Below are 123,299 nucleotides of genomic sequence, written 5' to 3' on the forward strand. Positions count from 1 at the left end.
TTTGAAAATGCAAGCTCTTGAGGCAGTTTTCTGTAAGAGCACACCAGACAGCTTCCATGAAGAACTACTGATAGACACAAATGTTTACCTGTACATAGCATTTCTGAGAAGGGTCTGAATCTCATGAATGAACATTTCACATTTTAAATTCAGGATTGAAAGTGGGTCTTTGTCCACTTATGAGAAAAGAGTGTTTGAGCTCTTCCAGGAACTGGTTGTGCCACCTACCATGCAGACTGGCATAACTATGGGTGATAATATGCAATTATCTCACCTCCTATATATATCATTTTATTCTTATCCAGAGCTCTGTTTTCCCACAGAAAAACCAGTTCACAGTGAGCTAGATGAAGCCAGGACCTTCCAAGGCCAGATGTCATTTTCCTTTGAACGTGTTTAAACGAGGACTTATTGCTTCACTAGATCAGTGTTATTTGTGATTCATTCCAATCTGCTCTCTACTTGGAGAGCTGCAATATTCTCTGTGATGCTAACCTTAAACTTAATGACTTCCAATTTACTATTAGTTGTCAATTATGGCTTTCCTTCCATACACTGCTCTAAATTACTCTTCCAATTCCTGAAAATGTTATTGTTTTGCTAAAATGACAACATGCTCACTGTAAAAGTTAAAAGAAAATGAGAAAGTATAAAAGAGAAGGACAAAAATATCCTAGATTCTACCACTGAAAAATAAATATTAACATTTGGTGGCTGATTACATAAATTTCCATTTACTATCTGGTAGTTAAGGGATTTGTGGCAGAAGACTGTAATCTAACTTACCTCATAGTCTTTGATAAAAAGTTTCATAATTTAGAAAGTTTTGCGAAGTAACAAATTTCATTAGACAAACCAAAAAAAAGGAAAAAATTTATTTGAGGTGTCAGGCTTGGTGCCAAGAGATTGGAATAAGCAGATGAATGACCAACTCTCCTGCCTTTTCTTCTCTGCCTTCAAGGAACTCACTGTCTAGATAAATAGACAGACAAATAAACAAATCACTGCTAGGCAGGAAGAGATTACAGTCTACTAAAATGAGCAGCATTAATACAAAGTTGTGATACAGCACAGCATATTAGAGAAAACAGGAAGAGGAAGCAGCCATCCCCTTTGGTGTGTCCTAGCAAATCTCCTTCCTTTGCAAGGCTCTTCTCTAGCCCTACCTGCCTAAATCTTCTTTCTGTGCAATGCTTACTTCCTAAGGAGACTCAATATTAACTTGGAATTCAGTTATTCTAAGATTACCAAAGAGAATCTAGGAAGCTAAAGAAAATACAATACTTAGAACACATACAGTCATATTATAGCTAGGCTGTTTGATAGTAACACCAACTTTTGTAGATTTGCAAATATAGATATCTTAAACTACTCCAGAAGATGGAAAGCAGGCAAGCCACAGGTGAAGTTTACATATGTAGGTAAGTGAATTGCGGGCTGTCCAATAGTGTGTGTAATTTATTGTAATCACAAAGCAATGGACTAAGAAGCTTAAGCTTACTTTTGTGTCTAGTGTGTGTGGGTGTGTGAGTGTGTGCCATACTTTGTATCTTTTGGCTCAGATGTATTCAATAGTTTAGTGTTCTCAGAAATAAGACATTTCACATGCTTGTACTACAGCCCAGGAATCCCTTCAGGAGCGAGCTTGCTCACTTTCTTTTCTTTCTTTCTTTCTTTCTTTCTTTCTTTCTTTCTTTCTTTCTTTCTTTCTTTCTTTCTTTTTCTTTCCTCCTTTCCTTCTTTCTTCCCTGCTTATTTTTCTCTTTCATTCTTTTTTTTCCTTCCTTCCTTTATTTTTTGAGACAGCATCTTGCTATGTAGTATAGACCGATCTTGAACTTGCTTATGTAGCCCAGGCGAGCCTTGAACTCAAGGCAACCCTCTTGCCTCAGTCACCTGTATGCTAGGATTACAGGTGTGTGCCACCATGCCTGGCCTTGATTTTCTTTTGAAATAAATAATCTTTTTTTGTGTGGATTTTATGTCATTTTGTCCTTTACCCATATCTATTCTTTTCATTTTCCCCTAAGTCTGTTTTTTTTCCCTCTTTCTTCACTATCCATCATCTCTTTCTCTAAGATTCTTACAGGCAGATTACCATTAACTGGGAAATTTTTCTAGGTCTTCCCCTACATCTGGGAAAAGCAAGAGATTTGTGTAACTGTTTTTTCTAAAGTCTTAATACATAACTTATACAAACATTTTAGTTATACTGACTTCTCTTTTGATGCATGGTTATTCATCAGATTGATTTTTAAAAGAAAAATGTTTGAATTGCATGCATTTTTCATTCAGATTGAAAATATATGTTGGTATACAAAATATGTTTAATGCACATATTAATTATTTATAAATTTGAGTCATAGGCATCTGAAAGCAAGCATTCAAGCCTTTCAAGGCTAAGTGGTTTTTAAATTACATCTGTCAGCTTTCTTGTTATTCCACTGGGTTAGAGAGTCTTTTTCTAAGAAAAATTCATGATACAAATAAAACCATTCAAAAATTTCATATATTTATTCATATATATGTGTCTAGTGTTACTTGTTTTTGATGTAAAATATAACTTATATCCTTTAACTTTTATATTTTATTGATGTATTGTGTTTTTCAAATCTGGTTTATACCAATAATCAGGGATCATTTTTTTTTAAAGGTTTGAATAGTAACTTACATTTTTATAAATTAGTACTACTTTCATTTTCTCACTAGTAAAAGGGGCTAATAATAAGGTTGTTACAGAGTCATATAGTTGTCATGACATTAAATGAATTAATATATATGATGACAGCAACAAATAACACTACTTGAGTGGATTCTTTGTGCCATCACTATTTCAAGTGCTTTACATGTATGATTAGCTCATTTATTCTTCCTTCCAACTCTATATGCTAAATATTATGATTATCATCTCCTCTTTACAAATAAGGAATCCAAGGCACAGAACTGAGCCTTGTTTCTAGGTTACACAGAGAGCATATGGCAAATCTGGGATTAAAGTTCAGGCAGATAGATTTCTGAGCCTCCACTCTCTCTTTGTTTTTTAATTTAAAAGAAAAAAACACAGAAAAGAGAAACAAAAAGCAAAAAAGACGAACATACAACAACAACAAAGAATAACAATATAGGCTTTTAAAAAGAGCCTCTATTCTTATCCACTGTGCTAAACTGCCCGTTAGGGAAAACAGTACTTAAAAGAACAATTTTGGATTAGCAGGAATTTTTATAAACATTGAAAAGTAAAATCCAGAGCATATAAAATGAATGCTTTTAGTTGCTGGAGCTCAGGGTGGTTTGGCTAACCCATCTTCAATCCTTAACAGCTGCTCTTTTAAATATGCTCTTCCAGTGCTTACTTCCTCCTTTTCTTGAAAGCCTTTCAATCTCTGACTTCGGGTAAAAATGCACCAGTGGAAGAAACATAGGTTTTTGAATCAGAAATGGCTCAACTCTTTCACCGCCTTAGTGAACTTAACCCAGTCACATGTCTCAGTGAACCTCTGTTGTCTGGTGTGCAAAATGGTGGTAATATCTGCTCAAGTTCTACAATAGACATAAAATCATTAAACATCAAAGTACAAAGGAGAGCAATGAGGAAACTCAGACCATGAGTACAGAATATAATGCACACTGTCTAGGACTGAGACATCTATCAAAGCCTCCAAAGCTAAGAGTCTTGCTGGTTCCCTGAAAGGATGGAAATTAAGATATGTACTATTTTGGGGGGTATTGGGAATCGAACTCAGGACTTTCCACTTGCCAAGGAAGCACTTACGCCAGTAAACTATATTCCTGGCCCATGAGGATAGATATTAAGAATCCCACTGAAAATCATTACTTTATTACTTATACATTTATGCTTGAAGTTCTCACTATAGAAAATTGTGTATCATTCTTACCCTGTAACCCATATAATTCTTAATTTTATTTTTTGATTCCAGGAATTGAACTCAAGACCTTGTGCTTGCAGGGCAGGTACTAGCTAAATTCCCAGCCCTAATTCTTAATTTTAAATTAAGTTATAACTGAAAGGATTTTGCCCTGGATGGAACGCTGCAGCGGTGGGAGGCTTGGAGGCGGAACCAAGGGGCTGTGTCTTGAGGTCACCTTCCTGCCCCTAGCTAATTTATCTGTGGCACGAAATGAATTCTAATGGGCTACCTGTGCATCACTCATGCCCCTTAGGCTCCACCCAAAACCTAAGCTACATATATGCCCCCACACCACATGTCCGGCAGAGAGAAAAACCAGACCTCAGTGGTAGTGGGTTCTATCTCCATGTTCTTAAAATAAAGGCCACTTTTATTTCATATTTCTATCTTTATAGCTGTGCTGAAAATTCAAGTAATTCTAAAGTTTCTTACAGGCATTTATAATTTGTACTTTTAGTAAAAATTCCTGCATATAAATGGTACAAACAACATATGTAATAAACAGTACTATTTGTGGAATGCCAGTATATGGGGAACAGTGAAGTCTTCGGAAATCAAGAAATGCAAAGCAAAAAATATGTGTTCCTTATATGAAAATACTCATGTCCAATAAGGGACATATTCATTGTTGATGATACGTAAACTGGATTAAAAATCTGTTGGCTATTTTTTATATATAACAAGTACCTTAAATATGTTTATATATTTTAAGAGAATTTCAGTTTCTGGAATCTGGCTTCAAGAAACATGAACTACAGAAAAAGATTTTAGTATAAAACTGTTCATTGTGATGTTATTTACAATAAAAGTTTGAAATAACCTAAAATTTCCCTACAAACTAGGAATATAAGTAAACAAAATGTTTCTTACAAATAATTTTGTAAGATTATCAGCTATTTAAAATTATGCTTATAAGTAGTTTATAATGATATAGGAAAATATTTAAAATTATGCCTATAAGTAGTTCATAATGTTATAGGGAAATACATGTGAATTAAAGTAGATGTACTTTATATAAAGTACACACTTTATATAAAGTGTGATCACAGCTAAGCATAAAACCGTTGTATGAGTACAACAATTTGGAATAAATATACCAGAATGCTAATGATGGTTATTGGGGAGGTTGTGATGGGGGAGATTTTTTTTTCTGGTTTCTACTTTTTTCAATTTTTTCACTGTAACCAAATATTATTTTACAATATTAAGAAACAAAGCAAACGATATGAATGGTTTTTGTTGCTAGTCTGGGCATTTGTGGGATGCCTTAGTAAGGCAGCTTCCATTCAGGGTGTACTGTGTTATTCTGCACCATGAGGTTTCTGTGAGAATCACTCTTCTGTGTGGAGTGGTGGCCAATACATATTGCCATACATTAAGGAAGTATTACAAGAAATTTCAATTTACAACCTTACATAAGAGTTAGGAAGACATTTTTCAAAAGGTTTTAAAAAAAACATTAATTTATGTAATTTCTTTAACTAGCCAGCTTTCCTATGCATTTGAAATTTGTTTACATAGCATACAATTTTTCAGAGCTTCTTTTGTTTGTATCATTAGAAGTAAGATACATGTTATGCGTTGGAACCTTTATCAAGAGCACACCGGGAAAGAAAAACAAACTATAATTCAGTCAAGTTATTTTAAAAGGATAAAATTCATCTTTTATTTTGGTGGTAATAAAGATGGTCATGTTGGTTAACCATCTTGGTTAACACTTGTCCTGAAATACTTAATGAAAGTGCCCCTCCCTCTCAGAATTGTTCTGGGCGGACAGTTGTTGTATGTCACTCCAGCAATATCAGATATGGAGATGGGGGTGGGAGGGGTGAGGGCTAGGAACAGGGTTCCCACTGTTGAGTGGAGATGTGACCAGAGGATGGGAGGGTGGAGGTGGTTGGTTCTAGCAGACAGTGTGTAGAAAGCAGGAGGCGGCAGCTGCACTAGACTGTACAGGAAGTACCCCACTGCTGACAGACCCCCGTGCTGTATTACTTGGTCTAATCAATCGTATATCTATTCCTTCTTGGTGATTTCAGCAGCGTTGGCTCTACTGGAAGATGGAAAATTTATCTAGTTGATACCCAACACACGATTACCCCAGGATATCTGTTCTACAAGATCACACTTCATATAAAGTGCATCCTCCTTTTTGGGAACATGTGTTTCCCTGTACCATTATAAACTACTTATGAGTAAAGTGCAAAGTTTGGAGCCCAGCATTTCCATATTAGACTTACTCCAATGAAATAGTCCCAAAATAATGAAAATTCTGTCTGGTGAGAATGGCACAAAAGTACAGGGCAAATGACATCTTAAGGACTTAAAAGGTTTCTCATGCTGACACTGCTCTTCCTTATTGAGCCACCCGGGTAAGGGCATTTAATATTCAGTCTCTTCAGTAATAAAAAGAGGGCAATGAAAGTTATTCTGCCTATCTCATGGTCTTATAGTATGAATAAAATGGTTACGATCTGTGAAAATGCTCTATAAATAAGGAGTACTCAGCAAATATCACACTGTTAGTATTATGAAGTTATGGAAATAAAATTACTGTTAGTTTAAGAAATGGTATTACCTTGACATTCAGTGAGTAAGACCTCAGGAAGATGATACACATTGTTTAAATGTTGATAGTAGGCTACAGGGAGGAGAGCCCTGAAGCAGGCTCTCTGGTTGCTGGAGCCACAGAGAGTTTGGTGGGACAAAACACATTAGCGAGTACCACTCCAAGTGTCTGAAATTCAGTTGTCACACATAGCACAGAATATGTCATTTGGGGAGGGGCGGTGCTGACAGTGATGCAGAGCAGGTGAGGCTATGATGGGGTATGAAATGATAGAACTTTTGGTTTGATATTTTTTTCAGCGCTGGCCTTGCTAGGAAATTAAGGGCTAAAATAAATTTCTGGTATTTTTGGTAACTCACCCAATCCACTTCCCCTCATTTATGGAAAATAAACTGTGTATGGGTAAAGATTTTTGTCCCTTTACTTCACTGCTGAATGCCCAGCACTTAGCACACTTCCTGGCCATAATACCAAATGAATATTACATAAATGTGCATCATTTGCCAGTGTCAACTTTTTTCCTCATTCATGTCTGTGATTTAAAGTTGGCTAAGTTTTGTCACTGCAGTTCTGGAGCTATTTAAGGAGGAGAATTAGACAAAATTTAGAATACAGGGATTTGATCTAGGCCACATAATGGTGGCCTGCACGTGGGCAATTATTACTTTCACTACTGACCTTCTTTTTTTTTTGGTAACAGAGATCAAACTCACTGATGCTTTACTGGTGACATGTCAAGTTGTATTGACAAGGTCTAATATTTTATTGGTAGTCTTCAAGTACTAGTATTACCTTACCAAGAACAGAATTACTTTTAAAGTTACATTAAATGATTACACCCCAAAATGGTAGCAGGAGTCTTTCCGTTCCCTAGAGTTCATTGCTATCTTTGGGTGCTGTAAAATGATGATACAGATAATAGAATTTGGTGACTGATTTTGTTAATTTTTCTGGTTGCCTGAAGCTTTTTCGAATGGGAAATGATTTAGACTGTATTTTGTGTGCCTTTCCTTTTATGTTATTGTTTAATTACCTACCAGATAATTAGACTTGTCAGTTCAGTGGGAGAATATTCGTTGAGTTCCTCCTATAAGCAGATGTTAGAGTTGAGTGTGTGAAAATAAAACAAATATTACCTGTTAGTCTCTGATGACATAGATGATATCAGAAGTGTGTAATATGCATGCTTGTATATATTAATGTATATGAGGGTGTGCTGCCAAAATGCTTTTGAGAGCAATTAATGGAATACCTGATTTAAAGTGTAGACATATTTATTATCTTACAAATAAAAACATTGGAGATAGGTATGCCATGGTGCCTAGTCACTGATAGGATGAAATTGTAATAAAAAGAGGGCAATAAAAGTTATTCTGCCTATCTCATGGTCTTATAGTATGAATTCTGCTTCTCTGTACCTTATCTTTCACATTTCAAAAAAAAAGGGAGGAATAATTAAAAGGGTGAATGCAAACAAAATTGGGGTCTGCCAGCAAGGAAGAAGTGTGTGTATGAGATGTGTGTGTGCGTCCACTTGTGAGTGTGTGAGTGGGGTACTTAGTCAACTGTTGCATCCAGATAAAAATTTTGGAATATTTAGAGTTTGACTTTGCCTAACAAATACAGTGATTTAATGATACTAATGCCTGCAAAGGAGTAAAACAGGGAAACCTGCTAGATTTACTATATGGTAGCTTTTTTTTTGGTACCAGGGACTGAACTCATGATCTCACCCTTGGCAGGCAGGCGCTTATACCAATGAGCTAAACCCTGGCCCTTAGGTTTAGTATATGGCATGACTTTATAGAAATAAACTACTGTTTAGTTAAATATATAAATGCAAAATGTGTTAATTAAAAAATATAAGCAGCACAGGCAGACCACTGGTAAGATCTGTTGGGTATCTTCACATTTCTGCATATTGACAAACAAGGGCTTACATGTATCCATGTGTATACATATTTACCAACACAGTCCAGAGAGTCTCAGTATCTTTTGGTCTTGAGCTTGGCCCTCGAGACCAGAGAACTGGAAGGAAAGATTACTTTATGCTACTTTATTTGGGAGATAAAAGTGAGGTTGATGGGGTAAGTGAAAAAAATGGAAGTGAGGTAAGAAAAATGCAAAGCAATGTGATATGATGTACAACCACTGGCCGTTTCACAATGGGCCTGGCAAAGACACAGCAGATGTGTGGACTTGCATTCAGGACTCCTCAGGCAAAGCTTCACATAGTAGCTTCTCTTAGGAGTCCACCCAGGGACAGAGGGGAAGGCGTTTTTCTCCTCACATCCATCCTGCTTTCTCATTGGTCACTTCACCCCAGAGGAAGTTAACTCCCTTGGCAGCCACTCAGGAAGCCAATTACCCTGCTCCATAGTAGTGTGGCACTTCATGCAGTGTCAAGAGGTGAGACAACTGACATTGCTTTCTCTGACAAGGGTTCATTGATAAGAAAAAGTTATATACATGAGAAATTGTACATGTTTTTTACACCAAAAGCCTCAGGTTTCAGGCACATTTTGGAGAAAATATTTCCATCTTATGTTTTCTTCTTGTTTGTGCCTTGCCATCTTGACAGTTTTAAACTTAATGATTGCTGATGGGGAGCAACAGGAGCTCCATCTGCTTTTCTTAGTTCCTAGGCAGCAATTTCTCCTCAGTCTCCAACACCCTGCTAAGCCTCTGAGATTCACTCTGCTACCTTCTCCCCTGTGCCCTCAGTTAACGATGAGATTTCGGAAATCTGCAAATTTTCCTGTTCTAGGAAATCCTCTTACTTTATTTTAAAAGTCAACTCACCTCAGACAACAATTGCATTACAAATATAAGATATTCTTTATCCTGGTGTTTTTTCTTTTTTTCTTTTTTGTTCAGAGAAGCTTAGTAACACAGTTAAAAAGCAAATACTGCATGAAACTATTTAAAAATATTCAGAAAAAAATAGAAAAGACAAATTTAGTAATGTAAACTAGCCTCACAAATGTTAAGTAAACCAAAGAAAGCTTCCTGTATAATAAAAAAAAAATCAGATCTGAACACTGAGACCTAGTCAATATGCTAGGTAAACAAATTATAACATTAATTTTTAGTTATAATATTCTAATATTGGGATATGTTTTGTGATTTTTTAGTGGTAAAACAATTTTACAAATTGTGAACTGTACCTCCTAGAGTCAGGCATTATCTAAAATTGAGGTAGACCTAGGACTTTCCTATTACTAAAATTTTGGAATAAACATTTCTAAAACCAGGTTTAAAGATTATATTTGGTTGCTTTCGATAGTCTTATATCAAAAATAGTGCTGCAATGAATAAATTTGTGTTTATGAAAATTTCCTCTTGATTAGGGCACAAAGGATTATTGTGATATTAAATGAACTAATTTGGAAATATAGGAAGGGAACTTTCAGAAAATAGAATGATAAAACTAAGAATGAAATTAGTGTTAGTGACAAAATCTAGGGTCTGGCCATGTGGGTATGATTGAAGTGCAGCTAAGGACCAGGTCATCCAAGTGAAGATGTTAAAAAAAACTGAGACTATAGTGTTGAGAGGATACTGACAATATTTATAAAAGCAACCAAGAATTAAAACCAAAGAGACTGGGGCTGGGGATTTAGCTCAGCGGCATAAGCGCCTGCCTTTAAAGCAGGCAGTCGTGAGTTCGATCCCCAGTACTGATAAAAAGGAAAAAGACCAAAAAAAAAAAAAAAAAAACAAAAAACAAAAAACAAAAACAAAGAGACTACTGGGGATCATGAATTCATAATGGCTGATTTTGCATCCTTCCCAAAGGGATAAATGGAGGCTTGGGGTTATGATGCCTCTCTTTTGAGACTTCCCATTAACTCTTAGGATGGGCCATCCTCTCCACCCACTAAAACTAAACTAAGACTATTAAATGAATAAGATCACCACAGCGCAAGATCCTTCTTAGCATAAGATTGTGTTTGCCCTTTTGAGATATCCCAGGCTTATCTACTGAGTCACTGACCTCTGAATTTCCCGCTAGCTCCTCCTACCATTGTATACACCCAATAAACAGTAGCTGGTTTGCAGTATTTGGATCTTTGCCTGTTCTGAGACACTGACCTCCCAGCTCCCAATCATTCATTACTAAATTTGTCTCTGTTTCTTATTTAATCCTTTTGCCTTACCTCTCATACAGTCAGTTGGGGATTTCGGCCAGGTTCCTGATGAGTGCCCAGAGCTAATATTGAAAAATCAGAAAGACTGGCCCAGGTGTTAATAGATGACAGGAAGACTTACTCTGGTAACATGAGACTTAAAGCTGGGAAATTTTAGGGAGAGGAGTGAGAAAAGTGTGCAAATACATGAGGACTGGGTATATGGACCCAAATATACAAAAATCCTGGGAGGAAAAAAAGCCCCAGCCATCTCTCATTGGTACTTATGGCTTCAGATGAAGCTGTTATTTCAAGGGATAGGCAGTTTACTACAGTGAGGGGTGAATGAAATGTTCAAAAAAGAGGTTGAGAATATAGTGGATTTGATGGATAATGGTAAGTCCTAGAGGACTAAAAATAAAAAAAGATGATCATTGTAGCAGTAATACCAGACATATAATAATCAAGATCCCAGAAATTCAACACAAGAACAGAATGTTAAAAGCTGTTAGAAGAAAGAAGTCACCCATTAAGAAAAACCCATCAGAATCCAGACAGACTTCTCAATACAGATCATCAAATCAAGATAAGCTTGGTGTAAATTATTTCACCAAGAAAACAACTGAAAGAAAACAACTTCCAACTCAAATTGATGTACTCTGCAAAACTATCTTTCAAAATTAATGGAGAAACAAGATACTTCCATAACAAAGAACAACTGAAGGAATTCATAACCACCAAACCAACCCTACAAAGAATACTGAAGGACATTCTAGAGAGAGATAAAAAAAAAAAAAAAACTATGGTTCCTGGAACAGTGGCAGAGGGAGATCACCAGACTGGGCAGACAATTGGTTACTTTCTTATTGTTGGGGAAAAATATCTGTCACCACAAGTTAAAGGAGGAACAGTTTATTTTAGCTCACAGATTGTACAAGTTTCAGTTCATACTCAGCTGATTCCAAGGCAGAGTCTCATGGGAGAGCAGAAAAGGTCATGGGAGAGGAGAAAAAGCTCATGTCATGGCCACAGGAAGCAGCAAAGATTAAGGGAGGAGCAGGGATCTATAATACCCTTCCAAAGCACTTCCATGGTGACCTGTCTCTGCCCACCAGTCTTTACTTCCCTCAAATCACGTCCAGCTCTAAATTCATCAGCAAACTAATCCAGTATTACACAGCCATATGCATATACAACATATACAACCATAATCCAGTCACTTCCCCAAAGCCCATGTTCATATGAACACATTAAACTTTGGGGAGACATCTAGATATAAATTATAACACGTATATAGTTCCTGAACTTTTTGTTTTTACTCAATTTCTATTTCATATTCCTTGTTTTTGTCATTTCTTTCCTCTATATTTTTATCTTTTCTCTCACAGTGCTCTTCTAATTTTTTCTTTTCTGTGATGGTTTTAATTTTTCTACTACTTGTCTTCTGAATGTTTCCATCTTGCATTTCATCACTTCCTATTCTTTCTTCATATCTTCATTGAATTCTTACATTTCTGTTTATGGTTTTATTTTACTAGAGGCAATTGCCTCATTATTTTTTCCTAATTCAGAGAAAGACATTGTTTCAAAGCTTTCTTTTTGCCATAAAGGTATTGTATTGGTGAAATGTTTCTCACCCCTTGTTTTGCTCCTTTCCTCAAAAAGTTTTCTATGATTTTTTAATTATGTCCTCAATTTCATTGACTGATATTGGTTTATTTAGAATTTTTATATCTTTTTGATTCAGTTTTGGTAATTCATATGAATCTAGGTATCTGTCCAATTCTTCTGCACTTTCCATCTTATTTGAATACAAGTTCTCAAAGTAAGTATAGAAGAACTTTTGGATTCCTGCAGGATCTGCTGTGATTTCACCCTTTTCACTCTACTTGCATGAATTTGAATCTTTTCTTTTCTTTCCTTTTTATTTTTATTTATTTTTTTTCTGGTACTGGGGATCGAACTCATGACCGCCTGCTTGAAAGGAAGGTGCTTATGCAGCTGAGCTAAATCCCCAGCTCCTTTTCTTTCCTTTTTAAAATAAGGTTGGCTAAGGGCTTGTCAATTTTATTTACTCCTTCAAAGAACCAATTCTTTGATTCATAAGTCTTTGTATTGTTTTCTTAGTCTCCACTGCATTAACTTATGCCCTGGTCTTTATAATTTCCTTCCTTATATGAGTTTTGAGCTTGACTTGCTCTTCTTTTTCTAGAAGCCTGAGGTTCAACATTAAGTTATTTATTTGAGCTTGCTCTGTTTACCTGATATGTAAACTCACCACTTTAAATTTCCCTCATATGACTGCTTTCATTGTATCCTATAAATTCTGATATATTGTGTTGTCATTATTATTTAATTGTAGAAATTGTCTAATTTTCTTTAGTTTTATATGTGACCCATTGATTTTTTTAGAACACTTATTTAGCTTCCATATATTTTCAGAATTCTTATGGTTTCTTTTGCCATTGATTTCCAATTTCATTATACCTATGGTCTGATAATATGCATGGGATAATTTCATTTTAAATAATTTGCATTTACTTTAGCATGCTCTATGAAAGAATATGATTTATTTTGGAGAATGCTCCATATGCAGCCAAGAAGAATGTGTATTCTGCTGCTGTAAGTTGGAATATTCTGTAGATATCTACTAGGTCCATTTGTTCAAAAGTTTGGTTCAGTTCTAATATTTCATTGTTGAGTTTTGTGTAGTTGTTCTATTAGTGACAGTAGGGTATTGAGGTCCCCTATTACAATTGTATTAGTGCTTATTTTCATGTCCATTAATATTGTTTTACATAGTTGGAAGTGCCAGTATTATTGCATATATACATTTGATTGTTATTGCTTCCTCTTGGATTGTTCCCTTTACAAAGATGTAGTCACCTTCTTATCCTTGTCATGTTTTTTTTTTTTTGTTGTTGTTGTTGTTGTTGATTCCCCTCCCCCCCCCCATCTGTTTACTTTTGTCTTGCCTGGTAGATTCACTCTGCTGGGGTTCATTGAGATGTAGTCTTTATTATCTCTTTCTAGAATGTCCTTCAGAACATTCTGAGTGCTAGCTGGTGTTCATGAATTTCCTCAAGTGTTTTTCATCATGGAAATTTCTTATTCTCCATAAATTCTGAAAGATAGCTTTGTGAGGTATATCAATCTGGGTTGGAGGTTGTTTTCTTTTAGGCTTTGAAATATTTCACTCCAGGCTCTCCTTAACCTGAGGGTTTGTGTTGAAAAGTCTGCTATGATTCTTATAGACTTTCCTTTATAGATGATTTGTTTCTTTTCTCTAACAGCTTTTATTAGTTCATTCTTGTGTTGAATTTTTGGAATCTTGACTATTTTATGTCTTGCTATCAATATTGTTTCATCATGGCTAATTTGAGATCTGTATGCCTCATTTATCTATATGTCTAATTCTTTTTCTCTGCCAGGAAAATTTTCTGTCATGTCTATGAACAGGTTTTTTGTCATTTATGCTATATCTTACTTTTTTATCCTCTGATTAGCCTCATGTTATTCTTCACTTCATCAACTAGCAGCTGCTGAATTGATTTCTCATAGTCCTTTGCTATTTTTAAGAAATCTTTCTCATCATAACTACTAACCACAATCCTGTCCTTGCATTGGCTCATTCTGCTAGTATATTGTCAATAGAATGCTTAATCCCCCAGAAATCTGTTTGGATCTGCTTCTGGATTCTATTTCTTTCCTACGTTGGACATTCATGGTTTCCATCATTTTCCTAAGTGCCTCTATTTTTTTATCTATCTGTTCTAGAGTCACTAAGCATGTCTTTCATTGTGCTCACCATCTCTATAGTTATTAGAGAAATTAATCTGATTTGATTTTTTCTAGATCCTTTTTAATTTACTTTGTTACTTCTCTTGTTACTACTTCAGATAGTCCAGGTGGGTGGCTTTCAGATTTTTCCACTTCATTGTTCCCTGGGTTTGCCTTTGGTGAACTGAGCATCTGCAGTTGCATTTAAGTGTCTTGTCACTTTGTGTGTGTGTGTGTGTGTATGTGTGCGATGCGCGTGCGTGTGCGTGTGCGTGTGTGTGAGACAGGGTCTTGCTATGCAGTTCAGGCTGGCCTTGAGCTCACTTTGTAGCCCAGGCTGGTCTCAAAGTCACAATGATCCTCTCACCTCAGCCTCTTGAGTGCTGGGATTATAGGCGTGAGCCACCACGCCTGGCACTTTGTGTATTTTTAAAACTTAATTCCTGGGTTGATGCTTATAAATTGCCTACGATGTATAGCTTTATTATTAGTATTTAGAACCTTTACAACATCACTACTTCACAGAGGTGTCTTCCAGTTGTAGCTGGTTTTTGGGTTTTGAGTCTGTTGCAATATCCTCCTTCTTTAATTTATTGGGGATCAGTAGTTGCTTCCTATCTTGCCTATAGTATTTTTTGGCACTTGCCTATAGTATTTTTTAATAACCCTTAGGCAATCTCAGCCTTGGTAGACCAGTAAGAACAACTGATTAGAATGATTATGTCACTTAGACCAAAGTGGTGCAATCAGCAATAACAATAACATGAAACACAACCTAGAAAATAATAGACTGAGGTACATGTTAATTTGCTGTATGAACTAGATTTGTGGTTATGTAACAAAAATCTAAAACAAACCAGACAATTATATTCAGTAAGTAAGCCCTCAATATGACAATTTTACTCTCAGGGAAGAACATACAAATGGGACCAGGAAAAAAATAGAGAAAAAGAAGAAAAGAGAGAGATTAGAAGCAAAGCTATAGAACAAAGGAAGATCACACAAACTTTGGGAAACAATTGCAGAAGGTAGGAGAGAGAGAAGGAAGAAATAAAAAAGGAATAGAGCAGCGAACAACTACCACAAAAAGACTAGAAACCCTGTTCACTCATAAAACTAAGAACAAATAATGAACAAACAAACAAAAACAAAGAGAGAGAAAACGAAGGAAAAAAGAAGAAAAAGAAAAAAATGTCCACTTTAAGGTGTGTCTCTGCTACCATTGGTAGACAACATGGGCAAACAGAGTGCAAATCAGCATCAATCAATCCCAGCAAGCCAGTAGCAGCTCCATGAAGTAGTGGACAATCCCAGGGAGCCTGAAACTTTATTTCCAATGAAGTTCATGCTGGCCTTTGGCTGCAAGGCTGGAACCAGATCCACCCAACCTGAAGCAGTCGCCTTACTTCTTGAGGGCTTGAATTGGGCTGGAAGCCACTAGGTAGAACCAGCAGCAGCTCCGAATCACAAGCTCAGTTTATCTCTCTCTGTTAGCCTCTCTCCAAGATGGCTCTTGGTCAATTGCCCTCTTTTGCTGGACATCTGAGTGGGAGCAACTGCAGTCTGCTGTCTACCACTCTGTTCCACTGGTGCACTTATCTGTGCAGGCCTCTGATATCACCAGCAGCAACTGTGCATGTGCAGGTTCAAGCTGCTCTTGTGCAGTGAGTCAGGGCTCACTGCTGCCTGCCTCCTCTTCCATTTTTATTGAAGTTTCTCTATGCTTTCCCAGTGGACTTCAGTTCTCACTTCAAATCCTTCCTTCCTCCCTGGGGACTCATTTTCCTTCTTCTTTTTCTCACTTTGCAATATTTCAGTGTCTGTATACCAAATCTCGAAGAGGTCTTTTTCTGCAGCTCATCATTCTGTCATCTTCTCAAAAGTTGTAATTTCTTTATCTACTAGTTGTGTGCTACTTCCTTATTTCTTAACACTGGATCAAGTAGGTTTTCTTGTGCAGCTATTTTTAACAGTTTCCAATTGGGTAAGAACAAGGATGTGAAGAAGCTGTTTTTCATTAAGTATACACTCACTTCTCTGTTGTTCCTTGAACAGGATGCTACCTGCAAATATGGCTTATCTTGGGTTTCTTTATGCAAGCTCCTTTGTACAGTCTTTTTAATGAAACTGGGTGCATGTGGCTTTTGTTGTTTGATGGTTTGTTCAGTTCTCATGTCCCCTTGCAGAGGATAATATTTTGATAAGTCAAAGTGCATTCCTTATCTTCAGGAATTACATATTTACTAGTAATGTATAGCTGAGCCTTTTTACTGCTAAGACCAGTCTCCATATTATTTTGCTCTCTATTTTCTTCTATATAGTTTAATTTCAGCTGCTTTTGACAACTCAAATAGGTATATTGGAATTTGGTCAGGATACTTATTTGCAAAATAATAAAATGGGTTTGTGGATTTCTGGGGGTGGAGGATGTGTTTTTGCATTCCTAATTCTTAATGTTTTGTAAAGGTATAAAGAGAAAATATGAATATTCTCAGTCATGTTCATGAAGTCCTTAGATGTCTTCTCTAATTCATTAAAATAGTGATGTACACATTTTATGAATAAAAATAAATCCATACGCTTGTAACCTGTATTCTCTCATAGTGCTATTTAAAATTACAGATTTCTTAATAATATAAAAAGAGTCCTTCAAAATCATTGAATATACTTTGTTCACAGAAATGCCCTAATAGATCCTACAAAAACTTGGGATGACTTATATCTTTTTGGAAAATTTAATACCTTCAGAGGTAGATAAAAAGTTTATATTGTTAATTTACTCCCTATAAAATGCCAGGCTAAGAAATATTCATATATTTCCTTCACAGCTTCTAGTACTTTCCTCAAGGTCATACTCTAGAATTGTCTGAATCATCTGGACTGTGAGATGAAATTATTGGCAATGCTTTGGGGCAGATGCCCATTCCTTGAAGCCAAAGGAGCCTGGTTACCTGGCAAGAATTACTTCACACAGGGATATCGAAGAGTATTTCTGTTCCTGACAAATATCAACCTGAAATAGGAATGAGTTGATTAATTTTGATTATGTCAATAACAAACCAGTGATATATTGGACTAATTTTTGAAGTGTCTTCACTGTATTCAGGCACTACATAGTTGAATTTTCAGTCCAAATTTTTATTAGTGATTATATGGTTGGTACTCGCTTGGATTTCAATAGTTTCATGAAAGAAAGTCATATCGAATGAAATTTAGGGCAATTTTGTGATTCATATGCTATTTCTCAAATTCTAACTAAATTTTCTTTACTGATAACATAGATTCCTTTCAGGTCCATGAAATTAAATTCCCTTTGCAATTAAGTTGCATGTATAAGGAGGCATACTTTGTTTTTTTTTTTTTTTTTGTCTTTTTCCTTTTTACCGGTACCAGGGATTGAACTCACGGCTGCCTGCTTGCAAGGCAGGCGCTTATGCCGCTGAGCTAAATCCCCAGCCCCAGGAGGCATACTTTGTAACTTGAACACATCTTGAGATTTCCACACCAAAAGCAGCTGTAGCAATTTAAAATATGATTCATGTTAAAAAAAAATATGTCTTCTACAATTTGGACTTTATTTCTATCAAAATAGTATAGCAGCTCCTCGAAATCTGTAATTCCATTAAGCTCAGGCCAATACACCTGGCTTAAGCCTGAGATTTTCACTTCCTGCAACAAAAGCCCTTCCTTTCCCCTGCAGTTTCACATTCAGTATATTAGGAGATTTGATCAGAATGATAAGAAACAGAGTCTTGGAAGCCTGCATGTCGAATAAGTCTGGCCTTTGAGAGCCCTTTAATTCCCCCAACATTCTTGACCTCAAAAACTCTCTTTAACAAGTTCCCATAACGGAGCCTTTTGACAGCATTAAAATAAACCAAAACTACAAACACTGTTTTCTTCTTCCAAATTGTGATGGTTAAGAACACAGGGAGAAAGAAAGTTAACAAACATAAGTTCCATTCTAACACCAGCATAAAGAGCTTTCTTACAAAGCTCAAGGCAAAAACATCTGATGAACGATGTACACCAGATCTGTCTTTTACTTTGAAGTAATATGGAAGCATTTCTCTCTTCTTTCACTGGGAGAACCCTATCTATAGTAACCATTCATATTTATACCAGACTTCTTAAATTCACTACTAAAAAGATAGCCCTTGCAAAGTTTCTGTGTTTTAGCTAATCAAGATCAGTTAGATAACTTAGCAGAATATCGCTAATAGAATTTGTGACATTTTATTTTATACATTGGATACATGGAATATAAATCTTAAATAAAAATAGTCTTAACACTGCTGTGTAAATGTATGTGATGATGATTTTGAAGATATTTTTTCGAGTTGGAAGTTCACTATGTATCTTGGTCATTTTCTTGTGTGGAACAAAAATAACCAAAAATAACCATTGTCTTGTGTGGGACAAAATAACCTGCCATTTAAACGAGGAGAGGTTTATTTTGGATCCCAGTTTCAGAACTCTCAGTCCTTGCATGGTCAGTTCACTCCAAGCCAGTAACAGCAAAGCTGCTCACTTCATAGCAGCCAGGAAGCAGAGAGAGAACTGAAGAGCAGGGAATAGAAATATTCCCTTTTAGGTCACACCTTAGTGACCCTGCTCTTCTGTACATATCTACATCACCTCCATGATTTGGTCACCTTCTGAAATGCCCTACCTATGAGCATGTGAGGTCTTTGGGGGACATCCTTGATCCAAACCATAACACTATGTAAAAGAAATAAAAGAGAAGCCAGCTATCACAGATTAAGGGAACTAACGATAAAAGAGCATTTCTCTTGCTTATGACAGACAAGATCCTTAGGCTGTCTAGAGCACATTTTGTTGCATAAGCAATTTTTGTGAGTAGTCCATGGATACATTAATAAATGTACTCTTTGTCTCTCATATATTTCTATAAATTTATAAATATATAAACTAGTACATCTTATATTATTTATATCTTTTCTGCACTTACTTCACTTTAGATCACTTCATCAAGGTGAGAGGTAAACTAAATAGTCATGCTTTCCGCTGACTTCTTTTGGAATTTGCTGTATATACCTGTTAGATTTCTTTAGAGGAAAAAATATATACACAAAACTGAGTAAGGGGATTTATGAGATAGGCTTACAGGCTGGGACAGTCCACAATGGCTCTCTTCATGCCAGAGAGCCAGAGGATCCAGTAGCTGATCCAGTAGCTGCTTGCTGGAAGCTGGAAGTCACAAAACAAGCAGGGTCAAGAATGCAGTGCCAGGCTGAGACTGAAGGCCTGGAAGCTCCCTGAAGAGCTGCTGGTGTGAGAGAGTCTCATATGAATGGCTGAATTAACTGGAATCTGATGGGCACTGGCAACAAGAGCCACAAAAGATTCACCCGCTCAACCCCATAGAGCTTTTCAAATACAGGTTGACTTCCTTTTCCATTCCACCCAGATTGTAAGCCTATTGTACAACACCAACCACAGTGAGGGTAGGTCACACAGTTGGCTGGGCTGCATGCCAATCATTTCTGGAACTACCCCAACAGACACACTCAGAAGTATGCTTTACTAATCTAGGCTTTCTCACGGTCAACAGGAGACACTGGTTTTGCTTCATGGATTCAAATGCTATATTTCTAGTATTGATAGTCATAAATATGAAATATTAATTTTGCATTTTACCCTTTATTAAAGGGGCTAGCTTTGTCTTATTTCATGCTTTCCCCCGGAACTTAACTTTATTTTGTATAAAATTTCTGTTGTTGGCTTTCATGTAGTTGGTAGGCTTTTGCCTATCCTTTTGTTTCTCACCTTTCTAAATTGTTTTATTGTATCATACATACATACATGCACACACATTCCAGTTACTTCAGCATATTACAAGTCTATTCACAACATCTTTGATGTAGTGTTCTGAAGTACTATAGCAATACAATGGAAATGCATGGACTGGTATTCCAAAGATTGGGATTCCAGACCCATCTCTCTTGCTTTTAAGCTCTGTGACTCTGGACAAATCACTTCCTCTTTGGAGGCCTCAGTTTCCTTATATGTGAAAATAAATGGTAAGATATGGTAATTTTTTTTTTTTTTTGTTTTGGGTATTGGGAATTGAACTCACAACCTCACGCTTGCCAGGCAAGCTTATTGGTGTGAGTCTAATGTGAATGGCTGAAGTACCTGGAGCCTGATGGGCACTGAGCTATATCCCTGGCCTCCAGTATGATAATTTAAAGATCTTCTCCATCTCTGATATTTTATGACTCTGTAATTACTATCAGAAATTTCATATTATTCTTGTGATCATTAGCAATCATACCAAACATCTTTCCTTTGAATGTAGTTTTTATTTTTTTAACAAATAAAATTTATCAGGTTAATATATGGTGAATGTAGATGATGCTATCTTTAAAACTTGGAACTATAACTGGCTTCTTTGTTTTTATTTATGTATATTCAGCTTTATATGGTGGAAAATCCAATACAAACTAGCTTAAACAAGGAGAAAATTAATTGGTTTATATATAGTAAAAGTACAGTTTTTGGCTTCAGGCACAGCTTGATCCAGAAAGACAAATGATGTCATTAGAACCCACACTTGCTTATCTTATCTCTCTGAACTGCCTACTCCATTTTAGCTTCATTCTTAGGCACATTCTATTTTGGACATTAAGATCACTACCAATAGCTCAAAGCTCATCTTGGTTCTTCTCAACAATCCTCATGGAAAATGAAATTCACTTTTCCTAATAGCAAAAAGCTCAGAAACAATTCTTTATCGGCCATCTGTAGTCATTTGCTTATTACTGAATCAATCACAAATACCAGGAGAATCCTCTGATTAGTCAAGCGTGGGTCATAGCTTACCCTTGGAGTCAAGGAAATTCAGCTTCACTTGAATCATATGGCCTGCACATGGTGGAAAAATGCTTCTCCAAATAATGTCATTGTACCAATGGCAAAAATATATAATGGATATTGAGGACAGAGATTGAGCAGGGAAGAATGGGGGAGAGATATAACTATGCCTTATGTTAGACAAATTATTGAAATATTTCATTTTATCGGCAACATGGTATTCACGATCTCATAGTATAATATCCTAATTTCCTTCTTTCTAGTCATTTCTCTCTCAAATACATTCTGAGCATTGCCATAACATTAATCTTCCTAAGGCATTTTAATGATCACTTCATGCTCTAGTTCAAACTCTTTCAATAATTCTATTCTATAAAAATCCACATCCTTCATTCTGGCACTTAGGTTCTTTCCACAATTTGACTTTTGCATAACTGCCCAGGCTTATCTATCTACCAGCACTCGTCCCATGTGCCAACTAACCTGAATTGCTAACCATCACAACTACATTCCATGTTTTTCTAACATTGCCTTTTCTAACATTGTGCTGTTTTTTTGATCCATCTTCTCAACTAATTCTTATTTCAGAAGCTGCTTTTGTCTCCAATATCCTGTTGTTTCCTTCTTTTTAGTGCTAGAACTATTGATTGTAGGGGCATATGGTTCCCGAGTAGGATATCATACTTAACCAATAGGATTTAAGAATAGTTATATATATGTATGAATGTCCTTAAATAGAGAGGTATATTCCTTTGTGCTCTTTTTTCCTGGCTGGAAAAGGAATATGATTGCTGGACCTTCTACTTCATAAAGTTGAAGTTGCATGTTCAGGACAGTGATGCTCCATGATAGTTTTTGTTAATCTGAAAGCCACCATTCCAGATCTGGACTACTTATAGTTGCAGGGAATGAATAAATTTTATTTTATTTAAGCTATGATACTTTGAGTTCTTAACTCCTACAGAGATCAATTCTTCCCTGAAAATAAGACAACTTTTTGGTGCTTGTAAGAGAAATTCAAAGCAAACAGGGAGAATAAATTTTAGGGATATAAAGATTTGTTACAGAATATCTAGGAATGAATGGAGACTCAGAAATAGACTGGAAACTTGGAAATAATATAATATGCAGAAGGTAGAGATTCCTCTTATTGGATCTCATTTTTCCTTTTCCTTCTTGTGGGGATTATTTATATACCTGGGATAGAGAAGCGACAACTATTTGCTTAACAAATGGCAATTTGTTTCTATATGAAAGAGACAAATAAGTCAGATAAGAAGATAATTCATAAAACATTTTCTTATATATAGTTTGTTAAGGTGATCTTTTTTAAAGGCCACCATACCTTTTTAAGGCTTTGTAAGCCCTCTGTTAATCTTTTCTCAGCCTTCCAATTTTTTCTGTTTGTTTATTTTGATACCAGAGAAGGGGCCAAACATGCGAAGTTGTCTATAACTGATCTAATGAAAGATGCTGTAGAAACTTCTTTTTTTTTTCCCGAGTGTATATGTGTCTATGTGTGGGCAAGTGCACGCTGAGAATTAAGCCCAAGGCCTCATGCTTGCTAAGTATATGCTCTACTACTGTATATGCTCTGGCACTGTTTCTTTACAGATATTACAGAAGTAAATCTTCATGGGAATGCAAGCACTAGCCCACAAGTATCTGTTCTAATAGTTGAGAAAATGATTATTGTTGACATGATCTATTTTTTTATTTTTATATTGTTAGTTTTTACTATTTGGGTTTCCAATTTTATCTAGTTTTTGCTCCTAGGTTCTTTTGTGTTATTGCTATTTCCCTGATATATTTGATAAAATGTTTTATACATTGTTTCTCAGACTTTCATTTGCTTAGGGTGAGAGAATCCGTCAGTCTCTAGTCTGCTACTCTGCTGGGTGTGAAAGTCCCATATGCTTTTCAAAGAGTTTGAACTTCATTGTTTTGTAAAACATTAACCTGAATTGGAAAGACCAGGATCCTAACTTTGGTAGTCTAAACTCTCTGGTGGTCTAAGCAACATCCCTTCCTTTTTATCTCTTATAGGCTATAAGCCTTTTGGGTAGTGCCACTCACATGCAGGACAAGTAAATATAAAAATAGCTTCTTTTTAACCTGTGTCATTAGTTTTTGTAAAGGACTCTGTTATGGTTTATATCTGGATGTCCTTCCTCAAGGTCCCACGCACTCATAGGAAGGGTTTTTGGGAGATGATTGAGTTATAGGGGTGTGATATTCATCAGTGGATTTGTCCACTGATGAGTTTATAGCTAAGTGTGAAGTTGGAAGGTAAAGACTAGTTGGAAGAGGTAGGTCACTGGGGCATGGCCTGGAAGGGTCAGTTGCTCCCCTTGTTCCTTGATCTCTATCTCTGTCTCTGTCTCTCCCCTCTTTTCTCTCTCTCTCTGCTTCCCACTCCCATGGTACGAAGTGCTTCTCTTTCATGCCATCCTGGCATGGAGCCAGCTAACTGTGAGCTAAAACTTATACAAATTAGAAGCTTGTATCAAAATAGATCTTTGTTCCTTAGAGTTATGTGTGTCGGATATTGTCACCCACTGTTGAGGCAAGTAACTAAGACAGATTTTGGTCTTAGTTACTATGACAGAGAAGCAGGGTCATTACTGTGACTACCTGATCATTTGGTTCACAACCTTTTAGAACCAGTTAATGGGAGGAGTTTGGAAAGCTTTGAAGACGTTGCCTGGAGAATTAGCCCTAGAATTGTGTAAGCTTAACGGCAGATTCTGTGCAGAGCTTAGAAGACCAGAACACTGACAAAAAAGGCAGTTAGAAAAGGCAGACTCAGGAGGTTCCACTTGGGAAAAAGGACTCCATTGCTCGTTGGATGCCAGGGCATGTCTGTTGTGCTTTAGTAGAACATTTGTTCCTATCCTGAGATTTAAGGGAGACTAAGATTAAACCCAGCAGACTAATTAATCTGTTTGAGGACATTTCAAGGCAGTCTAATGTTGTGGCTGTGGCAAGAGTACTACTGAGGGCTTTTAGCCAACTCTGTGTTGAGATTGAGGAGCAAAAGGCAAAGTAGAATGATTTAAGAATTTTTTAGTTTGGCCAGAAAAGAAGCTCCTGTAAAGTTGAGGTCTGCAAAGATGGAGCAGAAGAGAGCTTGACTGCTAAAAGGATGGGCATCCTTTTAGCATCCTTTTAGTACTTGGAGCCCTGTGCAGCCTTGATACAAAAGGGTTTAGCTCTAGCTGGTGGCAGACCTTGGTGCCTTCTACATGGTACTGATTATTTATACATGTAGAATACAAGAGTTGTGGGGTTGGTTCTTACCTTTCTTGTTGCTGGGACAAAATACCTGACACAAGTTAAAGGACGAAAGGTCTATTTTAGTTCACAGCTTGTAGAGGTTTTGGCCTATACGTGACTGACTCAGGCAGGGAGGCATGGCAGAGGGGCATGGCCGAGTTGTCCATGGAAAGGAAGGCAGCAAGCAGCAACATCCCTTCCCTTTTATCTCTTGTAGATTATAAGCCTTTTGAGTGGTGCCACCCACACTCAGGATGGGCACTCCCATTATCCACACCCAGAACTATGATACATCAATAAGTGGACTAGTTTGGTTATCATACAACGTAATCCATATGCATGCACCCTAGATCTGGCCACCTCTGAAAAGCCCCATCTATGAGAGAATGTGGCTTGAAGTAGGGAGCATCTCGATATAAACCATGACAGTCAGGGAGGCTTCCACACAGATTTCAGAAGGCCTGGGAGGTCAGGCAGTGTACTCACAAGTAGATAGTGTGTGACGCAGAAAGCATGAAGCCAAAACCACCTCACACATACCAGCTTGTTGGAAAAGCCAGGAACATGAATGTCTGAGAAGGACAAGGAGTGAGCAAAGCTGGCCTAAGAGGCAATTCATGAGGGCTATAATGACCACCAGCAGTGCTGGGGGGCGGGTAGCAGGATCATATAGGCTCTCTGGAGTTCACATCTCACCACACGTTGCCTATGGTGCTAGACATGGAATTATGAGATTTAATGTTTGCCCTGCAGGATTTAGATTTTGCTTTGATCACATTCTTTTCTCTTCCATTTCTCCCTTTTAGAATGAGAATATTTACCCAGTGCCTTTGTACATTGGCAATGCTTAACATTCTTTTCATTTTTACAGGACCTCACAGCTAAGAGTTTGCCTTAAATTTCAGACTTCGGATTCAGACTTTTTAGCAGTGCTGAAACTGTTAAGACTTTGGCCCCACTTATAAATGGACTAAATGCATTTTTCACAAAGAGATATACCTGAGTCTTTCACAGGCTGGGTTGGAATGTAATGGTTTATAAGTAGGTGTCCCCCTAAAGGCTCAGAGTGGGCTTTTGGGAAGTTACTGGATCATGAGGGTGTGGTACTTATGAGTGGATCAGTCCATTGATGAGTTTATAGCTGAATGTGATATTGGGAGGTGAAGTTTGGTTGGAAGGTGTAAGTCACTGGGGGTGTGACCTAGAAGGGACCATCTCCTTCCCTCCTCCCTGCCATAAACTAGCCTCCCCTGTCATGCCCCTCTGCCATCTGCCCTGCCTTGCAGATGACTATGGACTGAAACCTCTACAAATTGGGAGCCAAAATAAACCTTTTCTCCTTAGAGTTGTGGGTGTTGGGTATTTTGCCCGGCAACAAGGGAAGTAACTAAGACCAATTTAAAATAATGCAGAGTCTGTCTGAAACTAGAGAGCAGCATGCAAATATACAGATTTTCTTAACTGTGAAAATAAAATAGTGGCAAACAAGCAATGAAAGTTAAAACTAAAGGCAACAGGGGCTGGAGGTTTAGCTCAGCGGCATAAACGCCTACCTTGCAAGCAGGCAGTCGTGAGTTCGATCCCGGTACCGATAAAAAGGAAAAAAACCAAACCAAACAAAACAAAAAAACTAAAGGCAACAACCTTAGAATGACTTGATCAATTTAAAATATCATTGTATTTATCTTCTTTGTCTTCTGGCCCCAAATATGAATGGGAAAATCTTCAAATTATAAAATTCATTATTATTTTATACATTGTATTTGATACTACTTATATGATCTTTTTTAATGATGGAGAAAGAAGGAAAACTTGAGTACTTCATAAAATTGATAATGTTTTTAAATTTGTGGCTGTCCCTTTGATATATGGATAAGCAATCTAACTTAAGATGTTTACATTTTATGTACTTTACAGGCTGAGACCCTGAGTGTCTAACATACTGTAATATATCTTTGTCTCTGTGTTACAAGGCTGAGGTATTATTATAGGTAACTACCTATTACTATAGCTACCTATAATAACTACCTATTACTATAGTTACCTATAATAATACCTTCTCATTCTCAAACTGTATTAGTAATATAGTGGGATGGGTAGAATACAGTGTGTGGGGGAAGCAACAGAGAAAAGTTCATAATGGGATTCATGCCTGGAAGGATAAGCAGGAATTAGCTAGCTCAAGAAAAGGCAAGGCACCAGAATATAACCTTGAAAAAGAAAACAGTATAAAGATAGACATGTGTGAGAGTATGGCAGGACTACTTTGTGGAGCCCACAAAGTTTGCAGTGTATTTATTTATTCCTTTGCTATTAACACACTTGTCTCCCTATGTTTTATGGCTTGTGTCTAGATGCCCCCACAAGGCCTCATGCAGTCATAGGAAGGGTTTTATCAGAGGAGGCTCAGTCTAGAGTGTGTGATTGATTTAAGGTACAATGCTAGGATTAAGGGTGGGTGATTACTAGGTCAGTCAGCTGATTGGTTTAGCATTGCTCTAATCCCAGTAGCCTGGATACAATATAAGGGAGAGAGAGATCGAGGATTGTCTTATCCTTGCTTGTTGCTTTGCTATCTTCTGCCTGCCGTGAACTGTTTCTCCTCTCCAATGCCTGTCTGCCATGCCACTCTGCCTTGGAGCTAGCCAATTATGGACTGAAACCTCTACAAATTGAGCTAAAACTTTCCCCCTTTAACTTTAGGTGTTGGGTATTTTGTCACAGCAATGAGAGAAAAGTAACTAAGACTCTATGGTGAGGTGAGGTGGTGAGGACTATTAGTAATGGTTTTTCTGTCTCCATGTCTTATAAGGCATCATAGCTGCTACTCTGCAAAAAATGATAAATAAACAAACAAATGACGATTATACTTTAGTGGGCCATGAGACAAGATAACTTTAGAATTATCTGTGTTGGAACGGACAAGACATAATAATAACTAGGAAATGGAATAAAAACATAAAACATTAGATGGAATAAAACCGAATTTTTAGTTTTCTGTTGGATTGTAGGGGGATGTTAACAGTAATTAATAATAATAGCTGGTCTTGTACATTTTTTACATATATTAAGCCACCTAAACTCTCAACAATTCAATGTGGTAGATATTCTTACTTGACCCACTTACAAATGAGGAAACTGAGATGAAAGTTTAAACTTGCCCAGGGTCACAACAGATGGTAGATGGCAGGCTCAAACCTACGAATTCTGATTCCTATCAGAATTCTGTAACTTACTTTTCTTTATCTTCTGTAAGATGAGCTCAATGCATAGAATAATGGTCCTTTTCAATGTGTATCACATAAATTGCAGCTCTCTCAGTAAACTTAGAGACAGAATGTGATTGCTTATCTTTTCTCGGGTTTTTAGATGCTTGGTTGTCTGTAATTTCACTTTTCGTATGGGTAGGTCTTAAAGTGGAGTGGAAGTTCGATGGAATCGCTCACGGAAAAGGTGGGAGAAGGCAGGCACACAGAGTACGTTCTGGAACGCAGGCCGCTGCAGAACGGCGGGATCTGGGTTCTGTCCGGCTGTCCTTCCCGTCGCGCTCAACACGCGCCTCATGAGGTGTGAACTGTGCGGGCGCCGAGTCTCAGCGGGGTAGAACCAGCTCTCAACTCAGCGAACTTCTGACTGCCGGCAAGCCCAAGGCGCTGGAAGGTATCTCGAGGCGACAGTTAGGACCTAGGAAACACTGCTCTCGGCAGCCGCCGGCGGTTCCCAGGGAAACCGCCCTCTGAGACACCTGCGGCGCGGGACAAGCCCCGCCTGGCGCCAGGGGGCGCGGAAGCGCGTCGGCCTCGGCGTCCCACTGGCGCCTTGGCCCCGCCCCCAGCCTTCTCCTCCCCGCCCACACTCCCGCCCCTCCTCCGCCCACAGCTCCGCCTTCTCTCAAAGACCTGCGGCTCCGGGCGGCCAGCCCCGCTTCCGGCGCAGGCGCAGTCCCTCTCTCCTTCGGCGGCGGCTCTCGGCGCAGGGGGCCCGCCGCCGAGTAAGAGGAGTCGGTCCGTGGTCTTCTGGCTCTCGTTGCCTCTGGACGCGCTCTGTGCTGTTGTGTGAGCGCCCCGAGTACGGGCGGCTGCCGCGGCGGGTTAGTCAGGTGAGTGCGGCCGCCGAGGGAGAGGCCCGGGGCGTGGAGCACCGCCCCCCTCGGCGCCGCGCGCCCGCCTCCCGCCTGCTGGCCGCGGCAGGTGCAGGTGCGGGCGGCGGGCCGGGCCGGGCTGGCGAACGTCTCCCTGCTGGGCGCGCGGGCTGCGGGGCACTCGCGACGGTCGGGGCACCCTGTGGGTCGGCGGTGGGCGTCGGGCGGCGGCTCCCCAGCGCTCTCCGGGCCCGGGCGCCTAAGTGGGTGCTGCGCGGTGTCGGGCTGCGGGCGAGCGCGGCCGAGCCCCGGGGCTTAGGGTCGCGGAGGGGTAAAGAGTTGCCGAACTCGTCGGGAGCCGGACGGCGCGCGGCAGCTGAACGAAGCGGTATCTGTGCCGAGGGAGTCTTAGTAAACGTCGTGCGAGGCACCGAGCCGAGCAATAGAGGTCACCCTCTTGAGGTTTCGGTGAAACCTGGAAGGAACGAGCAGGCGCCGGGAGTGGCGCCTCAGGCGGCAGCTCAGTCCTGCGTGGCTTGCGTGTGGCGGAGATGACAGTGCCCTCCTGGCGTTGACAGCTCGCCCCGCCGCCCGCCGAAGAGCCACCTTCAGGGCTGGACAAGGGATGAGGCCAGGTGGAATCTGCAGCACGTGAAGAGCTGCCAGGTGTTACGGGATTTAAACAAAAATGAACAAAACTGTAATGGCCAGAGGGTAAGATCTTGAAAAGTAGGAGCGCCGAGTTAATCAGGCAGTTTAGTTTCACGGGGCTGTTGCCCATTCCAACAGTACCTGTTATACATCTTAGTTTCCCCGCAATTGTTTCCTTTCAGTGTCTAGGAAAAGCCATGTAATCTTTTGCTGTGGAATGATTGAGGAGATACTGATAAGAGGATCAAAACAAAGCTATTATAAATCTATTGAAAGACCCAGTTTCTGTGTTTTGCCCTTATTTTGTTGTTTAAACAGGTTTTTAAAAAATGGTAAATTGATAAGTCAAGGGGAAAATAGGCAGAATACTTTGTAGATCTTCATAGTAAATATTTGATACTGTTAAATATTTCACCAGTTTTATGGTGCGTTCTGTTAACATCTGTTATTTATTTACCAGTACTGTGCATTTTGAGAGGACTTTTCGTATTTGGACATTCTATTCAGAATCTGGCTTATGTGAGGCAATCCTAAAGCCTTTGTGGAATTTATAAAAATAAAACTTAACAGTTACACAATTTTACAGCAACAGTGTATTTATTATTGTTAGAAGAAAAGTTTAATTTTTTTCTCTTGCCAGCATAATAATGTTATATATTAATGCATACTTCTGTGAAATGTTCCACGTAACTTCCTTGTGTCTGTTCCAAAGTAACTTCTGTGGTATGGAGTACATCCATTTTTCCACAAGGATGGCTATTTGATGTTTAGCAGCTTTGTTTCTAATTAGGTTTTTAATTAGATCCATTTACATTTTTTGAATTACAGTAGTATAGTTATGCATATTCTCCCTTTAATATGCTTTACCTTTGATTTTCTGTACATCGTGAATCTCTCCCTGTGCACACAATGACACTCTACAAGTAATTTTTTTAAATTGAGAGTTTGTAAAAATAGCTCGCTCCTTATTTTTTAGTATGACAGAACAAAAACTTGTAAGTTACATTAATTTTACACTGTGGTTAGTACGCATTTCCTTCTTAAGCAGTTCTCACTGAATAAATTAGTAAACTGAATTAATGAATCATTTTACATTTAGTGCCATCACTTACTAGGCATATATGACTTTTAAGTGCTTCTCTGAGCTTATTGTCTACATTTGTACATGAAATAGTACTTGGTAGAAACACCTGAAATTGCCTATATTTGGCTGTTTTTCATGTCTTCGCCTAATAATGGGTTTCATAATGATGGGGTGAGAATTTAATGAGGTATACCATGTGAAATGTGGGGGAGGGAAGAAGGAACAGGCATTAGCTTGACAGTATGTCCTGCCCTGTGCTTATTGTTTTAAGGGTACCTTGACTCTAGTCCTCTGGACATTCCTTGGATGTAGGTAGTTTATCAAATTTTACAAATGAGGAAATTGAGGTATAGAGAATTGAAATAACTTGACAGTAGTTTTTTAGTTTACTACTTTTGGTCACATACTGTGGCTGGTTAATGGCAGTGTCAGGATTAAAAACTATATATGTGACTGTGCCCACTGGAACTCTTAATACTTGATCTTTATATTACTGATCTACACATCCTGAAAAAGAGCTTAGTACTTATAAGGAAGAATACAGATGAAAAGTGGTGTTACTTATTTGTGTTTCTGGGTAAAAATATTCAAAGTATCTCATGACAGTGATACTATCACTGCTACTTCTGTAATTGAGCCTGCTGCTTCTCATGTGCCAATTCCTGTTCTGAGCACTATAGAAACTCACTATCACAAGCTGAGAAATAGGTCATATTTTATACTATGTTATAATCGAGAAAATTGAGACATAGAAAGGTTATATAGCTTGCCCAAGGTCATAATTAAGTGATAGGCCTATGTGAGAAATCAGGCAGTTGTCTTTGGTACCAGTTCTTTTAACCGCAGCATTTCCATTGCTCTATAAATTATACTGCTGAAGAATTCTTGGCTCTTCATCACTATCTATTCAAATGTAGGTGGTAATACTGAAGAATTGTTTTTAATTTAGCTTTTTTGAGATAATATTAGTATAATATTTAATTCTCTTGTCAACAGAAGATTTTAAAATTAAATATTCATTGAATATCTACTCTGCAAGTCTGGATGTTAAAGGAAAATACTCATAAAACATCTGGGAAGTAGGGATATATAATACATGTTTCTTTCTTCTTTTTTGTGGCACCAGGGATTGAATCCAGAGCCTTTGCACTAAGCTACATCCTCAGCCTTTATTTATTTTTGATTTTGAGTCAGGGCCTCACCGTGTCACCCAACCTGGGCTCAGACTTGTTCTCTTCCTGCTCTGCCTCCCAGTGTGCTGGAATTACAGGTATGTGCCACCATGCCTGGCTTCCAGTGCCTTATGTGTGTTCCTCAAAACCTTGCATAAATTTATCTTTGAAATTTTTTTAGTGCATGTTTGCGTATGTGATGGTTGCACTTATTGTGGGGAGTTGGTACCAATATATAACACAAATCTTAATTCTTTTTACTCCTCCTTCGCCTCTCCTCCCACTCCTTCCTCCACTTTGTGAGCATTTTAGTGAGTGCCAGAGGAAGCAAAGAGCTACAACTGTAGCAAAGAGCTGCAGTTGTTGAGTAGTGGAGAGGAAGGAAGAATGAAGAGTAGGTAGGGATGTTTATGCATTGAGATAATGGAACATTTTAAAGATATTCTGAGAGTATGGTTTTTCAAACCAAACTTTTATCCAGTATAATTCTGGTTATAATACAATTCAGCCAAGATCAGTAAAATTGATTACTGTAGTTTTACTAAATTTTTGTATAAAATACAAAAATTTAAAAACTCTTTACATGTTTCTCAAAAGTGACAGTTAAATTTTATTGTTGAATATACAAAATAAGACTTGCATTAACATGTAGGAAATTTTTATAATTATTTCAAAGGTTTGTAATTAAATACAATAAAATGTTAGTAAATTCAGAACATTTTCTGAAAATCCTGAACAGAAAAATTTTCAGTAACTAATATATCTGAAAATGACAGATTGCTTATTCAAGTGGAATTAGTAAGTGGAGATTAATATATGGGCTGTTTTAATAAAAGTAGGAAGATTGTGCAGGTTGACCACTTGACTGACTTTCTTGGATTACTAATTAAATTCATACTTGTAAGCATAGAATACTTCTTCAAATGTAAATATGAGTTTTTCTTATAACTAAAGTGTTAAGTTTGGAAGGCCAACTTTAATATTATAGTAGAAATTAATTAGAAAATGATTTCGTATATTTTTATTTTCTCATTTTTCATGTAATATTTTTGGAGAGTATTCTAATTATGGAAAATTTAAACATGCAACAGTAGTTGAACCTCAAAATCCCATTATCTTGCCCAAAGATCATCAATAAAAGTTGGTTTTATCCCATCTACTTACTCTCCCTCCTTAATGTTCTGAAGCAAATCATAAGTGTTGTAATTTCATCTTTAAATATTTCAGTGAATTTCAAAAAGATAATACAAACCTTAAAAACACACTAATGTCTTAATATCAAATATACTATTCATACTTCTAAAATTTAAAGTTTTAATTGACACAAATATAAATATCTGTGGGATACAGTAATAATATGTGTATACAGGGTATTTGGTATATCCAGCACCTCAGATGTTTATTACTGTATTTTTTTATTTGGATACATGCAAGTTATACTATTTGAAATACATATAATTGTTGTCAATGAATGTTATTTCCCTGTGCTGTAGAACATTAGAAATTCTTCCTGATATGTGTTATACTGGATAAGTGTCTTTTCTCCAATCTCATCCAAACCATCCCGGCCTATGAATATTTCCCATGCCTCCTTCCCAGCCATTTCTATTTCCATATTTGTTCATTCTTTCCATTGTTAGTTTATTGCCAGTGCATGAACTCAGCACGATGGCACTGTGATTCCATCCCTCTGGTAGGCTGAAGCTGGAGGATCACAAATTCAAGTGTAGCCTGGGAAATTTAGGAACTTAGTGAGGACCTGTCTCAAAATAAAAGGTTTGGGGATGTAGCCGAAGGCAAAGATTCTGCCCTCAATTCCCAGTACTGTGAGCCCTGAAAACAAAACAAAAAATGAACCTTGACATTAGATCAGACCTTCATAATCTTTGAATAGCGTGTTGCAGTAACTTTTTAACTGATTGCTGCAAGTTTCTGCTCTCAAGTCTTCACTGCTTTGGGATTCATTTTTCTAAGGACTATACTACATTTATACTTTGCAAGATGAAACACTCACCATCTCTTCAGGATAAATCCAAGCAACCTTTCCATGTTAATTGAGACTTTTAGTAGTCTGTCACCTAGCTACCTCTTCATCCTAATTTTCTGTCACTTTTTCTTTTTTTTTACTATAGTGCCTGACTCTTATTTCTCTGCCTTGCCAATCTGTTGGACTCCTATTCAGTGTTTAAATGCAGGTTATAATTTACTTCTTGAAACTTCCTGTGTCCCTCTTCACTTCTCATAACCTTGGGGTGACAGTTGGTTGATTCATAATAGGAGATATGCCATCTCTTTGATTAATTTGCACATGTATTTTTAAAAGTTGGTACCAGGATTTTCCCCAGGAGTTTGAAACTGGCAATTAAATTATCCTTCTATTCATATATATATATATATATGTATATATATATGTATATATGTATTATACTGTGTTGAAGACTTTTAAGGAGGTGAATTGATGAAATTGGTGTTTCTTTAATTCATTATACACTGCCGAAAGTCACAGGCTAATTTTTAATGTCAGGAGCTCAAAGTTACTTAGTTAAAAAAGTATCTGGACCTTCCTCCTGTTCCCTCCTCTCAGTCTGTAAATAAATTGAAAGAGGGAAATAACAAATTCTAAAACATTTACTTTTAATCTGCTCCAGAATACTGAATTTGTATTTTTATGACAATGAAAATAAAACTTTTTGGATACAGTATAAGATATAGATGTTCGCTTGGTTGAGGAAAACCATTCAGAACAATATGCTTATAATTTTAATAGTATAAATCAAACATAGTAACCATTGTTTTTGTTCTCCTTGATGGTGCTGATCCAATGTGATAAAATATTAACAAATATCTATCAGGATATGCTTTAGAGATGGTTACAGTAGTAAATAATTTTAATTATAACATGTTAATTGGTAGATGCCAGATACAGTACTAAATCCTTTATGTGTATTGTATAACTTAATTCATATAACATTATGAGAAAGATACAGTTATATCCAATTTTCAGATGAAAAGTTGAGGCAGCTTTCTAGATCACAAAATCAGTAACTATAATGCTAGAATTTGAGTCTCATTATAAAGTACAGGCTTTGTTGGTGATGTGTAGCAAGTATTGACTAAGTTTACCCATCAGGAAGTCAAACATTGATATTCTGACAGGAACACTCATTACTTTCCTAAGAATAGTGTTTTTAGTAAATATAAGATTCACATTAATTTTTAGATATAGTAAATCAGTATAGAAAAAGATAAAAATCACAAGTTGAATTTTTTTCCTGGAAGTAAATCCTATGTTTTTCACCTGGGTGGTTAAGTTAAATGAGGGGAGTGTGCGTTTAGTGGAAAAACGGATTTTATTTGCTCATTTGGACTACTGTACATATCAGGTTTCTAGATTTCATTTAAATTATGTATATCTTTTATTCATGAAACTTAATGGAAAATGTTTGACCAATAATTCATCCTAATGCCTTGAGTTGTTCTAGAGATCCTGTTTTCAGTTAAAAATTCACTTTAGTTAGGAAAAAAAATCACTTTTGTAAGAACTTACTAGGATTGTTCTACCAGTGGACACGGCAAATCTTTTAGAGCTTTCAGTGATAGAAAGCCCTCTGTATCACTTTATCTAGGTATTCATTAATACATGTGAAACTATTAGCACTTTTAGGTAGCATGTAGCTAAGTTTCAGTGAAGATTGAGTTTTTTTTTTTTACATGAGAACAGTGTCTTCTAGAAGAAAAAAATAACTTGAAAGACATATTAAGAATTAGAAGCACGTTTTCCCTTTATGATTGCAAATTGACTGTATTGCTTGGGTCTAAGTAATAAGTCCAGCCAAGTTGTATGATTTACCTGTTAGGAATTTAATGTGATCCCTTTTTTACATATAAGTGATCCTTGACAAATTTAGTTTATGAATTGGCATGCTCTCCAGCTGAAGCTAGTTCATTTGGTATTACTCATTGCTTACTGCAAGGAGTACTACTGCTTCAAATTAGTTGCATATGTTTACTCATAAAGACTCTTAATATGAATTATGTCTTTACACATACTTTAAAGAAAAAAAGTCTTTCAGACTTGTGATAATTCCTTTCATTGCCTGCTAAGTTACTTTATATGGAAATTTCATATGTTTGAAAAAGAGACTAAATTTGATGTTAAATAACCTTTCAGAAATGACTTGAGTTTGAACCCCCAGAATGAAAACAGTAGACGCATTGCTCAGAGGTAGTCTTTTTTTTTTTCTAGAGTAAAAGTATTTTTATTTTTAACTTAAAAATTATTTATTTAGTTTTTGTTTTATTTTAAAAAAGTAAAGAAAAGAGAAAAAAGATAAACAGCAATGAAACTGAATATTAGAACAGGGTAGCTGGATCATTACAATGGTTGATACAGTATTATCTTTGTAGTTGTTACTCAGAGGGACTGCCTCAAGAGTTAAAAATATTCTTTTAATTTCTATCCTTTAAAATAGGAAACCAATAAAGAGGTTTCCAGATGAGAGAACCTGGAAATAGATTGTCCAATAATTTGACAGAAATAAGTTTCGGAGCCACTTCTCTTTGAGTTTTCTTTTATTCATACTTATGTTCCAATTTATAAAATGTTTGTGTTTTCATAAATGCATAGCTTTTGTGCTTGCTTTGGCAGCACATACACTAAAAATGTGTATCTTTCACACCTTAAGGATACTTGGAAAACCTTTCCAAGAGATTTGTCTTTCTCATTATTTTCTACATCTTGTTGTTTATTTTGTTCTGAGAGTCCATTGATTGACTCTGATGTATTTGTCCGTCCCACATGGCCTGTTAGGGCTCTTTGCATCTTCTGTGATACTTGGCATATTACTACTGCTCTACTTTTAAATCTCTCCTACTATACTGAAGCTTTTTGAAGGGAAAGTAGAATTTTAATCTACTCCAAAATATATACAGTTTTAATCCCCTTTCCCCCAGGGCCTACACTGTGGTAGGTCCTCCGTAAATACTTGCTAAAGAGAACAGCAGAAATACTACGTTTATATGCAGGGAAAATAGGGTTGATGTTGCAGGGATGATTATTGTGATCCAGTTTAAAGAGAAACATTTAGAATGGTCTAATAGTGGATTGGGAAAACAATTCTAGTGATAGAAAATGTCACGGTAAAGAGCTTAGACTCTAGATTCCAGCAGACATAGCTTAATTTTAGTTGCCCTAAGCCCCAGTTTCTTGAACTATAAGTGTACTGAAACTATATTTAGTATTTAATAAATGCTTAAGAAAATTTAGCTGTTGCTAGTAGAGGAGAAGCTGTCTTATCTTTCTCTGTGATTGGACTGGTAGTTGGATGGTTCAGCCTCCTCTTTCTTCTATTTTCTCATGGATTATTTTGAAACAAGTTTAAGTAATCTTATTTCATTATAAATGCTTCAGTGTATATTGTTTAAAAATTAGGATTTTAAAAAAACACAACATAATTCTTTTTAAAAATTAAAGCTAATTCCTTAAAACATCATTTTTTTTAATTTTGAAGAGAATAAAACCAAATGAAATAAAACAGAATAGAGCCAATCAAAACAATAATGAACATAGTACATGACTTCACAACAAGAAAAAGGAACTCAATAATGGCTACCATGGCTCTTCCTATCTTCAAAATAACTGCCCATACCATCAGGCATAATAAAATCAAATAAAATCGTACAGAATAAAACCAATTGTACACAATAAAACCAATAAAAACAAAACAGTGGAAGCAACACAAGACTTCAAAACAAGATAATAGGAAATCAATAATGGCTACCATTATGCATTTTGTTACCTTTGAAATAGCTGTTGATGCCATCAAATATAATAAAATTAGACAAATCAAAACATAGTAAAACCAAACAGAACAATGAAAACAGTACAGGTTTCAAATCACGATAATAGATTAACAATGGCCACTGCCTTCCCTTTTAAGACACTTACTCCCCTTTTACTTTCACAATATGTATTCTGCACTCTGGATACCACTGATTCTTTTAGTTTATTTATTTATTTATTTTGGGTTTTTTTTGAGACAGGGTCTCGCTATGCAGTTCAGGCTGGCCTTGAGCTCACTTTGTACCCCAGGCTGGTCTCGAACTCGCAACGATCCTCCCACCTCAGCCTCCCGAGTGCTGGGATTACAGGCGTGAGCCACCATGCTTACAAAATAACAAAGCAAATCAGACAGATACAGTTATGCAAGCAACACAAAACTTTACAACAAGACAATAGGAAATCAATAGTGGCTAACATAATGTCTCTGTTTTCTTTGAAATAGTTGTCCATACTTTCACACATAATGCAATCAAAACAAAATAGTATAAAACCAATCAAAACAAAGAATGAAAGCATTATGGGACTTCAAAACAAGACAATAGGAAATCTACAGTGGTTACCATAATGTCTCTTATTCTCTTAAAAATAGCTGTCCATACCCTCATATACAATGAAATTAAATAATAGAAAGCAGACTAAAACCAATCAAAAGAATGAAACCATTACAAGACTTCAAGAGCAGATAATATGAAATGAACAATGGTTACTATACTGTCTTATTTTCTTTAAAATAACTGTTCATACTATCATACATACTAAAGTCAAAAGGGAATTATGGTTGATTTCCTGTTATCTTGTTTTGAAGTCCTGTAATGCTTTCACTCTTTTATTTGTTTTTATTCTCCTTTAGTTTTTTATACTAGGGAGACAACATGATATTCACCCATGTGACTAAATCATTTCACCCATGCATATAATCTCAAGTTATATCCATTTACCTACAAGAGCCTCAAGGTTATCTTTATAGCTGAGTAGCTTTCCATTGTATAAAAGTGCCATGTCTTTTCTGTCCACTCTTCAGCTGATGGCAAGCTACTCCCACTTCTTTGTGGTTCCGTGTCCCATAGAACATTGTTCTCTCTGCTTTGACTTTGAGTCTGGAAACCCCTTTTGGAGTTAAATGTTTTTCTTCTGTAAAACATTGATGGATCCTGTCTCCTAATCCACTCTGCCTATGTTTCTCTTTATTGGGAAATGGGGCCCTCGGTTATGGTCAACATGCACTGCCTTGTCTCGGCCATGCTGTTTTCCTGTGATTGGCTGCCTACTTTTCCCCTCCATTCAATTGTCTGCCCCACTTGGTGATCCTTCTCTGCTACTGTTTCTGGAACTGTGGTCTTTTTTAATTGGTGGTCAAGAATTCCTTCAGTTGTTCTTTGTCATGGAAGTATCTTGTTTCTCTATTAATTTTGAAAGGTAGTTTGGCAGGCTACATGGATCTGAGTTGGAAGTTGTTTTCTTTCAGGACTTGAAATACTTTACTCCAAGCTCTTCTTGACTTGATGATTTGTGTTGAAAAGTCTGTTGTGATTCTGATGGGTTTTCCTTTATAGTGATCTGTTTCTTTTCTCTAATTGCTTTTAATATTTTATTTTTGTGTTGTATTTCTGGGATCTTGATTATTACATGCCTGGATGTAGATTTACTTTGGTTATGGCTAGCTGAAGTTCTGTATCCCACACTTATCTGAATGTCAGGTGCTTTTCCCATGCTTGGGAAGTTTTCTGCTATAATTTGTGTAAATAGACTTTTAATGTCACTTGTGTTGACCCCTGCTTTTTCATTCATACCTAGTATTCTTAAGTTATGTTTCTTTGGGTTGTCTTGCAGCTGTTATATTGTTACTTCTTGGTTTCTTTTTATTTTTAAGAGATCCTTTTGTGATCACAAGCTGCAAACCTGTCTTCAAGGTCTGAAAGTCTGTCTTCATGGACTGAGGTTTTAGCTCAGTGGTATAAGCGACTGCCAGGCAAACATGAGGTCCTGAGTTCAATCCCTGGTATAAAAAAATAAATGATGACAAAGGACACAAACTGAAAGTCTATCTTCAGTTTTGTTCAAGTGGTTTTTCCAGCTTTCAATGGAGTTTTTAATTTCCTAGATATCTCTTTGAATCAGTTTCATGTATTCTAAATCTTTTTATATTGTTCATTCAAGATTTCCCACATTTTCCTATGCTCCTTTTTTAAAATTTATGTTTCTTTAGAAGTGCTTAGCAATTCTTTTATTATGGTTTTCATTTCTTCTTTTACTTGTGATGGTATTTCTGTTCTAATTTATTTTATAGCCTCTTAAAGTTGATTCTGTACTTCAGTTGTCATCACTTCAGAAGTTTCAGGTGTGCAACTCTTGATCTTGTCTGTGTTTATGTCTCCTGAACTTGCTCTAATTGGGTTGGAGACCAGATAATGTCTTTTGCTTCTTCATCTTGACATATTCCTGGGTTCTTCTGGACAAGGGGATAGTGAGGTCCCAGAAACTTCCCGCATTGGCTGCAGTGCTCTGAAGCAAGACTGTTTGGTTCTTTAGCCAGTGCTGGTTATGGGTATCTGATAGTGGCTATTGGGTGCACAGGTGTGGGACTGTCTGCAGCTTTCCCCAGCCTGATGGCTGGTGGAGTGTGCAGGGAGCCCCCACAATGGCTGTTGGGTTGCGTGTGGGGGCAGCGCTCAGTCTGAGCAATTTCCAGCAAGTAGGAGCTGCTGGAGGAAGCCAGCAGGGGTTCTGATTCTGGGCTTATGCATCCTGAAATGGCTGCTGACCAATTGCTCCCTATGGGAGAACTGAGTCCTCTGCACTCACCACCAACCAGTGCAGTCCTCTAACTGCTGCTCCCTCCACTGCAGCATCTCCTTGCAGAGGTCTCTGAGGTCACCAGCCGCCCATGTTACCTTGACCATGCACCCCAGGTTCTAACGGTTCCTCTCACACAGGGTGTCTGGCTCTGGGCCAACATGCTGCCATTTACTGCCTTCTTCAGATTTTTCTTTTTACTCTTTCTGTGGGTTTTTAGCTTTCACTTTAGTTTCTTCCTGGGTCCAGGGGACACATTTCCTTCTTGTCTTGCCCATGGTACTGTATTCCAGCATCTGGACTGTCTCTCAGAGAGGCTGTTTACTATGTTGCCTTACTGGTTTCCCATCTTCCAGCATCATTTTTTTAATAGTTGATTTGTTCAAATAATCTAATCAAGATCTGCACATTACATTTAGTTATGTCTTTTGCATCTCTTTTTAAGTACGATTTCTTCTCTTTTAACAGTTTATTTATCCATAGAACCTGATGGATTGACTGTGAGAGTTTACTAGAAATGAGGTTTTGTTTTTGTCCCTATGGCATTGTTATAGAAAACAGACCAAATATGGGAAGAAGCAGCACCTAAAATGTTTAGAAGGCAGTTTATTACAATGATAGGCTTGACTAGAATCTCTTCCAAAGAGTCAGAGTTACGCTTGGTGGAGTTCCAGGGCTTTTATGGGGAGAGCGGGAGGTACAGAAGTAGATTTGATGCGTTACAATTGGAGTGTTGGGTGACATCTTGTATAGCTAAGGGAGTTTCAACATTTCAGGTTACATTGCAAGGCCATCAGTTATACAAAGCAGTGGGTCATATAAAAGAAGAAATGTCCTGTTACATTTCAAGTTACATTGTAAGGCAATAGGTTTATACAAAGCCAGTAAAGATGGGTTACATAAAAGAAGAAATGTTCTATTATCAGGCCTGTTTGAACATTTCTGCCTGTTTTTGGACTTCATTCTTGAGTGGTATTATTTAAAATTTTAATTTGAGTATCATATAATGTATTTTTCTCCTGCATTTACTGTAAACTGATGAGGACATAGAGCTCTTTTTCTTCAGCAGAGCAATGCTTCATGAATGGTGATGGTACTTATCTATCTACCACATAACCCACATAATACCATATTCTCTTCTTTTTTATGATGAAATGTGATTAGGTATTATAATTCTGATACACTAGCTCTGAATATCCTGAAGGTGCTTTTTGTATTAGGGTTTTAATAGTTATTGATGCTTTTGCCTCGACCAATGCTTCCATTAGAATTGTAAAGTTTATACAAAATGGGATTTAAAAAAAAATAAACTTTCTCCTGAAATATCTTGCTCCATGACATACAGAAAAGTAAGGATAAATACTTTTTTTAAATGAATTTTGAAAATAGTGAATTGGCTGCATAGCACTGATCAGAAGGGGCCAGTGAGTTTTTTTTTTTATCTTTAGTATCATTATGAATTCATGGGTTTAAAAATATTTGAGTTTAGTTCTTTGCAGATATCATGCTTTTTGATGTTTATATTGTCCCATCTGTGGTTAGTGGGAGTCCTTTGGATATTATGCTAATAGTTTTTGATAGTTTTCTTGCTTCCTGGTATAACAAGATGTTCCGGGATCCTTTTGTACATTACTGGTCTGGAGTTATTCATTTCTCCCAGGAGCCTTGTTCTTGTTTTTTTTTTTTTTTTACTTTAAATTTTTTTATTTTAAAGAGATTAAAACCAAACCAAACAAAACAGAATAAAGCCAAACAAAACAATGAAAGTGACACAGGACTTCAGAACTAGATTGTAGCAAATCAACCATGGCTACCATAATACATCTCATTATCTTGAAGATAGTGGTCCAGATCATTGGATATAATAAAACTAAATAGAACAACAGAATAAAACTAAACAAAACATTGGAAATGATACAGGAGCTCTAAACAAGATACTGAGAAATTAACAATGGCTACCATAATGCATCTTGTTATCTTAAAAATAGTTTCCCAGACCATCAGACATAGGCTTATAAAATCAGCCAAACTATACAAGAACTAAGTTGAAATTTCAGGTGTATGACTTCTAATTTCAATGATGTCTTATGTCTTTTGAACTTGTTTTGGGTGGGCTGTAGGTCTGAGATTGTACTTTGCTCCTCTGTCTTGACATTTTTCTCTGTTTTTTCAAATCAGCCCATTGCTGCATCTGGGTTTCCTGCATTGACTGCCAGTCCCTTGTTATAGGAGATTGGGATAGTCTCCTGGGTTCCCCTGATCCAGGGTTCCTGGTGTGGTGGAGAGGCATAGGATGGTGGTCCACTGGTTCTCCCCCAGTGGTAGCAGAGCATCAGGATGTGGCTTCTTGTCCATGCTCACCAGGTCACTGGGCCTCTCTGGGGTGGAAACTACCATATCTTTCTTATCCAAATACCCCTGCTTTTTTTCTAGGTTCCTGTCACATTGGAATATTGTTTTTTCTCCTTTGACTTTCACTCTGTGAATTTCCTTTTGAGTTAAATGTGTTTCTTGTATATAAGCATATCGATGGATTTTGTTTCTTGATCCACTCTAGCTGTGTTTATTTATTGGTGAATTGAGGCAATTTACATTAGTGGTCTGTCATGTTATTTTCCTGCTATTTGGTTCCTCACTTTGCCCCTCTGTTTAATTGTTTGCCCTGCTTGGTGATTTCTTTCTGTTGTGTTCTTGGAATTGTGGTCATTTTTATCTCTTTCTATAATATCTTTCAGTACTCTTTATAAAGTTAGTTGACTGTTCATGATTTTCTTCAATTGTTCTTTGTCATGCAAGTGTCTTATTTCATCATAAATTTTGAAAAATAGTTTTGCAGGGTACATCAATCTGAGTTGGAAGTCATTTTCTTTTAGGACTTAAAATATTTTAAGCTCTTTTTGACTTGCTTGTGTTGAAAAGTCTGCCATGATTCTGATGGGATTCCTTGTACAGGTGATCTGTTTTTCTCTAACAGCTTTTAATATTCTGTTCTTGTATTGAATTTCTGGGATCTTGATTATTGTATGTCTGGGTATAGAGTTAGTTTGGTTATGGTTAACTGGAGTTCTGTATACCTTACCTATCTGGGTGTTAGGTCATTTTCCCATGGTTGGGAAGTTTTCTGCTATAATTTATGTAAATAGACTTTTTTTTTTTATTTAAGGAGAAAAGAAAAGAAAGAAAAAAAAACAGTGAAGGGGTACGAGTTATACAGATTTACAGAATAATAAAATGCGCAGTAGGAAATCACTAGTTAATGAATTACATATTGCCATCTTAGAAATAATTGTTTAAGTCACAAAATTAAAGCTTGTAGAGTGGACATTCCAACAATGATACTGCAAACAGTTCTGTTCAATGATCCAATAAAACTCTGTGCTATCATTTTCTATCTTATACATTTAAATATACATGCAGTTATATAGTTTAGAGCACTTTCTTTTCCTCTCTTTTGTACAGTGACTATTACACATTTTGGGTTTCATTGCTCCCACGGTTCTTGTTGCTTTTTTTGGAAGAGAGTAAAACCAAATGTGACATAACAGAACAGAATCGGTCAAGTCAAAAGGGTGGACATAATAGATAATATAAAAACATAATGCAAGGTGATCAACAATGGTTACCATAATGCCTCCCACTATTTCTAATAGAATTGCCTATATCATTAGTTGTAATACAATTGAACAAAACCGTAAAGAATAAAACTGACAAAAACCAAAACATTGGAGATATTGTAGGTCTTCAAAAGTAGATAAAAGTCAACGAGAATGGGCGTTATAATGAATCTCATTATCTTCTCAGCTGATGCCTAAACTTTCGAACCTGATACTATCCAGCAAAACAGAATATAGGAACCTCAGTCAAAAACAAGATGGTGAGAGTAATGCAGGGCTTCAAATCGAGATAATAGAAAGTCAAAGTGGGTTACTATATTATATCCTGCTATATTTTTCCCTTTAATTAAATGGATAAAAATAAAAAAGTAAATAATGGAGTGGAGATTGAGAAAAAGGAGGGCATAACAGCGAAACAGGGCAGATCAAAACATAACCATTTAAGCAGAATAGTGTTTCACCACCAGCTAATCCTGACCCAAAAATAGTTACCATATTGACTCCCTCCCTGAAGTCCTTGAGTATAACTTCATATACTGTAGCATTAAGGTAAATAGACTTTTAATGTCACTTGTGTTGACTCCTTTTTTGCTGACACCTGTCAATCTTATTTTTCTGTCATCTTGCAACTGTTGAATTATTATTTCCTGGTTCTTTGTTATTTTTAAGAGATCTTTCACAATTGCTATCCTGTCTTGATGATCTGAAAGTCTATCTTCAGTTTTGTTCATGTAGTTTTGCCAGCTTTCAGAGGAGTTTTTAATTTCCTAGATATCTCTTTGACTGTTTCATCCATTCTAATTTTTTCCTATATTATTCATTCAAGGTTTCCATCATTTTCCTATGATTTTTAAAAAATCTTTGTCTTTTTGAGATATACTCATCAATTATTTCATTATAGTTGTCATTTCTTCTTTTACCTGAGATATTACTTCTGATCTGGGTACAGCAGATATTACTTGTGATTTATGACTTCATGAAGTTGTTTCTTTATACTTCAGTTGTTATCATTTCAGAAATTTCAGGTGTGTGACTTCTGGTTTCTTACATGTCTATGTCTCCTGTACTTGTTCTGTGTGGGCTATAGGTCTAAGATTGCATTTTGCTCCTTTGTTTTGACATTTTCCTGGGTTCCACTGGAACAGCTGGTTGTGAGGTCCCAGGTGCTTCCCACTTTGGCTGCCCACTTGCAGTGTATGGAAATTCTCTGGACCTAGGTTCCCAGGGAGGCGGTAGGGCACATGGTAGGCTTCTCTGGACCTGTGTGGCTACACCACGGCTTCCCTGATGGTGGTGGACACATGGGGTGCATGACTGGCTGCTTTTCCCAGCCCTCACTGGGTACAGCAGGAAGGTTCCCCAGACGGTACCTTGTTCTTTTTTCATAGGAATTGGTATTACCCAAGCACACCAGTAACCATTACTCTTGAGTTTATCAGTGTTGCTATAACTTTCATTGAATAAAGTTAGGAATTGTGCAAAATAGAAATTTTTCTAGTATTTCTTACTCAAATTTAGTATTCTAGGATTTAAACTTTTATGATTTTATTTTTGCATCTTTTTTTGTCTGCTAAAAAATCTGTGTTCCAGAATACGTTAATGTAACTTACTTGGTTCATATTATGTCTGATGATTTCAGAATAACTGATCACATCAGTGTTGCTACTGATGTGATCACTGAAAGTAGTTCATGGTTTCATTTTTGCTTCCTTTTGCCCTTAGAATTCATTTCATTAGAGATTTGTATTTATATTACTGTGTTTTAAGGTCATTTGAAGTAATTCTTTTGTATGTAGTTAAGGTATTGTCTCAATATACAGTTACTTTTTATTTATTATAGGGATGGTTTTCTTCTCCATGACATAGGATATTTATTTTATTTTTTCATTTGTGTATTTTAAATATACATAATGATAACATTCTTCTTTTTAAAATTTTATTTAAAAGGACAAAGAGAAAAAACAAAAGAACAAAACAGTGTAAGGGTACAAGTAATACAGAACTACAAAAAAAAAAAAAACAGTAAGAAATCACCAGTTAATAGATTACACATTATCATCTTAGAGATAGTTGTTTAAGTCACAGGATCAAAGCATACAAAGTGGACTTCAAACAGTGAGACTGCAAACAGTTGTGTTCAGTGATCCAATCAAAAACATTAATATGGCCATCTATTTAACACACCTAAACACACTTGCAGTTGTATCCTTTAGAGCACTTTTTTTTCCCTCTCTTTATTTCAACAAAATTTACACATTTTAGGTTTTATTACTCCCATAGTTCTTATTACTTTTTTTTTTTGGAAGAGAATAAAATCAAATATGACAAAACAAACCTGTCGGTCAAAACCAAGGGTAGACATAGCACACGATGTAAAAACAGAGTTATCAACAATGGTTACCATAATGCCTGTTGCTTCCTTAAGAAGAATTGTCTATCTCATTAGGTATTATAAAGTTGAACAAAACAGTAGAGAACAAGACCAATAAAACCTAAACATTGTAAACATTACAGGACTTCAAAAGAGAATAATAGTCAAACCAGAATGGGAATCATAGTGAATCTTACTGCCTTCAAAGTAGTTGCCTATACCCTCAAACTTGATACTATCATACAGAACGGAACAGAGTCTACTCAGTCAAAACAAGATAGTAGGAGTATTACGGGACTTCAAATCAAGTTAATAGGAAATCAAAAAAGTTACTATAATATATCCTAATTTTTTTGATGTTTTCCCCTTAATTAAAAAAGTAATAAAAAAATTAAATAATTTTTTAAATGGATAAAGGAGAGATTGAGATAAAAGAGGACATAACAACATAATAATACAGGTCAAAGCATGACAGTTTCAGCAACCTAGTGCTTCACTGCCAAATAACCTGACTTAATAGTAATTACCATAGTGTCCTTGAAATATTTGAATATAACTTTGTATACTATAGCATCAAACATATCAAGACAGTGTAAAACCATTCAAGTGGATGAAAGCATTGTAGGGTATTTAGAACTAGCTAACAGAATACGAACAATGGTTTCTATATTCTCTTTGCCTATAACAATTTTTGTTTATACTATCCCATATAATAAAATCCAGCAAGATACAACATGATAAAACCAATGGAGACAGAAGAGCCATAGGTTGGTGGGGCTTCAAAACAAGATGGTATTAAATCAGCTCTAGCTATTATGATGTCTTGTTTTCTTCAAAATAGCTATTCATTTCATCACAGGTAATAATATAAGCAGCCCAGAATAAAGCCATTCCAATTAATAAGTGAAAACTTTATAAGGCTTCAAGGCCACATAATGGAGAATCATGATTACCACATACTTTTATATATTTGAATCATTTCCTACACTATGGAAACTATTCGGTATTCACACATGTGAGTTTGATTTATTTCACTTATGAGTATGGTTTCAAGCTGCGCCCATTTATTGATAAATATCTCAATGTAATCCTTTTTTATAGCTGAGTAGTACTCCATCGTATAGAAATAACCACAACTTTTTTATCCATTCCTCAGTTGATGGACACTTGGGTTGTTTCCAAGATCTGGCGATTACAAATTGTGCTGCTATAAACATAGGTGCACATATATCACTGTGGTATGATGCTTTCAGTTCTTCTGGGAATATGCCTAGAAGTGGAATAGCTGGAATAAATGGGATTTCCAATCCCAACTTTTTGAGAAATCTCCAGACAGATCTCCACAAAGGCTATACCAGTTTACACTCCCACCAACAGTGCAGGAGAGTTCCTTTTTCCCCACAGCCTCTCCAGTATTTGTTGTTGTTGGTTTTCTTGATCCTGGCCATTCTTTGAGGAGTGAGATGGAATCTCATTGTGGTTTTAATTTGCATTTCCCTAATGACCAATGATGATGAACATTTTTTCATGTATTTATTTGCCATTTGTATTTCTTCATCAGAGAAGTGTGTATTCATCTCAGATGCCCATTTTTGGATTGGGTGTTTGAATTTTGGGGGTCTCAGTTTTTTAAATTCTTTATATGTTTTAGACAAAAGTCCCTTGTCTGAGGGGGAGTTGACTAAGATTTTTTCCCAGTTTGTGGGTTTTCTTTTCACTATGCTGGAGACTTTTTTTTGACATGCAGAAACTTTTTAATAAGAGGTGGTCCCACTTACTGATTCTGGGAAATATTTCCCGTGAGGTTTGAGTCCTGTTCATGAATTCTCTACCTACCCCTATGTCTTCAAGGTTTCTACCCAATTTGTCTTCCAATAGATTTAGTGTTTCTGTTTTAATATTTAGATCTTTGATCTATTTAGATTTTCATTTAGTACATGGTGATAGACATGGGTCTAGTTTTAGTTTTCGGCAAGTGGAGAGCCAGTTTTTCCAACACCATTTATTAAAGAGACTGTCGTTCGTCTAGTGAACCTGCTTGGCTCCTTTATCAAAGATAAGGTGGTTGAGTGTGTTTGTAGTTGTGGTTGTATCTTCTAATCTATTCCATTGATCTTCGGCTCTGTTTTGATTCCAGTACCATGTTGATTTTACTACTGTTGCTTGGTAGTATAACTTCAAGTCAGGGATTGTGATGCCTCCTGCTTTGCCTTTGTTGCTGAGAATTGCCTTTGCTATTCTAGGTCTCTTCTGGTTCCAGATGAATTTTAGGAGTGATTTCTCTAGATCTATGAGGTATATTGATAGTATTTTTATTGGGATTGCATTGAATCTGTGTAACAGTTTTGGGAGAATGGCCATTTTCACAATGTTTGTTCTTCCTATCCATGAGCAAGGGATGTCATCTTCAGTTTCTTTTTTCAGTGTATTATAATTTTCCCTGTATAGGTCTTTCACTTCTTTCGTGAGAGTAATTCCTAAATATTTCATTTTTTTTGCTTGCTAGTGTAAAGGTGTGGCTTCTCTTATTTCTCTCTCTTTGATTTTGTTGTTAGTGTATAGGAATGCTATTGATTTCTGAGTATTGATTTTGTATCCAGCTACATTACTGAATTTATTGATTATATCTAACAGTCTTTCAATGGAGTTTAGGGGGTCTTTAATGTAGAGTACCATGTCATCTGCAAACAATGATAATGTAATTTCTTTTTTCCTATCTTTACCCCTTTTATTTCTCTCTATTGTCTAATTGCTCTGGCTAGTACTTCTAGTACTATATTAAATAGGAGTGGTGATAAGGACATCCTTGTCTTGTGCCTGATTTTAAAGTAAAGGCTTTCAATTTTTGGCCATTTAGTATGATACTGGCTGTTGGTTTGTCGTAGATGGCCTTTATTATATTGAGGTAAATTCCAATTTTCTGTAAAGTCCTTATCATGAATGAATGTTGGACCTTATCAAAGGCTTTTTCTGCATTTATAGAAATGATCCTGTGGTTCTTACGTTTGGCTTTATTGATATGGTGGATTATATTTGTTGATTTACATATGTTGAACCATCCCTGTATGCCTGGGATGAATCCCACTCGGTCATGGTGTCTAATCTTTTTGATGATTTGCTGCATCCTATTTGCCAATATTTTATTGAGGATTTTTGCATCTGTGTTCATTAGGGAGATTGGTCTATACTTCTCTTTTTTAGTTGGGTCTTTCTCAGGTTTTGGTACTAGAGTAATATTTGCTTCCAGGAATGATTTAAGAAGGATTATTTCCCTTTCAATTTTATTGAATAGTTTGAGGAGTGTCGGCATTGGGTCTTCTTTGTATTTCTTGTAGAGTTCTGCAGTGAATCCATCTGGGCCTGGGCTCTTCTTTGTAGGTAAGGACTTAATTACATTTTCAATTTTATTGATAGAGATTGGGTTATTCAGCAGTTTTACATCCTCTTGATCTAGCTTTGGTACTTCATATGTTTCTAAGAATCTATCTATTTCTTCTGTGTTATCAAACCTTTGAGAGTAGAGGTTATCGAAATAGGTGTTGATGGTCTTCTGTATTTCTATAGAGTCTGTAGTGACCTTATAAGAAGAACCAGTGAAATTTGATTGAGACCTGTCTATTGGATGATAATTTTGATCAGGTTATATTCAGCATTTGTTGATCATCTAATTAAGAGAATGTAGAGTTTGCACATGCTGAGATCTTAAGGGTTAATGGATGTCCTGCCTACAAAAGTCTCAAATGGCTTAAAAAGGTTAATTTGATAATGTGGGCTAATGATATCCAGGAGGTCTATAATTTTTAAGTAAATTTAAAATCATTTCACAACGGAAAGTGTTGACTTGCCAAAGTCATATAGGTAGTATGGTGCAGAACAGAATAATTAGTTGAATTTAAGACTGTTATTCTAAATGTGCCTGTGTATGTATATGTATGTCTTTACTTCCTTTTCTGCTTTTTCTTTTTTTTTAAATTTTATTTAAGGAGAAAAAGAAAAAAAATACAGAAAAAGGGTACAAGTTATACAGAATTTCAGAAAAAATAAACATAGGAAATCACTAGTTAATAGATTACATATAGTTGTTCAAGTTACAAAATTAAAGCATATAAAGTGGACTTTCAAACAGTGAGACTGCAAGCAGTTCTGTTCAGTGATCCAACAAAACTCAGTAATATGGTTATCTATCTGATACACTTAAATATACATGCAGTTATATCCTTTAGAGCACTTTCTTCTTCTCTATTTTGTACAATGACAATCACACATTTTAGGTTTTATTACTCCCACAGTTCTTACAACTTTTTTTTGAAGAGAGTAAAACCAGATGTGACGACATAAAAGAACAGAGTCAGTCAAATCAAAAGGATGGATATAGTACATAATGTGAAAACAAAATACAAGGTGATCAACAGTGGTTACCATAATGCCTCTTACTGTGTTAAAAAGAATTGCCTATATCATCAGTTATAATAAAATTGAACAAAACAGTAAAGAATAAAACCAAAACATTGGAGACATCACAGGACTTAAAAAGAAGGCAATAGCCAACCAGAATGGTTGTCATAATGAATCTTACTGTCTTCACAGTTGTTGCCTATACTTTTGAACTTGGTACTATCAAGCAAAACAATAGAGGAAAATCAGTGAAAACAAGGTGGTGAGAGCAATACAGGGTTTCAAATCAAGTTAATAGGAAATCAAAGTGGGTTACTATAATATATCATGCTGTCTTCCATTCATTTTTCCCTTAATTAAAAAGATAAAAATAAAAAATAATAAAAAAGGAGATTAAGATAAAAGAGGGTATGACAACAAAACAGCGCAGGTCAAAACAACCATTTAAGCAAAATAGTGTTTCACCATAAGATATCCCAACATAAAAGTAGTTACCATAGTGTCTCTTTCCTTGAAATCTTTGAGTATAACTTCGTATACTGTAGCACCAAACATATCAAGACAATGTAAGACTATTCAAGAGAATGACATTTTACAGGGTATTTAGAACCAACTATCAGAAAATGAACAATGGTTTCTGTATAATCTAATTATCTATAAAAGTTTTGATTATATTTTCACATATAATAAAATCCAATAAGATACAACCTGTTAAGACTGATGGAGAAAGAAGAACAAAAGCTTGATGGGACTTCAAAACAAGATGATACTAAATCAGCACTAGCTATTATGATGTCTTGTTTTCTCCAAAATAGCTGTTCCTACCATCCAGTCTCCTCTGCCTCATTTCTGTTGAGCTTTTTCTGTTGTTTGTTGTTAGTTTATCTTCTTCATTTGTTTTTCTGCTCCATTCATTGTGGCCTCTCTGCCACTGTTTCTGGAATCTTGATATTTTTCTTTTTTAGAATATCCTGCAGTAGTCTCTGTAGAGTTGAATTGGTGGTTGTAAATTTCCCTAGTTCCTCTTTATCCTGGAAGCACCTTGTTTTTCCATTAATTTCTAGGGACAGTTGTGCAGGATATTTCAATCTTGGCTGGAGGTTATTATCTTCCAAAGCTTGAATTATTTCCCCCCATCCTCTTTGTGATTTGATGGTTTGTGCCGAGAAGTCTGCTGTAATTCTGATGGGTGTTCCCTTTTTTTTTTTTTTTTTTAATTCTTTTTTCTTTTTATTGGTACCGGGGATCGAACTCACGACCGCCTGCTTGCAAGGCAGGTACTTACGCCACTGAGCTAAATCCCCAGCCCTGGGTGTTCCCTTGTAAGTGATCTGTTTCTTGTCTCTGATGGCTTTTAGTATTCTGTTCTCATATTGAATTTCTGGAATTTTGATTATTATATGCCTGAGTGTAGCTCTGTTTGGGTTGTAGGTGGCTGGGGTCCTGTATGCCTCATGCATCTGAGTATCTTTACCTTGTGCTAAATTAGGGAAATTCTCTTGGATTATTTCTGTGAATAGCTTTTGTAATCCATTTGTTTGTGTCCCTACTTCTTATTTTATGTTCTTAATTCTTAAGTTATAGATCCTATCATCTTCTAGCCTTTGTGTTATTGCTGTTTGTTTTCTTGTTATTTTTAAGAAGTTTTTCATTTCATGCTCCCATATTACGAATCTGCCCTCCAGTTTAGATAATCTATCCTTAGTTTCTTTCAAGCTGTTATGCCAGCTTTTGATAGAGTTTTTAGTTTCCTGGTAATCTCTTTGAACCTTCTTCACGTATTCTATGTTTTCTCTATTTTCTCCATTAAACAATTCTCCCCTATTTTTCTGTTCTTTCATTGCACCATCTGCTTTTTCTTGGTGGTGCTTAGCATTTCTCTAACTATTCTACTTATGTCTTGCTTTATTTCATTGAATACTTCACTTTTGAACTCATGAGGCTCCGGAGATATAGCCTTATGTCTGTTGGTGCTGTGTCTGATACTGCATGTTTTCTGTCCTCATTCTCCTTTGCATTTACCTTTTCTGGATCAGTGTTCTCAGGATTGGGGGCCAAGGACCCTTTCTTGTTGCTCCCTCTTCCCATTCTTTTTGTTCCTTCCATACAAGCATATATAGGAGGCCCAGTTTTTTTTCTTTGTCGGTTACAGTTTGTTTGAATCTGCCGGCTAGCTGTTCCTGCCCACTGCAGTGTACAAGGGAGACACAGACCTGGGCAACCTCTGCTGGGCCCACCCCTCCAGGTCAGTCAACCTATTGAAGGCTTCACTGCTAGAGTGCACCATCAGGCTCTGGGGCCTGGTTTGGGCTAGCCTACTGGGTCTTAGTCAGCGGCGTCACCCAGGCCAAGCGCTCCGTACCAATTCCGCTTGAGAGGGGAATATGCGACTAAAGTCACTGCATATTCCCGCTAGTTTGCCTGGTCCCAGAATGTCCTCTTTTGGAGCCTCCTAGCCTATGGAAGGGTCCCAGTTCCTCTCACTCACCACAGGTTGATGCAGTGCTCCCCACTAGTTCTGCTCTCAGCTCTGTTTGCCGATTCCCTACTTTCAGAGCTTTCGCGCGTCTCTCTCCCTGTTGTGCCTATTTGAATGCTGCAGTGGCAGCAGAAAATTCAAATCGTGGCTTCCAGAGGCACGGGTTCCAGCTTCCGCGCTGAGATTTTATCTGTTTCAGTTATAGCACTGGGATTGCATTTCCAGTTGGTTTCTTTCAGCTTAATTCGTTCCTTGGTTGGCAGGGTATATCTCCCCTTGCTTAGGACTCCTCACACTGCACCATTCCTGGATTCTAAGCTAGGTATCTCAGAGAGCCTCTGTAGCTGCAATATCTATTCGCTATGTTCTCCTGGAAGCGCTTTACTGCTTTTTTTAACCAAGATCACAAATAATAGCAAAAGTAAAAACATAAAGCAAAGTTTTAGTCAATCCTCATATTTACATCTTAATTGTACTTAACATTAGCCATCTTTTTCAAATTTCTTTCAAATAAGCTTGTTTGCTTTGTGTAGTATTTATTCTCTGAGGTCTCATAATAAACACTAAGTGAAAACAAGGTTTTTTTCCTATTTTATTATAACCTTATATTTTATTATAAACACTTAAATATATTTTATAATTTATCCATCTTTATTCAGTTCTAAATGTAACCATTTAATTTGCTTTTTGTTTTAATGTAGGTTATTTTATGATGAGGCTTTTGCTATGGCTAATGACCCCTTGGAAGGCTTCCATGAAGTAAACCTTGCTTCGCCTACTTCTCCAGACCTTCTTAGTGTGTATGAATCAGGGACTCAGGAGCAGATTACCTCACCAAGTGTCATCTACCGGCCACATCCTTCAGCTTTATGTTCTGCTCCTGTCCAGGCTAATGCATTGGATGCTTCTGATCTTCCTACACAACCCGTGTACTCATCCCCCAGACATTTAAATTGTGTGGAAATATCTAATATCAGGTAAAAGATTAAAAACACTTATTTTGAATGTTCTTTAAAAAATGAACGGTTTGCTTGGTTACTGTAAGCTTTAGAAAATTTGAATAATATAAGCTTGCCCATACGAAGCAATATGTATCGGTGTTATAGAGCAGTGATTGACAAACTTTATGTAAGGGCCAGGTAGTAAGTGTTTTAAGGTTTGCAAGCCATACTGTCTCTGTTCCAGCTGTTCAGTTCTGCCGCTTTCAAGTGGGAAAGCAGCTGTAGGCAGAATTTAAATGAGTGAGTGTGACTGTGTCCCAAAAAACTTTATGTATGAAAACAAAATTTAGAATTCATAATATTTTCACATACTACTACATACTATTTTTTAAAATTTCAATCATTTGAAAACATAACTATTCTTGGCCTCAGGGGATTTAGGAAAACAGGAGGCTGGCTTGAGTTAGCCTGCAGATTTTAGTTTGCTGACCCTTCTTGTGGAGTGACACTATTTAGTGGAACTGTCCGTGATATGTTTTATTTCTATGGTAGTATGTGTGATAGCCCATAGCCACATGTGGCTATGAAACTCTTGAGATGTTACTTGTGTAACTGAAGGCTTGCTGTTAATTAAATATAGAAGCTACCAAATTAGATAGTGCAGTTCAGAGCTATGGTTTATGCCATTTCTACTGAATGTGTGCTGATTTCTGAAAAAACATTTCTTTTACAGCATTCATGTTCCAGACCCAGCATCTTGTGGTACCTCAGGAGTTTCATCTGGGCTAACTAAATTAACTACAAGGAAGGATAGCTGTAATGCAGAGAGGGAGTTTTTACAGGGCGCTACAGTCACAGAGGGGTGTACTGGCAGTGAAGATATTTTTGGTTTGAGTACGGATAGTCTGTCCCGTTTACGAAGCCCATCTGTTCTGGAAGTTAGAGAAAAAGGCTATGAAAGATTAAAAGAAGAACTCGCAAAAGCTCAGAGGGTAAGAAAACATTTTTTATTCTTTAGAAATTACTTTGCGATGAGGTAAATCAGCTCATAAACATCATCATTACAATTCAGCACTTGTCCTTCACGTATGCCCAGCTTTAGCTCCTGTTTTGACAGCATATGGAAATAATTGAAATTGGTTCAGAAGAAGTCTCTTCTAAGATGATTAAGGGGAAAAGTGAGATTCTGAAACTCTTCTGTAACTCCTATATTGGCTTCTTTTTGTTTTGCATTATGTGTAATGCAAATTTAATAGGTTATACTCCATAGGTGAATTTTTCACTTATAGGTGATTGACTCAATAGTCATTTCTGTGAAGTCATTGAGTATAGTTTACTTTGTTTTGAGGAATTGTTTTAGTAGCATCACCTTTGTTATTTTGCTGGGGTTTTTATATTTTCTGTCTTATCTTAGAGAATTTTCTTTTCTTAGTAAATTGTCCTGTTTTCCACTGGGTCTTTACAATTTGTTGACCACGTCTTACTGTTTCTGGGACTATCTTTAAATTTCAGAAGGGAATATATAGCATCAAAAAGAGAGAAAAGTTTCAAATGAGCAGTCTTAAGCTTCCACTTTTGGAATGTGGAAAAGATAGTTAAAACCAGAGCCAGTAGAAGGGAGGAAAATTAATCCTAAGGCCAGAAATAAACAAAATTGACAAGAAAAAAATGAATGAAACAAAATATTTGTTCTTCAAAAACAATGAAATAAAACTGACAACCCTCTTGAAAAGTGGAGCCAAAAGCCCAAAACCAAACACAAAAGCACCACCCTAAAAGCAGAGGATACAGATTAACAGTAGAAATGAAACGGGCTATCACTGCAGACCCTACAGACATCAAAAGTACAATCAGGGAACAATATGTACATAAATTTGGCAGCCTTGGTAAAAATGCAAAGGTACATTTAGAAAATTGAGATGATAATGCAAACATTCTGTAGGTGTTGTTTCCAGCATACTTTATGACATTTCACAAGCATGTATTTCATCCTCTCCCAAACATTGTAGTCTCTCAAGGGTACAACATTTTAAAATCCTTGGTGCCTCACATAATGTAATACAGTGTCTCTTTGTAAGTGCTTCAGTGAATCACAGATGGTTAAGAAAAACAAATATTCTCATTACTTAACACTTTTTGTTAAAATATATTTTATTAGGCTTTTAAGTCTTTTTCATTAGGGAATGAACATGTGAGTTATGGTTATACTTTGCTTTTATAATTTGTCTTAGACTTTATTGTCTTTTAGTGAAATCATAGATTATATAGAAGCAGACTATTGAGTTTATATACCCATCTTTGAAAATACTTTCTATTTACTTATTGTTCAGAAAAGATCGATAATCAACTGGAAATTTCTTCTGAAATAAGTACTGTTGAGATAATAGGAATGATGTGTAAGTACCTATAAAGGGTAAATTTTATTTTGAGTACAAGATAGTTTGATATTTTTAAGTCCTGAAGTGAACTAACTTGAATCTGAAAAGCCTTTCTGATTTATGGCAACTTGTGAGTCAAAACTATGTCAGCTGCCATTTTGAAATTCTTATTACTTTCTACAAAACAGTCCAGATAGTTGCCATTTTTCATCTTTTGCTTTTAACATATTTTTGTTTTCTATTTAAAGTGAGTTTCTTGAGGGTAATACATAATTAGCCTTGCTTTTTTATCCTTTCTGATCCCTTCTTTTAATTGGCGTGTTTCATTCAATGTGATATTTAATGTGATATATGGTTTGTTTAAATGTATCACCAGCAGGTTTTCGTTTCTGTTGTTTCATCTGATCCTTTTTTCCCTTCTCCTTTTTGCCTTCTTTTATATTCTATGTTTTTATTTCTTCTTACCTTCTTTGCCTATTGGCTGTATATTTTTATTGCCTTAATTAAGTAATTACTTTAGGGTTTATAGTGTACATCTTTTACTTGTTACTATCTATCTACTAGTGATTGCAGTACTACCCTAATACAGTATAAGAACCTTAAAAAAGTAGATGGGATATTTTCCATATATTTCTATATATGTTACTTGTTATTATTTTTATATTAAACAGGTACCTTTTAAAAGGATTTAAGTAATGAGAATATTTATTTTTCTTTATATAAGTGTCCATATAGTTACTGTTTCTGGTACTCTTACTTTCACATGTATTTAGATTTTCAGCTGATACCATTTTTCTTCTGCTTGAAGTACATGCTTTAACACTTGTCTGTGCTCGCTGGTGGTGAATTCTTTTAGCTTTTTGTATCTACTTTTGGGTTTTGAAAGGTATTTTTATAAGGTAAAGAATTTAGGTCGGTATGTTTTTTTTTTTCCTTTCAGTAATGTTGTGCCAGTGCCTTCCATAGCATGTGTTGTTTCTCACAAGAGAGCTGCTCTTATCCTTACCATTTTTTTTGTGTATGATATTTTTTTTTCTCTCTGGCTTGAGAGTTTTCTGTAAACAGTTTGATTATGGTTTGTCTTGATGCAACTTTTGTCATTTGTTTTTGTGATTGGGATTTGTTGAGCTTTTTGAAGGTTTGTAGGTTGTTAGTTTTCATAAAATTTGACCTTAATTTCATAAAAAAGTTTCATATTCTTCCTTTAATCTCCACTCATTCTTGACTCCTATCACATATACATTAGACCATGAAAAATTGTCTCATAGCTTACTGGAGTTCTGTTCATTTATTTAAAACTCTTTTCCCTTTACATATTTCTGTTGGGTAGTTTCTTTAGTTATGTCATCATTGTCATTATTCTTTCACTCTTCAATTTCTGGTCTGTTACTTTTATACATTATGTTATTAAACCTACACAGTATATTGTTCATCTCCAAACTTTGATTTGAATCTTTTTTATATTTGCTTTCTTTAATATGACTGGTCTTAGGTCTAGTTTCTAGAATATAGGGAAAATAGGTTTAAACTTTTCTAACCTCTGATCTCTAAATAGTTACGTAGTTCTCACCTTTAATTGATTTCTGGAGGATCACTGTTTTTTTTGTTATACTATGTTTGATGTCTTAAAAATTGTTTCATTTTTTTTCAGTTTTTTTAGTTGTGTCAGTGGTTGTCAGTCGGACCCTTTTGACTGTATCTTGATTGGAGGTAGAAGTTGTGTTTGTTTTTATTTGATTATCTTATCACATCTAAGTAACCTCACACAAAAACTCTGTACTTCCTCACACATGCTTCAGTTAACTTGGGTTTCATGACTATAATGATGCACATGTTTTTGGTCATAGCTTTATATTGAGCCTGGCAGCAACAGATCTTTACTGTATGTAGGTGGGGCCTGCCACATCATCATAGACTTTTAGGTGCAGGCATGCAGAGAGAAGGATGTAATTCTTTGGCTTTCCACAGGTTGTTGCTAAAGAGCAGCTTTTGATGGAATTCTCAAGTGAAGCAGGGCTTCAGAATGTCTTTATTAAAATGTAGATTTTTATACTCCATTCCAGATCTATTGAAACAGAATTATTGTGTTGAAATTATTGATATTTGTAAATACACATTTTCAACAAGCTTCCTTATTGATTTCTGTGTTCACTAAAAAGGTCAAATCTGCTGTTACACATAGGAAATTACCATTAATTTATGCTTCCCTGAAACAGAATGAAATGACTTGGAAAGTAAAATCTAGTAGGGTAGCTTGAAGCGAAAGTCACTGACAAACACATCCATGTACTAGTTACTATGGGCCTACTAACTGTAACCAAGGATATTTATAAACATTTTCTATATTCTTTCATTGACATACATTTTCTGAATGACCAAAGTGCTCGTACACAGCATTCTTTTATTGACATTCATTTTCTGAATGACCAAAGTGCTCGTACACAGCATTGCTGGATTTCACATCATAATTCTTTTAAAGACCCAAATAGTTCTTAAACTTCACACCCTTCTGAAAAATGTAGCACACAAAAGCAAAACTTGTTATCTTGTTATTAACATTGATAGACTTGTCAACCTGGATTGTGTAACATAGCAAGTCATTAATCTGAACAATTGTTCTTCAGTATCTTCTGCTGTTTCACCTAGTTATGGTTTTAGCCCAAAGAAGAATATGTGCCACCTTTTTTGAACTGCAGTTTTCCCTAAAAGTTCATGACAGATATCTTTTTTTTTAAATTTATAGAGAAAAAAAGAAAGGACGTGAAAAAACAAAGCAGTAAAAGGGTACAAGTAATAGAGAATTTCAAGAAAAAAAATATACAGTAAGAAATCACCAATTAATAGGTTACATATTTTCTTCCCAGAAACAGTTGTCCAAATTACAAAATTAAAGCATATAAAGTGGACATTCATACAGTGACATTGTAGACAATTCCATTCAATGATCCAATATGGTTTTCCATCCTGCGCGCTCGAACATCCACCTTCCTTTCCTCTCTTTTTTTATAATAACATTTAGACTTTTTGGGTTTTATTACTTTTACGGTTCTTACTACTTTTTTTGAAGAGAATAAAACCAAACGTGACTAATCAAAACAGAGTCAGTTAGAACAGAAGGGTGGGCATAGTACATGATGCAAAAATAGAATACCAGGTGATCAAAAGTGGTTACCATTGTGCCTCTTGCTATTTTTAAATTGAGTTGCCTATATCATCAGGTATAATCAAAACAGTACAGAACAAGACCAATAAAACCTACAATGGAGACCTTACAGGACTTCAAAAAAAGAGTCAAACCATAATGGGCATCATAGTATATCTTATTGCCTTGAAAGTGGTTGCCTATACCCTCAAACTTGATACTATCAAACAAAATAGAATATAGAATAATCAGACAGAACAAGATGGGGAGTGCAATACTGGGGTTCAAATCAGGTTAATAGGAAAACTAAGAAAGTTACTATAATATGTCCCGTTATTTTTTAATTTAGTTTTCCCTTAATTAAAAAAATGAGAGAAAATAGATTAATTTAAAAAAAAGGGGGGGAGATTGAGATAAGAGAGGACACTGTAACAGAACAACGCAGATGACAGATATCTCTTTAACAGGCAGCAGGATCAACTATTCACCTATAGTAAAAGTTTCTTAGCTTTAGCAAATCATTTGCCTCTAAGAAGGCTTTTAATTCAGTTACATTTGATGAAATGTTGGTCTTGGATAATTGCTTCTGTTCTTTTTGTTCATGGTTTTTTTTTTTTTTTTTTTTTTTTTTTCTCTGTTGAAAAACTCCAGAGGCTTGTCTTTTAATGCAATATGCTTAGTCTCCATGTGGCGAAGCAGTTATATGGCTTCGTTAGGTTAGCTGGTCATCACATATTATACAATGCAGGCATGGAGAATGTGAATCACTGTTGCAGTGAGCCCACAGTCGATAGGATTCTTGATTTTTCTTTAAAAATGCAGCTTTCTTTCTGTTATCAGTCTTAATAAGTCTTGTGCTGTCTGTTTTGTTGTTGTTGTTGTTATTGTTTTGTTTTTGTTTTTCCAAGAAGCTCTCTAGTGATGTTCATTTTTTGATTCATTTTTGTTTAAGGTTAACTTTAGGGTTACCAAAACTGTGACTGAGACAAGTGTATGGGGTGAGGAAAGGGGTATGGACAGAAGTATTAAATACAGTGTGTGGGCTATGGATGGACTTATTTTAGTCCTGCCACCAGATATGTGCTGCTGAAGTATATCTGCTGCTAGATTTACATTAGCACTTGCTGATCACTGATACTGTTTCGGTGTAAGTCTGCAAGCAGTTCATTCATTGTGACCTCTGTAGTCAAATCTCTCTGCAAATATTAATCTGTATTTGCAGGTACTCCCTAGCACTAGCATCACCGCCTCTGCTCCACTTCAAATATCAAGTATTAGATTCTTGTAAGGAGCATGCAGCCTGGCTATCTGAGTACCCAATTCATGGTAGGGTGTGAACTTCTGTGAGAATCTAATCTTGCTGTTGATCTGACAGGAGACAGAACTTGGGCAAGAATCAGTAATGGGAAATAGCTATAAATATACATGAAACTTTGTTTACTTGCCCACCACTCACCTGGTACTGTCACCTAGTTACTAGCAGGTCACTGACAGGACAGTGACCAGTATTATGGGTTAGATAACACGGTTGTGGACAAGTTTTAGTGTTTAGCAGTGAACAATTTTTAGTATTTAGTGTGAGATTTTATGCCACTTTGATAACTGGTTTCTTTATGCCTCTTTGGTGGATAGTAGTACCTTCATGAATGACAGATATATTGCTTTTTTGGATTAGAAACTTCTAATTATTTTTGTGTCCTGAGGGAGATTCTGTGAGTTTTGTTATTGTTTGTTGTTATTTGCTTCGTTATTCAGTTAGGCCAGGCGAGAGACATTTTTAAGGTCTTACAAGCTTGTAATACTTTGTGGCCTACACATGAAGGAAACTTGGGCTGGATATAAAATATTCAACTCATGTTTTTTCCCCTTAAGTATCTTTTTTTTTTTTTGTCTTTTTCCTTATTATCGGTACTGGGGATCGAACTCACGACTGCCTACTTACAAGGCAGGCGCTTATGCCGCTGAGCTAAATCCCCAGCCACTCCCCTTAAGTATCTAAAAAATGTTACTTCATTGTTTTCTAGCATAACTGTTGTTTGAATTTTAAGAAAAGTTCGACTTTTTTTTTTTTTTTTTTTTTTTTGGTGGCAATACTGGTAATTGAATCAGTGGCCATCCTTATCCACTTAGAAGTTTTTTTGTTTTTAAAGTTTGAGAGAGGATCCCCTTCACTTTCCCAAGCTGGCCTTTTAACTTGCTGTCTGCCTGCTTCAGTCTTCCAGGCAGCTGGGATTATAGGTATCTTTTGTTGGTGGCCATTCAAAATCCTTTCTTCTAACTTTTTGAAATGTGTCATCTTATTGTGAAGTAAACAGCACAGCAGAACTTCTCGCATTTATTCAGCTATAACCACATATTTGCCTCTGTTTACTGTATTTACATTAATTATATTTCCTTGGACTATTCTTTGGATTGTAAGGTGTTCCTGTGAAGGAGAAGGTAAGCCAGGGTCAGTTTCCCCTTGGTTGTTTTGATGTATTTGTGTAGCTATTTCTGTCTTTCAGTGGTAGGCCTTTTTCAAGCAAGTTTTCTTCCCTAACTCAGTGTTTCTGAGATCTTCACGGGCTTCTTGTTCCATTACTAGATATGTATTTTCTCCTTACATTTCCTGTGTTTCCTTTGGAACTTTGCTATCCCTTTCCTCCTCTTATATCTGATTCTTCTTTCTCTTGTCTTTATTGTTTTTGTCCTGCAGTGTTTTGTTTTGTTTTTTTTTCCCTTAGGGTGAGATTTATTCTTTGGAAAGGGGTCCTGACCGACCACTTACGAGATGCCTAGGAGTTCAGGGATTCACAGCCTGCTGGGTGGAATATTTTGGGTTTTGTCTTTACATGGAAGTGGTGCATGTGAAAAACTTCTGCTTTTTTTCATTTATTCTCAGATTTGGTCTCCGAGGTTTTTCTCCAATGATAAACTACACTCATTTCAAGGAATTTGCTAGTGATACTTGTGGTCTGAGTACCTATTCACTTCCCTTTGATCCCTTCTGTTCAGCCATTGATCGTGCATTGTGGACAATTTAGGCACATTACTTTATATTTGGAATTATCCTTTAGCTAGTTTTGTTGAAGATGTGATTACATTCTTCTGATTGTCCTAGTTAGTATGTTTGGTTTTCAGGAGTTGACTTTGGGATATTAAAAACTATACTACCACCACAGTTGTAAGACTGACTGACTTTATTAGTGCAATTGTGACTGAGGTGCTTGAATTTTTTGAATAGGTTAGTTTGAAAGTTCAGACTACTTCATATGAAATGGTGTATTTTAATGAAGGATTTTTTGAACATCTATTTGTGAGCTATAGAAAAGTCTTATATAAACTTAGGATGTAATTTTTTGTTATTGCCATTCTTATGATTTTTAAATGCTAATATGTATTGTTTACCTCACTACAACGTGAATTGTATATAATTTCCTCATAGAAATTTTACAATAATTATAGTACATGAAATTATATATAAATAAATGATTTTAATATAAATGTGAAAAAGTCACTGAACCTTTACTGATATTAATAAGCATAATTTTAAAAATTTCTTGCTTGATGGAAATAAATGTTGTTCAGAGAAAAGCTAAGGTAAAAAGAAATAATTTTATTATTTATATATAATATATAATTATAGTTAGTCTTTGGATACTTTGTGAAAGGAATGTGAAAATTTAGTTTTGGGATTATTTGTAATTTTAGGCTTGTCTAATTGTCTTTCATGTAGCAAGTAGTAGGTAATCATTTTCACTGTGAGCATATGGAAAAAAGACAGTATGAATATTTTGTGAATTTGTTAGTAAAGATTTCATTATAATATATTGACTAACTTCAAACTATGGAGATGCAAAATAAAATTACTGATTTTTCATAGGAACTGAAGTTAAAAGATGAAGAATGTGAAAGACTTTCAAAAGTTCGAGATCAACTTGGGCAGGAATTGGAAGAACTCACTGCTAGTCTGTTTGAGGTTGGTCTGTTTATGTCTTGGCCATCAGAACATCTCATCTTTTATATACTGGTAGACTTATTTTTTGAAGGAATCTTGAGAAATAGGATATGCTTAGCTTTATGTATATTCTTAAGCCCTCTAAGCAAAAATTAGAGTAAAATCATTAAGCAATATAGAATCTATAATTTAAAATGAGAGAAAGGAAAATATGATAGGGTATTTTGAGGAATGTTAGAAGTCATACCTTAGTGTCTCCTGTTACTAGAATCAAAATTTCTACCTAACTAGATCAGTGATTCTGAATAGGAGTGTCACTGGTACAGAGAAACAGGAGCGGCAGATGTGTGTAAGAAAAAAAAGAGGCAGGGACATTGATTATCAGAAAGAATTTGTTTATTTGGGTGAGCAAATCCCAGGAGTGTACAGTTTGGATGCTGGCAAGTCCAGGAGCTTCAGGGTGAATTGAGAAGCTGGAGACACGAGATGAGCTAGTTCCAGTCTTGAGTCTGAAGGCCTGAAAACCAGGAAGAGGTCCTATTTCAGTTAGAGTCTGAAGGCAGAAAGGAGTTTGTTAATGTAATCCTTTTTGTTCTATTTAGTCCATTAGCTGATTGGATGTGACCTACTTACTTGCTAGAGGACAGTGTATTATTCAGCTGACCAATTTAAGTGCTACTCTTAGTTAAAAACACCCTCATGTAAATACTCAGAATAACGTTTGACCAAGTATTTGGCCATCCATGATTTAGTCAAATTGACAAAGTTAACCATTATTCTAGGCTTTAATTCAAAAAATAAAAGTCATTTTGACAACTTAGAATATTTCTTGGGGTGGGAAAGAATTGGATTAAGACCTTGAGTTTTTAGAAAGTTCTTATAAAAATATGTTGATGTGTTACTGTAATGGCTAATGCTATTATTTCTTAACATTTTTTTACCTGAAAATTTGTTTATAAGGTTTTTATTGTAATAAAAATATTAAGGGAAATTTTTATTTCTGCAACATGTATTTCAGTTTTAGAAGTATGCAGAAGAAGAAAAATGAGCAGAAAGAAACTTCTCCCTCTGTAGCAGTATACAAGGGGCCAGAAATACAGCTTGTGAAATTAGTAAAGTACATCTAAAAAAAAAATAACATGCCTAATCCTATGCCTAATCCAAAGGAAGTTAATGCCCTCAACACTATGAATGCTGTCTGGGAAAGAACGTACATTGATTAAAGATGATTTCATTAATGAAGAAAGTTGTATTGAAACTAAGTGTTTATGAATTACAAAGAATGCTAAAAGCTTTTCTGTAATCTTAATTGTACCTTCACAATCTTAATTTACTATTGTCTTAGGAAAATATTTTTGCTTGCGTTTTATGTGTGTATACTTTTAAGAGTTAAAATTACTCAGAATAGACTTAATTTTTACACTTCTGGTATTCCTAACATAATTTCAAATTAGGAGTCTGTTATTGTGCATGATGAATAATCTTCAATATAATTATACTTTATATTGTAGCAAAATTGAGTGTTTTAGAAGTATCAAATATGGACAAGAACTCCAGACCTAAGAGCTTCAGAGTTAGTATTTTCTTATAACACCTCTAGTTTTGAGATAACGTAAAGCTAAGCCATTTGAAAGAATGCTTTATGAAGTAGTCTGTACTTATGTGGAAAAAAGACCTTAAGGTAATTTTTATGTTTCATCAGCTACTTTTAGTATGTTTCTGTGATGTGCCTTATATATTCAACAATGTGGTTAAGTGTAAAGATAGATTGTTTTAATTTCATATGCAAAGAAATAATGAGGCATAGGAAGACGAATAAGATGTGCTGATTCTCAGATGTATAACTGACTCTTGCTTTTAGGTTCTATGAAAATCATAACTGGAACTTTTTGTCTCAAACCGCAGTATAGGAATCATCATGGGACCTCTCCCTCATTCAAGCCACATTCAAATTTTTAGTAGTCTTGTGGTGCTATTTCCAAACTATTAAGCAAACTGTTTTCAAAGGCACTGTGATTCCTTTTTCTTTTCCTTTTTTTTTTTTTTTTTTTTTTTTTTTTGGTATTGGGAATGAAACTCACAAACTTGTGCTTGACAGGCAGGCACTATGCTGCTAAGCTATATCCCTGATGGTATTACGACTTCTTACCTAGACCAATAGATGCCAGACTTCTTGATCCTGTACTCTTTCAGGAATAGAAAAATTTGAGCATATACCTAATGCTCACTGACAGTAGCTTGTGTACCAGGCACTGTTCTAAAAGCATACATTTTATTTACAAATTGTATACATATGCCAATGTATATATATTTAAAATATGAAATTAAAACTTTCATATTAAAATTTCATCAAGATGGCACGGTGTAATAAGATACTTAAAATTTTTGTGATATAAAATATTTTATTCTTACTGAAACATTTCTTACATATGTATTTTAATATATATTTAGTGAGGATTATGAATGTTACTTGTTTTTGAAATTTTTATTTTAACAATTTATGACTCTGATGATGGTCCAATCTAAATTTTAATATTTTTTTTTGTTTTGTTTTTTGGACTGGGGATTGAGCTCACAACTTTGTGAGCTCAATGCTGTGCTGCTGAGCTGTATCCCCACTCTAAATGTTAATTTGAAAGTATTCAGCATTGCTGGTTGTTAGAGAAAACAGTTTTAAACAGCACTTAAAATTCCATTTTACCCCAAAAATAATGGCTCTCATCAAGAAATCAAATAATAACAAATACTGATGAGACTGCAAGAAAAAAGGAACACTTTTATACTGTTGGTGGGAAACTCAACTAGTAGAATCACTATGAAAATCAGTATAGAGAGTCTTCAAAAAGCAAAACTAGAAGTTTCATTTGACTAAGCTGTTCCCCTTCTAGGTATCTTCCTAAAAAAGTTAGTCATCATATTACAGTGATACATGCATACCCATGTTTATAGCAGCACACTTCAAAATAACTAAATCTTGGAAGCTGCCCGTTTGTCCATCAACAGACGAATAGATAAAAAAATATGATATTTAACAGTAGAATACTGTACTACTCTGCCACAAAGAAAGATAAGCTTGAATCATTTATAAAAAAAAAATGGTTACACCGTGAGACCATAGTGTTAAGTGAAGTAAGTCAAATGTATGAGCTTAAATGTCATTTAAATATTATAAATATTTATAATTTGAGGTTCTTACATGAGAAACCTAAATTATAAATAAGGAGCAAAATAAAAGGTAGATTAGATAACAGGAAGCAGGGAGAGAGATCTTTCTCAAGTGGGAATGGGGTAGTAGAAAGAACAGGCATAAAGAAACGAATTAAGATGTAGTTGTACCAACTCCATATAAGGAATAGAAACACATTCTGTACTGCAAACATAAAAAATAAGGCTATGTATAAAAATATTGGATATACTATTGCTGGTACACCCAGACATGATCCATATGTAAGAAGTATATCTTTTCCTGTAGTTAGTTGTATACCAAATTTCAGATCAGTGAGACTTCTAGAAGATTTTTTGCAGAAATCCTCTAGTGAATTTTTATCTTCTCTAATACTGTATTAGCAAATAATTTTTGCAAATTAGTAGATGTTGAAGATGTTGCCATTGTAACATTATTTTTAAAATCCAGAGGACTCTACCCCCTTTATTTGAATTATACTAGCCTGATAAGGAAAAAATTATATTTTCAAATTTTATAAGTATAAACCAAAAATGTATAGATTAGAAACCTGCAGATTATAGCCTGTAGATGAAGGGAGCCAATTTCCTTTTGTCCAGCCTGTGAGATAAAGAGGGTTTTTGTATTTTTAAATGATTATGGGGAAAATAGTATTTTGTAACATATAAAAATTGTATGAAATTTTAAACACTGATATATAAAGTAGAAGACAAATGTAGTTAGAGTAACTATTACCACAGAAATTTGTTAATGGAAACACTACAGAAAGAAGTAAAATCTGACATCAGTTTTATAAAGTAAGTATGTGTGAGGAGAGCACATGGTAGTGTGTCTACATGCAGTTCAAATTGTTATCAACTTAGAACAGTAAAATAGAAAGAAAATGTTTAGTGTAAATCCTGTGGTAGCTAGTAAAGAGGAAGAAGAAGAAAGTATTCTAGAAACACAAAAATCCCTTCTACACTGCTAATGTGAATGTAAACTAGTACAATCACTATGGAAATCAGTACAGAGATTCCTCAATGAATTAAAAATAGAAATTCCACTAGACTCAGCTCTTACCCTTCTGGATATCTTCCTGAAGACATCATAACACAGAGATGTACTGTATTCATACCTGTGTTATGGCAGCACTATTCATAATGCTAAATCTTAGAAGCAACCTATACACCCACCAGTGAATGAGCAGATAAATAGGGTATGTTCACAAAGGAATTCTAACCCATAAAGAATGTTTGAGTCATTTGTAGGAAAATATATGCATCTTGAGACCATTAAGCTAAGCAAAATAAATCAGACCCAGAAGGTTAAACGTTGCATGGTTTTTCTTACATGGGACACCTGAAGTACAAATAATTTAAAGACAAAAATAAAGATTAGAGGGAATATGGAGGTAGGTCTTGAAGGGGATCTAGGGATGAAGAGATGGGAAGGGAAGTGGGAGTAAAAAGGATTAAGATGGGTTATGTATGTGTACCAACTCCCCATGATGAATGTATTCATTGTATATTCTCAGTGTATTAATAGCTGGGCATGGTGGTACATACCCATAATCCCAGCACTCAGGAGGCTGAGGCAGGAGAGTTGTTGGGAGTAGTGAGTTCAAGGTCAGCTGAACTATGTAGGGTAATGGTCTCAAAAAATTGTGTGTGTGTATAATATATATGGGATTAAGATAACACACACATATATATACATTCCAGTTCACCACAACAAATATATTTATTATGTGCTATAAAATATACTTAAACATTTTTTAAAAACACATTTCTCCAGGCTTAGAATGGCAGTGGACATGTTGGAGGAAAAGATTGGCAACCTCCAGAAATCCAGGTTAAAGAAAGAAGAACTTGAGAGAGTTTGGGGCATTCAAATAGAGAAAATGGTCTACATGATGCTGGACAGGGTGGTGGAAAAGATCCAGACTCACTTGGATGACTTCAAGATTCCTCAGAGTCTAGTTAAATCCCTGGAGTAGAGCGAGGTGAATGATGATGCAGCAGCTGAAAGAGCCAGCAGGACCACCCTGGCAAGCGAAGCACGAGGCAAGGCTGATGTCGAGATAGTGGTGATGGAGCTGTACAAGATGATGCAGAGCATGCTGTTCAAAGATGCAACCCAGAAGGACAACTGGAAGAGGTTTGTAAAGCAGCTGAGGAAGAATGTGAACACCAAGCCAGTCCCTAGTCATCTGGATACTCCAAAGAGAGGTGGCAGAGGTCTTGGCAAGCAGTCAGGAAGCTGATGGTCGTGGGCCTCTGACATGATCTGAATCATGCTGCAGGCTTTAGGAGGCAACTGTTTGAGAGAAAGAAGTGCACCTCCTGTGGCTAGCTGGCCCACAGCTGATCACCATTCGTAAGAGTCTATCTACTGTTGAGGCTGGGGGCAGCCATTGCCAAACAGCTATGAGTACCTGTAGTGTCAGCAGATGAGGGCATGTTAGCAGCTGCTGTTACAGGAGCTTGGCATCCCAGAGGAAAGCCTGTATGCCCTGGTTCCCACCAGGATTGGCATGACAGCCTTGAAATGATGCCAGCATCAAGCTCCAGTCTTGTAATCTTTCAACTCTTTCCATTTATGGGGATCCTCAGGTGATAGACTATGACACTACTAAGGTGGACAAGCTAGGGTGGATGGGCTGCAGTACAAAGATTGGAACAACCAGATTGGGACTCAACCCTTGGCCGTTGAGGAAAGAGCTAGTTTTGAAGATTCCATGTCCCCAGGCTCAAAATACGTATGACCATGTGCCCTATAGTTCCTTAATTTGTAACATCTGTGCTCTGAGGAGTACATCAGGCAATCAGGCCAGCAGTCCTGGAAAGCTTGGGAAACAGCACAGATTTCTCCTGCTCCTCCATTATTGGACCCTCATACCAGCCCTAACCATGATGTTGGCTCAGATGTCATGTTACCACTTAATCTGACGCACCAGCGGGCTTCAGAACCTACCAGGCACTTGAGATCTCTGTACCTCAAATCACAAGAAAACATGTGGCTTTTGAAGGAGCCTCCCAACCAATGAGCCCACCCTTTGTCCCTTACCAGATCTCCTCTGGTGCCCTGTGGAAGCCCTGGGGCCTTGTGGCTGGCCCAGGAAATGATGCAGGAGGATATAGAGGAGGAATCTATATCTGCATAGGGAGGTGCTCATGTTGAGCTAGTGATTGTTTTAACTCCATATCTAAATGAAAGTATACTCTTTATTGACATTTTCATGGAGAACACAGATCTCAGATACACTGAGCAATGAAATTCCTTGACCAGTTTTTAACACAATAGAGTTAAAGTGACTTTAAAACTATCTTTTTATTATTTTGCTGCAACAGTGTCATCAGACAGAGGCTCCTGCCTCTGTCCTTTACCTGGGGGCCATTATTTCTACTAAGGGGGCTGGGGATTTAGCTCAGCGGCATAAGCGCCTGCCTTGCAAGCAGGCAGTCATGAGTTTGATCCCCGGTACCGATAAAAAAATAAAAACACAAAAAAACAAAAACAAAAACCCATTATTTCCACTAAGACCAGTGTTCCCATGTCTACACTCCCCTCAAAAAAACCCTACAAAAACAGAAACTATATCACCACAAAAAATAAGAAAATAAATTGAAGAGAGGGATAGGAGAACTATATAACTGAAAAAATTTACCAAGATGGCAAGAATAAATCTGTACTTTACATGAGCTAGACTACTCAGTCAAAAGAGTTCTTGAATTGATAAGTAACAAAAACCTAACTATACTATTTATAAAATATGAGGATACTCACAGGATTTAATATAAGGATACTCACAGGTTGAAAGTAGAGGTGAAAAAATACTTCCAAGCAACTGGTAACCAAGAGAGCAAGCTTGGACAAAATAGACTTTTAAGTCACAACTGTCCTAGACACAAAGACTAAAGGGTCAATTTGAAAGGGATGTGTAACAATTAAATATACAACCAGCATAAAAACACTTAGATCTGTAAAGCAAACATTGACAGATTTGAAGAGAGCAATAGCAAAACCGTAATAGTTGGAGACTCAGTAGTCTATGTAGTGCATATATCATTCAGATAGAAAATCAGTAAGGAAACACTGAACTGAATAACAGATCAAATGGACAAAATGTCTGTCTATCTAATTTTATCTTTGTGTAAAATAAAAGAACATTCTGTAAGGTGAGTATGACCCTAATACAAAAGGCACAAAGAAATCAAAAGAAAAGAAAAAAAGTACATGTCAGTATTCTTAATGCATGTAGATACAGAAATCACGGTAATACACTATTAATAGATAAATATGCGATCACCTTAAAGCAATCAGTATAATACATTACATTAATAGATAAGAGTCACATGATCATGTCAATAAATGAAAATATTTTACAAAATTCATCTGTTCATAGTCAAAGTGCTCAACAAAATAGATACTGAAGGATTGTCACTCCACACAGTGAGGAGCATATATGAAGAACTCAGCAAATATTGTAATCAATGAGAAAAAACCAAAAGTTTATTTTTTCTAAAACCTAGTACAGGGCAAGGATGCTCACTCTTCACTTCTACTTAATACTGGAGGTCCTAGCAAGAGCAATTAGACAAGATAGAACACGAAATAAAAACATCTGTTCACAGATAACATCATCTATAAAATCATAACAAAATCATAAAGATTCAGCAACAAAGTTAGAACAAATATGTCAGTTTAGTAAACTTGTAGTGTACAAAAGTCAGTGGTGCTTCTACACTAAAGAAAATGAAAACAGTCTCATTTTATAGAAATATCACAAAGTAGCAAATACTTAGGAACTTAACCAAAGAGGTGAATGATTTGTGCACCGAAAATTATAATTCACTGATGAAGAGACTTAAAATACAGATATGTGAAAAGACATCCTATGTTCATGGGTTGGAAAAATTAGTTTTTTTAAAATGTCCATACAGCTGAAAGTGTTCAACAGAATGAGTGCAGTCCCTTTGAAAATTCTAGTGAAATTGTTTATAGAAATAAAAAAATTCTGGAATTCATATGGAACCCTACTGTACCTAGATCTAAAATGTCCCCTAATGACTCATGTATTGAGAAGTGGAGCTTTTAAAAGCAGTTATGTCATGGAAGTGATATCCTCATCAGTGGATTGATCCTGTTGACAGATTCATAGTTGAATGTGCTTCAGGAGGTGGGGCCTGTTCAGTGGAGATGTGCTATTGGAGTTGTGCTCTTGAAAGTAGTATTAGTTGGGCTTCTCTAGAGAAACACAAGCATATTTTTTATTCATTTATGGAGATTTATTAGTTGGGCTTACCTGATCAGAGGCAGGAGAGTCTATTTGTGAAATTAGAGGTGAAAGAATCAAAATGGCCACCTGTGCACCAGAGAGCCAGATGACCTTTAGGTGCTCTGTGCCAGAAGATGGAAACCACAGAAAAGTGACATCAAGATGCAGCACCAGTCAAAAGTTGTAGACCTATGATCACTAGAGTTGTAGGTCCAATCTGTGCTGAAGGACTGAAGAAACTGGAGATCAGTGTTCAGAGGTGATGGCAAAAGGAGAGCTCTTTCAAAATGGGGACAATTCCTTCTTCCTTTTTTTTTTTTTAAGCCTGTTGGTTGGTGCCACAAATATCCAGGGTGGTTCTTCCCTTCTGTTTGCTGATCTATGTGGCAGTCATCAGCAGACACCCTGAGAATTTTGCTCCACCAACCTTCAAGGTACTTCTTAACCCATTCAGTTTGCATGCCATGATTACTGGTCACAATCCACCCTTTGTCAACTTGACATCCTGACACAGCTTTTTAAATCATACCTAATCTCAAAATACAATAGCAAATTTTATAATTATGACTGTGATGCAACTGTCTTGCATATAAACAGAAATACACTAATTCTCCTTTTTTGTGTGTGTGATGTCTGCTTTTCTCCTGACATTCTGTAACTTAAAATACTATAATGTAGGCGTAACTGTGCTAAAGTACTAATGATAAGTCAATCAACATGATATAAAGAAAAAATATATATTATTAACATATATGTATACATGCACAGAAGTACCAACAAAAATGGAAAGAAATACTCATGACAATCACAATTGCCATTTTTTTAACTAGTCTTATGCAGTTATAGCTGGTATTTATAAATAACATCTTCTACTTATTGTATTCCCTTGACCTCCAGCAAGCACCTCAGCATGTTTTGGTCTTTACTTGGTAGGGTGATCAATACTTTAATTCTTGAAAATTTTGAGCCATCCTGCCTACATTGGGTCATTGTGTTTCCTGTTGACCATTACATGGCATGGTAATATTGAGAGATGGTTCAGAAAGGAAAAGGCTTCTGTCAGGATACGCTAAAATGACCCCAGAGAAGTAGAAGCTAATATTTAAACTCTGGTCACTTTGGGCTTCTCATGCCCCTTAGCAAGCTAAAAATGAGGTAAGATGATGTTGGGGCAAGATTGATCCAGACTACCAAGGGGAAATTGAACTACTGCTCCATAATGGAGGAAGGAAGACTATCTGTGGAATACTGGAACTCCCTGAAGACAATAAGAAGGTCATAGGACTAGAAAGGAAAATTTTTGCTAGTGGGTTACTTGGGGTAATTAGTGAGTCATAGTATTCCCATTTTCACACCTTGATTCTTTTTTTTTTTTTTTTAATTTAAGGAGAAAAAGAAAAAAAGCAGAAAAAGGGTACAAGTAATACAAAATTTAAAAAATAAACAGTAAGAATCACTAGTTAATAGACTACATATTGTCATCTTAGAAATACTTGTTTAAATTACAAAATTAAAGCATATAAAGTGGACTTTCAAACAGTGAGACTGCAAACAGTTTTGTTCAATGATCCAACAAAACTCAGTAATATGGTTCTCTATCTTATACACTTAAACATCTATGCAATTATAACCTTTAGAGTACTGTCTTTTCTTTTCTTTTGTACAATGACAATTACACATTTTGGGTTTTATTACTCCTACAGTTCTTATTATTTTTTTTGAAGAGAGTAAAACCAAATGCGACGTATCAGAACAGTCAGTCAAATCAAAAGGATGGACATAATAGATAATGTAAAAACAAAATACAAGATGATCAACAATGGTTACCATACTGCCTCTTGCTATCTTAAAAAGAATTGCCTATATCATCAGTTATAATAAAATTGAACAAAACAGTAAAGAATAAAACCAAAACATTGGAGACATTACAGGACTTTAAAAGAAGATAATAGTCAACCAGAATGGGTGTCATAATGAATCTTATTGTCTTCACAGTTGTTGCCTATACTTTCGAACTTGGTACTATCAAGCTAAGCAGAATAGGGGAAAATCAGTCAAAACAAGATGGTGAGAGCAATACAGGGTTTCAAATCAAGTTAATAGGTAATCAGAGTAGGTTACTATAATGTATCCTGCTATTTTTTATTTATTTTTTCCTTAATTAAAAAGATAAAAATAAAAAAGTAAATAATTAAAAAAAGGAGATTGAGATAAAAGTGGGCATAACAACAAAACAGCGCAGGTCAAAATATAACCATTTAAGCAAAATAGTGTTTCACCACAATATATCCTGACATAAAAGTAGTAACCATAGTGTCTCTTTCCTTGAAATCTTTGAGTATTATACTGTAGCACCAAACATATCCAGACAATGTAAAACCATTCAAGAGAATGACATTTTACAGGGTATTTAGAACCGATTAACAGAAAATGAACAATGGTTTCTGTATAATCTCCTTGTCTATAAAAGTTTTTGCTTATATTATCACGTATAATAAAATCCAATAAGATACAACCTGTTAAGACTGATGGAGACAGAAGAATAAAAGCTTGATGGGACTTCAAAACAAGATGATACTAAATCAGCACTAGCTATTATGATGTCTTGTTTTCTCCAAAATAGCTGTTCCTACCATCCAATCTTCTCTGCCTCATTTCTGTTGAGCTCTTTTTCTGTTGTTTGTTGTCAGTTTGTCTTTTTCATTTCTTTTTCTGCTCCATTCATTGTGGCCTCTCTGCCACTATTTCTGGAATCTTGATATTTTCCTTTTTTAGAATATCCTGCAGTATTCTCTGTAGAGTTGAACTGGTGGTTGCAAATTCCCCTAATTCCTCTTTATCCTGGAAATACTTTGTTTTTCCATCAATTTGCAGGGACAGTTGTGCAGGATATATCAATCTTGCCCAGAGGTTATTATCTTTCAAAGCTTGAATTATTTCCCCACATGCTCTTTGTGATTTGATGGTTTGTGCCGAGAAGTCTGCCGTAATTCTGATGGGTGTTCCCTTGTAAGTGATCTGTTTCTTGTCTCTGATGGCTTTTAGTATTCTGTTCTTATATTGAATTTCTGGAATTTTGATTATTATATGCCTGGGTGTAGCTCTGTTTGGGCTGTAGGCAGCTGGGGTCCTGTATGCCTCATACATCTGAGTATCTTTACCTTTTGCTAAATTAGGAAAATTCTCTTGATTATTTCTGTGAATAGCTTGTGTAGTCCATTTGTTTGTGTCCCTACTTCTTCTTTTATGTTCTTAATTCTTAAGTTATAGATCCTCTTATCATCGTCTAGCCTTTGTATTATTGCTGTTTGTTTTCTTGTTATTTTTAAGAAGTTTTTCATTTCATGCTCCCACATTATGAATCTGCCCTCCAGTTCAGATAATCTATCCTTAGTTTCTTTCCAGCTGTTATGCCAGCTTTCAATAGAGTTTTTAGTGTCCTGGTAATCTCTTTGAACCTGCTTCACGTATTCTATGTTTTCTCTATTTTCTCCATCAAACAATTCTCCCCTATTTTTCTGTTCTTCCATTCCACCATCTGTTTTTTCTTGGCGGTGCTTAGCATTTCTCTAACTATTCTACTTATATCTTTATTTAGGTCATTAATAACTTCATTTTTGAACTAGTCTATGAGGCTCTCACTTTATGTCTATTGGTGCCGTGTCTGATATTGCATGTTTCTCAGGATTGGAGGCCGAGGACCCTTTCTTGTTGCTTCCTCTTCCCATATTTTTTGTTCCTTCCATACAAGTGTATATAGGAGGCCCAGTTTCTTTCTTTGGTTACAGTTTGTTTGAATTGCACCAGCTCGGTGTTCCTGCCCACTACAGTGTACTAGGGAGACCCAGACCTGGGCAGCCTATGCTTGGCCTGCGCCTCTAGGTCAACCTACTGAAGGCTTTACTGCTAGGGTGCACCTCTAGGCGCTGGGACCTGGTTTGGGCTAGCCTACTGGGTCTGTTTTTTTTCTTATCGGTACCGGGGATCGAACTCACAATTGCTTGCTTGCAAGGCAGGTGCTTATGTTGCTGAGCTAAATCCCCAGCCCCAGCCTACTGGGTCTTAAGTCAGTGGCAACACCCAGGCTAGGCATTCCCCACCAGTCCCGCTTGAGAGGGGAATATGTGACTAAGGACACTGCAGCGCCCTGTTCGGGCTAGTCTGTCTGGTCCCACTATGTCCTTTGGTGCTCCTACTCTATGGAAGGGTCCCCGATCTGCTCACTCACTGCGGGTCAATGCAGGGTTCCCAGCCAGTCCCGCTCTCAACTCCATTCGCCGCTTCCCACTCTCAGAGCTTTTGTGCCTCTCTCCTTGCCGTGCCAATTGGGATGCAGCAGCGGCTGCAGGAAATTCAAATCACGGCTTCAAACGGCTCAGGCTCCAGCTTCTGCTCTGAGACCTTATCTGTTCCGGTTATAGCACCGGGATTGCGTTTCCAGTGGTTTCTCTTAGATTAGTTCGTTCCTGGGTCGGTAGGGTATATCTCCCCTTGCTTAGGATTTCTCGCCCCACACCATTCCTGAATGTTAAGTGGGATATCTCAGAGAGCTTCCATAGCTGCTGCTATCTATCCACCATGTTCTCCCTGGTTGGGCACATCTTGATTCTTGACACTTAAATCGTGGCTATGCATATATTGGGTGCAAATTCAGAGGATACATAACCTTCGGAACCTTGCCCCAGTTCTGTGACATATTGCCATGTAGATGGAGTTGTCATTGCTTCTTGAGAGCTAATTCCACTGTTTTGTCAGTCCAACTGATTCCACATTAGTGAACATGGTGAGACCATTGAATTCTGTGAAAATGAGCCCATTGCATTTCTGTGGCAATAAAGTATGTTCCTTGATCAGAAGCAGTGTTGTGTAGAATACAGTGATAGTGCGTGAAGCACTCTATATGGGTGGTAGTTTGGGCAGAAGCATTATATACAAGGCAGACAAATCCATACCTAAAATAAGTGTCTGTTCCTGTAAGGACAAATATTTCTCCTCTCTATGGTTCCCGACAGGCATGAAGTGAACAGATTTCTTCCTCCATGCCTTTTCATCATGCTGTTTCTAACTTGGAGCCAGCCTGATGTAGGCTGAAACTCCAAAATTAAACTTTTACTCCTTTAAGTTGTATCAGGTATTTTGTCCCAGTATTGTGAAAATAAAACTACAAACCATGAAGAACCATGCAGTTAAAGCAGTCTTGAGCAAGAAAAATAAATCTGGGTATATCACTTCCTGAGCTCAAAGTATGTGACAGAGTGACAGTAATCAAAACAATGTGACATTGATAAGTTACCAAGACCAATGGAACAGAATAAAGAGCCGAGAATTGAGTTTATGATTAGCTCATCTTCACAAAGAAGTTAAATACCCTTAGTGAAAGAATAGTCTGTTAATAAACAATTCTGGGAAATCTGGATAGCCACATGCAAATGAATTAAATTGGACCCTTTTCTTAAACCATAAACAAAAGCCTCAGATTGCTAAACATTCAGGATGTAGCTATAATTCATGTCTCAATGCCAGGTGATTTAAATGTTTTTGCTGGTTTGAACCACTAGTGGTACATGCATGATTGTCCCGTTGGGTGGTGTAGGATGGTCTCATTGGGTGGTACAAGCAGCCCTCTGGGGCAAGTATCACTGAAGCTGGCAGGAGCCCTGAGACTACAAAACAACTATACTTCTTGAGAATGGTCTGGGCAATGATTTTTTTGAATATGACACCAAAAGCATATAGACATAGCAAAAACATAACTAGAATGCATCAGACTCAAACTACTGCATAGCATCAAAAAATTGAAAAAGTACTCTACTGAAAGAACTAACGTTTACAGACCTATATCTGTTATTGGGTTTAATATCAAATATATAAAAAATGTCTTCTAAGAAGACACACAAGTAACCAATCAGTATGTGAAAAGGTGCTCAGAGACACTAATCATGAGAGAAATAACAAGTCAAAACTTCAATGAGATACTGCTTCATACCTGTTAAGCTGCACAGAAATACAAAAACTAGCAGATATTGGCAAATATGTGAAGATAAAGAACCCTTGTACACTGTTGGTGGGAATATAAATTGGTACCACCATTATGGAGTATAGTATGGAAGTTTCTCATAAAATTAAAAATCGAAGTATCAACAATCCCATCACTTCTGAGTATATGTCTAAAGAAGAGAAAATTAGTATCTTAGTATCTATACTCTTACGTTCTTTGCAGCAATATTCTTATTATCCAGTCTATGAAAACAATATCCATCAATGGATAGAGAAAATGTGTTGTGTATAAAATTGAAATATTGTTCAGCTTTAAAAAGGAAATCCTGCCATTTGAGATAACATGGATGAAACTAGGGGATAAGTGAAAGGAGCCAGATACAGAAAAATACTGCATTATGTAACTTAGGTGAAATCTAAATTAGTTGAACTTGCAGTACAGAGTAGATTGGTATTCACCAGGGGTTCATAGGTGGGAGGAATGAGAAATTTTGGTCAAATGAAATAAAATCTCAGTTATGCAGAATGAATAACTTTTGAAGTCTAAGGTACAATCTGGTGATTGTTGTATGCTTGAAATTTTCTGAGAAGGTAGATCTGAAGTGTTCCCATTACTACCCAAACTACAAAACAACAGAAACACAACTTTGAAAGATGATCGATATATGGCAGAATAGTATGAAATGCAGCTTTCAGTGTTTCTAAAGTTTGAGAAAGGCACATTCATTTGTTTATGTATGGCCTATAGCTCCTTTTATATTGCAAAATGAATAATTGGAATAAAAATTGTATTTGACCTTCAAGTCCAGAAGTATTTACTATTTCATCTTTTACAGAAAAAGTTTGCTGACTCTTCATATAGATTATACTTACATCATTAATCTAGATTAATGTAATTATACTTACATAATGTAATGTAATTATACTTACATCATTAATCTAGATTAATGATGTAGATTAATTTTCAAACAAAGAAAATCTGGGCCAGGGGTATAGCTCAGCAGCATAGCACCTGCCTGGCAAGCACAAGATCCTAAGCTGTATTCCCAGTGCCCAAAACAAAACAAAACAAAAACAAACTACCTTTGATAGTTTTCTTGATTTGCAGAATTCTGTACATTGTTTTTAGATATTGCTCCTGCCTCATTCTGGCTCTCTCTTCCCATTTGGGACCCCACTTACCTTTGTGAAGCTATAGTTGTCAAACTATGTACTTATTAAAATAATCTTTGACCTCCCTCCTCTCTGCCTTCCATTCACATTAACTATAAATTGAAGTTCTAAATATAAATTCTAACATGCCAGGGAATTATATAATTCTGTGATGTTCCAATCCATTCTTCATCTCTTGTAGAAATTATTCCATACAATAGTGTGATTTTTAAAAATAGGAAATACATTGTTCTTTTACTAAATCCAGAATTCTTACCCTTGGTGTTTATTTGATTATTAGAATGTGAGAAAAGATTTTTTAAGACCTGGGACCTTTTTCTTTTCTCAGTGTATTATCAGATTGGTACTCACAAAAATGTCATGAATACGTATTTGATGAATAGCTATTGATGAATAAAAATTAAATACCTAGCAGTTCATATTTGTGGCATTAAAAATTAAGACCCTATTAAAGGATAAACAAGAGTTACCTTTTCATAGCAATTTTTTTTTTTTTTTGTCTTTTTTGTTTTTATCGGTACCAGGGATTGAACTCACGACTGCCTGCTTGCGAGGCAGGCGCTTATGCCGCTGAGCTAAATCCCCAGCCCCTTCATAGCAAATTTTAATATCATTTTGTGAATGTTTTTCTTGGAAGCTCTAAGGCTTCTCTTTAATTCCTGTAAACTACATTATTGATATGTTCATGTTTTTTATTTGTACTTCCTGTGTGTCTTTGCCATGACTGATAATATGAATATGCAAAGGAGTTATCTTTGACGTGTTTTCTTTCATCACTTTTTTTTTTTCGGTACCAAGGATTGAACTCACGACTGCCTGCTTGCAAGGCAGGCGCTTATGCTACTGAGCTAAATCCCCAGCCCCTCATCACTTTTACCGTCTTTGCACAAAAGTCTATCAGAATGGTTAAACTCAAATGATTGTCATAGGTACTAACTAGAGGATATATATTCTTGATTCCTGGTAGTTTGTCTCTCTGATGTCAACTGCCATTTCTTAGTTGAGTTCTTAGTTTCAGGGTAAATTTTGGCAGTCTAGTTTTTGTTTCAGTCATAGACTTGGTGAAAGATTTTTGAAAACAAATGATATAAAATATTTTGTTTCCAAAATATGGATATTATCTTTTTCAGGAAGCTCATAAGATGGTGAGAGAAGCAAATGTCAAGCAGGCAACTGCAGAAAAACAGCTGAAAGAAGCACAAGGAAAAGTAAGTTTTTTACAGCTTAACAATAAAACAAATAAGTTAAAGATCATTGTGTTAAAGATACTTCAGTATCTATTGTTCTAGTTGTGACAGTAGTGCTTTTTTTTTGGCTTGGAAGCTACAGAAAAATATAAAGAAAATAGCTACTATCACAACTAATATAAAACAACAGTGAACATTGGTATTCATTTATATTAGAGCCAAATAATTTAAAGCCTTCTAAATCACACTTTCTAAAGAATTATAGAATCATTTTAAAGTTAATACTTATTTTCTTATTTCACTGAAAAAAATGCATAAGTGTTAGCATTTTTTACTGTTTTAGTGTGCTATAACATTATAAGTTGTATTTTGATGATTAATTAAAAATTTTATTTCACATCATGACTAGTAGCTGAATCTGAAACACGTGGAAACATCACAATAGTTGGATGTATTTTCTTTGTATCAGTGTACAGGAGATTTAAATGAAACCCACCTTTGACTGTGTTTTGCTCAAATCACAAACATAGTTGGATCTGTCATAAAACTATTTAGTGTGTTTGACTATAATGATTTCTTTTCAAGATTGATGTACTTCAAGCTGAAGTAGCTGCATTGAAGACCCTTGTATTGTCCAGTTCACCGACGTCACCTACTCAAGAGCCTCTGCCAGGTGGAAAGACACCTTTTAAAAGGGGGCATACAAGAAATAAAAGTACAAGCAGTGCTATGGGTGGCAGTCATCAGGACCTCAGTGTGATACAGCCTATTGTAAAAGACTGCAAAGAGGTAACTCGTCAAGGACTGTCCCCTCTGACTCTGTTGGTACTTGTTAATTCTCATCACTGACGTGTCAGTTATTTTTGCCAGCAAAATTTTTAATGCAAAATGTGCAGTATTAAGATGGGGGAGGCTTTATCTAGAGCTGGCTGCTTTCAGGGATTCTTCACTTCCGTTTCTACCTGCCTGCCCTTGGAGTACCTGCTGGAAACCTGGTAAGTTTTTTAATCTCTATTTTTTATTTAGGAAACAAACTGTCATATCTTATATAAAGGACAGTGATGGCTTTAATGACTTGGTTAGTCCAAATGTATAATTGTTACAGTGAGGTAATATAATATGAATATAAGAAATATATAAAGATGATTATTATTTTTTTAATTTTTAAATTTATTTTATTTTATTTTTTATTTTATTTTATCGGTACCAGGGATTGAACTCACGACCGCCTGCTTGCAAGGCAGGTGCTTATGCCACTGAGCTAATCCCCAGACCCTGATTTTTATTATTAAAATAAGGTGATTTTTATTAAAGATTAGTATATTTTTATTTAAATTCTGAGAGATGTAGAATTTTATATTGATAAGGAAGTCCTAACATTAATTCAGATAAGCAACAGAAATGGAAGTGATAGCCTTATCATTTTAAAAGGCAAAGATAACCGAGATATTTTGTGTTTTGAATGTCTAGAGTACAAATGTAACTATAAAATAGCTTAAATTTTGTCATTGCACATGATGAGGTAGCATTTCCAATGTAGCTGATTAGTAATTCATGGAGCACCACTCCCCCATTTTTTCTCCAAAGCAATATTTACATCGTTAAAGACCATCATTAATCTTGAAGAAGGTATATGTATTTATCCAATAATATATTTGTACTTATTCAATAATATGTTATTAAATATTAATAATATATTTTTGAATGAAATCTAGGAATTTATTATCTTTTATGGAGTTATTAATACATTTTAGAAATTTGTAACTTGATTCTTTTTTCCCCTTTCTCTACTTTCCCTTTAACCCTTCTTCCCCTCCTTATTTACAAAAGTTTCCATTTGTTTCTTCTTTTCTTATCATATTTTTTCTTTTCCCTTCCTTCTTTCCCTTCTCCCCTTCTACCTACTCTTCCCATTTGAACATTTCCTTCCTATTTCACAATATCTATTATACATTTGGTTCTTGTTTATGCTTTTGGCTTCTCACAACAGAGGAATGATATGGTATTTACACATGTGTGTCCAAGTTACATCACTGAAGAGAATGGCTTCAGGGTGTATCTATTTAGCTAGAAATGTCTCAAACTGATTCTTCTTTGTGGCAGAATACTACTCATTGTATAAAAAATCCACATCTTCTGTGTCCATTCATCAGTTGATGAGTATTTGGGCTGTTTTTAAGATTTAGCTATCACAAAATTGTGCTGCTATAAACAGGTGTGTGCATATAGTGCTGTGGTATGATGCTTTTAATTCTTTTGGGAAGACATCAAGAAAGGGAATAAAATAGCTGGTTCTAAAGGAACCTCTAGTTTTTGAGGAATCTCCATACTTATTTGCATAGTGATTGTACCAGTCTACACTCCCACTAATCCTAGAGAAGGGTTCCTTTTTCCCCATAGTCCCTCCAGCATTTGTTTGGTTAATTTGATACTAGCCCTTCTTTCTGGAGTGAGATGAAATCTGTGTTTTAATTTGCATCTCTTGAATGACCAGTTATGTTGAACATAATTGTTTGGCATTTGTACTTCCTCATCTGAGAAGTGTCTGTTCATTTCAGATGCTCATTTTTTGACTGAGTCTTTAAATTTGGAGTATCTGACTTTTTGGGTTCTTTATATATTTGAGGTATCAGTCTAGATATTAGCATCAGGAACAACTGGCAAAAATTTTTTCCCATTCTGTGGGTTGTTCTTTTCACTCTGTGGATGATTTATTTTGCTGTGAGACCTAAGCTTTACAACTGTGATGTGATTCCAGTTGTGATTCTTTGTATTTTCTGTGCTATCCAGATTTTGTTCATAAAGTCTTTACCTACAATAGTGTCTTCAAGAATTCTACCTACTGTTTCTTCCAGCAGACTATTTCTGTTTTCTGTTTTAATAAATTAGATATTTTATCTATCAACTTTAGTATATGATCAGAGATAATGGGTCTAGGTTTAATCTTAGGGGGGGGAAAGCCAGTTTTTTCTAGCACCGTTTATTAAAGAAGCTGTCTTCCAGTGAAGGTGTTTGGCACCTTTATCAAAGATAAGGTGGCTAAGTATGTTCGGAATTGTTTTTACTTGTCTAATCTGTCCTTGGGTTGTTTTTTTTTTTTTCAACCACAGTAGCTTTATAATATAATTTCAAGTCAGGGACTGTGATGCCTCCTATTTTGTCTTTGTTGCCCAGGATTGCCTTTGCTATTCTAGATCTCTTCTGGTTCCAAATGAATTTTAGGATTGTTTTCTCTAATTTTGTAAGATATGCTGTTGGAATTTTGATCAAAATTACATTAAATCTGTATAACAATTATGGAATTATGGCCATTTTCACTATTTTTTTTTCTTCCTACCCAAGAGCAAGGGATATGTTTCCATTTTTTGATGTCCTCTTTAATGTTCTTTTTCAGAATACTGTAGTTCTCAGTGTACAGGTCTTTTGTGTCCTTCGTTAGATTGGTTCCTAGGTATTTCTTTTTTTTTTGTCTTTTTCATTTTTATCGGTACCAGGATGACTGCCTGCTTGCAAGGCAGGTGCTTATGCCACTGAGCTAAATCCCCAGCCCCGGTATTTCATTTTTAAAATGCTATTGTGAAAGGTGTTGTTTCCCTAATTTCTCTCTCCAGTAAGTTTGTTATTACAGGAAGACTTGATTTTTGAGTGTTGACTTCGTATCTAGCTATGCTACTGAAGTTGGTTATTAAATCTACAAGTTTTTTGGTGAAGTTTCTGAAGTCTAGTAGAGTATCATGTCATTTGCAAATAATGATAATTTAACTTCTTTTCCAATCCTGATTTATTTTTCTTGTCTTATTTCTGTGGCTATTTCCAGAACTATATTGAATGAGAGTAATCATAATGGACATCCTTGTCTTGTTTATAATTTTAGAGTGAAAAACTTTTAGTTTTTGTCCATTTAGTATGATGTCTACTGGTTTATCATAGATGACTTTCCTCAGATTGAGATAAAGATCATTTATTCCAGTATTCTCTAGAGTTTTTATCACGATTGGGTGTTGGATTTGTCAAATCCTTTTTCTGCATCTTTTGAAATGATCATATGGTTTTTTCCTTGGCTCTGTTAATATAGTGTATTATATGTATTGATTTGCGTATGTTGAACCATCTCACGTAGTCATGGTATATAATCTTACTGATTTGCTGTATTCTTTTTTGCTAGTATCTTATTGAGGATATTTATTAAGTATTTTAATTGTATTGCATTTTAGTTAATAATAAAGGTGCTAATTAGAGAGAAGTTCCATACTTAGTAAAATCTGTAACATAGCTAAAATTCACATTAATTTCTGTTAAATATTTAAGAAAATTTTAAAAACGTTTTGATTTTTTTGAGTAACATTTTTAATTGCTTATTAAACTTGTAGTTTTGCTACAGTGTCTCAGTAGGTATGTAAGTTTATATTTTTTCCCTGTTGTTTAAACTTAAAAATTTATGTTTTCTTATGGAACCTTGTAAATTCATATCTGTGTTTTGAAATTCTTTAAGATATTTATAGGAAGCCTGTAACTTCTAAAAATTTTTGCTGTCTAGGTATATCAAGATTCTGAGGTTTTATAATGTCAAAAATTTTTATTATTAGATTATATAAATTATAATTAGATTATAAAATATTTTATTATTTATTTTTATTAGACTAGTAAATATAAAAATTTGACATTCGTAATTCTTAGAACAATTGTAACAGCCTGAAAGAAAACAAAGTATTTCTCTTTTTTTAGAAAACATGATGGGACTCTCAATCATGATATTAGCTACATATCTTCTGTAAGCATTTAAAATACATGCATGCATGCAGACACAATTACGCAGTGCAAAGCTTTGGGACCAAGCCATATAAAATTGAATTTGTACTTTTTTTGCTGTGTAACTTTGGGCAAGTTACTGTCTCTTAAGTCCTCACTTCCTCTAATATCTGTGTCACACAGCTCTGAGAATTAAATGTTTCTAAAGTGGTTATTATAGGTTTTGCAAGAGTCAGCTTTTAAGAAGTGGTTCAAATTACTGCTTTTAAACTAGAGTCTTTCTTTAGAATTCCGGTTTTTTGCTTTGGGATTTATGCCCATTTTCTCAGTAAACTTTAAAGAGAAAAGGAGTTTGAAAATGCTGCTATTTATCTGCTAATATTCTTTATCCTTTTGCCTTTAGCTTTGATTCAAGGATTTTATGAATTGGGATGAGAAAATTCACATTGAGATTGCCGTTATACACCTTAAAGTCTGTAGGAAAGCGGCTACACTCAGCCTCTTGTTACTTTCATGTAAATTACATGCACCTTTGACTGACCTAGCCCAGTAGGAGCCACAGGCTGCAGTCAGTGTGTTGTTCATAGGGTACCCATTAAGTGCTGCATGAAGAAAGAGCTTTCTGTGTTTGGTTGGGTAATGTGGGTGCAGCTTTGTAATCCACCAGATGGTATGGTGCTAATGAGGGAATCTAAGGGTCTCTAGGAAAGAATGATTGGGAAATATTTATCATAGGGAAAAGGAAAAGTAGGAACCATTAGACGAATGCGAATGTCAGCCATGGATGTGTTACTAGTAATTCAGATGGTAAATATCTGACATGAAAGTACCAGAAGTATAATGGCCAATTTAATAGATTATACTGTGCCTCATTTTGTTTTTTTGTTTATACAATAAACATTTTGAAAGTTCTTTTAGGACTGCCATGAGATAATGGCACAATTAGTGTCATTTTAACCCCAAACTAGATTTTACAATTTAGTCTGTTTATTTAAGAACTTAATCAGCTTGGTTCCAGATTGCTTTTTGGTTATATTTAGAGTCGACCTTGCCAGTTTTCATATTTAGAACAATGTGTACCTGTCTTAAGAGTAGCTCCATCATTAATTTTGGGAGGTGTGGGTGAGGAAATGGTAGTGTTATTTGACATCATAGTGGATACATTGAAAAGGACCGGACATGTTTTAGAAGAAGAATTGCTGTCATGTTATAATTAGGAACAATTCAATTAATTATTTTAAATGAAGAGCATTACCTTTTAGTAGTGTTTAAATTAAATTTGGTTTTATAAAGTGGTTTTATGTTTGTTCTTTTTAAAACTTTTTTTGTTTTCATGTTTTCTTTTGTTTGTTAGGCTGATTTATCCCTGTATAATGAATTCAGATCTTGGAAGGATGAGCCCACAATGGACAGAACATGTCCTTTTTTAGACAAAATCTATCAAGAAGATATCTTTCCATGTTTAACATTCTCAAAAAGCGAGGTAAATTTTTTTCATTTTAGTAAGAATGCAATACAGTTTTTCTGTACCTTTTTAAATCATGTTAGGAATTTTAATAACTCTTACATAAAATACATTATTATAAAATGTCATGTTTTTGCTATTTTCTCCATTTTATATTGGAATTGTAATTTCTGACATTTAGTTTTCAAATGGCTTTTCTTACCTGCGCGCAGGCTCGTTCACATTGAAATGTATATTGCATTGGAGTGAAGTATAAATAACATACGGGGAGCGGACAAGGTCTTAAGACTCACAGTCCTAGGTTCAGTGTAAGCAAAGTTCTTAAGGTGTTTGTTGATTTATCTATACATAATGGAAAACCATATTTAGTTTCTTCATCTTTAAAACAGGAATAGGAATGCCTTCTTTGCTTATGTCACAGGGTTTTTAAAAGGAAAAGTGAAGTAGATTAGATACAAAAACTTTAAGAATACAAGGCATTATACAAATGTTAACTCACCTAGTTTGTCCTTACGTGTGAAAGGTTTATCTTTATATATCCTGTTAATTAATGTTTAAGAAATTTAATCCTAAGAATCTCATTAAATCTTTTGACGATTTAGTTATAATATTACTTTTAAGGATGACTGAACATGAGTATAATACTTTTAATGTAGATGTATGTTGTTTATGGTGGCTCTGTAGTTGCTTTCTGGTAGGCCAGTCTTAATCTTACCAGACTGGAGTAGTTTGCCTTTCTTATCTGCTATTTATCAAAAGTTACTCTGGAAACCTAATATTTTATAACTTACTTATTTTTGTAGATTTTCGTACACATAAAAATAAAATATATAGCTATACTTAGTATTTATTACATAATTTATCAAAATAAAGCATTAGGATATTTATTTTGAGGTGGTATTTCAGTTAATGTTAACTGTGGGTAAGGAATAGACAGAGACCTGAATTAATACCTTTAGCTGTCTTGTAGTTAATGGGAAAAGTTACTTCACTATAACTGAACTGCCTTTCATAACAGTGTTTGAATTATGAAAGATATCAAGCTTATGTGATTCTTTTCATTGGCTAAGGTTGAGTTAATGAAACTTTAGTGAGAATAATTTATGAAATTAGTTTACTTATTGAATACAGTTCTGATCTTTTTCTGCAAACATAGTGATCTAATACTTTTCTTTTTTAAGTTGGCTTCTGCTGTTCTGGAGGCTGTGGAAAATAATACTCTAAGCATTGAACCAGTGGGATTACAACCTATTCGATTTGTTAAAGCTTCTGCAGTTGAATGTGGTGGACCAAAGTAGGTTTTCATTTCTGTGGCTTCTGGAAAATGAGACTTGAAATTTTTTATGTTGCAGTTTTTTAGTGATTTTTAATTTTTTATTTTTTTGGTACCGGAGATCAAACTCACAACTGCATGCATGCAAGGCAGGCACTTACGCCACTAAATCCCTGGCCCCTTTTTTTGGTTTTAAATGTGTTTTAATTTCTTCTCTGATTTCTGTTTAGCCTCTGTGCAGCCCAAAGACAAATCCCTGGATTGTGTGGGTTGTAGCATTTCAAATTTAACAAAGAAAAAAGCCTTTAAAAAATATATATATATGAATTATATATATAGGTATGTTATATATGAATATTATATATGAATGATTGGGATCCAGGTGGGCTAAATATTAGAGACATCACAGAATTTTTGTTTGTATTACGTATGTGTATAACTGTGTGTACTGTACTGGGTATCTATAAAGTACTGAGGGTTGCCATAAAAAGTAGTTTGGGGAGATACTGAGTTAGGCCAAATCTTATTGACAAAAGTCTTGATTAATCTTTACCTTTTATATAATTATTATACAGGATTCTGTCTTTGGTAAATAATCAGTCCTGTCTTTTAAATGTGATAGGTATTTGAGAATATAAATCTCAAATTGAGAGCGCTGTATTTCATTGCAGGGCAGGTTTTTTCATCCTGTTTTATAAGGAAGAAAGACTAAAATGAATAGTATCTACAGCCTTGGGCCAAGAAAATGTTTTTCCTAAAACCAGAGAATAATTATGTCTTGGCTTCTGTTTAAATAAATGACTTTGCAAGCTTTTTAGGAGTTATATAGTGATTAAGAAGCAGATCAGTAAAGGGATTGGAAAGACTGAGAAAGCTCATAGAAAACCATTGATTACTGTCAGGGTTATTTTGAAATCAAAAAAAGACAAGACTGGTTGAGATTAACTAATAAGTCTTTGTTAAAGCATGTAGTAGAAATACTACAGTTCTGTTTCTCACAATTTACATACATTCCTAGTAAGATAACAGGAATTGATATTAAGGAAGGGATTTACGTTCCTAATTAAGGAAGGGATTTACATTCTTAAATTCTACACCCAAGTATTTTTATTTCAGTTCTTCAGCCCCAAAATGGAGAATCAGATGTATTAGTAGAAATTTTTATACTTTTAGTGGTATGTCATACTGTATTTTAAAGTAACATATGACAGTTTTTACTGTAAAACTAAAATTTTTTTGTTGCAACGTATATCACACTACTCATAACCAAATATTAAATGATGACAAATGGGGTATCAGTGGAAGTAGATTTACTTTAGTGAAATAATTATATCACACAGGCTAGATTTAGAGACTACCACTAGTTTAAGGATGTTGTGATTGGGTTTGAAGCCAGAATCCAAGCTAATGTAGCACATGTTATGTAGGAAAAAACTATAGAAACTGTCTTTTTAAAAAATGAAATGTAAAGTATGGCCCTGGCCAAGGCTCATGAGGATTAGGTTATGAAGCTGATGACTAAATAAATGGCTCAGAACTATAGGAATTTTGAAGACAGGACCGTTCCATTTGTGACCAAGGACTCTTCTAGGAAGGATAGAGAGACTTGATCTGAGTTTTTGAAGTGTAGGTGGAATTTAGATAAAGTTCAGTTGGGCCAGATGTGGATTCTCATGCCTGTAATCACAGCTCTTGGGAGACTGTGACAGGAGTGTCACAAATTTGAACAGTCTGGAAATTTTAAACTGGATATGGTGGCCCACACCTGTAATCCCAGCAGTGAGGAGGCCAAGGTAGGAGGAGTGCCATGAATTACAGGCCAGCCTTGGCTACAGGGCCAGGCTGAAGTACAAAATGACAGTCTCAAAAAACAGAAAAAAAATCCAAAAAAACCCCAACTGGATACTTCACTGAGATCTTGTCTCAAAAAAAAAAAAAAAAAAAAAAAAAAAAAGGCCTGGGGGTGTAGCTCAGTGGAGAGCATCTCTGGGTTCAATTCCCAATACACAAAAAACAAACAAAAGAAAAACAAGTGCTACAACTGAAGGCCTAGAAATAGGGAAGCAAAATGTGTTCAGAGGCTGGTGAATGTATGGAAAAAAGGAGGATATGACAATCTCAAGAAAGAATAATTAGAGCTGGGGATTTAGCTCGGTGGCATAAGCGCCTCCCTAGAAAGTGCAAGATCATGGGTTTGATCCCTGGTACCAAAAAAAAAAAAAAAAAAAAAGTAATTAGGTTAGGCTATGGACTGTGTAAAAGAAAGGTGTTAAAGGTAGATAGCTGGAATAATGATTTGAAGTAACTTTGGAAATTATTCAGAAAAGCTGTGGTGATAGAAAGATTAGGGATCTATATTTAGACATGTTAACACCCTTACATGAAAACGGCAAAGATTTAAAAGTTGAGACTAGAGTTAAAAGATACACTAAGATGTTATAACATGTAAAAAGAAATTGGAGCAAAATATTGGAGTGAAGTCAGAAGATAGCATTAAATCCTGACTCAAAACAAAATTGACTGTGACTTGTTTCCACATGGTTTTACAAATGAGGTCACTTAAGAAACACTGTTAGTATTTTAAAAGTTGGTACTTAAAGCTACTTTAGCAGAGCCCTTTCAGAATTAGAAAAGATACTAAATGCACAAGTACATTTGTTTCTAGAAGAATAACAAGTTATTTTTTATCAGTTTAATGCTGCTTTTTCCTCTTGAGTAAATTATACTTTTGGAAATCTTAAGGACTTCCAAAAATTAAACCTTAGTTTATTCTCCCCAACCCAAGTTAGTTCTTGTAGCTATTGTTACAAATAAAGCAATAAAGGAATAATGCTAGTGAAGGAATAATGAGTCAGAATCTCTTTGAAAAGGTAAGAATCAGTTTGTAATTTGCAAATTAATCAAATCATACTCCACAAGCTTTCTTAATATGTTGATACATATTTCTTGTAAGTATAGATTAAATTTGATGTTCATATAATCTCATTGTATAATTTTAAATGTCATATAAAGTGGCACTAGCCACTCTGTTGTATGTAGAACTGCACTGTTTTCTTTGATAAACAGTGGTAGTTGTATCCAGTCAAATTCCAAGCTTACGATAATGATAGCCAGAATGTTGCAAGGCCAGCCTGATAGACAAGCCAGCTTTATCTCACAGAGCAGTAGAGTGGCAGGTGGCTCATCCGTTAATTAACAGTTGCCAAATGTCTTCTGTGTCCAGGCATGTGTTTGATGGTAAGCATTTTAAGATGTGTAAGGTAGTCTTTGTTCTTAAGAGGCTTACAAGCTGATCCCAGCCAGAAAGCCCTCATACCAAATTTTAGATTCTGTGATATACAAATAGAAAGAATGGTATGAAATGTAGAGTACTCTTTATATAAAGTATTGGGATCAGTGTGTTTATAAAAAAGATGGCTTATTTTTTTGTATTTTCCCCATTAAGTGCATGTAAACCAAGCAAAAAAAGGTACTGCATCTGGAAGGCATTACTCTGTAGCTGTCAAAAACAGATTTTGAGACTTGAATAGTCATTATTAGGTTCTTTTCTCCTGAGAAGTTAAAGGTCCTGTGGAAAGTTGAGTGCTCTCCTGCACTGATTACTCCTGTGTAACTTGTTGTTTGATAGCACATGTATGGAAAACATCTAGTTTCTATGTTAGAACCATAGTTAGTGTTTGGTATTATGTAAATCCTGTGGCGGGGGCACTTTACCTTCTCATCACTGTAGTAAAGCATCCAAAACAGTGCCTGGTTCCTACTGGGTTCTCCAATATTTGTTCTTTCTGAATGAATAGACATCTTGCATAGAGGATAGGGGCATAATGCCTTTAATTTTTAAAAACTGAAATTTAACATTATTTTACAGAAAATGTGCCCTCACTGGCCAGAGTAAGTCCTGTAAACACAGAATTAAACTAGGGGACTCAAGCAACTATTATTATATTTCTCCTTTTTGCAGATATAGGGTAAGTGATTTACCTTGAGTTTTAATAAAGGTTGCTTTGATACAAGACATTCAACTGTCATGACATTTTTACTTTTGTTCTAGATCACATCTGTGTGTAATTTTTTTACATATATTCGATATATTCAGCAAGGACTTGTGAAACAGCAGGATGGTAAGTGTTTCATTCATTATAAATATTTATATGAAAATGTAGCAAAAAGTATAAGGACAAATAACACAAATAAACTTTATTGTTGCTACATTTTACTGAATATCTTTTACAGTTCTAATCAAATATGTGATGACTTGGGAATAGATAACCCCGTATTTTAAAGAGAAAAATCAGTGAAAACAATGATACAGAATTTCACAGCAAGATAACAGATTAACAGTTGCTCAGATTACAAGATACAGGCATGAAAAATTGATCAAGCAGTATAAGCACAAACCATTCTCAATGAACGAATAAAAATTAGTAGTATAATTATCTTAGCTATCTCATGTATGTATGTATTATTCCCCCCCCCTTCTTTTTTCCTTTCCCCTATCCCAGCTGTTCCTTTTGAGCAGTTTCTTCCCATTTCACAATATCTGTTGTATATTTTGTACTAGGGCAACAATACAATGTTTGCATATACGGGTTTGATTTATTTTAGTTATGAGTATGATCTCAAATTAAATCTATTTACCTATAAGAGCCTTGAATTTATTCCTTTTTATAGCTGAATAGTACTCCATTATATATGAATAGCATATCTTTTTTTATCCATTCCTTGGTTGATGGGCATTTAGGTTGTTTCCAAGATTTAACTTTTATAAATTATGCTGCTATAAGCATAATAACTTCTTAAAATGTAGAAATATCACAGTGAAACGCTTTATACAGTTGATACACATTAATAAAAACTAATGCATGTCAATTTTTTGCTTCATTTTATTTTTTTTGAATTTAAACAGGATTACTTTTAACTTGGATATATGCTAAACCAAATGGTAAATGTTAGGAGAATACAAAGATTACTGAATTTATTCTTTATGAAGTGAAAATGAACTAGTTCTAGAAATGGTCAGATTTATCTTAATTGATAAAAACCATGGGCAAACTAATACTTTTTCTTGTATACTCTTTCACATGTGAATTAATAAAGCAATTTCATGAAATAATTAAATCCACAGAAATGTGCAGATGATATATGTAGCCAAGCCAATCATACAAATGTATTAGTATTTTTAGTATAGACTTCCATGATCGCTGGTTTTATAACCCAGTGTCTTTAATATCAAGAATAAAAATTGATGTGACCTGACAGCTCCAAAGCAGCATTTCTTGAATATGAGTAATTGCTATAAAACTGAAATAGCAGAGTCTAGATTAGGAATAAGTTTGTGCCAGTTTTGTAGTTGAAGTTATGAAAAATTTTCTTGTTTATATTTTTTAGGCACTGAAAATATTTTTGTACTTAAAAGCTAGTAAATACCTACTACTTTTCAGTTACATAAATTAGTAATTCTCAATTCAAGGTCAGAAATTAGATTAACCTTTTTCAAGCTCTGGTGTGTTTTTTAAAAAAGTAATTTATTTGGAAATTCCATATAATTGAATTTAAAACAAGAAGAGAGGTAAAACCTAACTTAATTATTGGTGAGTTTCAAAAATCTATATGACATAAAAGTTGTGTTTAAGCTTTCTAATACTTTCATAACTTGAAATTGAAATCTTTTTGATCACCTGTTGTTGGTAGATAATACAATTTAAACTGGAAAATGTGATGTGTGCTGTTAAAGTGTCAAGCATATTTTTCTCCTTGTTAAAAGATCTGCAAGGACATCTGAAGGACAGTTTAGTAAAATAGTAAAGAAGGTGATATGAATGATGGTGATAAAAGTGGCAATGTCTCTGATTCCTGGCACTCTTGATCTTTATGTATTTGGTACATACTATATACTGTGTGGGTTTATAGTAAACAAGTATTTTAAAATCTGTGTCTGATGGCAAAAAAGAATTGAGGACAATTAAATGTAAGGCAGAGTTCCTGACTTTGCTATAGCCTAATCCAGAAAAATAAGAAACTTCTTCATTGTTGACATGGTGCCAGAAGTGGAAAATTTTGTACTTGACCTCATGTGATAAGTTGCAGTTTTGTGATGAGTTATAGTCAGAACACACACACTCTAAAAATATTCAGGTACAAGAGGTGATCAAAATATATAGTGAGAGAGGGGAGGAGCCACCTGGTTGAGAACCACTAATCAATCCAGTATGATCACAGAACTTACTAAAGGATAGATACAGAACATCCTTTACAGTTATTTTTATTTGTAATTTGAGCCATACACAAAACCTTTCTGTATTATTACAAAGAATGTTATTGAGTTTTCTGGATTATCTTTTTGTTTTTTCTTATTTTACTTTCTATTAGTGAGTAAAATGACCAAATAATAATGTACTAGCTCAAGAATCATTTTCTGGACAATAACTTGAATAATGGAACATTGAATATACTCACTTATGAATGGAGCAACATTGGCATTTACTTTGAACAATGAAATGTCTACTTTTCGTTGGGCTACTGTAATAGTCTTTTATGTATCTAACAAATAATTGTGACAAAACTAATGAATATTGCTTATTTATCAATGAAAACTAGGATGCACACAAGTAATAGAAAAGTTTGTGTGAAATATTTTGAAGGGTTGTTTAGGCATTAGCACAGTTAGGAAATACTTGATTTGGCATTTCAGCTAATCCATAAATTTCAGTGAAACATTAAAAGTAGTTAAGATGATAAGTTATGATTTACATGTTTCTTTTTTATGTGTAGTCGATCAGATGTTTTGGGAAGTTATGCAGTTGAGAAAAGAGATGTCACTGGCAAAGCTGGGTTATTTCAAAGAAGAGCTCTGATGTACTGCGTGGGACCATACACAAACCTTCCTGAACAACTGGAAAATGGCTGAATATTTTTATTGTTACTCAATATTTATTTCCAAGAAGTGGGTCCAAGACTTTTCCCTCCTTTTGCAAATTATACTGAGAAGTACTGTGATTTCTTTTCAACTGACCTATGCTGTGTTTTCTTAGTCTTTAGTTCAATACACTGTAATATGAAGAATTACAGGTGTACTAGTAATTATAATTTATAGATGCAAAACCCCCTAAATAAATAAATAAATTAAATAAATGTATGTATGTATGTTACACTGAATGTTTTTCTCTTCTAGTTCAAATATGGCCTCTTAGAGTCAGCAGGATATATTAGGTAGTTTTTACACATACAGCAACTGAAAGGCAAGGAAGAAAATTATTAATGGACAAGACTTCTATTTTTATCTTTTGTATATATTGGGCTTCAAAAACTTTTACTTGAAGAAAGACTTTTGCTAAAAGTTTGAAAGTTATCATTTTTACCATTTTACTCTCTAATTTAAATAATGCTTTTTACTTTTTTTTTAATATCAGGGATGGAAGGTAGTCGCGTATTATCCCAGAGATGCATTCTTAATGTATCATGACACAAGTGCTCAGGATTTATGTATGTTGAGCGTAGTCATAGCTTTGGAGGCATATAAAGATAAAAAGTTTGTGTGTGCAAGGAGATTTGAAAGGATTTGGGTTAAAAGAACAGTACATTTGAAGTATAAAGTGACCATAGAGACTGACCTGCGTGGAGAAATTACTAAAATTATAAAGGTAAAGAGGCTTATGAATGGGGACATAGTAGATATAGAAGAACGAAAAGAAGAAATGAGAATCCATTCTTTTCAAGAGAAAACTACTGTTAATATTTTTAAAGACTAGCCTTTCATCTTTCAGATGTTTCCTACCAAAATAGTATAGCCTTTTTTTGGGAAAAATCTTAAAATATCAAATGTTTCCATGTGAATAAATCTGTACCTCTCAGCACTGTATGTTGACTATATAACTTTAACTATGTTTGGCTATTAGATTTTTTTTCCTGTCTCAATTTTGTCAGGAGTTTCCTTATGTGTACTATTTGAGCATTATTTGGTTATGTCCTTCATATATATCCCTAGAAGTACAATGGTTGGATAAAGGTATATGTATATATATTTTAAAATGTTTTGCTTTGCCTGGCTATATTACCCTTAAGAAAAGTTGAACTAATTTATAGTCACAGTAACAGTGTGTATGAGACAGTGGTTTTTCTGAAGATGACATTTTTTTCAGACCTAGTTTGAAAATTGATCAACTTCAGCTGTAGAAATCTGAGTCACCAGACTGGATGGGAGCCCACATGCAACAGGACGTTTGAGAGTAGTATGGTAGAAATCATTATTAGGACCATTTCAAGAATCGAATTGGATGTGAAAAGAATTTCAAACCTAGGACTCAGTGTCTCAGACAAGTTATTCTAAGGTTAGGATTAAATAAACGTATTCTCACTTGGGGATTCAGAAGATTTTCTGCAAAATCACATGAACACTTTTGGAGAAAATATTTCAGAAATCCAGGCAATACTAAGATTTGGAAAGAAGAGTGTGGGAAACAATGGAGAAGTGAGTAGATATATCAGAGTGCTCTCCTGGTAGGTGCAAAACCTTGGAGTCCAGGCCCCAGTAATGCCACCAAAAAGAAAGATCGGATACTTAGGAGAAGTTTGTTGATAACCTCAATAAATAAAAAGCAGAACTAAAGAGTATAAAGAGCAGAAAATATATCTGTAATCTTTAAAAACTAAAATTCTCTACAATATTAATACAGTAGAAGGGGGCAGAGACCAGACAACCTGAGGATACTTTAAATTTCTTGTTAGAAGGAAGATAGACATAAAAGTGATACAGAAAATATCATCAAGTAGAGAAGTAGTGTTACATGCAAATAAGTTGGTATAAAATAATACTAAAATTACCGAGTTCATCTTATAAAAACATAGTCAAATTGTAAAACCTAAGAGCATAGAATGGCTGAAAATGAAAGAATGGAAAAAAGGTTCCCAGAGAAAAACAAGAAATAGTGTGGTTATACTGTTAACAGACCTGTTAACAGACCAAATGGACGTTAAGACAAAAACATTCAAGGTTGAAATGAATTCTACATAGTACTACAAACTATTACCCATTACTGTCAGCCAGTGCAGCAAGATAAGGGAAATAAAAGTACAATGATTGAACTCATTAAAACTCATTTTCAGATGGTATGAGGTTCTGATAGCTGCCTGGCTTCAAGGCAGGGTGCCATGGCGGAGGAGAAACTTGATGGCGTGGCAGGCAGGAGGCAGCTGCAGTGAACCTCGCTTTCCTTTTTGTTCCAGTTAGGCTAGAGCCCAGTTGGTTGTTGCCACTCTCACCCAGGATGTACCTTCCCGTTATCCATATCCAGAACAGTGCTAAGCCAATCAACGGCCTGATTTGGTTATTACACACCCTTAATCCATATTCATACACCCTAGATCCAGCCACCTCCAAAAGCCTCACCTATGAGTGCAGAAGGCTTTGCAGAGACATTTAGATATAAGCCATAGCAGTATCTTCCTCAGACTGCCTTAAGAACATTGTAAATTGCAATCAGAAACCTCAAAAATTAACCATAAAAAAATTAAACGACTATATGATAAATTAACTTACAAGTTCTTCCCATCAAAAAAACAATTGACGAAGGCGAAATGATTACACTTACAGCTAGTGCTAAATTAGTAGTAACAATACATGCAGTTCTGCAAACCTACAAGAACAAACTTCACAGAAAAATAGGCAAAAGACTCAAATAGGTTTTCTATAGAATAGAAGTACATAGGGGACTAATAAATAGCCAAAAGTTTGTATCACTACTCAGAGATCCATAAATTTGGACCACAGTACAAATTTTAAGTTCATTCAACTGACAAAATTAAGGAACCTGACAAGTTTTGAAGATTTTTAATAGACTCACATCTTACTCAAGAGTGTCAAGTGGTACATCCCCTGTGAAAAATTTCATTTTCAAGGTCATACTCATTGAATTTTTGTGTGCTCATGGACCAGCATTTCCACTTGTACGTATATATTTAAGAGAAATGCTTGCAGAAAGAGCCCCAGAATACATATATAAGAATGTTTTAGGTGAGATCTGGGGTGCCCTCACTGGCCTCTCTGCGTGTCTGGAGGACTCTGGATTTCTGCGCCCAGACTGCTGGAGTTCCCTCAGGCTTCCAGGTGCAGTGAAGGAGAGAGGTGGGTTTGAGGCTTCCACATCAGCCTCCCCATTCCCGGCTTCATTTGGAGACCTGCTGAGCTCCCGATAGGTGGGCTGGCCCACACTACCAGCCTAGCCCAGCCTGTTTAGCTGCCGTGCCTGGCCATAGGTCCGCAGAGGAGGAGCCGGGCAGATCTGGGGTGCCCTCACTGGCCTCTCTGCGTGTCTGGAGGACTCTGGATTTCTGCGCCCAGACTGCTGGAGTTCCCTCAGGCTTCCAGGTGCAGTGAAGGGGAGAGGTGGGTTTGAGGCTTCCACATCAGCCTCCCCATTCCCGGCTTCATTTGGAGACCTGCTGAGCTCCCGATAGGTGGGCTGGCCCACACTACCAGCCTAGCCCAGCCTGTTTAGCTGCCGCGCCTGGCCATAGGTCTGCAGAGGAGGAGCTGGGCAGATCTGGGGTGCCCTCACTGGCCTCTCTGCGTGTCTGGAGGACTCTGGATTTCTGCGCCCAGACTGCTGGAGTTCCCTCAGGCTTCCAGGTGCAGTGAAGGGGAGAGGTGGGTTTGAGGCTTCCACATCAGCCTCCCCATTCCCAGCTTCATTTGGAGACCTGCTGAGCTCCTGATAGGTGGGCTGGCCCACACTACCAGCCTAGCCCAACCTGTTTAGCTGCCGCGCCTGGCCATAGGTCTGCAGAGAAGGAGCTGGGCAGATCTGGGGTGCCCTCACCGGCCTCTCTGCGTGTCTGGAGGACTGTGGATATCTCTGCAACCAGGGAGGGTCCACAGGTTCCTGAAGCACTGCGGCCTGTGGTGAGTACCCTAACCCGGCTGCGATTGAAGAACTGTGGAGCTTCCAAGGGGCAGGTGGGCGCACAGTGTCCCTGAGGCCCAGCTTGTCTGGAACTGCGGAGTTCTGAGCAGGCAGAGGAGGGCCACTGGTTCTGTAGGCCTAATGGCTTGGAGTAGCGCGGCGCCAGAGTCCCAGTAGCTCCAAACATAGAAGGGGATTTTCAACAGGTCCTGAGGAAGCTTTCAAATAACACTTGAAACACAGAAATATAGGAAAATGACAAAACAAAAGACCAAATTACAACCTCAAACCTCCAGCCCATCTCAAGAAACCCTAGGAGCGATGTATATAGAAGAAAATATATCCCATCCACCTCATATATCGGACACAATAGCCACTGAAATTGACAAGCAACTCCAGGAAGCTTTAAAGAAATTCAAACTCGAAATAATATCCCAGATAAAAGAAGAAATGATAAAAGAAATGAAAGAGATTCTAAATATATCTAAAGAAAACACAGATAAAAAATTGGAGGAACTAAACAAAAAGATAGAATCCCTAGATGAGCAATATAAGAAACAAACAGAATACATAATGCAGATGCACAGAGATATACAGGAAATAAAAAACTCCACTGAAAGTTGTAAAAACCGCCTTAATGAAAGTGAAGATAGAATTTCAGACCTTGAAGACAGGATTGCAGCTAGTGAACAGGAAAGGAAAGATCTTTTGAAAATAACAAGGAACCAGGAAACAACAATTCAACAACTGCAAGACGATGCAAAGAAGAATAACATAAGAATGATAGGGATTAATGAAAGAGAGGGAGACAACATGAAGGATGTCAGGAGGATATTTAGAGAAGTAATAGCTGAAAATTTCCCAAGCATGAGATCAGAAACTGACATCAGGATCAGTGAAGCATATAGAACTCCAAACAGTCATAACCAAAATAAAACTATGCCCAGACATATAATAGTCACCATCCCAGAAATCCAACACAAGAATAGATTATTAAAAGTTGTCAGAGAGAAAAGACAAATCACTTATAAAGGAAAACCTATCAGAATCACAGCAGACTTCTCAGCACAAACGATAAAGTCAAGAAGAGCATGGAGTGAAGTATTCCAGATCCTAAAGCAAAATGATTTCCAACCAAGACTGATATATCCTGCAAAACTATCATTCAAAATAGATGGTGCAATACGATACTTCCATGACAAAGAACAGCTGAAGAACTTCATGAACACCAAACCAACCCTGCAAAAAATATTGAAAGACAGTTTAGATACACAAAGGAAAAAACCACTAAGCAAAGCAAATAATTCAACAGAACAGAAAGATAAAGATGCAACAGCAGAGAGATAACATTCCTACAATTAACCAGCATTTAACAGTAATAACCATTAATGTAAATGGTCTCAATGCACCAATCAAAAGAAACAGACTAGCAGAATGGATCAAGAAACAAAATCCAACCATATGCTGTTTACAGGAAACCCATCTAACCCAGAAAGATACTCACAGACTGAAAGTCAAAGGATGGAAAACAATTCTTCATGCAGCAGGAATCCAAAAAAAGGCAGGAGTAGCCATTCTGTTTGCAGACAACGTGAACTTTAAACCAACAATGACCATAAAGGACAAAGAAGGTCACTACATACTCGTAAGGGGAAAACTCCAAGAGGAAGAGATAACTATCTTAAATATATACGCACCAAACTCCAGAGCACCCAGTTATATAAAACAATTATTAACAGAAATGAAAACTCAAATTATCAGTAACACAATTGTAACAGGAGACCTTAATACACCACTGACACCAAGGGACAGATCAACCAGACAGAAAATGAGCAAAGAAATAACAGAACTGAATCACACCTGTGAACAAATGGGTTTGATAGACATATACAGAATGTTCCACCCAACAACATCAGAATACACATTCTTCTCAGCAGTACATGGATCATTTTCTAAAATAGACCATATATTAGCTCACAGAACATATTTAAGCAAATGCAAAAGAGTTGAAATCATCCCTTGCATATTATCGGATCATAGCGCTCTGAAATTAGAAATTAATGACAAAGGATACTGCAAAAATTCCGTAAACACATGGAAACTAAATAACACACTCTTGAGTAATCAGTGGGTCACAGAAGAAATTAAAGAAGAAATTAAACAATACCTAAAAGAAAATGAAAATGCAGATACAACTTACCGGAATCTGTGGGATGCAATGAAAGCCGTTCTGAGAGGAAAATTTATTGCACTGAGTTCCCACATCAGGAAAACAGAACGAATACAAATAAATAACTTGATGCTACACCTCAAACAGCTAGAAAAAGAAGAGCAAGTCAAGCCCAAAGCCAAAAGAAGAGAGGAAATTATAAAAATCAGAGCAGAAATCAATGCAATAGAGACTAAGAAAACAATCCAAAGAATCAACGAATCAAAGAGTTGGTTCTTTGAAAGAATAAATAAAATCGATAAGCCCCTAGCCAACCTTATTAAAAAAAGGAAAGAAAAAGCTCAAATTCATGCAATAAGAAATGAAAAAGGAGAAATCACTACAGACCCAATAGAAATACAGAGGATCATCAACACCTATTTCGAAAACCTCTACTCTCAAAAGTTTGATAACACAGAAGAAATAGACAGATTCTTAGAAGCATATGAAGTACCAAAGCTAGATCAAGAGGATATAAAACTGTTGAATAACCCAATCTCTGCTAATGAAATTGAGAATGTAATTGGGTCCTTGCCCACCAAGAAGAGCCCAGGCCCAGATGGATTCACTGCAGAATTCTACAAGAAATATAAAGAAGACCTAATGCCGACACTCCTCAAACTATTCAATGAAATTGAAAGGGAAGCAATCCTTCCTAAGTCATTCCTGGAAGCAAATATTACTCTAGTACCAAAACCTGAGAAAGACCCAACTAAAAAGAGAACTATAGACCGATCTCCCTAATGAACACAGATGCAAAAATCCTCAATAAAATATTGGCAAATAGGATCCAGCAAATCATCAAGAAGATTATACACCATGACCAAGTGGGATTCATCCCAGGAATGCAAGGATGGTTCAACATACGCAAATCAATAAATGTAATCCACCATATCAATAAAGCCAAAAATAAGAATCACATGATCATCTCTATAGATGCAGAAAAAGCCTTCGATAAGGTCCAACACTTATTCATGATAAGAACTTTACAGAAAATTGGAATAAATGGTCTATACCTCAATATAATAAAGGCCATTTATGACAAACCAACAGCCAGCATCATACTAAATGGCCAAAAATTGAAAGCCTTTACTTTAAAATCGGGTACAAGACAAGGATGTCCTTTATCACCACTCCTATTTAATATAGTACTGGAAGTACTAGCCAGAGCAATTAGGCAAGAAAGAGAAATAAAAGGGGTAAAGATAGGAAAAGAAGAAGTTAAATTATCATTGTTTGCAGATGACATGATACTCTACATAGAAGACCCCCTAAACTCCATTGAAATACTCTTAGATACAATAAATAAATTCAGTAATGTGGCTGGATACAAAATCAATACTCAGAAATCAATAGCATTCCTATACACGAACAACAAAATTACAGAGAGGGAAATAAGAGAAACTGGACTATTCACATTAGCAAGCAAAAAAATGAAATATTTAGGAATTACTCTTACGAAAGAAGTGAAAGACTTATACAGTGAAAATTATAATACACTGAAAAAGGAAATTGAAGATGATCTCAGAAAATGGAAAGACATCCCTTGCTCATGGATAGGAAGAACAAACATTGTGAAAATGGCCATTCTCCCAAAACTGTTATACAGATTCAATGCAATCCCAATAGAAATACCATCAACATACCTTATAGATCTAGAGAAATCACTCCTAAATTTCATCTGGAACCAGAAGAGACCTAGAATCGCAAAGGCAATTCTAAGCAGCAAAGACAAAGCAGGAGGCATCACAATCCCTGACTTGAAGTTATACTACAAAGCAACAGTAGTAAAATCAACATGGTATTGGAATCAAAACAGAGCTGAAGATCAATGGAATAGATTAGAAGATAAAACCACAACTACAAACACACTCAACCACCTTATCTTTGATAAAGGAGCCAAGCAGGTTCACTAGACGAACGACAGTCTCTTTAATAAATGGTGTTGGAAAAACTGGCTCTCCACTTGCCGAAAACTAAAACTAGACCCATGTCTATCACCATGTACTAAATTAAAATCTAAATGGGTCAAAGATCTGAATATTAAAACAGAAACACTAAATCTATTGGAAGACAAATTAGGTAGAAACCTTGGAGACATAGGAGTAGGTAGAGAATTCATGAACAGGACTCAAACCGCACGGGAAATACTTCCCAGAATCAATAACTGGGACCACTTCTTATTAAAAAGTTTCTGCATGTCAAAAGAAATCTCCAGCATAGTGAAAAGAAAACCCACAAACTGGGAAAAGATTTTAGTGAACTCTCTCTCAGACAAGGGCCTCTTGTCTAAAACAAATAAAGAATTAAAGAAACTCAGACCCCCGAAATTCAAAGATCCAATCCAAAAATGGGCATCTGAGATGAATATGCAATTCTCAGATGAAGAAATGCAAATGGCAAATAAATACATGAAAAAATGCTCATCATCATTGGTCATTAGAGAAATGCAAATTAAAACCACACTGAGATACCATCTCACTCCTGAAAGAATGGCCAGGATCAAGAAAACCGACAACAAATCCTGGAGAGGCTGGGGGGAAAAAGGAACTCTCCTGCACTGCTGGTGGGAGTGTAGACTGGTACAGCCTTTGTGGAGATCTGTCTGGAGATTTCTCAAAAAGTTGGGACTGGAAATCCCATTTATTCCAGCTATTCCACTTCTAGGCATATTCCCAGAAGAACTGAAAGCATCATACCACAGTGATATATGTGCACCTATGTTTATAGCAGCACAATTTGTAATCGCCAGATCTTGGAAACAACCCAAGTGCCCATCAACTGAGGAATGGATAAAAAAGTTGTGGTATTTCTATACAATGGAGTATTATTCAGCTATAAAGAAGGATCACATTGAGATATTTATCAATAAATGGGCGCAGCTTGAGACCATACTCATAAGTGAAATAAATCAATCTCGCATGTGTGAATACCGAATAGTTTCCCTAATGTAAGTAATGATTCAAATATATAAAAATATGTGGTAATCATGATTCCCCATTAGGTGGCCTTGAAGCCTTATAAAGTTTTCACTCATTAATTAGAAAGGCTTTATTCTGGGCTTCTTGATATGAAAATATTTGAAGCTAGAGTATATGAAGTTTTACCCAAATATTTCAAGGAAAAAGACACTATGGTAACTACTATTAAGTCAGGTTATAAGGTGGTGAAGTACTAGGTTATTGAAACAGTCATGCTGTGACCTCTATTGTTATATTGTTATGTCCTGTTTTATCTCAATCTCCCCCTTATTGTTTCAAAAAAAATTATTTAGTCATTTCTTATGTTTGTCTTAATTAAAGAAAAAATTCAAAAAAATTAGGATATATAAATAGTAACTCTTTTCGATTTCCTATTAACTTGTTTTGAAGTCCTGTAGTACTCCCACGATCTTGTTTTGACTGATTAGACTCTGTTCCATTCTATATGATAGTATCAAGTTTGAAGACATAGGCAACTACTTTGAAGACAATAAGATTCACTAAGATACCCATTCTGGTTTGACTATTGTCTTCTTTGGAAGTCCTGTAATGTTTACAATGCCTAAGTTTTATTGGTCTTGTTCTCTACTGTTTTGTCCAACTTTATAATATCTAATAAGATAGACAATTCTTTTTAAGGAAACAAGGGACAACGTTGATAACCATTGTTGATAAACCTGTACTCTCTTCTAAAAAAAAAAAAATAGTACTCCACTATGCGTGCCGCATTGTCTTTATGCATTCATCTGTTGATGGGCACCTAAGCTGCTTCCATATTTTGTTTATTGTGAATTGTGCTGTAATAAACATAGATATGTAGTTATTCTTAAAAAAAAAAGAATGTTTTAGGAAAAAATCCAAGTCTTCATCTGTGGGAGTTTACTGTGTATGTACATAATGTACAGTCACATGGCAGCAAAATGAATGATCAGTTATGTACAGCACAGGGGCTGGGGATTTGTCTCAGCGGCATAAGCGCCTGCCTGGCAAGTGCGAGGTCGTGAGTTCAATCCCTGGTACCACACACACAAAAAGTTATTTACAGCACAGTGAATTAACAAATATCAAATGAAAAAACTCAGAAAGCTACACGTATCTTAATATTTTTCAGAAGAAACAACTTCTGTACATAAATGAGAAAAAATTTAAAAGTTTAGATAATAGTTACGTGTGGGAGAGGTAGTGAGCAAATACCTAAGTCACCAGTTAGGGTCCCTGGGTTGGGTGGTGAGTTTATGGATTTCATGTAGCATTAAAGTTAAATACTGTACCATAAGAGAAGCATCGGTCCATTGGTGCTGTGTTATGCACCAGAGGCTATGATTAGCCCAGTCATATGTACCCGCACTCCAAATCAATAAAAGATGGTTGCCTATTGCTGACTTAGATATCAGAAAAGAAAGCAAAGAAATCAAGTCTGGATCTTGGGGTTTTTGACGAAGTAATTTATTGAGATGGGGAAATTTATGGTAGGTCAAATTGAAAATTATGAATTCAGTGCTAAGGTTATGTCAGGAGATAAGCTCGGGAGTAATTAGCCAAAGGACCAGAGGACATGTTAGGGGCATTTTAGAGAATGAAATACATTCCTAAGACTACATTTACTTGGGAATGGGGAGAGGAGGACAGGGGAAGAGAGTGGAGAAAAAGAAGGAGGAAGGGAGGGGAGATCCAAAGAAAAGAGGGAACTGAACGGGTAGGAACCACAAGGCAAAAGAGACGGAAGGGTTAGCATGTTGGCTTAATTTCCATGCTCGGGAGTATTTCTAGAGACAATTTGTCAAGATTACCAATCCTCAAAAAGGACTTTTTGACAAATTTTTATCAATAAGGTTAGAGTTGGGAAGATTGCCTGGCTCAACATTTGGGGGTCACTCAGGACCCCTACATTCCTGTGTTGTTTTTGGTTCCCGAAGAACAGTATCAGTCTACCAAAACCCCTCCTAAGGTGGATCCAATCAACCTAGCAATATGGCATGGAGATGCAAAGAAAAAGAATATTCTGCAGTTGAACAGCTCTGGGATGACTGGAACAAAACGCTTCCTCTCTAAAAGTTCATGGCTTTTTATTGGCCAGTCAGGGAGTTGGGTGGCGGTGGTGGCAGAGTGCATAGGGAAAGAAAACTTCAGGCACAGAGGCCTCCGGTTAGCAGTGCACAGATAGTGTTGATACAAGGCTGGCACCTTTACTGCCAGGAGCACACTCAACATAGCCAGCTCTCCATAACGCAGTAAATGGAGTGAAGGGGAGATCAGGGACAGGTTGAGGAAAGGCTTTGGTTTTCAGGAGGGAGCAGCGTGGTGGTCTCCCACATCAGGCAGGACCCCACTTCTCCCGGTCTTTTGATGAAGACTGAACCAAGTGTTCTCCATGGGCTCTCTCTCCATAATACAGACACTGCCTTTGAGCTGGGAGGAGAGATTTGGTTTCTAAACATTGAGTCTCCTTAAAAAAGAACTTGCAACCATCTACCAACCCAGTTGGCAACTTTGACACTAGAGTCTTGTGTGTTTTTGCTTTATGCATCCTAAGTCTGAAACAGGTCTGTTTTTATTCAGACGCTTTTTTTTTTTTTTTTTTGGAAGGTATTCTTTGCGATACTTTTCTACAGATGAAGTGTATTTTCTATCAACCACAGTATTTAAAACTAGCAAGACTTCAAAGCAGTATGAGTATGTATTCATTCTAATATTTGTTATTTCTCTATTAACAAAACTTACAGTGAAAACTTGGTCAAGATTTTCTGTTGCATTTGGATTTTTTTTCTAAATGTGATGGGAAGCCACTAGAAGTTTTAAGTGATACTGATTTTTGTTTTGAAATGACACTTTGGCTGCTGAGTTAGTGATTATAGGAGGACAGAAGTGAATACAAGGATATCAGAAAAGAGACTCCTGCAGGATCCTGGTGAAAGATTCCTGGTGGCTTCCCTGTGGTAGTAGTAGACATGGAGGGCAGTGGATGAACTTTAGATATATTTTGGAAAGTAGTGTTGAAATCTGTTGATGGACAAGGTGACCTCAATACTTCTCTTTCACAAATGGACAAATTAACTACACAAAAAATCAACAAAGAAATATAAAAGTTGGACCAAACCTTTGAACAAATGGATTTCACAGATATCAACAGAGTGTCCCACCCAAACCCAACAGAATACACATTCTTTTCAGCAGCACATGAGACTTTCTCCAAAATAGACCAGATGCTAGGTCACAGAACATGCTTCAGTAAATGCAAAAATATTAGAATTATCATATCCATATTAGCAGATCATAGTTCAATAAAACTAGAAATCACTGGCAAAAAACACCTCAGGAACTATGCAAAAACATGCAAATTAATGTTTTTCAATGATGGGTCTATGACCATGCACTAAACTAAAATATATCAAAGACCTAAATATTTAAACAGAAACACTGAGGAGAGGACGGTGGGGAGCCCCTGAAGCCACACAATGGGGTTCTTCAAAGTGGCGGCTTGCTAGGGGATCGAGCGAAGAGTCTCTCCAGAGAATTCATACTAGAAGCTAAAAAATGACAACATGGAGAGGGCCAGACAAATCGATAGCGATTCTTATTAACCAAGACAGTACAGCTGGAGGATTTAAAGTCGTGCTGAGACCGTGAACGCTGATAACGGGAGGCTGCAAATCCCGCGCCTTTAAATCAACAAACTGACCCGTGGACCCAGCGGGAAAAGCTGAGTTGCTTTTGGGGACTGCGGGAAACTGAAACCCGGGCCGGGACTCCAAGTAGCAGCCAGTACTGCACCGCTGCACCAGAGTGGATGTACAAAGCTCTGGCATTTCAAATCTAAACGGTGCACAGATATCTGACCGTTCAGCACTGTGCCGGGAGCACACGCTGTGCATTGTTCTGCACTGTGCTGGGAGTGCGGGAAAGGTGGGCAGCTTGGTGTGCGGTGGTCCCGGAATGAGGACCTGCACCGGACTCTGGTGAGTACTGGGAACCCCGCGGCTGCTGGGGTGGGCCAGAGAACAGCTGGCCCGCCACCACGGGGAAATCAATAACACAGAGTCTGGTGCAGACATTTTAGCCTGCGGCAGAAACTGCAGCGTGGTGACATCACCAGGTCCCCCTGTAGGGAGGGCTGGTGGAAGACATCTTGAATCCTGGCAGAGCCTGATTACTTGCTGGCTTCAGCTCCACACAGAGAACTTAGTGGGAGACATCTTGGTTTTGGGTGGATCTGCTATTCTGGTGCTCCTGTCACAGAGAGGTTTGGAAGAGAACGGCTGGGATTTGGGCAGAACCCTGTGCCATAGTGACATTACTCAGCTGCTTCTGGTACAAAGAGAACTGGCAGGAGCTACTGGGGCTAAACCAAGCCTCTGCTTGGGGCCCAATAAGCGGATACAAAATAGTCACAACTCAGTGACAACCAGAAAGTACAGCCTAATTTAGGAACTAACTGGCACAGAGGCTAGAGACTAGCCTGTACCGCCCCTGCATCCCAGCCTACCCCAGATAACAGTAAATTGGGGAGGACAGCAAAAACTCAAGCCAGCACGCTTCTGAAAGGCCCTAAGCAATTTGGAGAGGGCCAGAGAACTCCAGGACAGTCTGAAAGAAACCAGAAACATGACAAGAGATAAAAATTAAAAAAAAATCTCCAGCTGCCCAACAGGAGGAAATAAGCCCAGGAGAACTAAACACTGAAGAGAACAAGCACAGTCACCATCCTCTACTCGACACAGCATCAGCCGAAATTAAAAAGTACCTACATGATCTCATAGAGGAATTTAAAGCTGTACTCCTGATCCAAGTGAGGCAAGATATAAAGAGATTAATTAAAGAAATGACAAGCCCCGCCCAAGAGAACACAGATGGAAGAACTGAGGAAATCAGAAAAGAAAGAGAAGCATCTGAAAAAGAATTTAAGCATAACTTAGAATACATGAAACAGATCCAAAGAGAATATCAGGAAACTAAAAACTCCATTGAACATTGGCAAAATGCCTTGACAGAAACTAAAGACAGCCTTCTGAAACTTGAAGAGAGATTTAGGGCATATGAACGTGAAAGAAAAAGCCTCTTAAAAATAACAAGGAACCAGAAAGAAGCAATTCTAAAACTGGAAGATGACAAAAAGATACATAACCTAAGAATAAAGAATGTGAGTGAGGAAGCAGGAACATCTAAAAATGAAATACAAAAAATATTCACAGATATATTAAAGCAAAATTTCCCATGTATAGCAAAAAGAAATGATATCCAGATAAAAGAAGCATACAGAACACCAGCTACCTACAACCAAAACAGATCTACGCCTAGACATATAATAATCGAGATCCCAGAAATCCACCAAAAAAACAGAATATTAAAAGCAGCCAGAGAAAAGATGCAGGTTACCTATAACGGGAAATCTATCAAAATAACAGCAGACTTATCAACACAAACTCTTAAGTCAAGAAGGGAGTGGGGAGTAATATTCCAAGTCCTGAAAGAAAAAAATATGCAACCAAAGTTCATATATCCATCAAAACTCTCTCTAAAAATTAATGAAGAAATAAGATACTTTCACGACAAGGAGGAACTGTGGGAGTTCGTGGCCACCAATCCAACCCTACAGAGAGCGCTGAAGGACATTACAGAGAAAGAGAGGAAGAGATATCAGGATTCCAGCAACAGTGGCAGAGAGGCCTCAGTGAACGGGGCAGACAATGGAATGAGGGAATAAGGTGGACAAATTATAGCAGAAAAGTGGAGTAGCAGACATGAGGCAGGGACGGTAAGCTAGTCTTTAGTATAGACAGCTCTGAAACTATATTTTTTTAAAAAGCAGAGGTCATTGCTAATGGTGTATAATGATTTAAAAGACACAGTAGTCCTAGTGCCATATTTAGATTGAATTTAATTTGTTCTGGTCTGTCCACACATGTCAGATTTGAGGACACAGACCTCTAGAACCAAAAGTAGCAGGTTATACCATGGTAACTATCCTTACTTTCCTATTGACTTAGGCTGAAATCCTGTATTACTTACATTGTCTTACTATGACTGATCTTAATTGTATCTGAATCATAAGACTATTGGTTGGCCTTGACTGATTCTATTTGAAATCGGTATGCGTGTTAGAATCAACCCTAAAAGTAGAGGAAACTACTCTGAGCATGACAAGATGTAAAGGATATCCATACTGGTATGAATCAGTAACAGCTCTCAAATCCTACAATGCAGTCAAAGTTAAGTTTTTATAAAAATAGGTGATAGTATGTTTAACTATAATAAGCCAGTGTTGTGGACAAATCTACTGAAAATAACAAGAGAAAACATAGTAGCTACGGAAGATCATTTATATTGTAGTTTTATATGTCTTATCTATTGCATGTTTTTCTAGGAAATTGTTTTGCTGTCTTGCTATGACTTGGTTTTCCCTATAATACAGAGAGGATAGATATATAGGTAGAAATTCACACATGGGTTTTTTTTTTTCTTAAATTATTTACGGGAACAGATTATATAATGCAAGATGTAAGGAACAAATACTCTGAGGAAGAGACGCTGAGAAACCCGAGGCTTATTTTGTAGCATTATAATATAAATTCTAGCAATCTATTGTTTGCTGATTATAATAACATTGGACTGGTTTCTTCAGTTCAACTTCAGCATATGCAGAGATGGGGACGGCTATCACAAAGAGAACGAGAGATGCGATGGTAGTTGCTATTGTCTTCCCTAATTTGGAACTTGAGGACCTAAAAAGACTTCATCATCCTGTAATGATTTGATTAGTTCTATAATATGCAATAAGTATATAAAGTGGGTGAAGATAGGGACAACTATTTGTAAGAAGCTAGAGACAGATAATGAAGATCTCCAGTGGACTTGCTTTGATCTGTATTTCTTTAAATTGTTTTTTTTTAAATGTTCTGTTCTGTTTTGATATGGTTAATCTTACCCTCTTTGAGATGTAAAACAAATGTGTAGGACTGATAATCATATTACTGAGCTTTTGTTTGATCATAGAGCAGAATGGTTTGTAGGGTCACTTTTTTGAATGTCATTCTAAATACTTTAATTCTATAACCTGAACAGCTATTTCGAAGATGACAATGTGTAATTTATCAACTGGCAATTTCTTACCTTTTGTTTGTCTGTAATTTTGTATTATTTCTACCCTTTTTTTTTATCTCCATGTATTTTTTTTTCATTTCCTTTTCTTTAAAAAAAAAAAACAGAAACACTATATCTGCTGAAAAAGAGTATAGGCAGAACTCTTTTGCTTTCTTTTTTTTTTAATACCAGGGATCAAACTCACAACCGCTTGACAGGCAGGCACTTATGTCACTAAGCTAAATTCCCAGCACCTAGGCAGAACTCTTGAAGACACAGGTGTAGGCAGAGATTTCATGAACAAAACCTGGATCCTACAGGAAATATTTCAAAGAGTCAACAACTGGGATCTCAAAAGAAATCACCACCAAAGAAAAGACAACCCAAGTGGGAAAAATTTTTAGCCAGTTTTCTCTCAGACAAAGGACCCTTATCTAGAATACAAAGCATTAAAGGAACTCAGACCCCATAATTCAAAGATCCAACCCAAAAATGGGAATCTATTCAGATTTATATTTATTCAAATACCCATTTCCCAGATGAAGGAATGTAAACAGCAAATAATTATATGAAAAAATGTTCAACATCACTGGTCATTTGAGAAATGCAAATTAAAATAACCCTGAGATTCCATGTCCAGAAAAAAATAGCTATCTATAATAAATGCTGTAGGGGCTGTGGGGAAAAGGAACACTTCACTGTTGGTGGGAATGTAGACTAGTGCAACCACTGTGGGAATCAGTATAGAAATGCCTCAAGAAACAAAGAGTAGAGATTTCATTCAACTTAACTATTTCCTTTCTGGCTATATTCCTGGAAGAATAAAAAAATCATACATTAGTGATATATGTGCATACATTTTTATAACAGCACAATTTCTAGTAGCTAAATTATGGCAACAACCCAAATGGCCATCAACCAAAGAACAGATAAAGAAGACATAGCCTTTTTGTACAATGGACTATTACTCAGCCATAAAGAAGGGTAAACTTGAGACTTTTATATGTAAATGGATGCAATTTGAGGCCATATTTACAAGTGAAATAATTCAGACTCACATACAAACATCGTATTGTCTCCCTGGTGTGAGAAATTGAAAGAGTATAGAAAGTCCAAAATATACAATAGATATTGTGAAATGGGAAATTGTTCAAAAGGAAAGAGAAAGTAGAGTGAGGGGAAGGGAAAAGGAAAATAAAAAAGTGATACTGCTAGTTTCTTTTAGTTCATTGAAAAGAAAGGTTTGTGCTGGTATCATGCGGGAAAACTTATCCTCATATCTTATACTCTGAGTAACTACTTTAAAGATCATAGTATGCAATATATTGTCTATTGTTATTCTATTGTTTTGAAGTTTCGGGTTTTTTAAAATAAAATTTAAAAAAATAATGGGCTGCCCATGAAGCTAAATAAAAATGACAATTATGTAACCTGGTTAATATAAAGAATTCAACCACAGTATTATTATCCAAGGCAAAATAGATATTTACATACTGTAAGAGCCAGTTATGTATCACCCTTAATCCTAGAGAAGAATTCCACAATTTTGGTATAAGCATTAAGACAACCCACGTATTGACAGCCAATATATATTAAATGTAATGGCTATAGCTTTGCTAATCATAGACAGAAATCTAACAGTAATTTTACAGAGTTAACATAAAAACTAACATAGCTTTATTGTTATACTATTAAAGATCCAGGGTTTGGGAATGAGGGAGTGCAAGAGAAAATCTTTGAAACTTTTGACTATGATATGAGAAGAAGAAGCAGTTCAAAGGAGCCTACTGGGAAGTAAAAGGATGTTTATAGAATTGGGTAAGAGAAAAAATGATGAGAAATAGAAGGTAAAGGGAAAAGAAAAAAATTATATAGAATAAAAACAAAAAATAAAAGAGAGAAGGAAAAGAAAAGGGAAAAAATAAGAGATAAGAAACAAAAAGGAGAAAAGAAAACTCCACGAACCCCAATAAATGAATGAAGAAAAGAGAAACAAAATTAAAAGCAACACACACACTCATAAATACAAAACCTTTTCTGCGATTTTAAACGTGCTTTTGCGGGATCTAAAATTTTGGGGTAGCATTTAAGTCAAGATGTGTTCCTACTCATGTGGTAGATAAAGAAGGCTCTGAAACCCCAGCTCCACACTGAATGCAGGAACCAGCAGGCTGCAGAATTAGGGTAAAGGTACCAATTCTGAGACTTCTGAGTCCAGAGCAGTTCAGGCTGAGTCTGGCACCTGGCCGTGGGGTGGGGTCTGTGGCCTTTCGCTTAAACCGTTCAAGTGGCCTCTTGCTAGCCTGACCACAGCTCCCTGACTACATCTCCTGTGGCTCTCAGTCAGTCATTGTGGGAATGTAAAACTGGGAGCCCTGAACTGAGGCCACCCCACGGCTATTCTGAGTGTGGGTTCAGCCAGCACCTCCCTGGGAGCGTGTACAGCCAAACACTGTTCAGAGATATGGTGGGCACTTGGACTGGAGTCACTTTCCAGCTGTAGCCACTCACAGCGTCTGCCAGTCTGTTCCACGGCTGCATTTTTCCCTGAAACCCTCTGGAGTACCCCAGTTTCATTCTGTCTTAGTAAATTTGGTCTTTCGTGAAACACCAGCTGCAATCTGGAGACAAAGTGCAGGTGGTTCCGTTCCGATTCTATGCTCTGTCTTCAGTTTCTCTGTAGGTTTTAACTTTCCTGTTAGTTCCTGGTTCCCAGGGATCTGCTTCCTTCTTTTTTTCTTCCCCAAGTTGTTATTTTCCAGGATGTGGATTCCAAACCTCAGTTTTTGCATATCACTCCCTGAATTTGGCTGTTAATTATAGGAACCTTGGTGGATTTGGGGGTCCTTTATCTAGAGAATCATGTCATCTGCAAATAATGGTAACATCTTCCTTTCTTATATGTATCTCTTTTTTTTTCTTTTCTTGGCTGATTGCTCTTGCTATTTCAACACATTGTTGAACAATAATCATCACAGTGGACATCTTTGCTTGTTCATGATTTTAGAGGAAAAGTTTTCAATTTTTCCTCAACATGATGTTGGCGTAGGCTTATAAAAACGGCTTTTATCAGATTGAGATAAGGTCCTTCTGTACCTATTTTCCTCAGTGTTTTTGACATGAAACAATTTTGGATTTTGTCAAAAGCTTCTTTCTGCATGTATTGAGATGGTCATGTGATTTTTGTCTTTGCTTTTGTTTATGTGATGTGTTACATGTACTGATTTGTGTATGTTGAACCATTCTTGCATCACTGTGACGAAACCTACTTGGTCATGATGTATGATCTTTTTTGAGAATTTGTTATATTAGATTGCCAGTATCTTATTGAAGATTTTTACATCTGTGTTCATTAAAGAGACATATTTATTGTCTGATCTGCTTTTGCAGTCAATAATGACTTTGAGCACACTCCCTTTCAGTTTCATTAAAGAACTCAAGCAGTATTGGTTTTAGGTCTTCTCTGAAGTTTTTGTAGAATTCAGCAATGAATCCAGCTGGACCCAGACTTTCCTTAATTGGATTTTCATTGCTGCTTTAATTTCACTGCGTGTTATTTGGATTATTAGAAGTTTTTAAATATTCTCTTTCAAAAAAAAAAAAACTATCACTAGAAATGCCATTTGACCCAGCTAGTCCCTTTACAAATAGATTCCCCAAAGAATTAAAGACATCATATTAGAGTGATTACACGCATAGCCATGCTTATAGCAGCACAGTTCATAACAGATAAATCTTGGAAGCAGCCTCTATGCCCATCGAGAGATGAACTGATAAAGAAAATGTGGTATTTAAACAATGGAGAACTAGTCTGAGATAAAGAGAGAGGAACTTGCGTCATTTGTAGGAAAATGGTTGTACCTTGCTTGAGACCACAGTAGTAAGTGAAATAAATCAGACACTTATATGAGAAACCTACACTATAATAAAGGACAAAATAGAAGATAATAGGAAGAGGGAGATTGGGATCTTTCTCAAATGGGAAGAAGATCAAGAGATGGGAAAACAGGGCCAGGGATTCAGCTCAGTGGCTTAAGCACCTGCCTGGCAAGTACAAGGCCATGAGTTCAATCCCTGGTACAAAAAAAAAAAAAAAAAAAAAAAGAGAGCGATGGGGTAGAGAAAGGAGTGGGTATGAATAAAGGAATTAAGATGTGCTGTGTGCCTGTGGGACTTCCCTGCATTCCCACACAGGGAATGCAAAAATTATTACTGCAAACAGGTACTAATAAAAATAGAAAAGATATTATCTATGTACCACTCCTAAAAATGAAAAAAAAAAAAAAGGTGTGGGCCATATAAACACCATGATCAAAGAAAGATAGGAATATTTGTTATTCACCAAAAGGGAGAAATTTCCATTTAAGTTGTATTTGCCACCAGAGGGATTGTACCCTTAGCCAGTTTCTCTTCATACTAATTAATACAGATATATTTCCAGTTCTTGTAACAACTCCCTTCTAAAGTCTTTCTGCTTTCCTCAGATCTCTCTGAGTTTACCCAGCCCGCTGCTGTTTGTTTGTCATTTTCTGGACCCAAAGTGCATCCTGAAGGCCACAGGCTTAGTGTTTTCACGTGTGTTGTTTTTTCTGGACAAAGTTTTGGTTTCTTTTTCTGTTCATTTTGTTTAAAATCAGTCTTCAATTTTTATTAATGAGGAGACTTAAAATTGAAATCTGTACTTCAGCTTCTCTTAAAATTGGCCATTTGATGACACTGAACCCAAATCCTTCAATGACAAATCTTACGAAGTTGAGTGACCCTGCCCATTGGGTGCCATGTCTGGTAGCAGGGCATGTAACTCTCTGATTTTCTCCATGCCTCACGGCCGGATTGTCTTCCTGACACCGCAGCTTGGGTCAGCTGTCAGTTATCAGCATACTTGCATGGCTAGCATTTGCTTATTTTAAGCCATTTGACTTATCTGTCAGGACCTAGAAGTATTTTAATTGGGATTCTAACTGTAGCTTCTCAGCTCAATACATTGAATCTAATTTCTTTCTCTCTGACATTTTCGTCACTCCTTACTCCACCTCTGAGAACTTGACATCTCAGTAGTGGCCTGCTGGATAGGATCCAGAGTTTCCGGTGAATTATAGTGTGCTGACTTACTTCCAGTGGCCTTCAGAAAGCTTGCCTGCATGTTTCCCTTGGAGTTTAAATTTAGCCAGAAATATGTTTTATATGTTTTAGCATATTAACTCATATGTTATCTGAAGATATAAATCTTTCAAAAATTCACTCTAACTTTGTCCTTGCATCATATATAAAATCAGTAGCCAATTCATGGGTCTATGTTGCTGTACTTCAGCCTTTATTCCTGCCCACCTGGATTCTTGCAGTAGCTTCTTAACTGGTTTAACCTGCTGAATTCAGTCAACACACGAATACAGCTGTCTCCTTGTGTTAGGTACGATTACATCATCCCTTGCAGCCACCCAAAGAGAGATCATCAATAGATACATTTAGAATTAATGTGTGGACTCAGATTACTTTCAGAATCTCACAACTTGTTTGGCATTTTCCAACCTTACCCCACTGTACCAGGCACACAGTTCCTACGCCTGTACTCTCTCCATTGCAAGCCCTTACCTCTGTATTTAAAGACAGATTCATTGTTTGAGTATTTTCAAATCCCAACTGTTTGTGGCACCTTGCCAGATCTTCTAAGATAAAATTAATCTTTCCTTTCTCTGTCCTTTTGGGATGTTTTCCCAGGACCTTATCGGTCTGCCTTGAGTTACCGTTATTTGTGTTTTTCTTCCCTCTACATTTGGGTTCATTGAGGGCAGGGACCACTATTTACTCTTCTTTTTGTTTCCTGAAACCAGCAAACAGCTACATACAACTCTAATTGAAGCAAATTGAAAATTCACTGTTTTAAACAATTTCAGGTGTCCTCATAGATCTGGGGCCCAGTGTGACCTTTAAAAGAGGTTGCTAAATCTCTTTTTTCCCTCCAAATAAAATAAATTTACTCATTTTCAAGAAACTATTCTATTTGCATGTTAAAGATATATATTTGGGTATACTACATAACCTATACTAATTCTTTAAAAAAATTTTTTATTTTAAAAAAGCAAAACAGAAAAAAGGCTAGGATTGATAAAGAATTTTTAAAAAAAGTAGGGAATTAACACTAGTTAATATATTGCATATTGTTGTCTTAGAAGTTGCTGTTCAGGTTACAAAATCTAGGCACAAAAGTGATCAGACAAACAATGACAGCATAAACTGTTCTTTTTGGTGAACTAACGCAGATAAATAGTATAGTTATCTAGGCTACATAAACAGACATACATTTATATGTGTTTACCAACATACATATAATCCTTTTGTCTCTTCCTTTCCCCTATTCTAGTCGATTTGTCCTTTTGAGCACCTTCTTTCCCTTTCATTATTCAATATCTATTGTATATTTAGGATCTTATTACTCTTTCAGATTTTTATCTTTTATTATTTTTTATACTAGGGAGACAATATGATAGTTACAGATGTGAGTGATTTATTTCACTTATGGGTGTGGTCTCAAGTTGCCTCCATTTACCTATAAAAGCCTTGAGATTATCCTTTTTATAGCTGAGTAATATTCCATTGTATAAAAATGCCACATCTTTTTTATCCATTCTGCAGTTGATGGGCATTTTGGTTGTTTCCAAGATTTGGCTATTACGAATGGAACAGATTAGAAGATGCAGATACAACTACAGACACTTCACCACCTTATCTTTGACAAAGGAGCTAAACATGTTCACTGGAAGAAAGATAGTCTCTAATAGATGATGCTGGAAAAAATGGCTTTCTACATACCAAAGGCTGAAACTAGACCCATGTTTATCACCATGTACTAAAGTCAAAATGGATCAAAGATCTAAATATTAAAACAGAAACACTAAATCTACTGGAAGACAAGTAGGTAGAAATCTTGAAAACATAGGGGTAGGCAAAGAGTTCATGAGCAAAATCTAAACTGCACAGGAAGTACTTCAAAGAATCAATAACAAGAATCTCTTCTTATTAAAAAGTTTTTATACTTATAAAGAAATCACCGAGAGTGAAGAGAAAGCCCACAGAATGAGAAAAAGTTTTAGCCAGCTGTCCCTCAGACAAAGTGCTTATATCTAGAACATATAAAGAATTTTTTAAAAATCAGCCACCCCTTGCAAGCAGGCAGTCTTGAGTTTGATCCCCGGTACTGATAAAAAGGAAAAAGACCAAAAAAAAAAAAAAAAAAATCAACCACCCCCAATTCAAAGGCCCAATGCAAAAATGGGCATCTGAGATGACCACACGCTTCTCAGAGGAAGAAATACAAATGGCAAATAAATACATGAAGACATGCTCAACATTACTGGTCATTCAAGAAATGCAAATTAAAACAACATTGAGATTTCATCTCATTCCAGAGAGAATGGCTGCCATCAAGAAATCAACCGATAACAAATGTTGGCTGGGCTGTGGGGGAAGAGGAACACTGCTCCACTGTTGGTGGGAATGTAGACTAGTACAGCCATTGTGGAAATAAGTGTGGAGATTCCTCAAAAAACTGGGATTGGAGTCCCATTTAACCCAGCTATTCCCCTTCTCGTATTTAAAATGTCATGCCACAGTGATAAATGTGCACCTATGTTTATAGCAGCGCAATTTGTATACTAATTCTAATAATAAAACATTAGACAAATTGAGAGAGACATTGTACTTACAATATATCTTAGTTACTTTTGCTACACAAAATGTCCAGCCAAGGAAGGAAAGATTTATTTAGCTTATAGTTTGTAGAGGTTTTAGCCCATAATCTCTGGCTCAAGGCAGGGCAGCATGGCAGAGGGCACTGCAGAGCAGAAATAACTCAAGGAATGGCAGGGCAGGTAGAAGCCAGAAATCAGGGAGCAGAAAGCAATGAAGCAGCAGGAGGTCATCGTAGCAAACCTGAAAGCCCTTTTATCCCATTCAGGCCACCAGGGTCGTGGGCAGTGCCACCCACATCCAGATCAGGTCTTCCCATTGTCCAAACTCAGAACTATGCTAAACCACTCAGTGTACTAATTTAGTAATCACACACCTCTAATCCCAGTGTTATAGGCAACTAAATTCAATAAAAATATTATAGGAAATCAGATAGGACTGGACCCTCGAAGAAGCCAGTGAGGGAGACAGATATCTCTGGTGTGGGCCAGACCTCAAGACAATAGATCAAACAAATGTACCCACACACTTCCAAGGTTAAACATCAGTGATTGATATTCTAAATAGTTATCAATCACCTTGAAGAAGCCAGGAAGAGCCACTAACCAAGCCTCTAGAGGAAAAGACCCTGTTCTATATTCATGCCTGCTGTTACATGACTTGCTTCCCCATTTGATCTGATTTAATCAGCTTTACCTTTACTTTTAATCTTATTGGTTGACCATAGTTTTGCCCCACCTCATGCCCACCTTGTGATTTCCCATTTTTTCACGCCTTAGGCCTACCTCAGGTCATAGATTTGCTTTATAAAAAATGCTAGAAATGGCAGGGTCTTTGGAAACCTACTCAGGACCCCTCCTGTCTCTCTCTTGGTTGGAAAATTTGTTTTCTTCAATAAATATATTCTATTCTTAACTTCCACTGTTCCTAAAATTCATTCTTCAATTCTAGGGTACACGAACTCATACCAGGCGTCTAGCAGGTTGGGAGTTTTTTCCCCTACCTCACCAGTATTAAACACCCAAGATCCAGCCACTTTAAAAAATCACCCCCCTTTGACCATATTTGGCTTGGGGGGGCGGGCTTTTAGATACAAATTGTAACACAGTTGGCATGAACTGTTAATGAATAATGAAAGACTTCCGGGAGAACATGGCAGACAGATAGCAGCAGCTACGGAGACTCTCTGAAAGACCCAGCTTAGAATTCAGGAATGGTGCGGAATAAGGAATCATAAGTAAGTGGAGTTATGCCCTGCTGACCCAAGAACGAACTGGGCTGAGAACAACTTGGAATGCAATCCTGGTGCTATAACAGGAACAGAAAAGCCTCAGTGTGGAAGCTGGAGCCTGCGGCATTGGAAGCCGCGATTTGGCTTTCCCGCCACACGATGGCTGAGTCTACATTGGCAGGGAGAGAGACGTGCGGAAGCTCTGAGAACGGGAATCGGTGAAAGGAGTTTTCTGAAAGCAGGACGGGGGGGGGGGGAGCTGTGCATTGACTTGTGGTGAGGTAAGTGAGAGAAACTGAGACTCTTCCACAGTTTAGGAGACTCCAACAGAGGACATTCTGGGACTGGGCAGACTTGTGGGAATAGGACGCTGCAGTGACTTCAGCCACGTATCCCCCTTTCAAGCGGGATTGGTGAGAAGTGCCTAGCCTACGTGATGCTGCTGGCTGAGACCCAGCAGGCTAGCACAACCCAGATCCCAGCGCCTGAGGGTGACCCGGAGGGGCGGGCTCCGCATAGGCTGCCAGGTCTGCAACTTCCTGGTGTGCTGCGGTGGGCGGGAACACCTAGCTGGTGCAATTCAATCAGACTGTGGCTGACAGGGAAGGAAGCTGGGCCTCCTATATACGCTTACATATATAAGGAACAAAGAATATGGGAAGAGGGAGCAACAAGAAAGGCCCTTCGGCCCCCAATCCTGAGAAACAGGCAATAGCGGACACCGCACCAATAGAAATAAAGCGCCATCTCGAGAGCCTCATAGATGAGTTCAGGAATGAAGTTATTAATGACCTGAAGCTAGAAATAAGCAGAGTAGTTAGAGAAATGCTAAGCACCACCCAAGAGAAAACAGATGGTGGAATGGAAGAACAAAAAAAGAGGGGAGAATTGTTTAATGGAGAAAATAGAGAAAGCATAGAATACGTGAAGCAGGTTCAAAGAGACTACCAGGAAACTAAAAACTATCGAAAACTGGCATAACAGCTTGAAAGAAACTAAGGACAGACTATCTGAACTGGAGGGCAGATTTGTAATATGGGAGAATGAAATGAAAAACTTCTTAAAAGTAACAAAGAAACAAACAGCAATAATACAAAGACTAGAAGATGATAAGAGGATCCATAACTTAAGAATTAAGGACATAAAAGAAGAAGTAGGGACGCAAACAAATGAACTACAAAAGCTACTCACAGAAATAATCCAGGAGAATTTTCCTAATTTAGCAATAGGAAAAGATACTCAGTTGTATGAAGCATACAGGACCCCAGCCATCTACAACCCAAACAGAGCAATACCCAGGCATATAATAATTAAAATTCCAGAAATTCAATACAAGAACAGAATATTAAAAGCCATCAGAGACAAGAAACAGATCACTTACAAGGGAACACCCATCAGAATTACAGCAGGTTTCTCTGCACAAACCATCAAATCATGAAGAGCTTGGGGGAAATAATTCAAGCTTTGAAAGATAATAATCTCCAGCCAAGATTGATATATCCTGCGCAACTATCCCTGGAAATTGATGGAAAAACAAGGTGCTTCCAGGATAAAGAGGAACTAGGGGAATATGCAACCACCAATTCAACTCTACAGAGAATACTGCAGGATATTTTAAAAAAGAAAAATACAAAGAATCCAGAAATAGTGGCAGAGAGGCCACAATGAATGGAGCAGAAAACAAAATGAAGAAGACAAACTGACAACTAATGACAGAAAAGGAGCTCAACAGAAATGAGGCAGAGAAGATTGGATGATAGGAACAGCTATTTTGGAGAAAATGACGTCTTAATAGGTAATACTGATTTAGTATCATCTTGTTTTGAAGTCTCATCAAGCTTTTGTTCTTCTGTCTCCATTGGTCTAAACAGGTTGTATCTTATTGGATTTTATTATGTATGATAGTATAAGCAAAAACTTTTATAGACAAGGAGATTATACAAAAACCATTGTTCATTTACTGTTAGTTGATTCTAAATACCCTGTAATGCTGATATTCTCTTAAATGGTTCTACATTGTTTTGATATATTTGATGCTACAGTATATGAAGTTATACTCAAAGATTTCAAGGAAAGAGACAATATGGTAACTACTTTTATGTCAGGATTATCTTGTGGTGAAACACTATTCTGCTTAAATGGTTAAGTTTTGATCTGTGCTGTTTTGCTGTTATGCTCTCTTTTATCTCAATCTCTACTTCATTATTTACTTTTTTATTTTTATCCTTTTAATTAAGGGAAAAATAAATAAAAAATAGCAGGATATATTATAGTAACCCACTTTGACTTTCCATTATCTTGATTTAAAGCCCTGTATTACTCTCACCATCTTGTTTTTGACTGATGTCCCCCTATTCTGTTTTGCTTGATAGTACCAGGTTCAAAAGTTTAGGCAACAGCTATGAAGATAGTGAGAATCATTATGACGCCCATTCTGGTTGACTATTATCTACTTTTGAAGACCTATAATGTCTCCAATGTTTTGGTTTTGTCGGTTTTGTTCTTTACTATTTTGTTCAATTTTATTATAACTGATGATATAGGCAATTCTATTAGAGATAGCGGGAGGCATTATGGTAACCATTGTTGATCACCTTGTATTATGCTTTTACATTATCTATTATGTCCACCCTTTTGATTTGATTGACTCTGTTCTGTTATGTCACATTTGGTTCTACTCCCTTCCAAAAAAGTAATAAGAACTGTAGGAGTAATAAAACCCAAAATGTGTAATTGTCATTGTACAAAAGAGAGGAAAAGAAAGTGCTCTAAACGATATAACTGCATGTATATTTAAGTGTATAAGATAGATAATGATATCACTGAGTTTTGTTGGATCATTGAACAGAACTGTTTGCAGTCTCACTGTTGGAATGTCCACTTTACAAGCTTTAATTTTGTAACTTGAACAATTATTTTAAGATGACAATATGTAATCCATTAACTAGTGATTTCCTACTGTTTATTTTTTTCTGGAAATCTGTATAACTTGTACCCTATCTCTGCTTTTTTTTCTCCTTAAATAAAATTTTTTAAAAAATTCTAAAAAAAATTTAAAAAATCAATAATGAAAAACCAGTCAACAAAAGTGATAAGGTAAATTTTCTGTATTTTAAAAAGATACAACCAAAGGCAGTGCATGAACATTCTGATCAGAAAACAAAATGTTAAAAAATACATTTTTGGAAATGGTGGAAATTTTATATGAGATGATAGTATTAAGTTCATGCTATATTTACATGTTACATGTTATATTTACAATAATGTTGTTGTATGGAAGAATGGCCTCAATCTTAGGAGAGCTACCCTGAGTTATTAGGGGTGACATAGCAAGATGTCAGCAACTTATTTTCAAGTGACTTGGAGAAAACTTAGAATGTTTATAGATGAAGAGAAGAAGAAAATGTGTCAAGATAATAATTAGAGGCTGGAGATATAGTTTAGTGCCACAGAGCCTGCCTACCAAGTGCAAAGTCATGAATTCTATTATCAGTACCAAAAATAAGCAAACAAACAGACAGAAAAAGA

At 36.2% G+C, this 123,299-nt stretch overlaps 1 protein-coding gene and 1 long non-coding RNA gene across 6 annotated transcripts; one reads left to right on the forward strand and one right to left on the reverse strand.

Moving 5' to 3' along the window:
• Positions 1-27,492: 27,492 nt before the first annotated feature.
• Positions 27,493-28,590, reverse strand: LOC134477359 (uncharacterized). The gene is made up of 2 exons (XR_010049362.1): positions 28,421-28,590; positions 27,493-28,205 (listed from the first exon to the last, which is right to left on the reverse strand). It is a non-coding gene; the product is annotated as an uncharacterized LOC134477359 (long non-coding RNA).
• Positions 28,436-94,837, forward strand: Rab3ip (RAB3A interacting protein). 5 transcript variants are annotated; one of them, XM_063255127.1, is made up of 12 exons: positions 28,478-28,620; positions 31,464-31,607; positions 53,705-53,980; positions 54,678-54,936; positions 63,327-63,422; positions 80,146-80,223; positions 80,788-80,991; positions 86,306-86,434; positions 87,598-87,710; positions 91,558-91,657; positions 91,741-91,810; positions 94,461-94,837. In XM_063255127.1, exons 3-12 carry the CDS (start codon positions 53,730-53,732, stop codon positions 94,541-94,543), a joined length of 1,383 nt encoding a protein of 460 aa, XP_063111197.1. In that variant the 5' UTR covers positions 28,478-28,620; positions 31,464-31,607; positions 53,705-53,729; the 3' UTR covers positions 94,544-94,837. The 5 variants fall into 5 exon arrangements, with proteins under 5 accessions (XP_063111196.1, XP_063111200.1, XP_063111197.1 ...); XM_063255128.1 differs by lacking the exon at positions 28,478-28,620 and adding an exon at positions 29,139-29,316; XM_063255126.1 differs by lacking the exon at positions 31,464-31,607 and having other exon boundaries at positions 28,436-28,620.
• The last annotated feature ends 28,462 nt before the right edge of the window (positions 94,838-123,299 follow it).

This window comes from Cavia porcellus, unplaced genomic scaffold, assembly GCF_034190915.1.
Source record: "Cavia porcellus strain 051 isolate PalLab524CR breed Dunkin Hartley unplaced genomic scaffold, mCavPor4.1 scaffold_8, whole genome shotgun sequence".
NCBI classification, from domain to species: domain Eukaryota; kingdom Metazoa; phylum Chordata; class Mammalia; order Rodentia; family Caviidae; genus Cavia; species Cavia porcellus.

Coding starts and splice junctions, on each gene's coding strand:
- Rab3ip (XM_063255126.1), top strand. CDS start 53,730: ATGGCTAATGACCCCTTGGAAGGCTTCCATGAAGTAAACCTTGCTTCG. Junction 53,981..54,677: donor GTGGAAATATCTAATATCAG/GTAAAAGATTAA, acceptor TTTCTTTTACAG/CATTCATGTTCCAGACCCAG. Junction 80,992..86,305: donor TTGTAAAAGACTGCAAAGAG/GTAACTCGTCAA, acceptor TTTGTTTGTTAG/GCTGATTTATCCCTGTATAA.